The 144,179-nt window shown below is 44.5% G+C and overlaps 1 protein-coding gene across 3 annotated transcripts; it reads left to right on the top strand.

The window, feature by feature from the left end:
- Positions 1-42,360: 42,360 nt before the first annotated feature.
- Positions 42,361-140,684, top strand: MAK (male germ cell associated kinase). Of its 3 annotated transcripts, none has more exons than XM_040353714.1 (15): positions 42,361-42,476; positions 75,636-75,929; positions 81,125-81,179; positions 84,092-84,213; positions 98,632-98,714; positions 101,977-102,109; positions 103,848-104,019; positions 104,133-104,300; positions 108,251-108,544; positions 111,622-111,797; positions 115,476-115,591; positions 119,003-119,134; positions 123,639-123,761; positions 130,663-130,749; positions 140,033-140,684. In XM_040353714.1, exons 2-15 carry the CDS (start codon positions 75,829-75,831, stop codon positions 140,188-140,190), a joined length of 1,920 nt encoding a protein of 639 aa, XP_040209648.1. In that variant the 5' UTR covers positions 42,361-42,476; positions 75,636-75,828; the 3' UTR covers positions 140,191-140,684. The 3 variants fall into 3 exon arrangements, with proteins under 3 accessions (XP_040209648.1, XP_040209649.1, XP_040209650.1); XM_040353715.1 differs by lacking the exon at positions 98,632-98,714 and adding an exon at positions 87,088-87,167; XM_040353716.1 differs by lacking the exon at positions 130,663-130,749 and having other exon boundaries at positions 140,033-140,683.
- The last annotated feature ends 3,495 nt before the right edge of the window (positions 140,685-144,179 follow it).

Genomic DNA, 144,179 nt, shown 5'->3' with positions numbered 1-144,179 from the left:
ATAAGATCAGGGCTGGGAATTTGACAGGAGAATGCATTATTTCAGAGGTCCTCACCATCTACAACTCCTAACAACTCTGCAATATGCTTATGAAAATGCCAGACTAAAATATGTCCAAACAATGATAATTAACACGCTGCTCCAAAAAAACTGATCTAGAAGCAGACAAAGTATGTTGAAACAAGTTAAGCTTGAATTTTTTTCTTTTGACAACATACACCTTAATTTGTCATGTCAAGACACAAAATGACAGAGGACCTTGGAAAATGTGCAAATAAATGAAAAACTTGAAGTTATTTACATTTTTGCATAGTAATTATCAACCTCTTATGAGCATGGTGCATATTTGCATTTAAAGGTTAAAGTAATGTTAATGAAAATAATGTTTCTGCTGTGGAGTGAAGAGAGTCCGATTCAAATAAAGTAATATGATAATAGTGCTGCTAATATAGCATATAAACATAAGCCGCTGATAGGAATGTTGGGTGTTGTAGTCATAAGATGGACAGCCTATTCTATTCCATAATTTTAGGCTAGTGAGTGAGAGAGTGAGAGTCCTGTAGACAGTCAGCAGGCACATTGGTCTAGCAGACGGACGTGTGCCTCAGAGCTCCTCTCACCTGACCTCCAGTACTCATCCCCCCGCACAGCAGACAGCTAGACAGGCAGGCAGGGGCTTCTTTTTTCCTGCAGGATCATACGAATCAACACCAGCTTCCTGCTTCCAGCCTCCAGCACCCAGGATCAACAGCTCGCTTCCTCCCCGTTGGGCCCTTGGGCCCTTTCCTCGCCACAGTCTCCAGGGAGACTAAACAGGTAGGCCCCTTTTTCTCTGGGCCATCCACCTCCCCTGAGCCATTTTGCGGCCGTCCTTTTCAGGACAAGCTGCCGGATCGGCAAAACACTGCGGCTCTCCCCCCCTTGCTTATCCCCACATTGCTATCCACATCCCCGACCACACTCGAGGCATCCCTCCCTCGCCGAACCCCCCCCCCCCCTCGCCGCTGATTTCCCGTGTTTTTTTTTGTTAACCGCGCCAGCCACGCCTGATTCGCGGCAGCCGCGCCTTAGGAAACACTTCGGCTTCATCCGCGGCCCAGCGGCGCGCCGCAGAGACACACAGAAACATCCCCATAATTGCCCACCATACCCCCCCTCACCCCTGGAGGACCCCATCCACCTCCAATCTCCATTTAATCATACCAGCTGCTCTCTGGTATTAATTCCACCCAGCAGAAAGCCCCCCTGCCTGGGTTTTTTTACCTGTGTCCACGGCCATCTTGGTACACCCCCCTTGATACACCCCTTAGCAACAGAGACATCGCTCACCCCCATTCCCTCATAATCGATAGTCACTTGATCCATGGCGAATCTGCATTACTCGGCAAAAACCATTTGGGATTTGAGGCGATTTGCCACAACATTACCAACCGTCACCAAAAAGGCCCTAAGAATTGAGCAACTTTTGAGAGTCGATCGCCGATTGACTGTCAAAAAATTAAATCATCCACCCCAGCCTAAGCACATATAATGTGCATTGATCAATACAAGATCGGCAGTAAAACACTGATTAGAAATTCACGATTTCATACTACAATACGATTTAGACTGCCTCTTTATTACAGAAAGCTGTCTCACAGCTGACTGTAATACAATTCTGGGAGAATTGGTGCCAGAAAACTACCGTATTATAACTGAAAAGAGAATAGGGCAAAGAGGAGGAGGCCTGGCGGTGATCCACAAGACTCACCTTGCAATAACCAAACCAGCCCTTCAAAATCCTCTTCCATTCATGGAAACCCTTACTCTGCAACTGCAAGCAAATCCCCAGCAGACCGTTCGCATTCTCCTCTGCTATAGACCACCCGGGCCAAAATCACAGCTTCTACCATCATTGACGGAGTTCATCTCCACTTACACCCTTAACAGCAAACATCTTTTGCTGCTGGGGGATTTCAATCTCTGGGCCAACCCCTCACAGGATCCCGTGGCCGATGCCTGCATTGACCACCTGGAAGGATTAGGGCTACAGCAACTAGTACGCGGGCCCACGCATGCTTCAGGTCAAACGCTTGACCTAATTTTCAGACAAGCTCTGGAAATAAGTATTTTGGAAAATGAACCATTGCCATGGACAGATCACCATGCAATCAAATTCATAATTTCCAAAACTCCCCCATTTATAAAAACACCTAAGCCGGTGACAACACTCTGGACTAGGTCTCAGAAGAAGCTCCACTCGGAACTCTTCAAGTACACCTTAGGAAAAAAAATAAAAACAATACAACCACTCCTAACTGCCTCAGAAACACTGGATGCCATAAATACAGCCCTACTACAGTCAGCCGACTTAGTAGTGCCAAAACGCAAAGCCCACATCCGAAACGCAAAGCCCACATCGGTGCTGAAGCAAGAGCGCAGAAGGGCGGAAGCTGCCTGGAAAAGAAGCGCTACAGAGATGAACCTCATCATCTACAAGGAAATAACAAGAAAATACCGTAAAGAAATTTTCAAAGCCAAGAAATATAATTTTTCTAAGGCTATCGACAGCGCCCTAAACCGCCCCCGCGAACTCTTCAATCTGGTCACTCAGACCATTAATCCAGGGTGTCTTGAAGCCCCTAATTCACACACCAAGAATTTTGCAATGAATTATCGGATTTCTTCATCAATAAAATTGAGAAAATCCGGGAAAGCATACAGCAAAACAATACCCCCCTTAACCCCCCCTTCGATCATTCACACAACACCCAAAGAAATGTTCCACAATCAACAAAGTTCACTCTGAACCCCATCTCTATCGATGCCACAAAAAATATCATCGGTACTTTGCGAAACAGCACAGCGCCTAATGATATCATCCCCACTAAACTGCTGAAGGAATGTGCCGACATCCTGGCACCCTCCATCACGCAGCTTATAAACAAGTCATTCAAGGAAGGCATAGTGCCCTCCCAGCTGAAAGAGGGCACAATCCAGCCCATCTTGAAGAAACCTACCCTTGACCCCAAGGACCCAACTCATCGCCGTCCCATAACAGCCCTCAACGCTCTCTCCAAGGTAATGGAGAAAGTAGTGGTACAACAGCTGCAACAGCATCTGGATACCTATAATCTACTTGATCCATTTCAATCAGGTTTCCGTCCTGGACACGGGACTGAGACAGCATTGCTCAAAATATGGGATGACGCCCTTGAGGCCGCAGACGAAGGAGAATCTTGTCTCCTGGTTCTGTTGGACCTTAGCGCAGCCTTCGACACGGTAGACCACAAACTGTTACTGACTCGGTTGGCTGATGTAGCCAGAGTCACAGAAGGTGAGTTATCATGGTTCTCTTCCTTTCTAGAAAACCGATCACAATCAGTGAAATTGGGACCATTCACTTCTGAAAAACGCACGGTATCATGTGGAGTCCCTCAAGGATCCCCCCTGTCACCGGTGCTCTTCAATATTTACCTTTGCCCTCTTTTTGAAATCATTAGTAGCGAAAAACTACTATATTACTCATATGCAGATGACACGCAATTGTATTTTCGCATCTGCAACAAAAATGATCATCATCCCAGTTTAGAGAAATGTCTCTCTTCAATAGAAAACTGGATGACAAAGAGTTATCTAAAACTCAATAGTTCCAAAACAGAACTTCTTCTGTTTCACGCCAGTCGGAAGAATCAACTAGCAACAACCTGGATTCCGCCGCCCATTCTGGGCAAATTCATCACCCCTAGCTCCAAAGTCAAAAGTCTCGGGGTCATCTTCGACTCCTACATGACAATGGACGCACAAATAGGGTCAGTAGTCAGCAGATCTCACCATCTGCTGCGCCTACTACGTAGACTTATCCCATTTATTCCTAAAGAAGACAAAGCAGTCGTGGTGGGAACAATTGTGAACTCCAGACTGAACTATGCTAATGCCCTTTACCTCGGACTCCCAAAGTACCAGATCGCTCATCTGCAGGTCGTTCAGCACTGGATTCACAAAGCACTTGCTCCCACTCGCTGTTAAAGATACGCTGGGTTTCCTCAGCGTAAGCCAGCGTAGGTGGAAGTGGGCGTGAGCCATGCTATTGAGGCGTGACCCCATGCAAATGATGGGCCAAGCGTCATAGAAGAACTTAAAATGAACGGCGCATGTGCCGTCCCGTGGCCGCATCCCAGTGCGCATGCTCAGAATCACGTCGAAACAACTGCCTAAGATACGTCGAATCACTGGCTACGATGTGAACGTAACCTACGCCTAGTCATATTCACGTACAACGTAAAAGACAGAAGATACGACGGCTTGTGTTCCCTGGTCCATACCTTTGCATGAGTTGCGCCTCCTATATGGGGAATAACTTTACGCCGGACGTACGACTTATGCAAACCGCGTATATTATGCACCGGGCGCAACTACCTTTGTGAATCGGTGTATCTCCCTCATTTGCATATGAAAATCAATGGGAGCGGCAAATGTGCCCAGCGTAAATGTGCGCCCACGATACGACGGCGTAGGAAAGTTACATCGGTCGGATGAAGCCTATTTTCAGGCGTATCTCAGATACGCTTAAATTAGGCTCAGATACGAGCGGCGTAAGTGTCTTACACCGTCGTATCCTAAAGTGTAATTTTTAGGCTGACCGCTAGGTGGTGCTTCCATTGCGGTCGGCCTAGAATATGTAAATGAGTAGATACGCCGATTCACGAACGTACGATTGCCCGACGCAGTAAAGATATGCCGTTTACGTAACACACTTTCAGCCCAGGTTCACACTGGGTACGATTTGGTACGATTTGAGATGCGATTTGACATGTCAAATCGCATCTCAAATCGCCAGCATTTGCCGGCAATTATCGGCAATGGCATTGTCCTAATCGGTGCGACGACGCATCTGCGGCGCTGCACCGATTTCAAAAAGTAGTTCCTGTACTACTTTTTGTGATTTCGCGGCAAAATCGTGGCAAAATCGCGATTTTGAATTCGCAGCAGTGTGAACCTAGCCTCAGGCCTAAAGTTATTCCATCAAATAGCTGGAATAGTAGTGTTAAGTATGGCTGTTGTTCCCGCGTCGAAATTTGAAAATTTTACGTCGTTTGCATAAGTCGTCCGTGAATAGGGATTTACGTCATTTACGTCCACTTCGAAACCAATAGGACCGTGCGGCGTACTTTGCCGCAATGTACACTGGGATATGTACACGGACGGCGAATGCGCCATTCGTAAAATACGTCAATCAAGTCAGGTCACCCCCTATTAACATAAAACACGCCCCCTCAGCCGAATTTGAATTAGGCGCCATTACGCCCGCCCGATTTACGCTACGCCGCCATAACTTAGCAGGCAAGTACTTTCTGAATCATGTACTTGCCTCGCTAACTTACGGCGGCGTAGTGTAAACACGATACACTACCCCGCCGCAACGATACACCTGCCTACCTGAATCTAGCTAATATAGTGGATCCCCGCCGTTTCCCAGGAGAGGAAGCCCTTGAGCTTAAAAAGCTCTTTATAGTAGGAATTCTTCCAAATAGGAGTAAAGGAACACACCCCTTTAATGTTTAGGATAGACTGAATGTATTTCCACAAGGTGTTTAATAAGACAATAGTAGGGAGTGCCTGTGATAAATGCGTAAACCCTGCCTCCAAATGAGATATGACTGGAAGCTCAGACCCGGATGGGATCAGCAGTGCCCTAATTGGATCACCCTCATCTGCAACCCCCCCAATTACCCAGATGTTGGATTTGTGAGGCCACAAAGTAATAACGGGCATGTGGAACTGCCATACCCCCCTGATCCTTAGCTAACTGTAGCATCAATCTGCGCAAACCATTTATGTGGTATCCAGATTGGAGTGTTGTGAAAAACGTAGAGGAGCTGTGGGGCCCACACCATCTTAATAAGATTAGCTCTCCTTGTAACCGAGAGAGGGAGTTTCGTCCAAGCCAAACACTTTGCTCTGAATCTATGAAGTAGTGGAGCTAGGTTCAAAGAGAGATACTGGGTAGGATCTGGAGCAGTGGCGGCTAGTGCTCAACATTTTTGGGGGGGCGCAAACGGAAAAAAAAAAAAAACAATTGCAGCCTTACTGTACCTATCAATTGTCACCACTGTGCCATGCCATCAAATGCAGTCACTGTGCCATCAAAACGCAACCACTGTGCCATCAAAACGCAGCCACTGTGCCATGCCATCAAAACGCAGCCACCGTGCCATAAAAACGCAGCCACTGTGCCATGCCATCAAAACGCAGCCACCGTGCCATGCCATCAAAACACAGCCACTGTGCCATACCATCAAACGCAGCTACTGTGCCAACAATTGTCACCACTATGCCATCAAACACAGCCACTGTGCCCCCAATTGTCGCCACTGTGCCCCCAATTGTTGCCACTGTGCCCCCAATTGTTGCCACTGTGCCCCCAATTGTCACCACTGTGCCCCCAATTGTTGCCACTGTGCCCCCACTTGTAGCCACTGTGCCCCCACTTGTAGCCACCGTGCCCAGTACCCCCCCTGGCACTTACCTTTATGGCTTCTACGTCCCTCTATGTCCCTCGTCGCGCCCTCGATGACGCTTCAGCCAATCATGTTACCTGATTGGTTGAGATGCCTGTCAGTCTTATCCTCGGACATACGGCCCGAGGATGAGCTTCTGGAAGCCGACTACAGCCGCTGGCCCTGATAGGCACTTCCACACAGCCAGTCAGCTGCCGCTATTCAGCTGACCGGCGCTCAACTTCCGGCCAGCTGAATAGTGGGCAGCAGCGGCGAAAATATACAGATTCATACAGTGTATGAATCTGTATATTTTACTGGCTGTGAGCGAGCCAGAGGGGGCGGCGCTCCTGCGTCCCTATGGACGCACTGCCACTGATCTGGAGTCACCTGAATTCCCAAATATCTAAATTCGTTCACCACTAATATGTCCTTGGCACAGTCAGGTAAGGGATTCGTCAGGAGATCCAAGGGCATGAGCACCGACTTGTTCCAATAATGCTGAAGCCTGATAAGTCTCCGAACAAAGTGGCATTTTTAACTGTGACTGTGCACAAGCCATTTGTAATAAGATAGCTTTATTTTTTATGTTAGCATAAACGCACATAATACCATTGGTACTTGTCAGCCAACAACAGTGCAGAAACAAAATGTGTGTGCAGTTACTGTTCAAGAAAATCTTTGAATGATGGGTTTTCATTGCTCACAGGTGTTGTATCACACACATAGGAAAAGCTGTAAACTAACACTAAGGGGCTCATTCATAAAAAAGTTGAATAAAATAAAATGAAGACAAAAGTGTTCAGTCAGGTGTGTGAAACCTTTTAACTGCCGACATGTATGACATATTATTAATTAGCTCTCAAAGCAACCAGAAACTGGCTCTTTTTTTATACATACGTTTTTTCATTGAAGATTTTAAAGATAAACCTATAAAAATACACAATTAAATTGTTACCCTAGAGCCTATGTAAAGACAAAACTAAACATGTGCAGCACATCTCTGCAAAACATGTACATCTCCCCATGTTGTATGTGTGGCTTAGTGGCATCACCCTTGCCAAATTTCCTTCTGATGAACCACTCAATCCATCCCCATGTCTTCATCTCTTATTTGGCAACCCAACATTTCATATTCCTGATATGTGCCTGCTGTTCCATGCACTTGTATGAAAAGGTATCCTGTTCTTTGTATTTATTGTTTCCTTTGTGTTCCTGTTAGTCCCTCTGCTTTCATATTTAAAACTGACTGCACTAGGCATGAGAGAACAGTGTGGTCAGTTTTCTGTTTTTTTTCTGTGAACTCAGTCTGCTCTCCTACAATGATGAGACTTGCGCTGACATGCCCTCCTGCAGAGACATTCACTGGGAAGTCCAACGTGCTGCTGTTTCTCCTCCCCTGGCTCTGTGAGCTCCTTATGCAGCTGAGAACAGAGGGAATGTGATCACTTATAAAAAAGGGAAAAAGGGTATTTATACTGTTCCTTTTCATCTATACACAAATGTTTTGTCTTCCATTTCTCTTTTAAACTGAATGGGTTGTTTCACAAGGTGTGGGTTCACATATACTTTTAACCACTTCCTTACCGGGCCATTATAAAATGACGCCAGCAGGAACCCTCCCTCCCTCTGGGTGGACGTCATATTACGTCCTTTCTTCCCAGCAATCTAGGGTGCGCGCACCTGCGGCACCACTCGTGACCCGATGCCGGTGGACGCGATGTCCGCCGTACACCCGCGATTGCCTGCGATCACGGCAGGAGTGTGGATCTGTGTGTGTAAACACACAGATCCAACTCCTTTCAGAGGTGAGGAGACCGATGTGTGTTCCCAGTACAGAGGAACACACATCGATCTTCTCCCCTTGTGAGTCCCCTCCCCCTACAGTAAGAATCACTCCCAAGGAACATATTAACCCCTTCAGCGCCCCCTAGTGTTAACCCCTTCCCTGCCAGTCACATTTACACAGTAATCAGTGCAGTTTTATAGCACTAATCGCTGTATTAATGTGAATGGTCCCAAAAACGTGTCAAAAGTGTCCGATATGTCCGCCGCAATGTCACAGTCACAATAAAAATCGCAGATCGACGCCATTACTAGTAAAAAAAAATTATAAATAAAAATGCCATAAATCTATCCCCTATTTTGTAGACGCTATAACTTTTGTGCAAACCAATCAATATACGCTTATTGCAATTTTTTTACCAAAAATATGTAGAAGAATATGTATTGGTCTAAACTGAGGAAAAAAGTATTTAAAAAAAAAAAGTGATATTTATTAAATCAAAAAGTAAAAAATATTGTGTTTTTTTTAAATTGTCGCTCTTCTATTGTTTATAACGCAAAAAATGAAAAACTCAGAGATGATCAAATACCACCAAACGAAAGCTCTATTTATGGGGAGAAAAAAACATAAAGATTTAATTTGGGTACAGTGTTGCATGACCTCACAATTGTCATTCAAAGTGCAACTGCGCTGAAAACTAAAAATTGGTCTGGGCAGGAAGGGGGTGAAAATGCCCTGTATGGAAGTGGTTAAGCATGGGCACTATGTGAATTGTAGTCCCAAGATAAGAACTAGTAGGGGCGATGTAGACTTCTTAAGATAACACAGGCAGTGTGCAGAGGACAAAGATTAGCTCTGATAATTTTTTGCCCTTATAAAACAGATATAAAAAAAAGGTCTGGATTCACGTACCTGCGCTTGTTCTTACGGCGGCGCAGCGTATCGTATTTACGCTACGCCACCGTAACTTACAGGAGCAAGTGCAGTATTCACAAAGCACTTGCTCCGTAAGTTGCGGCGGCGTAGCGTAAATGGGGCCGGCGTAAGCGTGCCTAATTCAAATGTGGAAGGGGGGCGTGTTTTATGTAAATCTATGATGACCTGGCGTGATTGACGTCCGTGTAAATATCCCAGTGTGCATTGCTCCCAAGTACGCCGCAACGACGTATTGGTTTCGACGTGAACGTAAATTACGTCCAGCCCTATTCGCGAACGACTTACGCAAACGACGTAAAAAATTTAAATTTCGAAGCGGGAATGACGTCCATACTTAACATTGGCTGCGCCTCCTAATAGCAGGAACAACCTTTACGCCGAAAAAGCCTAATGTAAACGATGTAAATAAATTGCGCTGGCCGTACGTACGCTTGTGAATCGGCGTATCTAGGTAATTTGCATATTCTATGCCGAAAACAACGGAAGCGCCCCTAGCGGCTAACGTAATATTGCACACAATTATACGCCGCCGCATTCAAGTTACGTCGGCAGAGGAAGCCTATTTTTTGAGCGTATCTGCCTTTGAGAATCGGCGTAACGATACGCCGGTGCAGATTTGAAATTACGGCGGCGTGTACAACGTATACGCCGCTGTAATAGCTACCTGAATCTAGCCCAAAGTTTTCATAAATGTATTTAACAACCAAAATTGAGCAAAGTTTGTTCTTAAGCCCCGTACACACGGTCGGACTTTTGCCCAACCAACTTCAAAATCCGGCACTTTTCGTATTTGTCCGACCGTGTGTACGTTCCATCGGACCAACTTTTTTGGCTTTCATCGGACAAAAAGTTGGGTCTGCGAACGGACCAACTTTCTGGCAACAAAAGTCCGATGGTGCCTTGTCCGACCGTGTGTACAGCAAACCATCGGACTTTTGGACAAAGTACAAAGTACATGTTAAACTCAATCAACAATAGCAGAAGTTAACCAAAGGGTGGCGGTAAAGAGCAAGTAAAACCACGTGATGTTGGGAAAGTGTTAGAAAAGTTTGCAGAAAAGTCCGAGCGTGTGTATGCTATGGGTGTGATCGGACAAATCAATTAAGACAAAAATCCAAGGGAAATTTTGTTGGATGTCCGACCGTGTGTACGAACCTTTAGGGTGATAATCATACTGTAGGTGTGAACAGCCTATTTATTGCATTAGGGCGTGCAACTCAAAGCTCAAACACTAGTGTGTGTGTGTGCGCATGAGTATTTATACTGACAGTGGACAGTGTCAGTAAGGCAGTGGATGGTGTCAGTTTTTATTTTTAATATTTTGTAAAAAAAATATATTTTTTTAGCTTTTTACTAAATTTTTATAAGACCCATTAGGGGGCTTTGGGGAAATATCAGGGGTTAAATCAGAGAGAACCTGTGCCACACAGGGTGATTACAGTGTGCCCTGGCACACCCTGTGGGCACACCTATGGTGATAAACTATTAAGAGTAATAAGGTATGAGTATATAGGTATCAAGAAAACAAATAAAAGTAAATGCATACTAATTACCTATACCTGTAAAGATCTTTACTGCATTTGGCTACTTTTTATTCCTTTATAAAAGCAATCAAAGGCCTACGTTATAGTCCTCAGATGTTAACTGCTTGCCGACCAGCGCACGACTATATACCTTGGCAGCATGGCACGGACAGGCAGATGGACATATATATACATCCCCTTTAAGATCGCGGCATTGTGAACGCGCACGCCTGCCGCAAGCTCCGTGAGCCCGACCGCGGGTCCCGCGGACTCCATCGCCGCGGGTATACCCACAATCGTTTCACGGTGAGGAAGAATGGGGAGATGCTGATGTAAACATCTCCCCGCTCTGCCTATTGACAATGACAGTGATCACCGCTTTCTGTAATCGGAAGCGGGGATCACTGTCTTGTCACATGTAGCCCACCCCCCCTACAGTAAGAATCACTCACTAGGGCACACTTAACCCCTACAGCGCCACCGAGTGGTTAACCCCTTCACTGCCAGTGTCATTTTCACAGTAATCATTTTTATAGCAGATCGCTGTAAAAATTACAATGGTCCCAAAAATGTGTCAAAACTGTCCGATGTGTCCGCCATAATGTCGCAGTCATGATATAAATCGCAGATTGCCGCCATTACTAGTAAAACAAAAAAAATATTAATAAAAATGCCATAAAACTATCCCCTATTTTGTAGACGCTATAACTTTTGCGCAAACCGATCAATAGACGCTTATTGCATTTTTTTTTGCCAAACATATGTAGAAGAATACGTATCAGCCTAAATTGAGGAAAAACATTTTTTTTTTTATATATTTTTGGGGGATATTTATTATAGCAAAAAGTAAAAAATATTGCATTTTTTTCAAAATTATCGCTCTATTTTTGTTTATAGCGCAAAAAATAAAAACCACAGAGGTGATCAAATACCACCAAAATAAAGCTCTATTTGTGGGGAAAAAAGGACGCCAATTTTGTTTGGGAGCCACGTCGCACGACCGCGCAATTGTCTGTTAAAGCGACGCAGTGCCGAATCGCAAAAAGTGGCCCGGTCTTTGACCAGCAAAATCTTCTGGGGCTGAAGTGGTTAATGTTGTAATAGATTTGTGGTGGCATACTGTATGCACCAGGTTCTAAGCAGATAACATTTTTTACCCATGGGACTCAAATGAGTTCTATTTTTATAGGAGAAATTTTCATTTTAGCTATGTCTACTTTAAGAATATATGCAATAGTCAAATCATTTTCAACATTTGATTTGATCTTGATCTTTATTTGATACATGAGAAATTGTACACCTAACCAAACAAGGGATTTCTTTTTACTCCACTGTTCTTAATGTGGAGTATTTTTTTGTATGAGCTACTCTAATCCGAAAAAATGATCAGCTCATAGCTCAATACATATTAGGCTTACAATGGCTCCACCTAGTGTTAGAAAATGTCATATTCATCTTAAGTATTGACTTTGCACTCTTCATCCATGAATACCAACTTCACTACATGTATATTAATTATTTGGAAGTGCATACAGTGGCCTGGATTCAAGAAGCAATTGCGCCTGTGTAACCATAGGTTACACAGCCCAATTGCTTACTTGCCCCGGCGTAACGAATGCTCCTGATTCAGGAACCTCGTTACGCCGACTGCAGCCTAAGATCTGCGTGGCATAAGGCTCTTATGCCCGCATATCTTAGGCTGCATTCTTGCGATGGCCGCTAGGTGGTGTTCCAGTTGTGCTCAGCGTATAGTATGCAAATTGCATACTAACACTGATTCACAACGTTGCGCGAGCCCTGCGTACGCAAATTACGTTGTTTCCGTACGGCGTTTTTTGCGTAAGGCTGCCCCTGCTATAAGCAGGGGCAGCCAATGTTACGTATACCCATCGTTCCCGCTTTGCGAAATTTGAATTTTACGTAGTTTGCGTAAGTGAATCGTGAATGGCGCTGGACGCCATTCACGTTCACTTTGAAGCAAATGACGTCCTTGCGACGTCATTTGCCGCAATGCACGTCGGGAAAGTTTCCAGACGGAGCATGCGCTCTACGATCGGCGCGGGAACGCGCCTAATTTAAATGATTCCCGCCCCCTACGGGATCATTTAAATTGCGCGCGCTTGCGCCGGGCATTTTGCCGGCGCGCCCGCGCAATTTACGGAGCTTCAGCTCCGTTAATCGAGGGCAGCGCAAAAAATATTGTGAGGGCGCAGGGCAAAAACGTTGCCCTGCGCCTCCGTAAAAATAGCGCAATTCTACCTGAATCCGGGTCAATGTTCTTAAGTGACCAGTGGATTTCAAAGGGAAAACTACTTTAGGAATAGAGCTAAATACTTATGCCCCGTACACACGATCGTACCTTTGTCCGACCAAAATCACATTGGAATTCCGACGGAATTCCATCGGAGTAAAAGAGAACATGTTCTCTATCTAAACTCTGATGGAATTCATCGGAATTTCCAATGGAATTACTCCGATGGGGCATACACAAGGTCGGAATTTCTGATGGAAAAAGTTTGTCTGACATTTCCATCGGAAATTCCGATCGTGTGTACGGGGCATTGGACATTGATAGAGTTTAAAAAAAAAAATTCTCTAAAAAAAAAAAAAAAGCTGTAAACCCTACACATATCAGGCACATAGGCTTAAATAAAGGCAGTAAGTTTGAAGACGGCAGAAAGTCATGCTTTATAAGTGGAAACATTCTTGCAATGTTGAAGAACTTTCTGAGCATCAATTGGTGGGATTTTCTCCCATTCCTGTTGCGTCCCCAGGATATAAAGTGATGGGAAATCTAACATTTTATGATTATCACCAGAACATAAATACTGAGTCAAACTTCCAATGGGGATACCTGTTGCAGTAAGAATTGACTAATGCCGGGTACACACGAGAGGATTTATCCGCGGATACGGTCCTCCGGACCGTTTCCGCGGATAAATCCTCTGAGGATTTTGATCCGATGGAGTGTACATACCATCGGATCGAAATCCGCGCCGAATTCCCATCGCGATGATGTGTCGCGCCGTCACCGCGATGATGACGCGGCGACGTGCGCGACGCTGTCATATAAGGAATTCCACGCATGCGTCGAATCATTACGACGCATGCGAGAGATGGGTTCGGACGGATCGATCCGGTGAGTCTGTACAGACCACCGGATCGATCCGCTGGAGCCGATTCCAGCGGATAGATTTCTTAGCATGCTAAGACATTTTTATCCGCTGGAAATCGGTCGGCCCAAAATATATCTGCGGATAAATATCCGCTGGATCGTACACACCAGCGGATCTATCCGCTGAAACCGATCCGCGGATCAATTTCAGCGGATCGATCCTCTCGTGTGTATGGGGCCTTAGAGATTATCTCTCAACTAAAATACATTTTTGGTTTCCAGGAAAGCAAGCCATGAGGAATTCATTAATGTTGCACAGACTTAAAAAGAAACTGACAGGAGTTCAAGCTGTTCCCTACTTCATCTAAAACGAAAATCTTTGTCTAGAGATACACTTTAAAGTCTAAAGTCTAAACCTTTTTTACCTTAAAGTGGATGTAAACCCCAAAAAAAATGTTCTTTTTTTTTATGTCACAATGTAGAGTATAAGATTTCCTATCGTCTGTGCACAGTTCAGTGCCATGATAAAATGCTACAGCCATCAGAATATACATAGAGCTGGAGGGAAGAGGGGAGGGGGATGTGAATTGAGCACTTTTTACAGAAGCTGTGTATGTCTGCAAGCAGTGCACGAGATATGAAAAAATAACCTGTCACTCAAGCAAGGACTTTGGTTTTTATCTGGAAGTCTGTTTTATTTCCCTGAACAATAAAAAGAGGATTGCTCAGAGCTGGATTACCTCTGTGTGGCGAGACTGGGCACAGATGATAGGAAATCGTATTCTCTATATTGTGACATAAAAAAAAAACACTTTAACCACTTAAGACCCGGACCTTTATGCCGGGTACAGACGAGAGGATTGATCCGCGGATACGGTCCGCCGCACCGTATCCGCGGATAAATCCTCTCGAGGATTTCCGCGGATTTGGATCCGATGGAGTGTACTCACCATCGGATCGAAATCCGCGCCAAAATCCCATCGCGATGACGTGTCGCGCCGTCGCCGCGATGATGACACGGCGACGTGCGCGACGCTGTCATATAAGGATACCCACGCATGCGTTGAATCATTACGACGCATGCGAGGGAGGGAATCGGACGGATCGATCCGGTGAGTCTGTACAGACCACCGGATCGATCCGCTGAAGCCGATTCCAGCGGATAGATTTCTTAGCATGCTAAGAAATTTTTATCTGCTGGAAATCGGTCGGCCTGAAAAAAATCCGCGGAAAAAGATCCGCTGGGATGTACACACCAGCGGATCTATCCGCTGGAACTGATCCGCAGATCAATTCCAGCGGATAGATCCTCTCGTGTGTACGGGGCCTTAGGCAGCTAAAGGACCCGGACAGTTTTTGCGATTCGGCACTGCGTCGCTTTAACTGACAATTGCATGGTCGTGCGACATGGCTCCCAAACAAAATTGGCATCCTTTTTTTCCCACAAATAGAGCTTTCTTTTAATGGTATTTGATCACCTCTGCGGTTTTTATTTTTTGCGCTATAAACAAAAATAGAGCGACAATTTGGAAAAAAAATGCAATCTTTTTTTTACCATCAGACCAAAATCCCCGCGAACTGAGAACGCGGTGACGTATACGACACCGACGTTCTCTGACGCGGAAGTTCGATGCTTCCACGCATGCGTCGAATCACTTTGACGCATGCATGGGATTTCGGGCGAACGGACATGTCCGATGAGTCGTACTGACTATCGAACATGTCCGACTGACAGGCTTTCAGCGGACATGTTTCTTAGCATGCTAAGAAACATTTGTCCGCTGGAAACCTGTCCGGTCGGCCGGAAAATTGTCCGGTCAGCCCTACACGCGACCGAACATGTCCGCAGAAACTGGTCCGCGGACCAGTTTCAGCGGACATGTTCGGTCGTGTGTACAAGGCCTCAGTCCTTCAGAGCTCACTCTTCAAACTTGTTAGGGAGATTCTCTTTTCTGACTTCAATTACAAGGTGGTGTTTCCTGTTGCTATCTCTTCTTTATGAATTAACAGCCTTATCTTGTAAAGAGCCTTTCCTAGTGTTACACAAGAACAAGGTTGTTCTAAGTTGGTCTCCCCCTCGTACCTCAACCGGGACATTGTCCTCCCCAATGTATGTTCTTCTCTGAAACATCCTAAGAAGATTTCTTTCCATTTTCTTGACATGGTTTGTGCTGTGAGGGTCTATCTCTCGGCTATAGCCTCTTTTCTGCAATTGGATTTCATTTTTGTCCTTCCAGAATGATACCATAGGCACCTGCTTCTCACTCCACCACTGCTAAGTGGATATTTTGTTGCCTACATTTGAAAATAAGGGGTTGAGGAGTCTGACAGCCAAGTTGGTGGATGGAAAAAAGGTCTGGATGTATGCCAAGATAGCAGATGCAAACAGTTGTCACAAAGTCAGTGGTAGAAACAAAGGTGGATAGGTCAGCATCATGATAGTAGAAGCCAGTAGTAGGTACAAAGTCAGTAGACAGATCCAAAATGAGAAGGCATACAAGTAATCAAGAAAAGGTTGAACAGAGTAGATATAGGGTTCAAGTACATAAGAGCAAGCCAAGTAACAGAAGTAAAAACAAAGCAGCTGGGAATCAAACCACTGTAGCACCCCCTAGTGTTGCTAGATTCCTTGGTTTAGATTTTGTTTGAGTGTAGGTAAATTTGTGCAGGCTTGACTGGCAGCCAAGCCAGTGTGTTTTTCTGGGTCAGTGATGAGTGACTTAGGCCTCGTACACACGACCGTTTTCCTCGGCAGAATCCATCAAGAAACTTGGTGGGAGAGATTTTTTGCCGAGGAAACCTGTCGTGTGTACATTTTTCTTGGAGGAAACTGTCGAGGAACTCGACGAGCCAAAAAGAGAGCAAGTTCTCTATTTCCTCGACGGGAGTCTCAAATTGGCTCGTCGAGTTCCTCGTCGGCTGGTTTCCGACGAGGAACTCGAGCGTGTGTATGCTAAGAAACCCGCGCTAGCTCAGAATAAAGTACGAGACGGGAGTAAAAGTAGCATTTGTAATGGAGATAACACATTTTTCAAGCTGTAACAGACTGAAAAGTGCATATCGTCTCTTAACAAACTTTTACTTAACCACTTAAGCCCCGGACCATTTTGTTGCTAAATGCCCAGGCCAGGTTTTGTGATTCGGCACTGCGACGCTTTAACAGACAATTGCGCGGTCGTGCGACGTGGCTCCCAAACAAAATTGGCGTCCTTTTTTCCCCACAAAGAGAGCTTTCTTTTGGTGGTATGTGATCACCTCGGCGGTTTTTATTTTTTGCGCTATAAACAAAAATAGAGCGACAATTTTGAAAAAAATGCAATATTTTTAACTTTTTGCTATAATAAATATCTCCCAAAAACATATATAACATTTTTTTTCCTCAGTTTAGGCTGATACATATTCTTCTACCTATTTTTGGTAAAAAAAAATCGCAATAAGCGTTTATCGATTGTTTTGCGCAAAATTTATAGCGTTTACAAAATAGGGGATAGTTTTATTGCATTTTTATAAATTATTTTTTTTTTACTACTAATGGCGGCGATCAGCGATTTTTTTCGTGACTGCGACATTATGGCGGACACTTCGGACAATTTTGACACATTTTTGGGACCATTGTCATTTTCACAGCAAAAAATGCATTTAAATTGCATTGTTTATTGTGAAAATGACAGTTGCAGTTTGGGAGTTAACCACAGGGGGAGCTGTAGGAGTTAGGGTTCACCTGGTGTGTGTTTACAACTGTAGGGGGGTGTGGCTGTAGGACTGACGTCATGGATCGAGTCTCCCTATAAAAGGGATCACTCGATCGATGCAGCCGCCACAGTGAAGCACGGGGAAGCCGTGTTTACATACGGCTCTCCCCGTTCTTCAGCTCCGGGGAGCGATCGCGACGGCGCAGCTATAAACGAATAGCCGCACCGTCGTCCCGGATCACTCCCCGCCGCCGCATGTAGCGGGAGGGGGGGCCCGATCGGACCCCCGACCCGCGGAAAGGCGGAGACGTACCTGTACGCCCATCTGCCTGTACGTGCCATTCTGTGGACGTACATATACATGCGGCGGTCGGCAAGTGGTTAACACGCAAACACATGAGATTAGCAAAAGCAGCCCAAGAGATGTGCCAGTGGAATCGAACTTCCCCTGCCGTTGTATGTGTTGTATGTCACCGCGTTTGAGAACGAGGAGATTTTGTCTTGACAGTGTGTACGCAAAGCAAGCTTGTCGAGTTCCTCGACAAGCCTAACAAGGAACTCGACGAGGAAAACAATGTGTTTCGCCCGACGAGTTCCTCTGTCGTGTGTACGAGGCCTCAGGGAGGCTGGTATGACTCGCGGGCAGCATCTCTGATATCTCCTCCTACTTCTGGAAACTAGCAGAAAATTCCAGAAGAAGGGGAGTGGAGGGGAGGAGGAGCAGCCTGGAATATTCATGAGAGCCCTGACCAATACTCAAGAGATGGGTTGGCAGGGGACAGGCCCCCTCAAATATTCAGGGTCAGCCCAGCTGGGGGCAGTGGAATTTGGTTGGAAGCTGGAGATGGAGTGTTAGGTCTTTGAGAGTAACCCCCTAGTCTGGGGGTGAACTCAGGCCTGGGCTTGAGTGTGGAAGGGACCCTTCTCATGACACATGGAGGTTTTCTGACCAGGAGGCACGGGAGCAAGGGGAGGACAGCAGGAGAACACTGCCAGGCAAGGGAGTGTTTTAGCCATGATGACTAGTGATAAGGGGAGATGCAGCCAGGTGGGCTGGCAGTGTCTGAAGAGGTGGTACTGTGATCAGTAGCCACAGGAATAGGACAGCTAAGCATTGGGACCTCTTTTCTGCTACACTACCAAAGAGGCCTGTGGTCCCTGCCTGCAAAAGGCACTTGCTCTGGATTTGACTGAGTCTGTGTTGGTTCATTCTGTCAGTGCTAGCTGGTCCTGGGAGATCTAGATCTACGAGCAAGATTGTGCTGGAGGTAGAAGAGTAAGGCGTCGTACAGACGACCGGATCTATCTGCTGGGATTGATTCGCGGATCAGTTCCAGCGGACAAATCCGGTCGTCTGTACGGCCTAGCGGATATTTGTCAGCGGATAAAAATCCAGCCGACGGATTCCCAGCGGATAAAAATTGTCTAGCATGCTAACAAATCTATCCGCTGGAAACCTGTCCGCCGGACAGATCCCCTGGTTAGTACACAAAACCCGCGGACCAAAAACCCGCGCATGCTCAGACAAATGTCCCCCCCCCCCCAAGGAGTTTGTGTCCTTTGTAAATGACACATATTATTTTTTTAAATGTTTCATGCCTAATCACCACAGTATTATAACACAATAGACAATGTTTTAACGTAAATGCAAAAGCCATTTATTTAGCCCCAAAAAAAATTAACATTAAGTAGAACGGCAGCACTTGATCAGATAGTAACATATATGCAGACTTGTATTCCAGACTGCACAGGCAAAGTGGTCAAGGATAAAATGGCAAACCTTCAGGAGCGCATACCGAACATTATATAAACAACAACAATAAAAAAAAACAGGAGCAGCAGCAAGTGAGCCAATGGAGCCCAAGCTGTGGTACTACAAAGAAAATCACCTATTCCTCTTCCTTGCTGCCTTCCTTCCAGGCTGCCTTGCAGCGGAAATTCCACGGGCCCGTCCATGGCCCCTTGCAGGTGGGGATGATGTGGCAGCAGGAGGAGGTTGCAGGTGTTCGGCAGGATAGGCCGGGTCACTCAGCTCAGTGTTGTTGGTCAGCATGCCTCGGTGCATCCACCAAATGACCTGGTTGATGATATTCTTGGCCATCCTGCTTTCCTCCGGCCCCACTTGGCTGAGTTCATTAGCGATGTAGGCGCTGTATGCCTCAGTGGGGTTGAGGGGGGCCCTCATTAAGGCACTCGCCTCCCGGATCATCTCCAGGCTTGCATCCTCCACCTGCCTCCTGCGCCTCCTTAGGCCTGATTGTGTCATTTGGAGGGGAGGGACTTGGCTGGTGGTGCTCAGCCTGGGCCTGCGGACCTGCTGACCTCTACTTGGCCCAGGCTCCTCCTGGCTGCCACTGACCCCTTCTGCCTGGCTGACATGGACCTCATCAACAGGAGCTGCCACCTCCTGGCTGGTCTCTTCTTCTTCCTGTGTGAAAAAAAGGGACATGTTGTAATATTTAGCACAATGAAATCACACACATTTTCATGCTCTAGACTGGTTTGTTTTTTATTATTCCTTTAAACTTGAACAGACTCTCCTATTGACCCCTGCACTTACCATCCCTGACCCCTATTTTTATGCCCACAACTTGTGTTTTCTTCTCCAATTTTTTCTTGGGATTACAATATCAACTCAATAAACAAACAATAATTAGCAGGCAAGAAATATGTTGTAAACTACTCTACCTCAGAAGTGAAGTATCGCAGATCTGGGTCCATGTCAGCCAGCCCCTCACTGGACTCTGCAGGGGTGTGGGGATGCCTGGAAGTTCCGCTGCAAGGAAGGCTGGAAGGAAGGCTTGACATTGATGGCCGGCCCTCCATCTGATCCTGCAAAAAATGGAGTTCTTTGTAGTACCACAGTGTGGGCTCCGTTGACTCCTCTGCTGATGCTCCTGATCTTTGTGCATGAAGTTGTCTATATTTTTTCCGGTGTGCGCTCCTTAGGTTGGCGATTTTATCCTTGACCATTTCGCCTGTGCAGCCAGGAACCCAGGTCTGCATATATGTAGCTATCTCAGCAAGTGCTGCCGTTCGGCAGTTTTTCTTATGATAAGAAGGGTGTTTTGAATCCCACAGGATGGGCATTTCTCGGAATTTCTGAATAAGGTTCAGGATAGGCTCATGTCCCCCAATTTGGTCCATCCTTAGTTTTTTTTTGGAATTGTAGTCTAGATTTAACACAAAAAAAAATTAAAAAAGGCTCAGCACTTACATTGTCAGAATATGTGCCAAAACATTTTTGACCTACTATCCAAACACAGTGTCTCCTGCTGCTAAAATGCTGGCCAGCTCTGCCCCATTGTTGTACCAAAAACTGATTTTACATGCAGACCCTTTGGTTACATTTCACAAAATACGTGGGATGTAATAACCATCCACAATTCTTACTAATTATAGCAATCATCAAGGCACTATTTCATGTGTAGATATCATGCCCCTCAGCATTGTTGACATATAAATACACTTCCTAATTACCTCTGTCCAACCAACACAGAACAATACTTGTATGATCTGAATACACCAGCAAAAAATTTAAAAGAGGTAGAGCATTATTCACACATCTAGATTTTGTGATGTGTACAAGCATTTTGATTAAAAAATACCATTTTACTCCACAAGATACCAACATATCGTTAAAAGGTGCAAACAACAGACAAAACCCCCATCCCATGGCTCTCCAGTTTCTAGGCCTCTGCTGATCCCATGTTGTAATTTCTTACCTTCGTCTCTCTAGCTTCTCGCTTAGCACGGTTGAAAAATCTCTGCGTAACCTACTTAATCACGTCGTTTCCCTTTTATACACTCCGCGTATGCATGAAACGCCGCCCTCGTCACCTTTGCCATGCCCCTAATCAATGTGAAACATAAAGATATGGCGTTAACTCTGTAGCTTCTCTAAAGACGCTCGTAAAATCTCTGCGTAACCTACGTAATCACGTCGTATTCATTCTGTACACTCCGCGTATGCATGAAACACTGCCCTCGTCACTGCCCATGACGGGACATTTCCTCTTTTCCACGCCCCTAATCACTGTTGGAAGAAAAAATGGCGATGTCACACGAGCGGGCACGAAGCTCTCAGGCCGCAAGTGAAGGGACAGAGGCAGGAACGTCCCGATCCAGGCCCAACCGGTTCAAGGCCACTAATATGGCTTTGGATGAAATGGTGGAGTTAGTGGACATAATGCGGAGGAAGGACTATGATGGGGAATATGGGCCATACAAGACCCCTAACCGCAGAAAGGGAAAAATTATGGACAAGGTGGCGAGGAGAATCAAGGAGATGTTTGGTGTTACCAGGTCCAAGCAACAGCTCCGGAAACGTTGGTCCGACTTGAAGTTGCGGGAGCCACATCAGTTGAAGAAGATCAAGAGAATTATCAGGAAAAGTAAGTCCTTTATTTGTGGGGTTGGGGGCCATTTTCTTCATTAATTTGTTGTCATGTATATTTCTACATCTGCCTCCTTGGCCTGGTTGTACTTTTTAACACATGTTGAAATTGTATGTGTAAATAAAATGCCTATCTTTTGCAACGATCGTTTAATAGTAAACATGGGAACAAAACATTGTTTCTCAGAAATCCGATGTTGGCCCAGGAACAACACACCTTGACATGGCTCTCTGGCCAAAAACATTGTTTACAAACATTGTGGAAAAGCTATTTCTGACAAATTCAAATAAGAGAATGTGAAAGGCAAACAGGATAATATGAAGCTGTTTCCCCATCTGGAATCCAGAGCACCTGTGTCTCCCCAAAAAAGAATAAAAATTTGGAGGGTCTCCGAGAAATATAGCTTAGGGGAGGACATCCATGTGTGTCACTTCGCTAAAAAGGGGCAGGATCATTGCTTGGCCTCCAAATCATCCAACAATTTAGGTTTGGTGGAAGAAGACAAAAAAAAAGAAAAAAATTTAAAGCCTCTTCTAAGCAATGTGTGTGATTTCTGCTCTACAATATCTGTGTGCTGATGAGTATACCTTTTGTTTTCTGTTATTTAGGGGAAAGAAGACGACAACATTTGGAGGAGGCAGAGAGGGCCAGACATCAACAAAATCAACCATCTGGCCATGTGGAGGAGGAGGAGGAGGATGTGGAAGGAGAGGAGGAAGGAAGAGAGGAGGATGTGGAAGGAGAGGGGGAAGGAAGAGAGGAGGATGTGGAAGGAGAGGAGGAAGGAAGAGAGGAGGATGTGGAAGGAGAGGAGGATGTGGAAGGAGAGGAGGAAGATGCAATTTTGGAGCTAGTAGTTATGGAAGATGAAGAAGGGGAAGTTGAGGAAGAAGAAGTTGGAGTTTTCGAAGAAGGTGGAATGATGGATGAAGGAGGAGTCATTGAAGATGAGGGGGAAGTGGTGGAAGAAGGAGGAGTTATTGAAGACGGAGAAGAGGTGGAAATTAGCACACCATCAGGTCAGTGTCACCCCAGCTTTCTATGGCAAAACAGATATAGATAGGGCTGCAAAATATTAATTATGGTCTTTTTTGTTTTTTAGGGGATGATGATGGTGTTGTGCATTTTTTCAATAATTATTCAGCAGGCTATGGAGATCAGCAGTGAGATGGAGACTATGCGGCAAACGATGGTGGTCATAAAGCAAAATCTCAAAAATATAATAGACATGATGGGCCGTGTCAAAGACTGAAACATACCATACCAAAAAGTTGAGAAAACAAAAATAAAAAATGATATATATTTTATACCAAAAAAAAAAAGAAAATTATAAAAAATATCCCAAAAAAAATAAAAATAATCTTAAAAACCAGAAAATATAGATATTTGATACAAAAAAAATATCAAAATTCTTGATAATCACTAAAAATCACAAAGAGAATTTGTGAAAGAAAAAAAAAATCTGAAAAAATAAAAAAAAAATAAACGAAAAAATTATTGGTTCAAAATTAAAAAAACATGTTTTCATGAAAAACTTACTAGTTTTGGGGGTAATGAACAAGCTGAAAATAAAAACATTGCCATCAAAATAAGAAAAATTTGTGTCTTCTTATTTCTAGACTCAATACCCAGTTTGTAGATGAGTGAATAATGTGCAATTGTGGTTATTTACTAAAACAGGAGAACGAAATTTGTCACTAGTTAAGTTGGAGAACCAGGAAGACAGATAAAAAAAGAAAAAGCAATAATGACAAACAACTGTATAAAGTCCAATGGTCAAATTATTTATTATTTCTGTGAATATTTCTTTCTTTTGGGGGCTGAATTAGAAAGAAATATGATCTGGCATAGCAATGGCCCCCCGACCCATGAAGTACTCAACATATTTGTCGTACCTCACGAGCAGATTGGGTGGCCATGCCAGCGCGACCAGTGTCCAGACCAGGAAGGGTATCTGAGGGTAGTCCTGCCTCAGCACCGATGTTGGTTAGGTACGCCTGGGAGTGCCTGCGTAGAAAGTTGTGCAAAATGCAGCAGGCAAAAACAATGGTGTTCAATTTATATTCCGCCAGGTGTATCGCTGTCTGGAACAGGTGGAACCGGTTGGCGAGTATCCCAAAGGCATTTTCGACTACCCTCCGAGCTCTGGCCAGCCTAAAATTGAACACCCTCCTCTCTGAGGTGAGGGTCCTCTGGGGAAAAGGCCGCATGAGGTGAGGTCCAAGCCCGAAAGCTTCGTCCGCTAGAAACACAAACGGAAGTCCTTCAACATTGTCTTCATCCGATGGCAGTGCCAGACCACCAGCTTGGAGACGACTGTAGAATTCTGTCCGCGCGAACACTCCCCCATCAGACAGCCGGCCGTTCTTCCCCACGTCCACATATAGAAACTCTTACTGTGCTGACACCACCGCCATCAACACAATACTATGAAAACCTTTGTAGTTAAAATAGTACGACCCCGAACGGGGTGGCGGCACTATGCGGACGTGTTTCCCATCTATTGCTCCACCGCAGTTCGGAAAATCACAACGCTGGCCAAATTGGGAAGCCACAGTCTGCCATTCCTGTGGCGTGGAGGGAAGCTGTGGGGACAAACAAAATAAAAATTATTAGTACTTTGGCACCTAAACATTGCAAACACAATACAAAAACCATCATTGTGCAACATCAACAGTATTCACATTTCCTACAATCATTGTGGAGTGAGTATTTCTGGTTAAAAATATAGGCCCACTTAATTATCAGACTACACACCCCTCTGATCGGGCTAAAAACATTTTGCTGTGGGGAGGGGGGGGGGCAGAACTACAATGGAGTAGCCAAAACCAAAAAAGGCTAGGTGTGTTTGGCCTAGGGTGACCACATTTCAAAACTACCATTCAGGGACACCCCCCCTTCCCAAAAATCAGGTTGTGCTGTAACAAAGCACAGGACAGTGATTGGACACAAGAGGCGGGATTTATGATTTCTACAATTACAAGCAGGGGGCGGTGATTGTGCTCTTCCAGGCATTCCAGGCCAGGGTAAGTCCTGTTAGTGAGTAAAGCAGTGATGTGGCGGCCTTTTTGAGGGCATCAGATTGGCCTGGGGGGGAGGTGTGTCAGTTTCATTCCGGGACACTGTATTGTCCTGGAATGAAGTTGCCCAGGACAGACCTGAAAAATGCAGGACTGTCCCGGGCAATCCGGGACACAAGGTCACCCTAGCTTTGGCCCTAGGATAGCATGCTGGACAGGTTTATGGTGGGTAAGGACAAAATATGCAGGTAGGCCAACAAAATTAACATGGAAAGGTTAGCAACATGCATGGGGAGAAAAGGGAACATTCAACACACAGCATATTACAATCTCATGGTTATTAGGGAACAAAAAAAGATATTAGACTTTCGCACACATTTTTTGAAGACACATTGTGATGTAAAATGAGGGAACTTACCTTAAGATACTCCTCCTGCAGAACATGTATGATGGCAGAACACGTGTCCGGTATGATGACCCCAAGCGCCTGGGGAGAGATGCCTGTCGTGAACTTGAGGTCCTGCAGGCTCCTCCCAGTCGCCAGGTACCGAAACGTGACAATAAGCCTCTGCTCGGCCATGATGGCTTTGCGTATCACAGTGTCCTGCTTCGTGATATAGGGGGACAGAAGATCCAGCAGACGGTGGAAAACGGGGTCCGTCATACGGAGATAATTCATATAGTCATTAGGATTATTCTCCTGGATTTCCCTAAGCAGAGGCATATGAGAGAACTGGTCACGCTGGCGCAACCAATTCTTGGCCCAGGAGCTCCTCCTCCCCCTGGTCCTGGCCAAACAACTGGTTCGCTGAGCATATCCATAAGCAATCCCATAACCAGCACCAATTCGCGAAAATCGACGCTGCTGCTCCATCATGGCTTCAAACCGGCCGGCTGGTCAGTCAAGAACACACTCCAAACAGAAAGCACCCCCAAATCCAGCACTACCTGCAAAGAACGCACGACAAACAAATACAAGCGGACAGGACACCACTGCAAACGCAGAAACGACCCGAAAGCCTGTACCTGATTGCCAAGTACGATCCCGCAAGCACACACACTGAACCCGAGAATACGACCTGTTTAAAGCGCGGAGACTGAAAAGCGCGAATCGGCTCTAACCAAACCTTCGCTAACACGCAGTAACACGGAACTAGCAAAAGCGGAACAGAGGGCAGCGCCGTTTACTTTGGTCTTTCCCTTTATAGTGACGTCGTACGTGGTTTACGTGCCCGCGTTTTGGTCAGAAGGAATTTGGATCCGCTGGTTAGTACAAGCCAGCGGACCAACACAAAAACCTGCAGATCCGCGGAAAAAAGTCTGCGGATCAATCCCAGCGGATAGATCCCCTCGTCTGTACGAGGCCAAAGTGTATATACTGTGTGTATATAGTTGTGCACCTGAAGAATTCTGTGCTGATCAAGTGGGCATCCCATAATAACCCTATGCCCTTTCCAAGTTCAACTCCCCTAATAAAATACAAAAACAAAGCTGCAAGAATTGATTTCTGACTCCAGCCAGGGCCGTCTTTACCGCAGGGCAAATGGGGCAGGTGCCCTGGGCCCTGTCACTGTTGGGGGCCCAAAGCAACCCCCTTTGGAGGAAACAAAGGCATGGCAGCCCATTCAAATCAATGGGCTGCTGTACCTGCACAAATGAGGAATGCCAAAACATACATGTGAACCAGCCAGGCCCAAAATAAGCTGGAGGGGGGCCCAAAAAAAATGTTTGCCCTGGGCCCAAACCATATTAAAGACGGCCCTGACTCCAGCATGTGTGAAAAATGTGTGTGCCTGGCTGTGCAGGGTGGGAGATACCCATATTCACCAGCGGCTCCTACAGGGGTAGCGCTACACCACTAAAGAAAACTAAGTACTCTACCAACCTACCTCCAAGTCCGCCACAAAGGGAATCCTCAGGCTTGCAGATAAATATACAGCGGTAATAAATATATTTCTATTCCGTTGCCCGTCAAAGAAATTTGTATGCTGTTCAGCCAGTCTTCTGATTCACTTACCTCTGGTTCAGCTTTTATGCTTTCTGGGCTATATTCCTGAACATGTTTTCCTAAAACCGAGTTGCTTCCCCTTTTATTTGGAGCTACCAGTTTTCACATTCTGTTTACAACCTAGAGGAAACAGACCATGCTAACCTACAGAGAAAGAGATTATGTGATAGCAGCTTTGTAAGTACAAGCTAATATTTTGTGGAGCTGGTCACAATATCTATTTTTCTGGGTGCCAGATGGAACAGGTAGCAATGGAAAATTTCAATGGAGACCGCATTTAAAACTTAATGGTGATTCTAACCCTTTTCCACTTTGTCTAAAGTTAAAAATGTTTGGCTAGAGTTTCATTTTTACCACTCTCTACTTTTCTCACGCAGGCAGGCATGTACTGGCCATCGGGAGTTTCCCAGTGGGCCAATGGTTCAGTGGGCTGGTTTCAGTGACATGGAGGAGAGAGAGATACACAGTGCCAACTAAGTGTAGAATTAAAACAACTTTTAGTCCACTAAAAGAACATTACTGACAAAGAGAGTAGAGTGAAAGGCATTAAGACCCTGTGCAAGAGTCCAGGCTTATCATTAATCTGAATTAGGAGCTGCCAGCGGTAACCGATCGGGCCAGTAGATGCAGAGCACCGGTGTGTATTACTTCCTGGTGGCGGTGGAATGCACGATGGGGCAGACGCGATGTCATCAGTCAGAAATTATGGTCTGAAAAAGGACGCGTCGCCTCCCACGTCTTGCATTATTACCGGCTGATGACATCATACCCACCCCATCGTGCATTCCCCCCGCCCCAGGAAGTAGTACACACCGGTGCTTTGCATATTCGGGCCAGATCGGTTCCAGCTGGTGACAAGTGACTTGCCAAGTGACAATCCGCATCTGGTGGCAGGTGACGTGGCAAGTGACATCTGGTGGCAGGCGACGCAGCAAGTGACATACGGCATCTAGTGGCAGGCAACGTGGCAAATGACATAGTGTATCTGCTGACAAGTGACTTGACTAAAATGCCATTTTAGTTTGTCGTATTTTAGTCATCTGAATTGTTTTAGTCATATTTTAGTTGACTAAAATATCCAGTACATTTTACATTTTAAATACCACCAAAAGAAAGCTCTATCTGTCTCAAAAATTTTTTTACAAATTTTGTTTGGGTACAGTGTTGCATACGCAATCAACTGTCATTCAAAATGTGACAGCACTGAAATCTGAACATTGGCCTGGGCAGGAAGGGGGTGAAAGTGCCCAGTAGGCAAGTGGTTAAACAGACCGTTCATGCTCAAAAACCCTCCAATGCGGCTGAATGAAAACAATTCTGCAAAGAAGAGTGGGCCAAAATTCCTCCACAGCGATGTGAAAGAATCACTGCCAGTTATCGCAAATGCTTGATTGCAGTTGTTGCCCCCAAGGGTGGCACAACCAGTTATTAGGTTTAGGAGGCAATTACATTTTCATAGCACTGTATTAGAGCGGCTAAATCTGTGTCTGTAGTGCATTTTCAAACCTTAATACTATGAAAAATAACAAGTTATTAGATATTTTTTTTACTCCAGGAGTATATATTGAGTTTGGAAATTCTAGAGAAATGCTAAAATAATGCATTACAAGTTAACTAAACCCATTTGTTTTTAGTTGACTAAAATGATTTTAGTCTACTAATATGTACTGTATATTAGTCTACTAATATTTCGACTAAAATGCAAAAAAATAAGGGCAAATTCTTTTTCACAGCACTGTAAATAACCAGTGTTAATTTTAACATCAAATTTCAATTTCGTTTTAGTCAAATAGCTAGATTCAGGTAGAGTTAGGTCGGCGTAACTCGGAATCTACGCCCACCTAAGTTTAAGTGTATTCTCAAACCTATCTAAGATAGGAGGCCTTGCGCCATCCTATCTTAGGGTGCAATATTTAGGCTGGTCGCTAGGTGGCGCTTCCATTGCGGTCGGCGTAGAATATGTAAATCACTAGATACGCCTATTCACGAACGTACGTCCGCCCGTCGCAGAAAATTTTACGTAGTTACCGTAAGAGATAGGCCGCCTAAAGATAAAGCTGCCCCTAGGAGGCGTAGTCAATGTTAAGTATGGCCGCCGTTCCCGCTTCGAAATTCGAAAATTTTACGTTGTTTGCGTAAGTCATCCGTGAATAGGGATTTACGTCGTTTACGTCCACGTCGAAATCAATAGGCCCGTGCGGCGTACTTAGCCACAATGCACACTGGGAAATGTAGGCGGACGGCGCATGCGCCGTTCTAAAAAAACGTCAATCACGTCAGGTCAAGCCCCATTAACCTAAAACACGCCCCCTCAGCTAAATTTGTATTAGGCGCCATTACGCCCGCCCGCTTTAGGCTACGCTGCCGTAACTTAGCAGACAAGTACTTTGAGAATCAAGTACTTGCCTCGTTAACTTACGGCGGCGTAGCCTAAACACGCTAAGCTAAGTTAGGACACCCTACGTGAATCTAGCTAAAAGTCTTTGGATAAATTGCAATTTTAGTTTTAGTCATCTGAATTGTTTTAGTTTTAGTCATATTTTATTTGACTAAAATAGTATTCATTTTGTCAACGAAAGTAAACTGTAAGCACCTCTGGCTTACCTTGTACAGCCCACAGTCCTTTCCTGCTAAGCACATGCTTGTTGGTTTAAATGCCCAGACTCCTGTCAGTCTGACAACTGTCTGTGTGACAGAGCCATTTTTTTAGTGGCTCATTTTGCACTGATTGATGTAATAGTGTGTTATAGTATGCAATTTTTTTACATGGAAAATTATATGCGTACAGATGAACCAGAAGTGGGGAACTCAGTAAGTTACCAGTAAGTAAAATTAAATGATAATAATGTAAATTGCAATGATGAGTGGATACTTCAAAGATGGAAATTACTATCTATGTGATTGGATTCATGATGATTCTGCATCTCTGCTTTACATCACTACAACACAAACCATCACTTATTGTAGGGATGTTAATGGAGATAGATGACCAGGCTTTGGAATCTCAGTTATTTTCCTAAATGGTTACTCCAGGTGTGCGGCAGGACCACATATCTGGAAGGATTCTTTCACATACTTTTATCTTGTTTCTTACTATATTTATCACTGTATTGTCTTTGTATTTTTCTTTTTATGCTATCACACTAGTGACATTTGATTTAAGAAATTAAGACTGGATAAGCTGGTTATTTTCACTGTAAAACGGAATGCAAAAATATTAAAATAACTACAAATGTAATTAATATCTACGGTATTTAAAAAAAAAAATTAAATTCAAGGGTATGTTTAGTATTCTGATTACATGGTGATTTTGATCATTACTTAACCACATGCCGACCAGCCGCTGTCGTTTTACGGCGGCAGGTCGGATCCCCTGTGCGAGAGCACGTAATATAACGTCGGCTCTCGCACAGGCCACTAGGGGCGCGTGCTCGCCGCCGGAGGCGTGCGCGCGCCCAACGGTCACTCCCGTGCACGTGCCCGGAGGGCGCGATTGCCGCCAGGCACACGCGATCGCTCGTTACAGAGCGGGGACCGGGAGCTGTGTGTGTAAACACACAGCTCCCGGTCCTGTCAGGGAGAGAAATGCTGATCTTCTGTTCATACAATGTATGAACAGAAGATCAGTCATTTCCCCTAGTGAGGCCACCCCCCCTACAGTTAGAACACGCCCAGGGAACATACTTAACCCCTTCCCCGCCCCCTAGTGTTAACCCCTTCACTTCCAGTGGCATTTTTATAGTAATCCAATGCATTTTTATAGCACTGATCGCTATAAAAATGCCAATGGTCCCAAAAATGTGTCAAAAGTGTCCAAAGTGTCCGCCATAATGTCGCAGTCATGAAAAAAATAGCTGATCGCCGCCATTACTAGTAAAAAAATATATTAATAAAAATGCCATAAAAATACCCCCTATTTTGTAAACGCTATAACTTTTGCGCAAACCAATCAATAAACGCTTATTGCGATTTCTTTTTACGAAAAATATGTAGAAGAATACGTATCGGCCTAAACTGAGGGAAAAAAAATGTTATATATATTTTTGGGAGATATTTATTATAGCAAAAAGTAAAAAATATTCATTTTTTTCAAAATTGTTCTGACAGGGCCAGATCATCCACAAAGGGTGCTTAGGGCTCAGTGGGTGTCCATGGCATGTATGCAATAATCCCACAATAGAGGCTGTGTTCCTTCCACATATTATATAACTATAACATATTAGGGGAGAACCTCTGGGGGAATCTAGGATGGAAAAGGACCTGGGGGTCCTAGTAGATGATAGGCTCAGCAATGGCATGCAATGCCAAGCTGTTGCTAACAAAGCAAACAGAATATTGGCATGCATTACAAAAGGGATTAACTCCAGAGATAAAACAATAATTATTCCGCTCTACAAGACTCTGGTCCGGCCGAAACCTGCAGTATGCTGTCCAGTTCTGGGCACCAGTCCTCAGGAAGCATAGGTGTGCGCAGCCTATGGCATTAGGGTGTGCACACCAAAGCTCAAACACACATGTGTGTGTAATATACCATATATGGCAGTGGGCAAGTCAGTAGGGCTTTGTCAGCAGGGCAGAGATTGGTGTCAGTGTCTTTATTTGTATTATTATTATTATTTTTGTACAATTTTATTTTTATTATTTATTCTTTTAAATATATATATATATTTTATTTTTTTAGGAGCCCTGTTGGGGGGCTTTGGTGAAATATCAGTGGTCTAAACAGACCCCTGATGTCTAACTTTTGAGACAGAGAAAGGGACTGAGGACAGAGATTCCCCAGTCCCTTTCTCTGCAGCCAGGCAGCAGGGGGAATCTGCACAGTACAGGGTGATTAGGGTGTGCCCAGGCACACCTTACACCCTATGTGCGCACGCCTATGTCAGGAAGGATGTACTGGAAATGGAGAGAGTACAAAGAAGGGCAACAAAGCTAATACAGGTTCTGGAGGATATTAGTTATGAGGAAATGTTGCGAGCACTGAACTTATTCTCTCTGGAGAAGAGACGTTTGAGAGGGGATATGATTTCAATTTATAAATACTGTACTGGTGACCCCACAATAGGGATAAAATGTTTTCGCAGAAGGGAGTTTAACAAGACACATGGCCACTCATTTAAATTAGAAAAGAGGATTAACCTTTAACCACTTCCCGACCTCCTCATGTACATATACGTCAGCAGAATGGCACGGACAGGCACATGTACGTACCTGTACGTCCTCTGCTAGACGTGGGTGGGGGGTCCGATCGGGACCCCCCCGGTACATGCGGAGGTCGGGTCCGCTCGGGGAGCGATCCGGGACGACGCCGCGGCTATTTGTTTTTAGCCGCTCCGTCGCGATCGCTCCCCGGAGCTGAAGAACGGGGAGAGCCGTGTGTAAACACGGCTTCCCCGTGCTTCACTGTGGCGGCGCATCGATCGGGTGATCCCCTTTATAGGGGAGATCCGATCGATGATGTCATTCCTACAGCCACACCCCCCTACACTAGTAAACACACACTAGGTGATCCCTAAATGTTACAGCGCCCCCTGTGTTTAACTCCCAAACTGCAACTGTCATTTTCACAATAAAGAATGCAATTTAAATGCATTTTTTGCTGTGAAAATGACAATGGTCCCAAAAATGTTTCAAAATTGTCCGAAGTGTCCGCCATAATGTCGCAGTCACGAAAAAAAACGCTGATCGCCGCCATTAGTAGTAAAAAAAAAATAAAAAAAATAAAAATGCAAAAAAACTATCCCCTATTTTGTAAACGCTATAAATTTTGCGCAAACCAACCGATAAACGATTATTGCGTTTTTTTTTTAACCAAAAATAGGTATAAGAATACATATCGGCCTAAACTGAGGAAAAAAAATTTTTTATATATGTTTTTGGGGTATTTATTATAGCAAAAAGTAAAAAATATTGCATTTTTTTCAAAATTGTCGCTCTATTTTTGTTTATAGCGCAAAAAATTAAAACCGCAGAGGTGATCAAATACCACCAAAAGAAAGCTCTATTTGTGGGGAAAAAAGGACGCCAATTTTGTTTGGGAGCCACGTCGCACGACCGCGCAATTGTCTGTTAAAGCGACGCAGTCCCGAACTGTAAAAACCCCTTGGGTCTTTAGGCAGCAATATGGTCCGGGGCTTAAGTGGTTAACTACGTAGAGGCCTCAGGAGGGCTCCATGGTCGGTGAAACGTACAAGACAGACAACGGCCTGGAGTGTAAGGCCAGAGCCGCAGTGTTGCAACTGAGAGCCAAGTAGGCTGAATGTCATTTTGTTGATGAAAAGGAGTGCTGAAAACCCCTGCGAGGGAAACCTACCTTTGTTTGTTGAACTTTCCTTTAATAAAAATGGGCAAACAAAGCCCTTAAAAAGAAGAACCAACGAGTGACGGTGTCCTTCAAGCTCTACATTTGATGCTAGTCCTTTACACCACCTAGAGTTCAGATTTAAATATTGGTTGAATGATATTGTTAGAGTTGGCCATAGACAGGCAGACACTGCAAGAGACTCATCATGGGTAAATATGTTCAAAGCAATAATTAATTTTAAGGCAACGCTGCTTTATATACAAATATAAACTTTGAGGGCAACCAACATACCATCACATTGTGTGAAAGTAGAACACAATTACCAACTAGCTGATTTGCAAGGGAGAAGCAACAAAAAAACAATATGAAACCAATAAGTAAATAGTGTTTTAATGCTCCTTTCAATGACCCTTATTTTTTAAACTAAAGATGACATTGTTTAATTGAATGAAGACTATGGTAGGCTATACAGTAGCTGTTGTACAAGTCCTGGTCAATTCAGATGAATAAAAATAAAAATAAAATAAAAAACAACAATGGAAAGCTATCTTGCCAGCAATTACTAAAGAACATGTTTCAAGCATGTGAACAATCCTTTTCAACAACAAAAGGAGGAAAGGACTTTCAATTTAAAAGGCTTTCAGTATATAAGTCGAATCTAGGATATGGCTTACAAAGGACAAAGAGAGTCACAAAACGCATTTGTGCTTATAAAAAGCCCTTATTACCTGAAATAGCAAGAAAAGTTTATAGGTCTACTTTTAGGACACCATCTTAACCACTTAAGCCCTGGACCATTTGGCTGGCCAAAGACCAGGCCACTTTTTGCGATTTGGCACTGCATCGCTTTAACTGACAATTGCGTGGTCGTACTACGTGGCTCCCAAACAAAATTGATGTCCTTTTTTCCCCACAAGTAGAACTTTCCTTTGGTGGTATTTGATCACCTCTACGGTTTTTATCTTTTGCGTTATAAACAAAAATAAAGCGTCAATTTTGAAAAAAAATCTATGGGCCAGATCCTCAAAAGAGATACGACGGAGTAACTGCTGTTACTCCATCGTATCCCTTGTCCTAACTATGGAACTGATCCACAGAATCAGTTTTCCATAGTAAGGACGAAGATCCGGCATGTGTAATTGAATTACACTGCCGGATCTTAGGATGCAGTACCGTATCCGCCGCTGGGGGCATTTCGCGTCGAAATGCCGCTTCGGGTAGGCAAATTAGGACTTACGGCGATCCACGAAGCTATTATGCTTCGTTTTGTCGCCATAAGTTTTAGTTTGCAAGTGCAAAATTAGGGCTGCTTTTACAAAGTGTAAACTGTTTACACCATGTAAAAGCAGACCCTTCTTCCTCGCGCCGCGCTTTTTTTTCGATTTTGAATATTTTTTTTGCCGCCGTATCTTTTTTTTTTCCCGACGCAACTTTATTGACCCGTCGCGATCCACAAAGCCTGACGTAACGTAATTTCGCGCTATGCCCGTCGGGAAAATGACGTCACGAGCATGCGCAGTACGGCCGGCGCGGGAGCGCGCCTCATTTAAATGGGATTCGCCCCCTGATGATGAGGAACGCCTTGCGCCGGCCCGATTTAAGTTACTCCACTCAAAATTTCTAGGTAAGTGCTTTGTGGATCGGGCACTTAGGTAGAAATTTTGCGGCGGTGTAACTTAAATCGGAATATTTAAGTTAAGCCCGTTTTTTGAGGATCTGGCCCTATATTTTTTACTTTTTGCCATAATAAATATTCCCAAAAAAGTATATAAAAATTTTTTTTTTTCCTCAGTTTAGGCTGATACGTATTCTTCTACATATTTTTGGTAAAAAAATTGCAATAAGCGTTTATTGATTGGTTTGCGCAAAAGTTATAGCGTCTACAAAATAGGGGGGTAGTTGTATGGCATTTTTATTAATAATTTTTCTTTACTAGTAATGGCGGCGATCAGCGATTTTTATCGTGACTGCGACATTATGGCGGACACATCGGACACTTTTGACACCATTTTGGGACCATTGTCATTTTTACAGCAAACAGTGCTATGAAAATGCACCGATTACTGTAAAAATGTCACTGGCAGTGAATGGGTTAACCTGTAGGGGGCTCTGAAGGGGTTAAGTGTGTCCTAGGGAGTGATTCTAACTGTTAGGGGGCATGGCTACGAGTGACACATCACTGATCGCTGTTCCCGATGACAGGAACATGTTGTGTTTACACTGACATCTCCCTGTTCTTCAGCTCTGTGACCCGATCGCAGGAAACAGGCGGACAGGGTCACGAGCCGCGCACACGTGACCACAAGGCGGCAAATTAAAGGGGACATACCTGTACGCCCATTTGCCCAGCTGTGCCATTCTGTCGACGTTAAAAAGGCATACGGCGGTCCTTAAGTGGTTAAAGAGCACCTATCATACCTAAAAAGGCAAAACCATCAGCCACTGATACAGTGGGTGACAGTTACAGACAACTGCTGTCTGACTCTTTAAACATATTTGTCTGTGTAACGGAATGACCCGGGACACCTAGAGACTTTGTAAGGATGAGGGGTACTCCTGTACCGGCGTCACCAAGGAGTCTTATGTCTAGGGTCACCTTATGTCCGATAGGGCCATAGGGTGACTGAGAAATTATGTCCTAAATTACAGGACAGGGGACATCACTGATAGTTCATATTGCAGGATTTTGAGATACTGCAAGATGTTGGTTAATTGTGACCCAACCAGTCAATAGTGACTCATTCTATGATTAGCCCTGACTAGTGACATGCTAATTGAGTCAGGCTCCTGGAAGACCTTTCATTGTGTGATAACACTGCTTTAAGCCTATTGATGCTCAGAGGTGTGAATACCTTTTGGTCAAGCTGTATGCGAAGACAGAATGTCAGGACCTGGATTTGAACCTGGGACCTCAGCTGTGTCTGGCAGTGAACCTTCTCACTGAGCTATCTGGGATGCTGGACAGCTCCCTGTCTGATCTGCTGGACAAACCCATCTGATCCATTGAACATTCCTGCCTTGTGTCTTGATTGTCTTGAACCTTGAACCCCTTGCTCCTCCCACGAACTTCCTGATATAAGCCATGTCTCTGCACTTCCTCCTTGCCAGAATATTGTGCTATCTCCAGCCTGTATCTTGCTCCTGTCTTCCCTGCTGCCGTCCATATTTGCTACTGCTCGTTATCGACCCTTGGCTTGTTATTGACTGCGCTTCTGCCTGATCCCAACCTACAAATACTCATTACCGACCCCTTGGCTTGTTATCGACTACGCTTCTGCCTGATCCCAACCTACAAATACTCATTACCGACCCCTTGGCTTGTTATCGACTACGCTTCTGTTTGATCCTTACCTGCTTATCTGCTATTGTACCCCGGCTTTCTCACCTCCTGGTGGGGCAATCCTGAGGACCGCGACCTGGCGCTAACACGCAGCAAAATCCATCTTCACCTTCAGAAGCTCTGGTGAATACCGGTTAGCGCTTAGATTCCGCACCTCAGGTGACCCCGTGTCATCAGCCAGGGTGACCTGTTCTGCTGCTATAGCTACTGGCCTCTGAGCCTGACTCCAGACCGTGACACAGAACGTCTGTCTAGGCATATGGATTAAGAAGAGATCATTGTGTGTGATGGTGTTTTGTTTGTTATGCTGTTAATGAAGGGATGTGCAGTGATTAGATCATGATAATTATAGGTTTAGTATGTTTAGTAATTAGTATGTTTAGTAATTAGCTCAAAGAATGTGATTGAAGCCCCCACGGTGTGATGTGTGGGTGGGAAGTTGATTGTTCCTTTAATGCCTTGTACTGTATATAAGACTGAAAGAAACCATTAAAGTTGTCATTACATTTGGAACAAGTACAGAGCTGCTTGTCTCGTCTTGATTCTGGGGAAATGGGATGTCTGATGTCTGTTGGACAGTTGGAGTGTCGATAAGCTGTCGTGGATGGGATGGAAGGTCGTAAACGGTGGTGACCGTTACAGTCTGACTCTTTAAATAGGTAAACATTAAAGTGGTTATAAGCCCTCGTTCACACTGCCGCCACTGGTCATGCGACAAAGTCGTATGACCAGTTGCACCCCATTAACTGCAATGAAATCATTCTAGTAGGTCGCTCCAACTTAGAAAAAGGTTCCTGCCCAACTTTTGGCTGACTTTATCATGACTTTCATTGACTTCTGTTAAAGAAGTCGTTTGCAAGCCCCCATGAAGTTGTGCATGGTTCTTGGCTTCAAAGTCATGCGACTTTGATGCCATGCTTGCGTGAACCTGCACGAAAGGTAATTTTTTTTTACTGTAATGCATTCTCTGCATTGAAGTTGAAAACGTCTTGCCACTTGCTACGCCCTTCTCCCCCTAAATACTTACTTGACTACTTGACTCTTTGATCATCCAATGCTGTGCCCATCTGCCAGTCTTATCTCCTGTCTCCCCGCTCTCACAGGCTTGGCTGTTAGCACTGGGAGCCATTGGCGGGGGGGGGGGCTGAGCCGTGTGTGTGTGTGTGTGTGTGTGTGTATCTGTGGATCTAAACATCCTGGCTCAGGATTAAGCCTGCACGTCTGCCCCCAAAGAAAGCACTTGCTATGGGGGCAGGCACAGAAAAAGAGGAGCCAAGATCTCTGGCGGGGGACTCCAGAAGAGGAGGTTCGGGACCGCTCTGTGCAATACCATTACACAGAGCAGGTGAATATAACATGTTTAATATTTGAATAGAAAAAAAATTTGCCCTTTAAAACTGCTTTCAAGTAAGCTAAAGGCAAAACTTTTTCCTGGTGCTTCCATGGCAGCATACGTATGATAGTAGCCCTGCCTACTTCTGCCCACAGGACCAGTGCATTAAAAGTTAATACTCACACAACAGCTCATTCCCTGTTTTGCCCTCATGAAACTGAAAGCCAGTGAAGAGAAGAAACCCTTACCTGCCTCCTTTGGTGGTTTTCCACACTGGTTAAGCCTCTCCCGTAGCACAGTCCCTGACCTTGGGGAGCTAAATGCTCTGATAAGGCAGGGAGCCCCTTTTGTGGATCTTTTGGTGTAAATATTACATACAGCAGTGCAGTCGGGGTGTTGTTCCTCAGAAGAGCTGTCTGGAGCCTGCCTCCCAGAAGTGGGTGGATCTATTGAACTGTGACACAGCATTTCCAAGATAAGTAGGTTTTCTAATTTTTTGGAAATGTATTTGTGAATGGCATAAGTGGTGTGTTACATCTCCTCTCGGATGGGCTTCAGCTGCACCGTGTTCCAGTATGCATTCTAGTAGCAATTGTGGAAGAGAAAGCCAAGGGAATGATGCATTATGCTGAACAGGTGAAGTGGATAGAGCTCACAGGGGGGCCATCTTTGGTTTGGGCAAGTACTTCCTCAGTGGCCATCTTGGAGTTGGGCAAGACTACCTGAAAGCCATCTTGGAAGTGGGCAATGTGAGAAGTTTGCCAGGAGTGGGAGGCAGGAAGAAGAGTTGAGGAATATGGGTTTTAAAGACCCAGCAGCTTACAGATAGGACATTCACATAATAGGACTGTATGCCAGCATGCCCATAGCTGCAAAATGTGCATCAAGGGCCATTTCCGGCTGTCTAGCAAATAGATATGTCCTTATTCATGTCTAAAAACTAACTGACCTCTCTCTTGGCTAAGGAGCCCAGCCTGTCCCACTGACAGGAATATGCTTGAGAGGAGCATGGGAAATCCAGTCTAAGGTAGAGAAAATCCTCTTCCATACAGCTAACACTATAGCACTATAACCTGAAGAGTGCGTCAGAACTGACTTAAACACTTCAATACAAGGCAGTTATACACCTTTCCTGCCCAGACCAATTTTCAGCTTTCAGCGCTCTCAAACTTTGACAACTAGTCCTGCAACACTGTACTCAAACAAAATTGTTATAATTTTTTTTCACACAAAAAGAGCTTTTTTTTTATGGTATTTAATACACCACTGTTTTTTTTTTATTTTTTTGCGATATAAAAAAGTGAACAATTTGGGGGAAAAAACACCCCTTTTTATTTTCTATTTAAAATGTAGCAAATATGTAATTTTGTTCATAAATTTGGGCCAAAATTCATACTGCTACATACCTTTGGTAAAAATGACCCAAATTAGTGTAAATTATTTGGTCTGTGTGAAAGTTAGGGCCCGTACACACGACCGAACATATCTGCTGAAACTGGTCCGCGGACCAGTTTCAGCGGACATGTTCGGTCGTGTGTACGGCCGATCGGACAGGTTTCCAGCGGACAAATGTTTCTTAGCATGCCGCTGGAAGCCTGTCCGTCGGACATGTTCGGTCGTCTGTATGACTCACCATACATGTCCGCTCGGCCGAAAGCCCTCGCATGCGTCGAAGTGATTTGACGCATGCGTGGAAGCATTGACCTTCCAGGGCCGCGCACGTCGCCGCGTAATCGGCGCGGCCACGTCACCGCGTATCGTGTCCGCGCGGATTTCTGTTTGATGGTGTGTACAACCATCAGACAGAAATCCGGCAGCGGACTGTCCGCTGAAAACGGTCCGGCGGACCGTTTTCAGCGGACAGTCCGTCCGTGTGTACGAGGCCTTAGAGTCTAAAAGCTAAGGCGCAAATCATTAAAAATTGATCACACCTGATGTACTGACAGCCTGTCTCATTTCTTGAGTCCCTGAAATGCCAGGACAGTACAAATACCCCCAAAATGACCCCTTTTTGGAAAGTAGACAGTCCAAGGTATTTAGTAAGAGGCATGATGAGTTTTTTTAAATTTTAATTTTTTACCACAAATCTTGGAAAATTTAGATTTTTATTTACACAAAATTGTCATAATAACAAGCTTTTTTTCACACACAGCATAAGCATACTTCCAATTACACCCCAAAATACATTCTGCTGCTCCTGAGTATGGCGATACCGCATGTGTGAGACTTTTTTACAGCCTGGCTATGTACAGAGTTTTGAAGGTCCTGGAGCAATAGGACAATGGAATTACCCACAAAATGACCCCATTTTGGAAAGCAAACACCCCAACGTATAATCTATGAGGCATTATGAGTCTTTTTAACATGTCATTTTTTTATGCAAGTTTTTTGAAAATATGGAAAGAAAATTAAAACCTATTTTTTTTTCTTACACAAAGTTGTCAATTTATAAGATTTTTTTTCTAACACATAGCATGTACATAGCAAAAAGTACCCCCCAAAATACATTCTGCTACTTATCCTGAGTATGGCGATACCACATGTGAGACTTTTACACAACCAGGCCACATAGAGAGGCCCAACATTCAGGGGGCACCATCAGGCGTTCAGGAAATTATATGTGTAAATTTATGCTCCCGGATGACCTAACCAGGACAGTGGAATTACCCACAACATGACTCCATTTTGAAAAGCAAAAACCCCAATGTATGTTCTATGAGGCATGGGCTGGTGACAGGTACTCGCTTGTGCTGGTGATAGGTACTCGGGTACTCTGATGGGCTGGTGATAGGTACTCTGTTACTCTGATGAGCTGGTGACAGGTACTCGGGTACTTTGATGGGCTGGTGACAGGTACTCTGGGGCTGGTGACAGATCATCTGATGGGCTGCGACTGGTACTCTGGGGTTGGTGACAAGTCCTCTTTATTTGGGGGGAGATCGGGCACTGTACTGTACATTTTCCTTCCAGATCTCCTCCTCACACACTGAGGTGGAGAACCTGGAAATGGCACTACAGCCATTTGTTGGCATTTGTGATTGGCTGTTATTGGACACAGCTGGTCACATGGTAACGAGCCAATTTAATTGGCTCTTTACCCTAATCAGGGGTGGGCTGTGTCCCGTTTTGACACATTTCCTGCCTAACTGAGCCATTGGCCAAAGTTGTGAAAATTCAAGGTGCCACACCCGCAAAATGGACCAAAATTTGTTTCAGACATTTTACCTGTTTTGGCTTCCTTTTACCAAAAAATTACAAGAGGGATTAAAAAATACTGGATTTCAAAAACCAAAGAAATTGCTTGGGAAACTGCCAAATTATTAAACCAGAAGTGACCTCCTCAAAACCGGAAATGGCCCTTAAATACCTCACTGCTTGACATTTTGGCCTTTAAAACCTTTTTGCATCCGTTTTAGGGACTTTTGATCCTGTTTTGACATATTTCCTGTCTCACTGAGCCATTGGCCAAAGGTGCCACGCCCACAAAATGGACCAAATTTTTCAGCCATTTTACCTGTTTTGGCTTCCTTTTACCAAGAAATGACCAGATGGATGAAAAATGACTGGATTTCAACCTTAACCACTTCAACCCCGGAAGATATTACCCTCTTCCTGACCAGAGCACGTTTTACAATTGGGCACTTTGTTGCTTTAACTCAATTGCGTGGTCATGCAATGCTGTATGCAAACAAAATTTCTGTCCTTTTTTTTCCAAAAATAGAGCTTTCTTTTGGTGGTATTTGATCACCTCTGTGATTTTTTTTTTTTCGCTATTAACAAAAAAAGCAACAATTTTGAAAAAAATAATGTTTTACTTTTTGCTATAATAAATATCCCCAACAATGTTTTTATAAAACAAATTTCTTCATCAGTTTAGGCCAATATAAATTCCTTCTACATATTTTTGGTAAAAAGAAAAATCGCAATAAGCGTATATTGATTGGTTTGCGCAAAAGTTACAGCGTCTACAAACTATGGGACATTTTATCAAGGGGTCACGGCACTAGAGGGGTTGAGAATCACTGCGCTAGGTGCACCAACACTCTCCAGATTACACTCTGCTCCCCTATAGTGTACAGTCTGCGATGCTGTACAATAATACAACGCTAGGTGGCGACAAATACACTGCTATTGTTTCCATACACTGGCTGATGCTGGAGCAGCACTCCATTCCAGGATTATTTTATTTCTCTCCCCCACGCCTGAAGATCGGATTAACACTGCATTACCACGAGGTTACCAAAACGTCCAAATTCCGTTTTGCACCCCTCCAATCATAAAGGTCCAGCCCGCTCGTCGCCATGGTCACTGCTTGAGCCCGCAATGACCTCACCGGCCAGTGCCAACACAAGTCCCCAGCGCCCCACTCCGCCCCTTTTCTCTTTTAATCCAATGGCATCAACAAGCGCCTTACAGGCTCGGCTCCTCCCACGTGCACTGTGTGATGTTACCAGGGAGACGAGTCACACATTAACAGGTTCTGGGGAGCCGAGGAGCGAATCACGTGACTGGGGAGCGCCTTATCAAGGCCAAGGAGCAACAGGTGAGAGGAGATGAGGGGGGTCGTGGTCCTGTATGATTTCTAGGGAATGTTCTAGATGGAAGCGGGTGTGTATGTGTGCTTGTATGGAATCCTCATACACCTGTCTGAGGGATGACCAAATCCTCCACTGACTTCCCTGTACATTCATTTACAACACATACAGTACATGTTTACATGGCAAGGTGTGTAAGACCGAGCGCTGCTCATTGGCTCCTAGGTTTACTTTTCTTATTTTGTGTTTAGGTTTGATTGTTAATATTTTGAATATTATAATATATAGCAGTGGCGGCTGGTGCTCAAAATTTTTGGGGGGGTGCAAACGGAAAAAAAAGTTACAGCCTCACTGTGCCCATCAAATGCAGCCACTGTACCATCAATTGTCACCACTGTTCCATGCCATCAAACGCAGCCACTGTGCCATCAATTCGCACCACTGTGCCATGCCATTAAATGCAGTCACTATGCCATCGAACGCAGCCACTGTGCCATGAATTGTCACCACTGTTCCATGCCATTAAACGCAGCCACTGTGCCATCAATTCGCACGACTGTGCCATGCCATTAAATGCAGTCACTATGCCATGCCATCAAATGCAGCCACTGTGCCATGAATTGTCACCACTGTTCCATGCCATTAAACGCAGCCACTGTGCCCTTTAATTGTCACCACTGTGCCCTTTAATTGTCGCCACTGTGCCCATTGTTGCCACTGTGCCCATTGATGTCACCGTGCCCTTTAATTGTCGCCACTGTGCCCATTGTTGCCACTGCGCCCATTGATGTCACTGTGCCCTTTAATTGTCGCCACTGTGCCCATTCATGCCGCTGGGCCAATTGTGCCCATTGTCCCCACTGTGCCTATTGTCGCCACTGTGCCCATTCATGCCACTGTGCCAATTGTCCCCACTGTGCCTATTGTCGCAACTGAGCCTATTGATGTCACTGTGCCCTTCGTCGCCGCTGTGCCTTGTAAAATGCCCCTCCCCCCCCGCCCGGCACTTACCTTTACTGGAGTCAGCCATCCACGTCCTCGACCCTGAGTCAGCCATCCACGTCCTCGACCCTCGATGTCTTCTCCCGCCCTCGATGACGCTTCAGCCAATCAGGTTACCGATAGCCAGAACCGGCCAACCTGATTGGCTGAGACGCCTGTCAGTCTTATCCAAGGAACGCACCCCCCGTACGTTCCGAGGATAAGCTTCCAGGGACCCGAGGGCTGTACGCTGGCTCTGATAGGCACTTCCGTACAGCCAACCAGCTGCCGTTATTCAGATGGTCGTCGCTCATATCCGGCCATCTGAATAGAACAGCGGCAGCGGCGACAATAACATAGATTTGTGCAATGCATGTTATTAGACTCAGTGGCGGTGAGAGCCAGAGGGGGCGGCGCTCCAGCGCCCTCTATGGATGATCCGCCGACAGAATTCTCACCGCTCCAGGTGAGCCTCGTGATGATCAGGGGTTTGTTGAACCATGACTAAGCACTGACGCCAGTGCGAAACGTTGGCCATACTGATTTTTGTGGGCTTGCAGTGACTGTATGCACAGTTGAAAATAAAGACATCTCTTTTAAAGAAAATTTTGGAGTGTGGCTGTCCAGCTTTTGTTCTTTTGTTTTTTGCTATGGATGATCCGCCACTGTGTGTGTGTGTGTGTGTATGTATGTGTATATATATATATATATATATATATATATATATATATATATATATATATATATATATATATATATATATATACTGTGTATAGGTATATCTACACAGTGTGTGTGTGTGTATATCCTTCCTGCTGTAGACGTGACATCAGGATGTAATATGATGAGGTCATCGTACATCTGTGGTGAAGCAACGTCAATGCATTAGAATTCCCCATCAAGTGTCCATTGGAGTTACTAAAGATCTCCACCAGCAGCATGGAGATCCCCATATTGGAGGTTGTTGGTTTTGCAGCTCAGGTTCCATATTTTCGTTATAGATCCCCTCATGTTGACTTTGTTTTGTAGTGCTTAATTTTTCCTTTTAGCTTTAGCATCGCAAGAGCCACAAGACTGAAAAAACATTAAAGAGGAAGTAAACCCTCTCTTTAAAAAAAAAAAAAAAACCCTGCAAGACAAAGGCATAATGAGCTAGTATGCCAAGCATACTAGCTCATTATGAATTACTTACCTGAGAACGAAGCCCTCGCAGCGGTCCTCGGACACCTCCTCCGTCGCCGCCATGATACCCGGAGTGACTTCCGGGTATCGCTGCTCTGGCACTGTGACTGGCCAGAGCAGGGATGATGTCACGGCAGTGATGGCATGATCACCTTCACAAGCGGCACGCTCTGTGCACCTGCGCCGTTGTTGACATCGGTGCCGTCTTTCTTGCAAATATCTCCTTAACAGTGTAGGTTTAGGAGATATTTCTTTCACCTATAGGTAAGCCTTAATCTAGGCTTACCTGTAGGTCAAAGTGGTCTGTAAAGCCGCGTACACACGATCAGTTCATCCGATGAGAACGATCTGATGGACCGTTTTCATCAGTTAACCGATGAAGCTGACTGATGGTCCGTTGCGCCTACACACCATTGGTTAAAAAAACAATCGTGTCAGAACACGGTGACGTAAAACACAACAACGTGCTGAAAAAAAGGATGTTCAATGCTTCCAAGCATGCGTCGACTTGATTCTGAGCATGTGTGGATTTTTAACTGATGGTCGATAGGTTTTGTCGTATCGGTTAGGAATCAATCGGTTAAATTTAAAGCAAGTTGGCTTTTTTTAAACCGATTGTTAAATAACCTATGGGGCCCACACACGATCGGTTTTGACCGATGAGAATGGTCCATCAGACCGTTGTCCTCTGGTTAACCTATCGTGTGTACGAGGCCTTAGGGTTTACAACCACTTTAACCCAGGAGTGTCTTCAGCCCAAGATGGCTATGGATGCAGCCCAACACAAGATTGTAAACTTACTTAAAGTGAAGGTTCCCCCTAAAATTCAGAAGACTGGTTACACTGCGGTTAGGCTGTTTTTTTTTTTTGTACATACCTCGATCTCGCCGTTTCATCCCTCGGCTTCCGGTTATGATTCTTGTGGGGCTGGGCATTCCTAGTTGATTGACGTTCCTCCGACCGGCGCATACTGCGCGTCACGACTTTCCGACAGAAGCCGAACGTCATTGCGCAGGCGCCGTATAGAGTCGGCTCTATACGGCGCCTGCGCAGCGACGTTCGGCTTCCTTCGGAAAGTCGTGACGTCGAGTATGTGTCGGTCGGAGGAACGTCAATCAACTAGGAACGCCCAGCCCCACAAGAATCATAACCGGAAGCCGAGGGATGAAACGGCGAGATCGAGGTATGTACAAAAAAAAAAAAACAGCCTAACCGCAGTGTAACCAGTCTTCTGAATTTATTGTTAGAATTTTTTTTAGGGGGAACCTTCACTTTAAAGAAGAGATCCAGCCCCCCTCCCCCACTAAAAATGTAGGCCTTATGCACACTGGATGTTTTTTGAAATTTTTACAGCAGCTGTTTTGGGCAGTGGCGTTTTTGAGCAGTAACAAAAAACGAGTGGGTTCTGAGAGACGTTTTTCAGCTGTAAAAACGATCCAACGTTGATAAACGCTCAAAAACTTTGCTTACCATCGCAATAGCGATAGCGAAAAATCGCTATTGCAAAAACGTTGAAAAACTTACTACAAAGCTAATGGCGTTTTTATAACGTTATTTTAACACCCAGTGTGCATGAGGCTCCAAAGTCAGTAGCTACAAATACTGCAGCTGACTTTTAATATATGAACACTTACCTGTCCAGCACTGCAGCCGCCATTGCCGGTAGCGGAACCAAGCAATGAAGCCTTTCAGCTTCACAGCCAGGTCCCTACTGCTTATGCGCGAAGCACGCTGCGCTTTCTAATTGGTCCGGCGGCAGGGGAGGGGGCTGAACTTCCGAAGGATAGTGCCACAGCCCCATCTCCTGGAAGTGGGGACAGGTACCTGTCAAAAACAGGTACCCATCCCCCCCCCCCCACACACACACAGTTCGCTTTAACCACTTACCGACCAGGCTTTTCTGGTACTTTTTGTTTACAAGTTTAAATCAGTATTTTTTTGCTAGAAAAATACTTAGAACCCCCAACCATTATACTTTTTTGGCAAAGACCATAGGGAATAAAATGGAGATTCTTTCAATTTTTTATGTCGCACAGTATTTGTGCAGCGAGTTTTCTTATTTATTTTACTTTTTATTTTTACACCGCCCCTTATCACTTTTATAACTATAACAAAGAACTTAAACATCCTCTTTATGAAGAGGCAAGAAGATAAAAGAGATTTTTTTGATCTTTTGCTTTAAAAAAAAATCATTTACTTCTAGCTCGGACCAGAAGTGACGTCATGTGTTGCTTCGGTCCTCCCCAGGTGATCAAGGAGAACCCACTTTTTGATCCTCTATGGCAGGGGTCCCCAAACTTTTCAAATAAAGGGCCAGTTTATTGTCCTTCAGACTTTAGGAGGGCCGGATTGTGGCCAGCAGGGGCAGAAAATGTCACAGGCTCAGCATGAGTGAGAATAAATATGGCCTCAGGGTTAGTGGTTAATAGGAGGAGGAGTAATGTCCCTCTTAGTAGGAGGAATAGTATCCCATCATTGGTATCGGTGGAAGAAATAGTGCCCCATTGTTGGTGTTGGTGGGAGCAATAGTGCGTCATATCAGTGAGAGGAATAGTGCCCCAAGGGCCAGATAAAGGCTAGCAAAGGGCCACATTTGGCCCTCGGGCCACAGTTTGGAGACCCCTGGTCTACGGGACTAGCCGACTGCACCATTGGATCGTTTCTCTGGCTTTTGAAAGCTTTCCAGCAGCTCATGAGCCACTTGGAATGCTTTAATCAGAAACCCAGCTGCTGGCTGAAGAAAAATATACCGGGGTTATGGCTGATAGCTTCAGCCTTAACCACAGTAAACCACTTCAAAGCCACAATGTTTATATATGTGTTTTGAGGTGGTTACTGTTGATTTATTATTTTTTTTTCAAAAAAAATGCATTTTCACTTAGTGAACACGTGCAGCCAAAGAAAAATTTGATAGTGTCTCTTTACTGAACTTTTATGAGTTTTATCTTCTCAAATAAAAATCTCCCGCTCCTCACAATCACCCCTTATTCATGTCATCAGTTTTCAGCAGCACTGATATTTGTGAGCAACTATTTTCAAGGAAGAAGCGCACGAAGGGCAACATTAGAACCAAAAGATCTGATGAGCACCTTGAGAATTCATTAAGAATCGCTACTACATCCATCGATATAGATATTGATGTGTTAATTTATCAAAAACAGTGTTAAATAACGCTCTAGCTTTATATTGCCCTCTTTGACACTTGTACGACTTGTCCTGCGACTTGTGACTGCAAAGTCGCATGACAAGTCGTTCCCCATGATTTCCAATGACAACCATTCATATTAGTATGACTTCAAGTCGTGCCAAGTTCAAAGTAGGCCCTGCACTACTTTGGTCTGACTTTGACGCCACTTACACAGGCATTCCATAAAATCGTGGAAAAAAATTTTGTCAAAATCACGTGACTTTGAAGTCGCGGTACTGTGAATGGGGCCTTATAATAAAAAATATTACAAAAAAAATACATTTTATTACCCAGATAGGTACATACTCTATTTGTATCAACGATTGGTAACTTGTGATCTGCTCGACTTTTCCTGCTCATCAGCTATCCTTATTGTTGGTGTATTTTATGTGTGTAATTCAACATAAATGGTGCACTGTTCCAAGATAAATGTTGAAAAATACACCCCTTAACCCCTTGATGACAGCCGTATGCAAACATGTGGCTTCTCGGGCCTGGTCCTTAGTGCAGATGGGCACTGCGTGCTCCCGTCACAGTTACAATTGCCTAACTCGGGGCTCTTCAAACTATGGCACTCCAGTTGTTCAGGAACTACAAAAAAAACTATACTCCTCCACCTTTTATGGCTGTAGCATCAATCTGATGTTGCATCTGTCCCCAGCCAGATCTAAACCTGAGAACTAAGCGATCACATGACATCTGATCACTCAATTCTCAGTCTGCTCTGAGCATTTTCAGTCATGGTTCTCTGCTCTGCCCCTCCAGTGCTCATTGGAGTGGCGGGCTGTGGAGGGGGCGGGAGCAGCTGGCTAAGGCTCTCAGCAGTGCAGTGAGAGGCTGAGCCAGCTGCCAGTCATGTGTCTGGGTGGATTCCGACATTATTGTTAGGATACATTCAGAATCTGAGGCAGCTCGATGATGTCAGCCAACAGTAAGCTTTAGCACTCCTGTGACCAGGAAGGGAAGTATCGCTAAACAAGCTTTGGCTATACTTATTATTTATTTAATTTTTAATATTCAAAGCAAACTTTTTTTCTGAGAATTTACTTTGAAAAACACCACCCTAGAATTTATGGCCATGGCTATCTTGAGTTAGGACAGATGATTCATGTAGCATTTACTTCCTGAAATTCATCAGCCCTTGGCTCAGGAATACAGGCAGGAGGGTGTGCTTAACTGAGAAAACGCAGCTAGGCTCTGTTTCCTTGTGTGCAACTTGTAATGCGACTTTTGACACAAAGTTGCATGACAAGTCACAGCCCATTGATTTCATTTGCACCCATTCCCATCTATGTGACTTAAAGTTGCAGCAACTTTGAAAAGGTTCCTGCACTACTTTGATGCAACTTTTGATACATAGACTGTAAAGTTGGATCAAAGCTGCACTCAAAGTTGGATCAAAGTCACACTCCAAAGTCGCACTCTAAATCGCGTGACTTTGGGGTCACAGTAGTGGAAACATAGCCTAAGGGTCCATTCACATTAATGCGTTTTTTGATGCATTTTGCAGAAATGCAGGGACATTTTTTAACACAAAAAATTGCCGGCTAAAAATAAAATTATAAAATATATTACGTGGTCATGCAAAGCTGTTTTCAAATGAAATGTTTATCATTTTTTCCCCACAAATAGAGCTTTCTTTTGGTGGTATTTGATCGCCTGAGTGTGTTTTTTTTCTTTATTATATAAACGAAAAGAAAACGTAAGCTTTGGGGGAAAAAATATACTTTCTGTTATAAAACATATCAAATAAAAAAAAAATGTAAAAAATCGAATTTCTTCAAAAATATACATTAAAATGTATTCTGCTACATATTTTTTGGTAAAACAAATCCCAATAAGTGTATATTATTTGGTTTGTGTGAAAGTTATAGCATTTACAAACTCTGGTATATACTTCTTTTTTTTTTTTGTATATACAGTACTAGTAGTGGTGGTGATCAGCAACGTATAGCAGGACTGTGATAGCACAGCAGGCAACCAGACAATGACACTTTGTGGGCACTCACTAACTGACATTGCCAGTGACATTGATACAGTGATCAGTGCTAATTAATATACATATATACTGTCACTGTACTAATGACACTGGCTGGGAAGGAGTTAACATCCAGGGGCAATAAAGGATTTAATTGTGTGCCTAGCAAGTGTTAATGTGATTACTGTGTGCTGCTTTGTACTGCAGATTGATTTATCGCTTTTTCCTGCTTATTGCGTTTTTTTGTTGTTGTTTGTTTTTACCAAAAATATGTAGAAGAATATGTATCGGCCTAAACTGAGGGGGAAATCTTTTTTTTTAGAGTTTTTTGGGGGATATTTATTATAGAAAAAAGTAAAAAATATTGCATTTTTTTCCCTCAAAATTGTCGCTTTATTTTTGTTTATAGTGCAAAAAAATACCAGTTACTCACCGGTAGCTGTTTTTCTATGAGTCTTACAGGACGGCACCTTGAGAGTAGACTGGCTTCACCTGACAGGAAACACAATCAAAAAGAGGTTTAAAAACCCCGCCCCTCCCCGTGCACCTCAGTTCGTGATAAAGTAACCACCATAAGAGCACGGGAACCAGTATATGAAAATACAAACCATACAAAGTCATCAGGGTGGGAAATAGGCCTGCCGTCCTGTAAGACTCATAGAAAAACAGCTACCGGTGAGTAACTGGTATTTTCTCGAGTCGTCTTCCAGGACGGCACCTTGAGAGATAAGCAAGTAACCCTCAGGCCTACCTTAGGGCGGGACCACTGCCTGCAGGACTCTTCTGCCAAACGTCAAGTCTTGGGGTGACAGGAGTTCCACTCGGTAGTGTTTTAGAAAGGTGTTCTGGCTTGACCACGTTGCTGATCTACAGATTTGTTCCACTGAAACTCCTGCTCTCTCTGCCCAGGAGGTTGCTATAGATCTCGTGGAATGTGCCTTGACCTTGGGTACTGTTTTGCCAGCCTTACTGTATGCTACTGAAATTGCCTGTCTTATCCATCTAGATATGGAGGCTCTAGATGCTTGGCAACCCTTTTTCTGTCCTGAAAAGTTGATTAGCAAGTGTGATGAGCGTCTGAACTCGCTCACTCTTTCTAAATAAATTAACAAACAGCGTCTTACATCCAAACAATGAAAGGTTCGTTCTCTTTCATTCTGTGGGTTTGCACAAAAAGAAGGAAGTATAATTTCTTGTGACCTATGAAACTTCGTTGCCACCTTAGGTAGATACAGGGGATCCTGACTTAGGACTACCCTGTCCTCGAATAAACGAAAATAAGGCTCTTTGATTGAGAGCGCTTGCATGTCTCCTATTCTTTTGGCCGTGGTGATGGCCAAAAGAAAGGAGAATTTAAATACTAACAGCCTAATCGGAATGCTGTCTATCAAACGGAGGTTTGGATAGCTGGTCTAACACCAGGGAGAGGTCCCAAGGGGGAACTCTGGATATCTGTATAGGTGACAACCTATCCCTGGCCGTCAGGAACCTCTTAATAAGAGGATCCAGAGCCAGCCTCTTGTCTAAAAAGTTGGACAAGGCGGCAACCTGTACTCTTAGGGTTCTCGTAGCTAGACCTAGATCTACCCCTTCCTGAAGGAACTCCAAGATAACTGATATTTCGGGTAGTGGAGCTTGTCTTGCCGCGCACCAGCGTGAAAACACTCCCCAGGTCTTGGCATAGATCTTCCTTACGACTCGCTAAGAGGGTATCTATTACCTTCTCTGAGCAACCCTTCCGCTGCAGGTTCCACCTCTCAAGTACCAGGCCGTCAGACTGAAAAAGCCTGGCTCTGGATGAAAGATCGGCCCCTGCCGCAGAAGGTCCACCCGGACCGGGAGAGGGAGGGGAGGAAGGACTGACCACTGTTCTAACATTGGAAACCAAGATCTTTTGGGCCACCAGGGAGCGATCAGGATCAGCTTCCCTTGTGAACGACTCAGTTTTTGCAATACCCTCGGGATCAGATTCAGGGGAGGGAAGGCATAGGCTAGGTAAAATGTCCAGGCCTGGGCCAACGCGTCCACACCCTCCGATCCCGGGAGAGGGAGAAGAACCTTTCTATCTTCTTGTTCCTCCTGTGAGCAAAGAGGTCTATTTCTGGGATGCCGAAATGATGACATACCCAATTGAAGACCTCCTGACTTAGTTCCCACTCTCCCTGGAGAATGGGTTGGCGGCTTAGAAAGTCCGCTTCTAGGTTTAGGACTCCCCTGATGTGAACTGCTGACAGGGAGGGGACCCTCTGTTCTGCCCAGCCTAGAATTTCTAGGGACAACCTTGGGAGCGAACGGGACCTGGTGCCTCCCTGATGGTTCAGAAACGCCACCGTGGTCGCGTTGTCGGAGAGAATTTGTATTTCTTGGTTCAGGATTCTCTCCTTGAACGCTTCCAAGGCTCTTCCGACCGCTGATAATTCTCGGAAGTTGGAAGATGACTCCCTTTGGTGTCGATCCCAGGAACCCTGGGCCTGTAGGCCCGCCATGTGGGCTCCCCATCCCCAGGAGCTGGCATCCGTGGTTATCCTGAGGGGGTTTGACTGGTTCCACTGAAGGCCTCTTCCCAAGTTCCGAGGAATGAGCCACCACTCTAGAGTGTTCTTTACCGACTCTGGAATGGAGACCCTGGAGTCTAGGGATGTTTCCTTCCCGTCCCAGGAGGAGAGGAGGAAGGCCTGTAGTGGCCTGTAGTGGAGCTGGGCCCACGGAACTGCAGGGATGCATGAGGTCATAAGTCCCAACAGCCTCATGATCTCCCTGAGTGAAATATCTGCTGTTCCCCTGACAGACCTGACCACTGAGATGAGTCTCTGGACCTTGTCTACTGGTAGAAGAAGCTTTTTCTCTAAGGAATCTATTAAGAATCCCAGATAGATCTTTCTCTGTTCTGGGAGGAGAGAAGATTTTTCTCTGTTTATAATCCATCCTAAGGATTCCAGTGTAGTCAGGACGGTGGTCAGGTCCGTGAGAAGAAGTGCTCGACTGGGATTGAACAGCAGCAGATCGTCGAGGTAGGGAACAAGGGAGATGCCCTTCAGATGTAGAAAGGCGACCACCTCTGCTAGCACCTTTGTGAAAACTCTTGGGCTGGAGGCAAGCCCAAAGGGAAGAGCGGTGAATTGCCAGTGTTGGATCCCCTGAGGGGAAACAATGGCGAATCTCAGGAATCTTTGATGGTCCTGGTAAATGGGGACATGGAGGTAGGCGTCCTTCAGGTCTATGGTTATCATAAATACCCCTTCTAAAAGAAGTCCTTTGAGACTGTAAATGTTCTCCATGCGGAACCTCTTGTAGAGGAGATAAGTATTCAGGGGTTTTAAGTTGATGATTAGACGGAATTTTCCCGAGGGTTTTGGTACTACGAAGATGTGAGAGTACACCCCCTGACCCTGTTGGTCTACCGGAACTGGGACTATGACCCCCTGTTGTGCTAGGTCTGACACATTCCCTAGAAGGCTTGCCGCTTTGAGGGGATTTTGGGGTAAATGAGTGAGGAGGAAAATTGGTGGGGGAAGATGGCGGAATTCCAATCTGTAGCCTTCCTTCACTATCTGCAAAATATGAGGACTCCGTGTTATGCTTTCCCAAGCTGGAAGAAATCGGGAGAGCCTTCCCCCGACTCTCGAGTCACTTGGAGTCTTTCCCAGCGGGTTTAGGATCAGGGAAAAGGATTCCCCCTTTTGGTTTATCCTTTCCTGTGATCCACCTCCTATTAAAGGCCACTCTTCGGTCTGAAGGTCGGTTTTTATTCTGGGGGCCTCGAAAAAATCTCCTCCTATTTTGTTTAGGTTTGGGAGGGAACCGTTTACCCTTTTCTGAGGCCCTAGTTAGAGCCTGGTCTAAACCTGTCCCAAAGAGGAGGGATCCCTCAAAGGGCAGGGCACAGAGACGGGATTTGGAGGCCAAATCTCCTTCCCATGTTTTGAGCCATAGTGCCCTTCTTGAGGCGTTAATAAGAGCGCCCGTTTTAGCAGAGGCTCGATGCGTCTGCTAGATAGGCGACAGCGCTACCTATGACTCTAAGGGAATCTCGGATATCCTTAAACTTTGAAGTCTGCGGGATATGTTCCAACATCCTGGATAGCCAGGTATCCGTATTCCTGGCAATGCAGGATGAGGCCAGGGCGGGCCCAAGGGCTGCCGCATTAGCCTCCCAGGCCCTGCGAAGGGAGGTCTCTGCCCGTCTGTCTAGTGAATCTTTTAAATTCCCAGCATCCTCAAAGGAAAGGTCAGACTGTCTAGACAGTTGAGCTAGGGAAGCGTCTAGTTTAGGGATTTTGAAAAATTTGTTTTCTAGTTCCTCCTTAAAGGGACAGCGCCTTTTCCAGGTTTTGTACTTTAGTAACTTATTTTCAGGTTCAGCCCACTCTCTTAGAACTAAGTCCTGAAGAGATTGGTGAACTGGGATAACCTTTGGCTGGGGTTTAGCCAAACCCTGGTACAACTTATCCTGTGCTGACACTAGTTCGGCCGGCTGCTGAATCCCCTCAGAGGTATAGATAGCCGCCAGTAAACCACCCATGTCATCCGCTGAAAAAATGAATTTGCCTGATCTAGCATCTTCATCCTCCTCATCTGTCTGGCTATCAATGAGACCTTCTTCCTGAGCCTCTGAATCCTCAGAGTCTGACAGAAGAACGTCCCTAGCCCTCAACAATCTTGGAGCCGAGGTGGATAAGCTTTCCTGTGAGGAGGGTCCAGCTGCTAGGGGATCAGGTTCTTTGGTTTTTAGGACTTCCTTAAACTCCTTTAATGTGGAAAGCATTTCTGACTGAACCGTCAGGAATTCTTTCATTATTAGCGAAGTTTCCTTCCCTGTGAGTTTTTGAATGCACTTAGCACACAAAAGCTTGGAATAGTCTGTGGCTAGCTTAATGCTACAATTCCCACATCTTTTAGCTTTAGATGTATGTTTAGCAGAAACACTAGAAGCCTCCCCCTGGGCAGTAACCTCTTCCCCTGAAAGTAAAAGACAAGGCTTTAATACAAAAGGAGTAGGGGAAGGGAAGGGGGGTGTGTGGGGAATAAGGACCCAGTCCAAGTGCCCCAATGAAGTTTTTTAGAGGTAGACTCACCCCTGGTGGGTTCCTCTGCAGCAGCGGTTAGTGCCGGGCGGTCCTCACGCTCCATGGCACCGTCGAATCGGGCGCCACTCTCTCCCCTGCTGCGCTCCGTGCGTGTGAGCTAACGCCGATGGCGGCCGCCATTTTGGTGAAGACCGGAACCGGAAGTGCGTCATCACCATGCGCCGCCATCGACGCAGCGTCGAAAATGCTGGCTCCACTGAGAAACGAGCCTGGGAGAACAGCAGCCGAGTCCACAGCGCGGAGATGCGTCTTTACCCGGCCCAGCAGGTAGGAGGACGCTCGGGAGAGAGGGATTCCAGCCACCTAGGTGTTCTGAGGTAGACACTAACCCAGATACACCTAGCAGGGGGGGGTTTCCAAACAAAGTTTTCCTTTAGCTCCCCCCCCCCCTCAATACGGGGAGACCCTCTGGACAGGCAATAGCCTCACTGAGCTCAAGGCCTCCCAGGACCCATGGCTCATATTCCAGGAGGGGGACCACCAGCCCCAGGCCTTAGGTCTTTTTAGAAAACAAAAAAAACGTTTCGCTGGGGGAAACACAATCATGAACTGAGGTGCACGGGGAGGGGCGGGGTTTTAAAACCTCTTTTTGATTGTGTTTCCTGTCAGGTGAAGCCAGTCTACTCTCAAGGTGCCGTCCTGGAAGACGACTCGAGAAATAAAAACCGCAGAGGTGATCAAATACCACCAAATGAAATCTCTATTTGTGGGGAAAAAAAGGACGTAAATTTTGTTTGGGAGCCACGTTGCATGACCGTGCAATTGTCAGTTAAAGCGTAGCAGTGCAGAATTGCAAAAAGTGGCCTGATCTTTGGCCAGCGAAATGGTCCGGGGCTTAAGTGGTTAAATATGAGATCTGGGGTAAAAAAAGACCTCAGATCTCATATTTACACTAAAATGCAATAAAAACTAAAAAAAAATTTAGTTTGAATTTTTTTTTTTTCCCTTTTAAGAGCTATGGGCAGAAGTGACATTTTGATGTCACTTCCCCCCTGCTATAGTATGGAGCCGGGTGGGGGCCATCTTCCCCCCTCACTCCATACCACACAGGGAAAAAGACTAGATCGCCTCCACCCTTGCTGGTGGCTTTGGTAAGCATCAGAGGGCACCAGAGCGTGGCGGGAAGGGGGGCACCGGAGCATGGCGGGAGGGGGGGCCCTCTCCCGCCCCCGATTAAAAGTGATCTTGTGGCGAATCCGCCGCTGGTACCACTTTTATCTGAAAGCCGACTGCCCGCTGAAGAAGTGGATACCGCGGTCAATGATATTCCGCTTCAAACAGCCGATGTACATCATCGGGCGGGCGGTCGGTAACCGTTCGGCAAGTGGTTAATGCATCCTATGCATTAATGTGAAAAATGGTACTGATAATGCACACAATTTTGCCACAATTTTTTTGTGCTTATAGTGTGTTTTTTCATAGGTCATATAACTCAAAAACTGCATCAGAAATGTAACACTGAAACAATTGGAACGCCTAGTGCGCAAGGCAGTGTGAAACCCCATATTGAATGTATTATAGACAGACCAGGTAGGTTTATAAAATTTGTACATTTTATTAGAGATACGGAAAAATAAATCTAATTAAGAACAACGGTGACTTAATTAAAAACCAAAATGCATGGTACCCAAAATCACAACGGTATGTGAACCCACTGCCCTGGAAGCAAGCAGACTAGTAGTGATGCATAAAAATGTAACATTAGTGCGTTCTTTCTGCGTTTTCAATGTATTTCTAGAAGTGGCCTATTGAAGATGTGGGCACATAAGGATACAATCATTTATCTGACTTTGAAAGTTATAATTTTGTATTACAGACCCCGTGCTTCTTCATCTATATGACCATGCATGCTTTTTTTCCCTATAACCTATACATAAGAACATGTGGTAAATTGCCCTCTATTTGTCATTTAGGTAATTCTCTAATCTTATGTAAAGCGATTAGTGTTTAGTGTGTCACTAAATCTGGCCACAGACTAATCTCAATTGGATTTTTGTCTCATCACAGCTCCTTTAGGGTAGCACAATTTTCTAAAGTGAATAAAAAATGCTCTACAGTACTGAACACATTCAATGTACACAGTATTATATACCAACTTTTCCCAAACCTGGTCTTAGTTTTGGTTAACACCAGTGGCTTGAATCTGATAGTTTCTTATGTCTCTCACAGATGAGATTTACCCCCCCCCCCCCCCAGGCTATATATATTATGCAATTTTCTTACCTTCAACCACATGATGAAGGTAAGAAAATTGCTTGATTCCCCCATTAGCACAGACCGTGTTAGAGTTGCACGATTTTGGCGTAAATTAAAATAAAGAATAAAGATCACAATTCTCTCACGATTCTTGCGGCATAACATGGTCTTTCACATTATACAGAAAAATTCGGCTAACTTTACTGTTTATTTTTTTTATTAATTGAAGTATATTTGTTCCCCAAAAAATTGCGTTTGAAAGACCGCTGCGCAAATACAGCGTGACATAAAATACTGCAACAACCGACATTTTATTCTCTAGGGTCTCTCTAAAAATATATATATATATATATATAATGTTTTGGGATTCTAAGTCATTTTCTAGCAAAAAATACTGATGAACAAGTGTCAGAAATAGTTTTAGTCTTTAAAAGAGAAGTATGCGTTTTTCCCCCTCCTCCTTTTATACTTGCCCAGGGGGATTCCGCATGGGACAGATGCTGCATCTGTCCTGGTGTCTCTGGACTGGGAATCGAGCCATCTGACATCGCTGATGGCTCGATTTTTAACAGACCCTTGAGTGGAGAGCTGCTGACTGTCATTTACCAGCTCTCCTGTCTGCTCCTCTGTGGTCACTGGATTGCTGAGCTGTGGAGGGGCAGGGAGCGGCTGTCTCAGTCTCTCAGCGGCTCACTGAGAAGCTGAGACAGGCATCAGTCCTGTGGCATTGTGCTGAAAATGGGTCACAGGAGTGCAAAACGAATTGCACTCCTGTGACCCTTAGGAGAAGCCCAGCCAAACGAGCTCAGGCTGGACTTTTCCTTTAAGTGGTTAAACTGCCCTCATTTACATTCCTTTGATCTAAATGAACCAAATGATACTTTGTTTATAGTTATGCTGTTGATAAGCATTTGCCAGCTTATTTTTTCTCAGCTGTGAGTGAGCAGAGAAAGCGGAGTTCCAGCCTTTTGTATGTTTATTAAAAGTCAGCAGCTACAAAAAGTGTAGCTGCTGGCATTTAATAAACATACACTTACCTGTTCCATGGTCCAGTGACGCGCCACCCGGAGCTTCGCTCCTCTTCCCCCCCCCCCCTCTGCCGGTGCCTCCATTCTAACTGTGGGCACCCGGCCGTGACAGCTTTTAGCTTCACGGCCGGGCACTCACTGCGCATGCGCGAACGGCGCATCGCTCCCTGAGTGGACAGGCGATTGCCTGGGACCTGTCACGTGTCCCAGGGGATCACCTACAGGGAGGGGCCGTCAAAAGGCGATATGACGTATCACCTAAGCGGTCCTTGGGCGGAAGGAGGAAGTGGGACAGGAAGTCCCACTCCTACTGAAGTCCCCACTCCCCCCCCCCCCCAAAAAAAAAATTACATGCCAGATGTGGCATGTAAGGGGGCGAGGAGTGGTTTAAACGGAAGTTCCACTTTTGGGTGGAACTCCACTTTAATAGTGGAAATGCTGGATTAAGGTGGTCAGGGGGGGGGGGGGGTTGAAACGAGATCTCAATTTTTTTTAACGATTAATCTTGCAGCTCTAGTCGGTGTTGACTTGTAAACTCAGCCAAGTCTAGCTAATCGCATTCTCAATGCCACACAAAGCCATTTGACTTTCAACTGTGATTAGATGTGGTCACTTTGATTAACTTGGCATGAAAATAGCTTTCCTGGAGCATTTCAGTCCCTAATAGTGCAACTGAAGCAAACAATTAACTATGGATGGCAAGGCACTGTCAAAAGATCTCTGGGATAAAGTTGTGGGCAGGCACAAGTCAGGAGATGGATACAAAATAATTCAAAGGTTTTATCAATGCCTAGAAGCACAGTGAAGTCTATTATTAAGAAGTGGGAGGTATTTGGTACAACACAGACCCTCCCTGGATCAGGAAGTCACTCCAAACTGGATAAAAGAGCCAGGAGGAAACTGGTCAGAGAGACTACAAAGAGGCATACAGCAACTCTCAAGCAGTTGCAGGAATTTATGACAAAGAGCGGTCATTGTGTGCATGTGACATTAGTATCATAAATTCTCCACAAATAAGGCATGTATGGGAGGGTTGCTAGAAAAGACACTTCTCAGTGACGACTCAGCTTTGCCAAACGCACCTTGAAGATTCTGATGCCACATGGAAAAAGCTGTTGAGGGCAAATAATACAATTTTAGCCTCATTTGACCATAACACCAAACAAACCTGAGTCTATGATGTTAACACTGACAACATTCTCCTTGGAAGTCCTTATATGGTATGGGGGCTCTCTTGGCATGAACAGTCTCTTTTTCCACGAGGCACATTCTTTCCTTCCACAATCGCCATATTTGTTTTTTGACGGAGAGAGTTTTGAAGATGCAGTAAGAGGGAGGGGTTGGAGAATAAGGAGCTTAGGAGTGCAGTAGAAGGGCCAGCTGTCTTCACTCAATCATCTCCTGAGCCAAGATTTTAACCCTATAATGTCTTACTAACATCATTGTAACAAACTAACAGCATTGTAACATATTTTCACACATACATATGTAACATTTGAATAGCTCAGGAGGAAAGTAATCATAACACAAAAATATTCATTTTAGTACTTCAATCACAGTGGTGTGTGCCTGTGTATATACAGGAAGTAAACAGGTAGCAGCTTCAGCTGCCCACAGTTAAAATGAATGCAGCCAGACTCGGTGGAGGGAGATTTCTGCAGCATATTTGGCAAGTACAGAATCGCAGTATATATAAAATAAGCTTCAGAATGGCAAAGCTGTTTTTATTACAAATTATGTGAGCAGATTGCAGTTCCTCTTTAACCACTTAAGCCCCGGACCTTTAGGCAGCTAAATGCCCAGGCCAGGTTTTGCGATTCGGCACTGCGTCACTTTAACAGACAATTGCGCGGTCGTGCGACGTGGCTCCCAAACAAAATTGACGTTCTTTTTTTTCTCTCAAATAGAGCTTTCTTTTGGTGGTATTTGATCACCTCTGCGGTTTTTATTTTTTGCGCTATAAACAAAAATAGAGCGTCAATTTTGAAAAAAATGCAATATTTTTTACTTTTTGCTCTAATAAATATCCCCCAAAAACATATATAACAATTTTTTTTCCCTCAGTTTAGGCCGATACGTATACTTCTACCTATTTCTGGTAAAAAAAATCGCAATAAGCGTTTATCGATTGGTTTGTGCAAAATTTATAGCGTTTACAAAATAGGGGATAGTTTTATTGTTATTATTTTTTTTTTTTACTACTAATGGCGGCCATCAGCGATTTTTTTCGTGACTGCGACATTATGGGGGACACTGCTGACAATTTTGACACATTTTTGGGACCATTGTCATTTTCACAGCAAAAAATGCCATTAAATTGCATTGTTTATTGTGAAAATGACAGTTGCAGTTTGGGAGTTAACCACAGGGGGCGCTGAAGGAGTTAGGGTTCACCTAGTGTGTGTTTACAACTGTAGGGGGGTGTGGCTGTAGGTCTGACGTCATCGATCGAGTCGATCACTCGATCGATGCAGCGCCACATACCGTGTTTACATACGGCTCTCCCCGTTCTTCAGCTCCGGGGAGCGATCGCGAAGGGGCGTCTAGAAACGAATAGCCGCGCCCTCATCCCGGATCGCTCCCCGTGGGTTACCGACCGCCGCATTTACCGGGGGGGCGGTCCCGATCGGACCCCCGACCGCGGAAAGGCAGGGACGTACATGTACGCCCAATATGCCTGTACGTGCCATACATATACATGCGGCGGGCGTTAACCGGTTAAACCCTGTTTCCACACCATTTGTTTCAACATAAATCTTCCCATAGGAATATACAGTTGTGTGAAAAAGTATTTGCCCCTTCCTGAATTTTGATTTATTTTTATTTTTTTGCATATTTCTCACACTTAAAGCGGGAGTTCACCTATTTAAAAAAAAAAAAAAAATCTCCCCTTAGCTTCCTGCTCGTTCGGTCTAGGGGAATCGGCTATTTATATTAAAATATGTGCAGTACTTACCCGTTTTCGAGCTGCATCTTCTTCCGTCGCTTCCGGGTATGGGTCTTCGGGAGCGGGCGTTCCTTCTTGATTGACATTCTTCCGAGAGGCTTCCGACGGTCGCATCCATCGCGTCACTCGTAGCCGAAAGAAGCCGAACGTCGGTGCGGCTCTATACTGCGCCTGCGCACCGACGTTCGGCTTCTTTCGGAAAATCGTGACGCGATGGATGCGACCGTCGGAAGCCTCTCGGAAACCTGTCAATCAAGAAGGAACGCCCATTCCCGAAACCCATACCCGGAAGCGACGGAGAGGATGCGTCTCGTAAACGGGTAAGTACTGCACATATTTTAAAATAAATAGCCGATTCCCCTAGTAATAACGAGCAGGAATCTAAGGGGGAAAAGTGCCCTCTAAGGGTGAACCCCCGCTTTAAATGATTCAGATCATCAAACTAATTTTATTATTACACAAAGATAACCTGAGTAAATCCAAGATGTAGTTTTTAAATTATTATTTAATTTATTAAGGGAAAAACGTTGTTCAAATCCGCCTGGCCCTATGTGAAAAAGTAATTGTCCCCTCCCATGCTAAATCATGAATGAACTGTGATTAACCAACATTTTTTGGAAAGCTGAGCTAAATTTCACTTGCCACACCCAGGCCTGATTACTGCAAGAAATCACATAACGTGAAGCACACTAACGGATCACAAGGAGCCACTCATCATGCCACAATCTAAAAAAATTCAAGAACAGATTAGAAACAAAGTAATGTACATGTATCGGTCTATAAAGGTTTTCAAAGCCATTTCTGATGCTTTGGGACTCCAGTGAACCACAGGAAGAGCCATTATCCACAAAAGGAGATAACTTGGAACAGTGGTGAACCTTCCCAGATGGCCGGCCTACAGAAATTACTCCAAGAGCATGACGACGACTACCCCAGAACAAGCATCTAAAGGACTGCAGGCCTCACTTGCCTCAGGTAATATCAGTGTTCAAGATTTTTTTACATTTGGCATAAAACTGATACATCATTTCATACCAAGAGCATCATACCAACAGTCAGACATGGTGGTGGTAGCGTGATGGTCTGGGGCTGATTTGCAGCTTAAGGACCTGGACGACTTGCCATAATTGATGAAACCATGAATTCTGAGCTCTACCAGAAAATACTAAAGAAGGAGAATGTCTGGCCATCAGTTTTTGACCTCAAGCTCAAGTGCACTTGGGTTAAGCAGCAGGACAATGATCCAAAACACAACAGCAAGTCCACCACCAAATGGTTCAAACAAAGCAAAATGTAGGTTTTGGAGTGGCATAGTCAAAGCCCAGACCTAAATCCAATTGAGATGCTGTATCATGACCTTACATAGGCCGTTCATGTTGGAAAACCATCCAATGTGGCTGAATTAAAACAATTCTGCAAAGAAAAGTGGGTCAAAATTGCTCCACAGCAATGTGAAAGACTCGTTGGCAGTTATCGCAAACGCTTGATTACCGTTGTTGCTGACAAGGGTGGCGCAACCAGTTATTAGGTTTAGGGGGCAATTACTTTTTCACAATACTGTATGTGTTTTTTTTTTTTTTTTATCAGTTTTTTTACCTGTAAAACCTTTCTTGGGTAGACATCCAAAACTGATGCCCTGCATTGCTGCTAATGGGGCAGTCCACTGCCAGAGCGTACGAAAGTGCCACCATCTACATGGGAAGGGGGAGGATTAAATAAGAAAAGTGCTTTTCCTGTCCCTTGCAGTGTGGGTGCAGTCTACTGACAGGGAGAATGTTTTAGCTTTCCCAGGGCTGGGGTTTAATTATTGCTGGGCCTTTGAAACAGATCGGTAGTCAGGATCTGTATTTAATTTGAGTCTTCTAGTATCACAGTATTCTTGCTTGTTCTTTTTTTCTTTTTCTGTAATTACAGAATTTGCTCATATGTTTATCATGAGAACCAGAAAATTAGAGGCCAAAGAACAATGTGTGCTACTTGGATTGTTCAGCTGCAGGAACCAAGTGTAACGTATAATGATAGGGATAATTAAAGATTAGGTGAATGCCAAGTTACGTAGGATATCTGCAATGAAAAGATATCATCATATAATGTAACTGTCTATCTGGTTTAAGTGCATTAGCTGGCACATGAGTAAGCACAACTAGGTCACAGCCAGTACTTGAGTTCAAAACCCTAGTATGGTTCACATTCTGCAATGCAAAAAGCAGCTTATTGGGAGAAGGGTAGCAGAAACGTAATAATATGCCAATAAAATATTTCAATGATGCTTACTCCAGGTATATTCTGTAATTTTGGCAAAATTATTTTTCTGTATGAACAATTTATTTTTATATTCAAGTGATTGTGGTTGAGATGAAATTTTTTTTTTTCATAAGTTGTACCTGTCTATCTGCTGTTTTCTCTTCTCTACATCCGTTCAAAGTGCTGAATTCATAAGCTTGTCTCTGAGTTAAAAAGATGGCGTATAGCTAAAATTACACTCCGCAGAGATCAACCAGGAGATCTCTGAGAGGTGATTGGAGGGACGAGACACACCCCCCTTCTCACAAAAACAGAGCTGAGGCTGTCAACCTGCTGGAGCACCCTCCCCTGTCACCATTTTTCTCTTGGTGTCAGGAAAATTTGTCAGAAGTGATTTGTGCTGATAGCAGAGGAACAAGGCAGCAGACAGAAATGGAAACTTAGGGATTGATTTACTAAAACTTAAAGTGGATGTAAACCCGCAATTTTGTATATATTTTTTTTGCTGTCACAATGTACAGTATAAGATTTTCGATCATCTGTGCCCAGTCTTGCCACACATTAAGTTAATTCAATTTAATCCAGCTCTGAGCAATCCTCTTTTATTGTTCAGTGAAATAAAACGGACTTACAGAGAAAAACCTTGGTCCGTTCCGCCCCCTTGCTGTGAGTGACAGGTTATTTACGTATCTCATGCACTAGCCTGGAGACAGGCATTATTTTTTAATTCCCACCCCCACGCCTTTTCTGAAGTCATGTGGTTACTTTTCTGGATTTTGACTGGATGTTGGTGATCGTAGCAGAATACATAGGAAAAAATGCATGTTGACAAGGGGAGTGTAAAGGTGGGCGGAGAGTCTACTGACATCACGACTCCACCCACCGAGCTCCAGACAACAGATCCACCCTCAGAATCTGCAGTTTTTCAGTTCTTATAACAGACAGAGGGGAGACATTTGACAGGTAAGGATACAAGCAGGAGGCATCTATATCTTTATAGATCAGCACTATGGCAGTAGTTTAGAAAGGATGAGAGGGGGTTTAAATCCATTTTAAGAGTGCAAAATCTGGTGCAGCTGTGCATGGTAGCCAATTAGATTTTAACTTCAGCTTGTTCATTTAAGCTTTGACAAAAAAAAAAAAAAAAAAATGGAAGCTGATTGGTTTATATGTAGAGCTGCCCCAGATTTTGCACTTTCCAGTTTTAACTTCAACTCTTTATTGCCCTTAATTGAGAAAAGTATACCCTATAGAGCAGGGATGTCAAACTCAATTTCATCGAGGGCCGCATCAGCATTATGATTGCCCTCAAAAGGGCCGGTTGTATGTGTAAAATTAGATGTCCAGCGCATCCCCTCCCCTTTTCATTAGATGTTAAGAGCCACCCCACCATCAGAAGTTGAGTCCCCCACTCTCCCTTACATCACAGTGCACCCCCTTACCTTAAGCTGCTGCTGGGAAGAAGCTAGATGCATTGCTTAAAAGCAGAAAGTAAGGGTCTTGAGGAGGACCAGAGGAGGACGAGGGCCACATGAAATGGCCTGGAGGGCCAGATTCGGCCCGCAGGCTTTGTTTTTGACACCTGTGCTATAGAGGGTATGTTTTGTTCATATTTGATGTCTGAAGTTTTACAACCACGTTAAGCGTAGAAAGCTTAGTTGCTGAATTTTCTGGATCCAAATGGCGACAACAGGGCTTAGACAAAAATAAGTATACAGCTCACCCTTTCTTATGCTTCCTCTCCTTGTCCCTGGAAAACATCAGTCTCCTTCCATAAGTGCAATATAGCGTCCAGCACTTAGTAGCTCTTTCAGAATCTTCTTTTATTTAGGTTGTGAGATCTACAGACAAGGTTTAGCCTTTTACGCTGCCAGAGCCGTTTTGTGTTTTTACCCACACATGTCTAAAAAAATCACTTTAGCCCTTAGGTTTACACATTACCTCCAAACATTATATATTTTCTGAAAGCAGACACCCTAGACAATTAAATAGTAGTAGTTGCACATTTTTTTGCACGATATTACTGCAGTGGTCTAGGAAATGCAACATTTCAGTAAAGAACACACTAAAGTGCAAATGCAATAAATTACCCACATTTTTGGGTAAATAGATACTCAATATGTCAAACCTTAAATTTGTGTGTGCCCATGAAATGGCATTAGTAATATAATCTCTCTCGTGTTACGGAGGAGGTCTGGTGCTAGAATTACCGCTCTCGCTCTGGCGTGCACAGCAGTGGCGTAACTAGAGACTTCAGGGCCCCGGTGCAAGATATCATGAAGGCCCCCCCCCCCCCCCCCCTGAAAAGCCTGATTTTGATACTTAATTTTTCTACACTGTACAACAAAGTAAAAGGGGGGGGGGGGTGGCTGCAGCGGCAGTGATGGTTAAGGATGAGCTCCGGCGTGTTCGCATTGAACACGTGCGGAGCCCGCCAGGAAGTCGGCACCCGCGCTGCGCTAATCACAGCCAGGCAGACATTTCCCGATCTCTGCAGCCGAGCATCGGGAAATGTCTGCCTGGCTGTGATTAGCGCAGCGCGGGTGCTGACTTCCTGGCGGGCTCTGCACGTGTTCTATGCAAACACGCCGGAGCTCATCCTTAGTGATGGTGCTATACTCTCCCATCACCACCTGTGCCTTTTACTGATCCCATCCCTCCATCACTGATCTCATCCCTTTTGCCCCCATCACCTCTCTTGTAGAAGAGTAATAGGGGGATAGGGATGAGATCAGTGGTGGGGGGATGGGATCAGTAAGAGGCACGGGTGGTGGGAGAGGATGGCACCACCACTGCCAACCCCCCTCAAGTACCACCGCTGCCACCCTCTTCAAGTACAGTTTACCCGTTGGTTGATAGAGGTTACTATACGTCATTACCGCTCACTGATTGGTTGCAAGAGGTTACTGCACATTATTACAGCTCACTGATTGGTTGCTATAGGTTACTGCTTATCATTATCACTCACTGATTTGTTGCTAGAGGTTACTGCAAATGTATACTGCTCACTGATTGGTTGCTATGGGTTACTGCTTATCATTATCACTCACTGATTTGTTGCGAGAGGTTACAGCACATCATTACCGCTCACTGGGTGACAGGGCAGTATTGTGGTGTGTGATGCAAATGTTGAGTTAAAGTTGGTTGGATGACAGGATGCAGTTTGGGGTGATGTGGCAGCATTGAGGTGAGAGGCTGAGATCATATCTCCCCTATAATGATAGGAAGTAGGGTGATAGGATACTAGAGGTGGGGTACAGGAGGGATGAGGATGATAATGACAGGAGGCAGGGTGGCAGGATGCCAGATAAGGGGTACAGGGGGATGATGATGACGACAGGGGTGGAGTGGTAGGAGGCCAGAGGTGGGGTAGAGAGGAATGATAGGGATGTTGATGACAATGGGCGGAGTGGATGTCAGCAAAGGGGGATGATGATGACAGCGGGTGGGGTGGTAGGAAGCTGTCAGTGGGGTACAGGGAGATGATAATGATGGGGGTAGGGTGGTTGGTTGATAGAGGTGGGCTACAGGGGGATGTTGATGACAGGAGGCAGGGTAGTAGGATGTCAGAGGTGGGAGGTATAGGGATGATGATGATAGTGGGTAAGGTGGTAGAAAGCTGGCAGAGGAGTACATGGGGATGAAGATTACAAGGGGTGGGATGGTAAGAAACTGGCAATGGTGTACAGATGGGATGACGATGGGGGGGGTGGGGCGGTAGGAAGCTGGTAGTGGGGGATGAAGATGACGGGGTGGGGTAGTAGGACGCTGGCAGAGCGGTGCAGGGGGGATGAAGATGACAGGGGGCGGGTGGAAGGAACTGGCGGTGCAGGGGGGATGAAGATGACATGGGGCGGGTGGAAGGAGCTGGCGGTGCAGGGGGGATGAAGATGACAGGAAGCAGGTGGAAGGAGCTGGTGGTGCAGGGGGGATGACAGGGGCGGGTGGAAGGATCTGGAGGTGCAGGGGGGATAAAGATGACAGGGGGCGGGTGGAAGGAGCTGGCGGTGCAGGGGGATGAAGATGACAGGAAGCGGGTGGAAGGAGCTGGTGGTGCAGGGGGGATGACAGGGGGCGGGTGGAAGGAGCTGGCGGTGCAGGGGGGATGAAGATGACAGGGGGCGGGTGGAAGGAGCTGGCGAGGCAGGGGGGATGAAGATGACAGGGGGCGGGTGGAAGGAACTGGCGGTGCAGGGGGGATGACAGGGGGCGGGTGGAAGGAGCTGGCGGTGCAGGGGAGATTAAGATGACAGGGGGCGGGTGGAAGGAGCTGGCGGTGCAGGGGGGATGAAGATGACAGGGGGCGGGTGGAAGGAGCTGGCGGTGCAGGGGGATGAAGATAGCGGGTGGAAGCAGCTGGCGGTGCAGGGGGGATGAAGATGACAAGGGGCGGGTGGAAGAAGCTGGCGGTGCAGGGGGATGAAGATGACAGGAAGCAGGTGGAAGGAGCTGGCGGTGCAGGGGGGATGAAGATGACAAGGGGCAGGTGGAAGAAGCTGGCGGTGCAGATGGATGAAGATTACAAGGGGCGGATGGAAGAAGCTGGCGGTGCAGGGGGATGAAGATGACAGGAAGCGGGTGGAAGGAGCTGGCGGTGCAGGGGGGATGACAGGGGCGGGTGGAAGGAGCTGGCGGTGCAGGGGGGATGAAGATGACAAGGGGCGGGTGGAAGAAGCTGGCGGTGCAGGGGGATGAAGATGACAAGGGGCGGGTGGAAGAAGCTGGCGGTGCAGGGGGAGGACAAGGGGCGGGTGGAAGGAGCTGGCGGTGCAGGGGGGATGAAGATGACAGGAAGTGGGTGGAAGGAGCTGACAGTGGGAAGTATGATGACAGGAAGTAGGGTGGTGGTATGCCAGGAACAAGGGATGATGAGGAGGATTATGGCAGGGGGTCAGTAAGTGACATCATATGCCAGAGGATGGCATAATACCAGGGCTGTGTGTGTGGGTTGCTCGGGAGGTGGCATTACTACACTACAGGATGCTGTCAGTGTCGGGCAGGACCATTAGACAGTACCTGTAGGCTGTGGCAGACTGGCTCCTCGATGACTGTCAGGCGCCAGCTCTGCGACCGTCGGTCCATCGGAGGAGAGAGCAGAGAAGGCACGACTGCTGCAGCCATTATACACGCTCTGCACATATCAGGAGACTTGCAGAGCGCGGCTGAAGGGGGGGGAGCCAGGGGAGGGGAGTACGTGCAAACGTCCACTGACCATGAGACCTTCGGACAGTGAAAGTGGTCAGTCAGTTCCGCCCCTGGCCAGGAAAAACTAGTTGCGGCCAGCGCAGCCTTTTGTCCCGCGTTAGAGATGGCCCTGGGGACACCAATTGGGGGGACATTCCTAATTAGAGTGCCGCCTCTGAGATGACGGGCCCCCCGGACTGACAGGGCCCAGTCGCAACTGCGACTGTTGCGACCATGAAAATTCCGCCACTGGTGCACGGTGATGTGTATCGCAATCAACATTTTCATGCATAGGCATCCCTGACGCATGTTTTTAAATTTATACGTGTGTTTATATGTAGGTGGGGGGTTTAAAAAAAAAATTATGCAGTAAATTTGATGTGCTTGGGTGTAATTCTATTTTTTTGCAAAAAAATATTTTTACTTTCATTCGTTTTTTTCATTACATAGGGGATAAAAAGCCTCCAATGTTATGATTTTTAGACCCTGCATGTCTCCTCTGGGCTCCACTGAATGTTTTGCAATGCAGATCGCATTGCAAAATATTGCTTCCTGACTATGCTAGCCGGGGACACACAGAGGCTGACCTGGAAGTGACATCATAGACGTTGCTTTCCAGGTCACAACAAGAAGGGGAGGAGAGCGAATGTGTGTCCACTCTTCTCCTTCCCCTCCACCGGCCGGCACCTGCGCATTACGTTGAGAACAAGCTATAAGATAGATTCAATTTTTGGTTCCACATTTGATGAAATTATTAATAGGTATTGTCCCTCCTGAGACGCAAGCTTTCCCCTCTCTAGTTTTTTGGGGGATAAATGCAATACCTGCATGTACCAATTTCACATCTATGATCATTGATGATTATAGATCATAGCCCCTGACGATAACCAAGTTTTCTTCTCTTTTTTGGACGTTGAAATCAAAGATTTCTGTCTAAGAAATCTAAGCCCCGAAGCACTGGATCTGTATATAGAATCGGAAAGGTTTCTGTATATACTCGAGTATAAGCCAAGTTTTTCAGCACAGTTTTTTTGTGCTGAAAATGCCCCCCTCGGCTTATACTCAAGTCACCTTTTTGCGCCTGATCTCCCGGACTTTGGGGACCTGGTGCTGGACATTGGTCCCCTGAACCCCAAACTTGGCACATATATAGGCCTACTCTTCCTCTACAAGTGTACAAAGTTTGTTGTCCAGAGGATCAACGGCCGGGGAGCACTGATATTTCAAAGCCAGGCACCCCTTCCATAGACTACCATGTTAAACGTAAGTCTAGTCATGGGCACAGTAAGGCATGCAGATGGACACCCTAGGCTTATACTCGAGTCAATACGTTTTCCCTTTTTTTTTTTTTTTTTTTTGTGGTAAAATTAGGTGCCTCGGCTTATATTCGGGTCGGCTATACTCGAGCATATAGGGTATTCTGGATAATGTTAATTATGCTGACATATTATTTCCAATATGTAGTAACAAAATTTGGTATACCTTTTTTAGAGGTAAATATGTTTTTTATTAATTTCAGTATTGAGAAGAAATAAAAAAAAAATAATAATTATACAATACATGTAAATATCAGAGTTCTACAGAATAGGATGAAACAAATCAGATAATACTGTCTGAAATTCAGCACAATGGGGTCTCAACGTGAGTCTACTGAGTTTGTTTCCCATGTCAGGTTGTTAACAGTGTGTGGTACAGAGGAACAATGAAGACTGAGAAAACATGAAGCAGTATAACTAAAACTGATTATTATAAAAGAGAGAAGGAGAAAAAGTAAGAAAGAAGAGAGGAAAAAGAGGAGAAAGAAGGGTGGTGGAGGGGGGAAGGAAGAACCGAGAGCCAAGCGGGCCATGGCGTCATCATTGTGCAAAGAGTATTTGGACAGAGCATTAGGGTTGAACTTGAGGTGTCAGCAATGTTTTCAAGGAATCAGAGGAAGAATAATGAATTCATAAAAGCCATAGGGATCTGAATTTATTGTAGGTATCAGAATCGAGAGCTAACATTTCCTCCATTCGCATGATGTCATTAACCTTTTTAAAAGCGGTAGTAAACCTGCTGCCGTTTTTTTTTGTTTTTTTTTAAACACCTGTTTTACGGTCTCTTGAAAACAATCAACAGCTTTGCTCTGTGACTGGAGCAGATAGAAATATTTGTCTCTTTCATTGGAAATATGTACAGATGGTAAACTAGAGTCTGCAGCAGAGTTCCCTAAAACTGCAAATATTACTGCATGCCATAGACCAGGGATCTTCAAACTCTGTAGGCAAAGGGCCAGTTTATTGCCCTTCAGACTTTAGGGGGGCTGGACTGTGTCCAGCGGGAGTGGACATTTTCCTAGCATCAGTGGACCTAAACATCACCACATTTGGTATAAGAGGGAGGAATAGTGCCCTATCATTAGGAACAATAGTGCCCTATCATTAGGAGGAATAGTGCCCCATTGTTGGTGTCAGTGGGAGGAATAGTGTCTTATAGCAGTAGAAGTAATAATGCCCCAAGGGCCGGATAACAGCATGTAAAGGGCCTCATTCAGCTCCTGGGCCACAGTTTGGAGACCACTTCCATAGACCATCATCACATTGCAGAGATAAATCTATATCTAGTGTTCATTGGTCATCCTGAGAGGAATGCTGTCTCAGGATATTTTTATTAAATCTATTTACATCTTGGACCAAATCAAAAACTTTCAAATGACACATTGGAGAAACAAACTTTTAGAGAGAGCAGCTATCATTATCGCTATCATTTTATTCTATGTAAGAAATATTTATAACAGTTTTTATTTCTTATTGTTCTGCTCAGTGTATACATTTTTCAGTTTTTTTTGCTCACTCTCCATCTACACTTGTTTTTCCCTTCATCTTCGAACATTTGTAGTTTGAGGATCTGTTCATGTTTTTTGGAGCAGAATCTTGAAAAATCGGTTCTTTGGAAAGAACAGAATTAGCCAAGTTCCTTACAGAACTTAATGGTTCAGATGAATTGAAATATCTGACTGAGGTGTAGTAGCGTGAGAGCCAAAGCTGAAGTTTTTTTTTTTCCCCCTTCTTTAGATTCGGGTGTGGGGATTTGTGATGTTGCAAACTTCAGCGTCTCCATTTATAGACTATGGGGGTTATTTACGAAAGGCAAATCCACTTTGAACTGCAAGTGCAGTCGCTGTAGAAACGAGAGGGACATGCAAGGAAGTAACAAAAAAAACATTTTAGCTTGCACATGATTGGATGATAAAATCAGCAGAGCTTCCCCTCATTTCAGATCTTCCCCTCAGATCTACAGCAAGTGCACTTGCAGTGCAAAGTGGATTTGCCTTTCGTAAATAACCACCCATGTTGTCCTTTGTAGTCATAAAAGCTGGCCATAGATAGACAGAATTTCAAATGAAAGTTCTTAAGAAAATCTTAGGGAAATTTGTACGAAAATTCGCAGAATGTTCTCAGGACATTTGCTTGTCATTTGAGAAATGTTGTTTGCTTTTTTTCATTTGATTTTGAAATTGACTGAACAAAACTCACATTCACTGTTAGAAATTCGTTCAATCGAGAAAAATACCTTTTAATCTTCTTGTCACTGCGGTCAAAAATGAACATCGAAAAGCAAATGAACTTTTTTAGAACCTTCTTCTCCCATCTATGGCCAGCTTAAGATGCTATTGCACCAAAAACGCAATCCTTGAAAAAAAGTCCCTGACTCTTTAAAAAAAAAAAAATGCAGCAGCTGAAAACGCATGAATGTGTCACAAAGGTAACAATGTGGACTGCATAGTTGTGAACCAAGGGTCAAAGTGCATTGGGGAAAGCACCCCTCTGTGTCTTTGTACTCTGACAGTGGGGAGTGTTCCCCACCTTCACAATACACTGATCAGCGCTGCTGGCGATAGCCTGCAATGCTGATTGAGCAGATCTTTTCCATCAGGCTGGTTGAAGAGAAAATGATTGGTAGATTGACTTCTAATCAAACACAGTGCCCATACATGGATGGAAAATTCAGCCGGTGCCTGTTGGCATGGCCAAATTTCAATCGCCATCTTTAGGAAAATGTGATTAGTGTGTGTCCAGCTCTAGTAAACCAAATATTATTCCATTCTTGCTCTCTCTGTACCTTGAATGATTGATAAATCTCTTGCGTTGGTTGTGTAAATAAACATAAACACTTCATCACTCCGTTGGTGACAGACTTTTTAAACAATGGCTGGAATGTGTTTTTGGTTTGGTGTGATTTGTTTTTCAGGGTAGCTTGGCAATTGTCATCTGAGCGCCTGTCTTGTTTATTTGTATTGCTAAACTGCACTTGCTAATGGCAGAGCTATTTGGATCAGTGGTTCCTAAAAGTGGGCTGTATCTCTCCGAATACACAGATCAAATAGTTATAAGGGAGCCGCATTACCTGCCTGTATTTCTTTCCATCCATTTCTGAGATTTACACAGCTCTGTCACACAGCACAGTCCTATCTGCCAATGTAGAAGTCCTGATTTTAAAGTCAAAGCTAAACTCCACGGAAATAATTCTATCCTTGAATTGGAGCTCCCCCTTTCATATACTGCGAGGGTTAAAAGAGAAGTCTGTTTTTTTTTTTTACCTCGGTGGATGCAGCATCAAACTGATGCTGCATCTGTCCCCCAGCGTCTCTGCACTGAGACCCGAGCCACCAAACACCGCCGATGGCTCGGTTCTCACTCCCCCTGAGCGGAGAGATGCTGACTGTCAGTCAGCATCGCTTCTGCTCTAGTTCTCCACACTCATTGGAGCGCTGAGCCGTGGAGGGACGGGGAGCAGCTGTCTCACCAGCTCGCTGAGACTGCTATCAATCGAGGCAACTGACGGATCCAGACTTGGAAGTTGGGATGACGCGTTGCCTCGACTGATTGCAGTGAGGTCAGCGGACTTCAGACCGTTCTCTGCTGAAAACTGGTCACAGGAGTGCAAAACGAATCAGACTCCTGTGGCCCAAAGGAGAAGCCTAGCCTAAAAAGCTCAGGCTGGACTTCTACTTTTAAAGGAGAAGACCAGCCTGCATCTACAGATATCCACTATCTAACACTAACCTATCTAACCCTGTAAAGAAGAAATTGGTATACATACATTTTTTTTAAGCCGATCCAACCTGATCCCACGCTGAGCTGTCATCTGCGGCTTCACTGTGGAGGCAGGTAAAGAGGACACAGCTGACAATGGAGACCCCATAGTAAGTCTATGAGTGACGCCACCTTCCATTCCATTTCACCTCTGAAGAGCTTCTGCCGATGGAGACTGGATCAGATCGGCTTCAAAAAGCTATGTATACTGATTTCTTCTATACACGGCTAGATAGGTTAGTGTTAGAGTGTGGATGTCTGTAGATGCAGAGATTTTAGTGTTAGGGTGAATTTAAGCCTCGTACACACAACCAGTTTTCCCGTCGGGAAACCTGCCATGACAGCTTTTGGCCGGGAAAACTGGCCGTGTGTATGCTCCATGGCAGTTTTCCCGACAGGAAAACCGCCGCGAATCGCCATCCATCTGTGCACACCCCCAGAGAGGGTCTTTTCTACAGTGTGACTCCTTGTAAGCCGCACACAGTTTAGTGACGTTGCCGCCCAGAATGTTGAGTGGCGGGGGAGCCTATGGCATCTCTTGAAGGCTTTTAGAGGAACTCTAGCTAGAGAGATCTTTTCCAATACATTTCTTTGGTAACTATATACTAATGTATTTTTTACCACTAATATTTAACCTTGGTAAAGAATTCAAATGCATTATATAATCGTTTTACAGCAACCCAATCCTCTGAAGAAGACCCTGCTTATATGGGTCGAAACGCGTCAGTATTGTATACATACAGATGCATTTTGATATGTAATTCTGTGTAACATTTTTGTGTTTGCATTTTTTTTTGTATATGGAATATTATATTTTATTCTACCAGAGCTCATATTTTAAAGCGGTTGTATACCCCCAAAAAAAACCTACAAGGCAAAGGCATAATGAGCTAGTATGACTAGCATACTAGCTCATTATCAATTACTTACCTTAGATCGAAGAACCCGCACCGACCCTCGTTCCTCTTCTCCGCCGCCGCCGCCATGATACCCAGAGTGACTTCCTGGTATCGCCACTCCGGGGCTGTGACTGTCCGCAAGCGTCGATGACGTCACTCACGCGCATGCCTGCGGAACCGGCACGATCCCCACGCATGCGTGCATTTATGGCACTTTCCGGGCAAGCTCCCATTCAAGACCCGGCGTGCTTAGCGCGCCTGCGCCGTAGACATCGGTGCCTGATTTTCTGCAAATATCTCCTAAACCAATATCTCCTTAACCACTTAAGGACCGCCTCCTGCACATATACGTTGGCAGAATGGCACGGCTGGGCACAAGCACGTACAGGTACGTCCTCTTAAGTGCCCAGTCGTAACGCCCGCGACCCGGTCCGAAGCTCCGTGACCGCGGACCTGATCGCCGCTGGAGTCCCGCGATCGGTCCCCGGAGCTGAAGAACCAGGAGAGCTGTGTGTAAACACAGCTTCCCCGTTCTTCACTGTGGCGCCGTCATTGATCGCGTGTTCCCTTTTATAGGGAAACACAATCAATGACGTCACACCTAAAGCTAAACTCCCCTATAGTTAGAAAGACAAATGAGGTTACACTTAACCCCTTCAGCGCCCCCTTGTGTTAACTCCCAAACTGCAATTGGCTTTTTCACAGTAAACAATGCATTTTTAATGCATTTTTTGCTGTGAAAATGACAATGGTCCCAAAAATGTGTCAAAATTGTCTGAAGTGTCCGCCATAATGTCACAGTCACGAAAAAAATCGCTGATCGCCGCCATTAGTAGTAAAAAAAATTTTTTTTTATAAAAATGCCTCATTGTTGGTGTCATTGGGAGGAATTGTGCCCTATGGTTGCTGTCAGTGGATGAAATAGTGCCCCAAGGGCCATATAAATGCAAGCAAAGGGCCACATCCAGCATCCAGGCCACAGTTTGGAGACCAATGGTCTAGGACATATCCAATCCAGCCATCTATTCTTCCATGTAGTAGAGGGTTTCTGCCATGGTCAAGAAGGCCTACAGACATACAAATAAAAATGGCCAAATTAGGTGAAAATTGTTTGATATTTGTAAGAAATCAAACAAAAAGAAAATATGCTGACTTTTTTTTTTCTTTTTCTTTTTTCAGATATCATTTGGAATGGCAGAATCACTGGACCTTTGCCTTTTTTCTATCTTCGTCATGTCATTTTAACTCTTCACCGGTAACAGTGACACAAAATGCTCTTATGAACCGACTCCGAATAAACTATCAGACTGTTATTGGTGGCTGTTTTACAACCACAGACCTTTAGCATCCAAGAATTTAAAATAGATTCAAAATGAATCGATACACAACAATGAAACAGCTTGGAGATGGCACGTACGGAAATGTGCTGATGGGGAAAAGCAATGAGTCTGGAGAACTAGTAGCCATCAAAAAGTAAGTCGACTTTGGAGAAGGAACGGTGATGTTGCCAGTATTGTGTTGGTTTCCATTATGCATAAGCAATGTTATCAATGTGACTTTCATATGAACTGTCTTTATTGCCTCACAGCACTCAATTAGATTCAAACCTTCCCTGGAAAATGACAGTAGGATTGAAGCTTAGTACACACAGTTTTTATTCATTCACCCAGCGGCCTGAACGAAAAAAGGTAGACATTTTGGTTAGAGATTGAGATGTATGCAAATCTCCGAATGAACTGGTAACGAATGTCATTGAATTCGTTTAAAGGGGTTGTAAAGGTAAAATGTTTTATCCTATAATCAATCTCTGTTATATAGAGATATAGAAACATTTTATCACTTCCATTAAATTGATTTAATTACCTTTGTAAATAGTACTGTTTTTCGTCCTCCTGCTTTCCTCTATCGTTTCTCTCCCCTATTTCCAGGTTTGCGGTGTGCGTGCATTAAAGCGGCGTCACGGCAAGCACGGAACTACATTTCCCATTAGGCTTAGCGGCATTGCGCATGCGCATTGCCGTTTTTCACCTAATGAGAACGAGCAACGTTCTCGTCCACACGCCGCCCATTAACTGAAAGCAGCAAGGGGCGGAGTTAAGGTGGGCCAGTAAAGCTTAAACCAATGCACGGAAGGCAGAGTTTAAAAGCGTCTAGACACGCCCACTTATCCCCTGCCTCCGTGCCTGTAAAACGTCCACAGCGTCTTCACGCAGGGCTGTAGTTCAAGCGAGGGAGCGAGCACGATCACTTTCCACCAAGCATAACGGCTCAGCTTCCTGACGACATCACTAGATGAAACGTACGTCGAGGCATTCCTGGTCACGTTCAGCTACTTCCGGATTTGGCACAGAGAGGCGGTGGAACGCACGCTACACCTACCCACAAGAGTGAGATGCAGTGTGGCCTGTGCTCCACGTCACATCTAGCTGTAACACGCTTGATTCCTTAGTGCCAAGGTCTCGGCACTTGCACAAGTAAGTGGCCATTTGGCTTTTGTTTTTAATCTGTTTTACAATAAATCGCAGAATTTCACTATGGCCCTTTTTTTTCTTCATTTTATCCATGGTAATTTCTTTTGTTGGAGTCCATTCCTGGCCAGTCCCATCCAGGTACCAGTACAGACCTTAGGCCTCCAACTGTACTAAAGCTCCACCTGATCCTTTTTTAAAACGAAGGGTCATGGTGGTCTGTTAACCACTTGCCGTCGCCGCACCGTCATAATACGTCCACAAGGTGGCTCTCCTAGGCGAGACCACGTAATATGACGTCCTGCCTTTTTTCCGCCACTAGGGGCGCACGCGCGCCGCCGGAGGCGCGCGCGCGCGCCCCCCGCTCGCCCCCGACTCCCGTGCATGTGCCCGGCGGGCGCGATCGCCGCCGGGCACACGCGATCGCTCGGTACAGAGCGGGGACCGGGAGCTGTGTGTGTAAACACACAGCTCTCGGTCCTGTCAGCAGGGGAAATGCTGATTTTCTGTTCATACAATGTATGAACAGAAGATCAGTGTTTCCCCTAGTAAGGCCACCCCCCCCCCCACAGTAAGAACACACCCAGGCATACTTAACCCCTTCCCCGCCCCCTAGTGTTAACCCCTTCACTGCCAGTGGCATTTTTATAGTAATCTAATGCATTTTTATAGCACTGATCGCTATAAAAATGCCAATGGTCCCAAAAATGTGTCAAAAATGTCCGAAGTGTCCGCCATAATGTCGCAATACCGAAAAAAAAATCGCTGATCGCCGCCATTACTAGTAAAAAAAAATATTAATAAAAATGTCATAAAAATACCCCCTATTTTGTAAACGCTATAACTTTTGCGCAAACCAATCAATAAACGCTTATTGCGATTTTTAAGTATTATATATACATACACATATACACGCACCTACATATACATATATATACACAAGCACAGCAATCCATTAAAAGAAAGGATGGTTCTCACTTTTTCCTTTTTCTTTTTTTTTTAAAAGTAATATTCCTCTGATAAGAAAATTAGCCTTACCCTGACAGGGGTCCATGATCAGAGCAGGAGAGGTGGAGAGATGCTTCCCTCAAGACAGCCTGCCCTCAAATGAGGCAACAGGCTGCCTTAAGTAGATGAGAGCACCAAGATGGCCGCCCGCGACGTACCGCGCATGCGCCGCCGCGCCGCTGAGGCCCCGCCCACCAAGATGACGATGCTGAGCTCCGTGACGCGCGCGAAGCGCCGACAGCATGTGGAGCCGCAAGCAGGGGAAACAGCTGATCCGCTCCCCCTCTCCCTGCCGTACCGAGCGACGAGCGGAGGCTGGGGAGGCGGGGGTCAGGTAAAGTACCTCAGATGAGGCTGTGCTCCTGTATGTGGCTTGTACTGGGGAAATGTATGTTTAGGACAGTCAGCCTGTGCACCTAACGAGGAGAGGAGAAGCTCCTGGAGGTTACAAGTGTGTGTATTGCCAAAAAAAGATCCACAGAAAAAAGGGCTCCTATACTTATCTGGTGCCTTTAGCAACCCAAGCGATAGGACTCCATTCTGCAGGAGAGCATGAACCTGCAACGGTACACCATAAGACGGTGAGGTAGGGCTGACGCGTGATCCTGCGGGGATGAGGACAGAAAAAAGAATGCCTAACTGGGGGGGAATTACTCCTTTTATTAGAGAGTTAATAGGTCCTGTGGGTCGGTCGGGGGCGGAGCCATGACCATTGGTATGCTGCCATGGAGGCACCAGGAAAGCTCTATTTGTGGGAAAAAAAGGACGCCAATTTTGTTTGGGAGCCACGTCGCACGACCGCGCAATTGTCTGTTAAAGCGACGCAGTCCCGAATCGCAAAAAGTACTCTGGTCTTTGGGCAGCAATATGGTCCGGGGGGTAAGTGGTTAAAGCGGGGGTTCACCCTATGAACGCAAAAAAATTTTTTTTTTTCTTCTACCATAAAATCAGGCATTGTAGCGCGAGCTACAGTATGCCTGTCCCGATTTTTTTACCCCCGTACTCACCTTGTACTCGTACATCGAAGATACCGGGGAATGGGCGTGCCTATGGAGACGGAGGATGATTGACGGCCGGCTCTGGCGCGTCACGCTTCTCTGGAAATAGCCGAAATAGGCTTGGCTCTTCACGGCGCCTGCGCATAGCCTGTGCGCAGGCGCCGTGAAGAGCCGAGACCTACTCCGGCTGTCTTCGGGGAGAGTGACGTGCCAGGGCCGGCCGTCAATCATCCTCCCTCTCCATAGGCACGCCCATTCCCCGCGGGAGCCGAAATCTACAATGTACGATTACAAGGTGAGTCCGGGGTTAAAAAAATCGGGACAGACATACTGTAGCTCGCGCTACAATGCCTGTCTCGATGGTAAAATCATGTGAGTGAGGGTGAACTACCGCTTTAAGTAGGCACTTACCTCTACTTCTCACCGGGTGTCGCCAGTTTCATACCTGTTCCGTGGTGATGGTGTCTACTCTCAAGTTAACCGTTTGATGTATGGACTTACCAATCCTTATCATTTAGTCACCATTGCTGCATTTTTTTGGACCTGTTTGCACCTATTTTTTGACGTTGTTATCATTTAAAGGGTTTGCAGTGCGGTTTTCATGTCCTCATTGTTCGTTTTTGCTCTCAAGTTGCTGTAATTCTTCTCTGATCTCCACACTTCCTGGTTGTCTGTTTCCTGATAACCACAGTGCTGGGAGCTTTCTCTCTGTGGTCACTAATCAAGGAGGTGTGATTACTGTGTGTCTAAAACCCCACAGCACCAATCAGTTTCGTTTTCCAAACCATCACTGCCCTGTATTGGCTCTGTGGCTCTGTACAGCAGAGAGGCAGGAAACAACATGCAAAAAACGAAACTAGAAACTACAGGTACATTATATGATTGATATTCATCTATTTTTAATCGTTTTTAAAAGGAATCAGTTAACTATTATGTCTCTATACCCAGTAAACAGTAATTTCAGCAAAAAAAAAATATTTTTATTTACAACTCCTTTAAGCACTTGCACTTTAAATCACTATTGCATTGTTGACCTTATAGTTACCATATTTTCTCACGTTAGAATTTATTCATCACTTATTATTAGCGCCCCCTTATTACTATACATCCCCCACATAACGGCTCGGATGCTGGTGGAAAGCTGAAGGAAGAGGAACAGGGAATGACTTTTTTAAACAATGATTAATGACGTTTTGAGTGGAAAACGAAGGAACAGGTAAGTAAAATAGCAATGCACTAGCTTATAGCAAGCTAATTAGACATTAAAAAACTAACCTTTACAACCCCTTTAACTTTGTTTCACATATTCGTCTTCTAACGAATTCCAAATTTTAGGAACGTTTGGAACTCGAATCAGTCTAAAAATTATCTATTTAAATTCTGGTGATGAATATCTGGTTTTTAAGGAGTGGGCCCTGGAAGCTGGCTGCGGCATCCTAAAAAAACAATCACTCATCAGCTGTCACCAGGTTTCCCCACTGACAGCTGAATGTATAAAAAAAATATTGAACAATTAATGAAAAAGCAGTGTGGGATCTCCACCCTCCCATGCATACCCGGCTCTTCTGGTCTGGTATGGATTTTAAGGTGAACCCATGACAAAATTCAACGAGCGAATGCCCCTCTGAACCATACCAGACCACGTGCCCTTAACATCGGATGGGTGCTTTGGGGCAGGGGGCTCTGCACTCCCCACCCCCAAAGCACCTTGTCCCTATGTTAATTAAGACAAGGGCCTCTTCCCCACACCCCTGGCTCAGTGGTTGTGGGGGTCTGCGGACAGGTTTTCATTGCTGTCTGTGCCCCCATAAGAGAGTTTCACCCTCTCTAGTTGTCCTGTTTACTATTATCATTGAAAGTAAAAGAAAATCCCAAATTTTGGGTTGTCCCCAGAAATGCAATAGAGGGGAAATCTTTCAATGAGGACACTAGTTCTGGTGACCTGGAGGGCCCCCAAGGAATTACCTTAATTTGCAAAAAAAATCCTCTCACTTCCTGTTTGGCTATGAGACAGGAAGTGAAGGGAAATCCCCGCAATGAGGCAGAGATGGCTAAAAAAATCTGACAGGGGTTATAACCCTCCCTTACTCTTTTACTATCCAAAATGGGGGGAATTTTTTTTTTTAATATAGTTCTATTTTTAGAAATGCACTTCTATTTAAAAAAAATTGTATTATTTCGATTTTTTCTACAGGATGAAAAGGAAGTTCTATTCTTGGGACGAATGTATGAATTTAAAAGAAGTGAAGGTAATATTTTATAAGGAACTGTATATTAGTTGGGGATTCTTATAGTTTGTGTTTAACTAGAACATCTACTATTAATTATATAGTGATATGTGGACACGCAATGTGCTTTTACTGCATTTCTTTTGTTTATTTCCTCAAACACAGATGTAGGGCTATGTCAGGAAACTATGCCTTTCTGTGAGGATCTAATATATTGTAAGCATGACGTTGCATCCCATACTAGCTCATTATGAAATACTTACCTTAGATTGAAGCTGTTGCAGCGGTCCCCGCATACTGCTGTGACCGGCGACATGTCTCTCTGAGTTATTTCCGGGTTGGAGGGCTCAGGCGCTGTGATTGGCCAGAGCCGCGATGAAGTCACTCTTGCGCATGCGTCTGCAGAAAACGGCACAAGCGCTGTCCACCCACCATTGGCCAGCTGCACTGGGACTGGTAACTTTTCATTGATTTCATCACAAGTTATGCACTGTTCCATGGTTTTAGCTCTTGAGTTTTTTTGCTTCCTTTTTGTGGGGCTAATCCTCCGCATTGTGTAAAAGGTTTGTTTGATCCTGTGTTCTCTGATCCACCCCATCTTTTACTTTCCCCAATCCATCTGATGATAGCACAGAGCCTTGGAGTCACTCTGCACATGCTTAGTTTGGTGTGTATTGCTAGAGCGTTTTTTTTTTTTTCAGAAGGGAAAGTAAATACCGGGTACTTCTGTGTATAGGGCACATGTAGACTCACTCCCCTTCCTTACACATACACACATACAAAGTATTCACCCCCCTTGGCATTTTTCATGTTGTGTTGCCTCACAACATGGATTGTTTGAGGATTTGCATTAGGTCATTCCAACACATTTTACATGTTTCCCCTTAAACCTCAAGTGTTTCTTTAGCAGTGTGTTTGTGGTCATTGTCCTGCTGAAAGGTGAACCTCCGTCCTAGCCTCAAATCACACATAGGGTGGTACAGGTTTTGCTCAAGAATATCCCTGTATTTCGCACCATCCATCTGTCCCTCAACGCTGACCAGTTTCCCAGTCCCGGCTGCTGAAAAACATCCCCACAGCATGCTGCCACCACCATGTTTCACTGTGGGGATGGTGTTCTTTGGATGATGTGATGTATTGGGTTTGCGCCAGACACAGCGTTTTCTTTGATGGCCAAAAAGTTCAATTTTAGTCTCATCAGACCAGAGCATATATTTTGGGAGTCTCCCACATGCCATTTCCCAAACTCAAAACGTGCCATTTTGTTTTTTTTGCTAAAATACTGTCTTTCTTCTGGCCACTCTGCCATAAAGCCCAACTCTATGGAGTGTACAGGTTATTGTCGTCCTATGTACATATACTCTAGTCTCTGCTGTGGAACTCTGCAGCTCATCCAGGGTTACTTTGGGTCTCTGTGCTGCTTCTCTGATTAATGCCCTCCTTGCCCGGTCCGTGAGTTTTGGTGTGCGGCAAATACCTTTTATCATCGGCAGTATATAGCAGTCTTGTGACTTCTATCAGTATCTAGTAAACCTTGTAGGAGGAGTTTTAATTATCCCCTGGTACTCTGTCTGGACAGTGCTCATTGGCCCTGTGATGATAACATGCACCCTCCCAAGAAAAAAAAAACTCTCTAGCAATACACACCAAACTGAATATGTGCAGCCTGTCCACTGGCTCTGTAGATATCAGGTTATTTTTTTGAGACCGTGGAAGAAGAGGAGGATCAGAGAAAACAGATCAAACAACTTTTATGCACAATGCAAAGGATTAACCCCTTAGGTTCAACAGTGAGTATAACGAACATACTTTACTGCATATAAGGCTGATTTCACTGTTGTGGGTTTAGTAATACTTTAAAGTACTCCTCGCCCCCTTACATGCCACATTTGGCATGTAATTTTTTTTGGGGGGGAGTGGGTTCTTTGTTTTGAAGGGGACTTCCTGTCCCACTTCCTCCTTACACCTAGAGGGCCGCCTAGGCGACTCCTTCTCTCCCCCTAGGCAGCCCCTACCTCTAAGCGATCTCCTGGGACACAGCACAGGTCCCAGAAGATCGCCTATCCACTCCGAGAGCGCAGTGTGTCTTCGCACATGCACCGTGCGTGCCCGGCCGTGAAGCCACAAGCTGTCACGGCCAGGTTCCCACAGTTCCAATGAAGTTGCCAAGGAGAGGAGGGGGAGAGGAGCAGGCCTCCGTGCGGCCGCATTGCTGGACTATGGGACAGGTGAGTGGCTGTTTATTAAAAGTCAGCAGCTATACTTTTTGTAGCTGCTGACTTTTAATAAACTAAAAATAGCCTGGAACTCCGCTTTAAGAATCACTGGTCTATTTATTTCCATGAAATTTGATGTTCGAATAACACTACCAAATTTCACCAGCAGGTGACACTCCAGGTACAACTGGCAAATAATACATCTAAGATCTGAAACAAGGAGCTGTGAGTTAGGAAATAATCTTTGTAACTACATGGGGTGGTCCCAAACAAATAGGTGAATTGCAATTTTCCTGATTAGTCCCCTTTTTAAGGATAAATTTGCCTAAAAATCACATTTAGTTGGATGCACCTCTCAGCTTTTTAAAATATCCCCAGCCACCCGACTCCAAGCGGTACCAAGCAATAGCGTCCCCGGTCTTAAGTGTTTCCTGAACAGATCTTTGGAGCATATATTACTGGTCAGGTGACAAAGAAAAAAGCACTCTTACATGATGAATTGACAGTGACCCCGTGGATTTAAATGTACTTGTATTCTATATATTGCCATGTACACGTGGAAATGCAAAGCACAAGCGAGCTGCAATAACACTCACTTTCTATATTCCTTTTCACTACATCAACAAGAAAAATAGAAATCCATCAATTATTGTGTACTGTTATTGCAGATGTCAGTATTTATATGGAGAGATTGGTCAACACTTTTTTTTTTTACAGTCCCTAAAAAAACTTAATCATGTCAACGTGGTGAAATTAAAGGAGGTAATCAGAGAGAATGACCAACTCTATTTCGTATTTGAATATATGAAGGAAAATCTTTATCAGCTGATGAAAGACAGGTATGATCCTTTTATCACTGTACTATTCAAACAAGATATTGGTATCAAGGTTTACTTTTACCTAGATCAGGGATATGCAATTGGCGGACCTCCAGCTGTTTCAGAACTACAAGTCCCATGAGGCATAGCAAGACCCTGACAGCCACAAACAGAGAGAGGCAGTGGCATGATGGAACTTGTAGTTTTGCAACAGCTGGAGGTCCGCTAATTGCATATCCCTGACCTAGATCATTTAAGGCAAAGGAACTGCTTCGTTGTAAAGCATGCTCCCTACACTGTTGACACTTGCCTTTCTCCTACTCCCCTACCATCCAGTTTGCACAACTTTGATACTCCTGATTATGGAAGAACTTTATTATTTATTATGGAAGTGACTCTCTTCCGTTCCTCCTACTGTGCAGCTTTCAGTGCCCAAGTGACCTATTCTCAGACCTGAACAATGGGATTTGGAGAGGAGATGCTTCGTCCTATATAAGCTTTAACCTACCATGTGCCCATAGGCGTGTGCCTGGACACACCCTAATCACTGTGCTGCTCCGATTCCCCCTACTACCCGGGCTTCCACTTGTTTTGGCTCCCCCCTGCCCTGCAGTGCAGCTGGATTCCCTCTTCTCCTTATCCCATAGCTGCTGTAGGGATGTCATAGGATGGAGAGCGGGGGAAGGGGCTAGTAAATACACAATCTACATGCGCAGCCCTGGCATTTAAACTTGATCATTTAAGTTTGCCATACACTAGTCGAAAATTGGGCTGTTCAGCAAGGATCGGCCGAATTTCGATCAGTGTGTGGCCGTTCCTGCTCTGCAGTGTCAAAAAGGACAAGCTGGAAAAACATCTCTTGATCAGTGGCTGCAGATGCTGATCAGTATATTCTAACAACAGTAAATGCCACTGTCATCATACAATGTCCTAGCAGGGGGGGGGGGGGGGGGGGAAACAGTGAGATTACGGCTTCTTCATTTTGATTATAGAAAGTTGATAGACTTAAACATTTAGAGGGGAATAAAAAGCTGGTAGGTGGTTAAGAAGTTGGAATATCGCTTTTGGATGAATAACCCTGTAATGCCTCATACACACGACCGGTTTTCCTGTCAGGAAAAAAAAATATGTTTTTCCCGACGTGATTCCTCTCCAACCTGCCTTGCATACAGACATTCATGCCAAATCCTGCCGGACCAAAGTGCGGTGACGTACAACACAAACGACGGGACTATAAAGGGGAAGTTCAATTCCAACGGCGCCACCCTTTGTGCTGCTTTTGCTGATCCTCGTGTTAGTAAAAGTTTGGTGAGAGACGATTCGTGCTTTTTATGCGCTGAATTAAGCGATGTAATAATTTACAGCGTGACGAATGTGCTATCTCCATTACGAATGCCATTTTTACCAGAACGAGTGGTCCGTCTCATAACTTGATTCTGGCTGTGTGTGTAGCAAGCCATATCTTGTTTGTTTTTTGTTTTTTTTTCTTGTCTAACACTATGGGGGTTATTTACGAAAGGCAAATCCACTCTGCACTACAAGTGCACTGAACGTGCACTTGGAAGTGCAGTCGCTTTTAGATCTGAGCGGATGATCTGAAATGAGGGGAAGCACTGCTAATTTTTAACATCCAATCATGTGTAAGCTAAAATGCTGTTGTTTTTTTTCCTTGTATGTCCCCGTCAGATCTACAGCGACTGCACTTTCAGTACACTTTCAAATGCACTTGCAGTGCACTTGTACTGCAAAATGGATTTGCATTTCGAAAATACCCACCAAGTGCCAGAAGGTGACATAATATGCTTGGTATGATGTTGGGTGATCGCTGCAGAGAGAAAAATAAGTTAATCTATTTCAGTTCTTTTTTATTAGAAGTCTTTGGTCTGTATAAGAAATCATTAGGCTCCACTGGTAGTATTAAAGTGCATGTAAACCCTCTCCTATACCCAGTGAAGTGAATAGCCTCAGATGATACCCAGAGATGAAGCAAATCCTCCTACATAGGTTTTACATGTATATCTGCTGTCTCCCGCTTTATATGCTGTTTAGAAAGCACACATTGTGTTCGAATTTTCACTTCCTCATTCAGCAGTGTAGTGTTGGATTACAGTGGGAGACAGCTGATTGGAGGAAAGGCACACACACACCCCTCCAGATAGGCAGAACTTTCAGAGCTGTGCTGTGAGTAGAGCAGCTTTCTGCTAATCTAATTATAGCGCCCACCCTGACACAAAATTCAGGCTGGTTTTATCACGTGTCAAAGAACTTGTCAGAATGTCATGATAACAGAAGAATGGAGCAGGAGAAAGCCACGGAACTTAGTGCTTTGAAGAGAAATAAGAAAACACTTCAGATATATGTGCCCAGCTCAAATTTAATGAATCGGGTTTACATCCACTTTAAGGACACAGCAGGGACATGCTTGTAGGAAGTCACATACATGTGTAGAAATGGCTGACTTGGAAAAAAATGAGAGACCAGGATGGTCATGCTGAAGACGGAAGATTTAAATTAGTGAGAGAACAGCCACCCACAAGAAATGCTTCTCATTCAATGTACAGTAAGTATTGTCCTATTGTGTTGATGGCTTTAAGGGTGTATGCCAAATTTTGGTTAGCCACGTGGCAATTGTAGTCCGTGCATAGTATTACATGGAATACATCTAATAAATGTGTATGCTGTCAGATTGCTTAACCAAAAACAGGTCAAATTCACAAAATCATTTAGCATACAAGGTTGGTGCTTTAGATGGCATTGGTTGTAAAGCATGTAGCCGCAAACTTAGCATATGTGCTTCACCAAAGACAAATGCAGCCATGTAAAAATCTATACCCTGAGACTTTCCATAAGCTCCCTTGTATAATTACTTGAAGTGTTTAATTTGTCTCTTCGCAGAAATAAGTTGTTTCCTGAGTCAGTCATCAGAAACATAATGTATCAGATTTTACAAGGCCTAGCCTTTATCCATAAGCACGGTAGGTTTACAAAGTGAGAAAGAACCGTGTGTAACCTTTGCAGTGCTTTTTCCTGGTAATGTATATTCATCATTTGATGTGATATCTTATTAAAACAGGGATGGACTGCTACCATATCATTACTGAAAGGGTGGGGTTGATATGCTAATGAGCAGATTCTGGCGGCTGGAATCACAGGTACAAGTGAATAGCAGCGGCTGCTCAGCATGCATAAACCTGACGGCAGCCGCCACGGTTCATATGTAGCAGCACACAAAGTATTTGATCCCCTCCTGATTGTGTACGTTTGCCCACAGACAAAGAAATGATCAGCCTATAATTTTAACTACTTCAGCCCCGAAAGGATTTACACCCTTAATAACCAGGCAATTTTTTGCGATATACAGCACTGCCTCTCTTCACACTGGGGCGTTTTTTCAGGCGCTTTTGGCCTAAAAATTGTATCTTTAAAGCGCCTGAAAAATGCCTCCCCAGTGAGAAAGCCCGAGCGCTTTCACACTGGGGCGATGCGCTTGCAGGGCGTTAGAAAAAGTCCTGCAAGCAGCATCACTACGCATCAATACACCACTCCTGCCCATTGAAATGAATGGGCACCGCTGCCGAAGCGCCTTCAAAGCGATTCGGCAGCGACGCTACACGGGCACATTTAACCCTGTATTCGGCCCATAGCGGAGTTAAAGGCGCCACCCGCTAGCGGCTGGATCGATAAAGCGCTGCAAAAACTAGCAGCGTTTTACTGTCAATGCCCGCCCCAGAGTGAAAGCAGCCTAACTGACAATTGCGCAGTCTTGCGACATTGTACATAAACAAAATTGATGTCCTTTTTTTCCCCCCACAAATAGAGCTTTCTTTCGGTGGTATTTGATCACCTCTGCATGTTTTTATTTTCTCTTATCGTCCATGGACGGACACAGCTCCTTAAATCTTGACAAGTGGGTTATGTTCCCTGTTTACAGGAGAGGACTAGGCAGAAACATGTTAAATAGTTAAATACATGTTACATTAACAGAGTTGAACAGCCCCGCCCAGGGGGCGGTCCCTCCAGACATAACCCTCCTCACTGCAGCTTGCAGCCTCAGTTTCGTTCTGCCTAGCAAAGGAGAAGGACGTATGGCTCCCTTTGGGCCCAGCGCCCTGAGGAGAAATTTTATTTTATTTTACTTTACTTTTTCTTGAAGAATCTTCTTTCAACTGTTGGCTGAGAGACAGGCTGGATATTATAGATCCTTGTAGTCTACTCAGTCCGACCAGCAAGCGTGGGCACACCTTTGCAAAGAGGCTTGGTCTGCCACGCCATACCTCATGACTCCTGAGGTGGCCGTGAGCTTTGCTCCGAGGTCCACATATGACTGAGCTGTGGTGTTGCCTCAATCACAGTGGACCGGGCCGACAGCTACCTCCATTGCGGTTGTAGGTCTGTCAGGAATGCGTCAGCGAGTCCTCGCTCGGACGGGTAAGTACAGTCCCTCCTGCTTCGGTGGGTTGGTACAGCTGGGCATTCCTGGGGTTCGGGGGTCCCTTCCCCTTACTTCCCTGCTCCTTTCCCTTGCTGCATTGCTAACATTGCCGCTGTCAGGGGGGAGGGGGCCTTCCTGAGGGGATGGGCTTTCCTGTGAGGTAAAAAGCCCTGTGATGAGCACAGATGTTTATGATTATACTTCAGCAGACGCTGACTGATTGGTGACACCTGTAATGGTTTTGCTTTTTATGCTGTATCTGTGTCTTATCCTTAAATAAAACAGCCCTATGAGGCTTTTCCTGTTTAAACACAGGTCCCTGCAAAAGTTACCTCACGGTTCTTTTCCTCACAGGCAGCGCTGTGCAGTCTCCTCCTGAGGGAGTCCCCTGGTTACCCCTGGTCAGCGCAGCAAGTGGGTGAGAGGCCCTGAATAGGGCTCTAGGAGCTTTTGTCTATTTGTATGGACAGGTGTGCATATTATAATACACACTATGTAAATATGGAGTCAGTATCTGGGTCCTTCCCCACATGCTGGTGGTGGCAGCAGGTGTTAGCACCTGGGATTCCCACAGAGTTTTTATTGTTAGTCCTGGACACAGTTTGTGCCAGGGTGGGGGTGGACTGCGGGCGGGCGGTAAAAGAGTGCCCCCTTCCCCCGTTATCCCCTGGGGAATGCTCTGTTATGGAGCCATGGACTAGGTACCTAGTTAAAAAAAAAAAAAAAAAGGCAGAATAAGGCATTTATGGGTGCGCTTTTTACTGCTGCAAGGGACTCTCCTAAGCTGCATAGTGCAGCTGGGTTTCCGCTGAGGGCTCGGTCTTTTTTGGATCACACAAATCAGACCGCTGTGTAGGTTTTTTCCTTCTGTGCCCTTCTTTGATAATTTCTGAGATGCGGAATGAGAAAAGCCACTGAGGGCTTTTGTAGTCCCTCACCGCCGGGCGGGAACCCCTACTTGTATGGATCTGACTGATAGAAGATCCGAAGTACTGACCCGTTCCATGTTTACCATGCTGGGGTCTGGCTTGCGGCCTATTGTGGCCACTACACTGGGGTCTCAGTGGTCGCTGGCGCTATTTTTTGGGAGATTTTTCAATTACATTGAAAACTCCCATTGGCGCCCATTTTGTCGTAGCCACGCTATGGCGCAGCTTACATTGTGCTGGCCTTTTTCCTGTGGCCGCGTTCTGAACGCTCGGCGGCCATCTTGGAGTAGTCCTGACCCCTAGTGCTGTATACAACTCACAGAGTGAGCATTTTGCACCAGACAGTGGAGGAGCACCGACTCTCTCCTGAGGTTATTAGCCTAGCGGACCAGCTGGTCCAGGGCCTCATATAGGTCTGTGATGCTTCATTGAATGCTGCGCCCTTGTTATCCAGGGCGTCTGTTTCAGAATGGTTTTATGCACACGGTGGTGTAGTGCTTAACTCCATTACTTGGCAGCAAAAGAGTCATTGGTTCGAATCTGCACACTGACGCCAATCTGCACACTGACGCCAATCTGCCTGGAGCTTGCATTGTCGCTCCCTGTGTCTGTGTGGGTTTCCTCCGGGTACTCCGGTTTCCTCCAAAGACATGTGTGCATACACCTACATAATATACATACACACTATGTGTGTGTATTATTTAGGGGCAACCCTCCCAGGCCGTCAAAGGCCCAGCTGGGGGACTAATCTGTCCCTGGGTGCATAAGCCGATCACGCCGGCACCCAAATCCTGCCAATGTATATAGCCTTCCCTCCCTGTCTCTAGGTGGGAGGGGCGGCTTGCAGGTTCACAATTCAGTGAAACCTCCCTGCTCTCCGACTAGTGGGTCTGCGAGGTGGTCTCTTCGGAGTACTAGATAGGGTTTCCTCCTATCCACAGAACAAAGTTCTGTCCTTGTGTCTTCCCCTCTCGGCACGTCGGTCTGCCTTGGGCAGTGTGGGATTTGCTAAGCTGCAAGGTAATTTTACCTTTCCTGCAGGACGAGAGTTTTGGGGTTTTCTATGGGCCTCAGGCCCTAAATACCTTTGTGAACGTCGGGTAGTTCCGCATGGAATCCATTTGTTCGGTGGTAGCTGCGCTTCATCCGGGGGATGTCCTGACGTCCTCGGACATCAGGGACGCATACATGCATGTCCCGTTTTGCACATGTCACAGTGTTTTTTTCTGTGCTTCGTGATGAGAGAAGGGTCTCTGTCAGCCTGTGGCCCTCCCTTTTGATCTGGCGGCAGCACTATGGGTTTTCAGCTAGGAGCTCGCACTTATTTGAATTTTGTTGGGACAGCGAGGCTTTGCCTCATTGGCTACTTTGACGACTTTCTTCTGAGAGCAGCTTCTGTCTCCGACCTAGTGGATGGGTTATTCCCATTCAGACCCTCCGAAGATTCGGGTGGATGTTAAACGTTTAGGCCAGAAAGTGTAGCTCAGTGGCAGCAAGCCTGCCCTACATGTGTGCGACCCAGGGTTCAAATTATGGGCATGCTAGGTTCCGACTCAGCGTTGGAGTATCTAGTGTTGATCCAGACTCCTCAGTGGCAAAGGTCCTTCTTCCCCTGGAGAAATTGCAGACTCTTCAGTCTGCGGAGAAGGTATTGGCATCACGCAATCGGTCTTCTCTCCGGGCGCCTGCTGGTTCAGGGTCTGTGGGTAGCCTCCTTCAAGGTGGTACTGTATGCCCAGTTCCACACCCTGGTTTTCCAGTGGAACTACTGTCCAGGTGGTAAAAATCTCTTGTCTCTGAAATCATTAGATTCCTGTGCGCCACCTAGTCAGAGTCTCTCTGAGTTGGTGACAGAGATTCCCGACTCTTCGGTCCGGGAAGTTGTTCCTTCCTTCCAGTGGTCGGTGTTTACGACGAATGCCAGCTCACGGGTTGTGAACCTGGAGGTTCACAAAACTGGGGGGTCCAGTCGGCCCTGAGTCGCTGGACTTGCGTGGACCTATGACCACACCTCCTTGAATGTGTCTGGTCTCGGTAGCTACCCAGGGTCGGGCCTGGCTAGTGCCTGGTGGAAGACCGCCTGGGAATACCAGGTGCTGTCTACTGTTCATTGTCCTACTATTTTAGGCGATCAGGCTATGCTTCTCCTTGTGGTCGACCAATCTGGTTTCAGCCGGACAACGCCACGGCCGTGGCTTCAGTCTACCATCAGGTATGCCGGCAGGCAGACTACTGGAGTCGCCAGATGCTGGACCAGGGCGACTGGTCTTTGTGCTTGGGGTGTTTCGGCTCCCTTGCAGGAGGTGAGCCTCACATTGCATGGATCTCCTGGCAGCTTGTCTCCGCCGCAAGGGTGTCAGTTAGTGGCCAGGTCTAGTGATCTTGTACAGACGCGTCAGTCGCGCTGGTGGCCCTGTGTTGTCTGTATCAGTGATTTTTTGCCATTCCTCCATGGTAGTTGCTTCCTCGGCCGCTCCACAGAGTGGATGCTGAGGAGATCCCGATGATTCTAATCGCTCCAGATTAATCTCGGCGTCCTTGGTACGCTGATATCGGGCGCCTGGTAGCGGAGGCACCCTGGCGATTGCCAGGGCAGGAGGTTCCTGTCTCAAGGTCCCATACTTCCTCCTGTTGTACAGTCACTGACTTGCTTAACATGGTTATTGGAAGCCAGACTTTAGGTGACCAGGGTCTGTCTGACTCGGTCATCTCAACAGGGCACCGTAGTCTTCTTCCGGAGGATCTACCGTCGCACCTCTCTTGGTGCGAAGGGATGGAGTGACGTCCACGGGCGTACTTTCAATGTCCAGGGTCCTGCTGTTTTTAAAGCTTGGATTGGATCTAAAAATTGCTTAAAGCACCGTTTGGGGGCAGATTTCAGCCTTGGCTGTGTTCTTTTAGTGGCCTTTTTGCGGCCCGTTCCCTGGTGGGTCCCCTTTTTTTGTGTGCAAGGGGTTTGTCATATACTTTCCCCTCTTGGCCCATCTCTTCCCCCATGAGTTTTGACTCTGGTGCTCTCGGTTCTTCAGGAACCTTCCTTTTGGAAACATCAGAGAGATTTTCTCTTGACACTATCTCAGAAGGTGGCCCCTTTAGTGGCCTTTACCTCTGTTAGAGGGGTTTCTGAGTTGGCGGTCTTGTCTTGCAAGCCGCCATGCTTGATCCCCCATAAGGATTAGGTGATGGTGCGCCCGCGACCTTCCCTTCTTCCGAAGGAGGTTTCGGCCTTTCATACTTTAGGCGTGGTACGCGCTTTGCGGGTATACCAGCCTACTACGGCTCCATTTCGGAGCTTCTGACTCTCTTTTGTGTCGGTGTCTGGTCCACAAAAGGGCCTGGCGGTCTCGTCGACCACCATTTCTCGGTGGATCGGGCAGGCCGTCATACAGGCCTATGCTCCTAAGGGCGGGCCCCCCTTTCCGGTCACGGCACTTTCGACCAGGGCAATTGGTGCTTCCTGGGTTTTTTTTTTTTTTCCCGACATCATGCGTCGGTCTCACAGGTGTGCGAGGCGGCGATTTGCTCGTCCGTTCGCGCTTTTTCCAGAATTTACATGGTTGCTGTGAGTGCATCTTATGATGTTTTTTTCAGCCGCTAGTTTTTGCCGGCGGCTGTTTAAAGTTGCACCTCCTCCGTTGAGGAGCTCTGCTTGTTTTGGGGTGAAGTTAAAATTGTTTTTACTGATATATTTCCCACCCCTCGTTTTTTTACACTGCTTGGGGACGTCCCACTTGTCAAGATTTAAGGAGCTGTGTCCGTCCATGGACGATAAGAGAAAATAGGATTTTTTGTACTCACCGTAAAATCCTTTTCTCTGAAGTCCATGGACGGACACAGCTCCCACCCCTCCTTTTTAGGTTTGTACTGCTTGTTACGAACTGAGGCTGCAAGCTGCAGTGAGGAGGGTTATGTCTGGAGGGACCGCCCCCTGGGCGGGGCTGTTCAACTCTGTTAATGTAACATGTATTTAACTATTTAACATGTTTCTGCCTAGTCCTCTCCTGTAAACAGGGAACATAACCCACTTGTCAAGATTTAAGGAGCTGTGTCCGTCCATGGACTTCAGAGAAAAGGATTTTACGGTGAGTACAAAAAATCCTATTTTTTGCGCTATAAACAAAAAAAAAACTATTTTTTTTTACTTTCTGCTTTAATAAATATCCCCCCAAATTTTTTTTGCAAAGAAATTTCTTTATCAGTTTAGGACACTATGGGGTAGATTCAAAGAGCAATTGCGCCTGCGTAACCATAGTTACGCAGCGCAATTGCTTACTTGCCCCAGCGTATCGAATGCTCCTGATTCAGGAACCTCTATACGCCGACTGCAGCCTAAGAAATGACTGGCATAAGGCTCCTTATGCCGTCATATATTAGGCTGCATTCTTACGCAGACCGCTAGGTGGCGTTCCCGTTGTGGTCAGCGTATAGTATGCAAATTGCATACAAACGCCGATTCACAACCCTACGCGAGCCCTGCGTACGCAGTTTACGTCGTTTGCGTACGTCGGTTTTTGCGTAAGGCTGCCCCTGCTATTAGCAGGGGCAGCCAATGCTACCTATACCCGTCGTTCCCGCGTCGCAAAATTTGAAATTTACGTAGTTTGCGTAAGTGAATCGTGAATGGCGCTGGACGCCATTCACGTTCACTTTGAAGCAAATGACGTCCTTGCGACGTCATTTACCGCAATGCACGTCGGGAAAGTTTCCTGACGGAGCATGCGCACTACGCTCGGCGCGGGAACGCGCCTAATTTAAATGATCCTAATGTAAATAAGTTTTCTCTTTCAATTACGGGCACTGATATGGCGGCACTGATGGGCACCGATGAGATGGCACTGATGGACATCGATGAGGTAGTACTGATGGGCACAGATGAGGTGGCACTGATTGGCGGCGTTTGTATGCGGCAATGATGGGCACACATTGGCGGCACTGATGGGCACTCGTGGGCGGCACTGATGGGCACTCATGGGCGGCACTGGGCACTCATAGGCGGCACAGATGGGCACTCATGGGCGGCACTTATGGGTGGCACTGATGGATACTTATGGGTGGCACAGATGGGCACTGATAGGTGGGCACTGGGCATGGATGGGCACTGTGGGGTGGCACTGATGGACACTGTGGGGTGGCACTGATGGACACTGTGGGGCGGCACTGATTTACCCATGTTGCCAATCAGTGCCCATTTGTGGGCACTGATTGGCATCTTTTTTTTTTTTTAATGCTTTTTTTTTGCCCCCTTTTTTTTTGCCCTTCCCTGGTGGTCCAGGGTGGGCTTCCCTGGTGGTCCAGTGTGGCGATCCGAGGGGGGGCTGGGCTGATAAACAATCAGCGCGAACCCCCCCTGTCAGGAGAGCCGCCGATCGGCTCTCCTCTACTCGTGTCTGTCAGACGCGAGTGAGGAAGAGCCATCAACGGCTCTTCCTGTTTACATCGTGATCAGCCGTGGTTGGACACAGCTGATCACGTGGTAAAGAGTCTCCGTGAGAGACTCTTTACCTTGATCGGTGTTGCGGGGTGTCAGACTGACACCCTGCAACAACGATCATATGACGTCCAGTCAGGATTCTACAACCACTTTGCCGACGTCAATTTGTCATTGGCGGGCGGCAAGTGGTTAAGTTTTTGGAAATAAAGATCTTTCTAAATTCGACCTGTGTATGGCCAGCATAAGAGTACTGCCTTTAAGAGAGTGCTCCTAATCTCAGCTTGTTGCCTGTATAGAAAACACCTGGGTGCCAGAAATCTTGCTGATTGATAGGGGATCAAATACTTATTTTACTGATTAAAATCCAGATTAATTTGGATATTTTTGTTATTATTCTGTCTCTCACTGTTAAAATAAAACTACTATTGAAATTGTAGACTGATCATTTCTTTGTAGGCAAACGTACAAAATCATCAGGGGGCTCAAATACTTTTTTTTTTCCTCACTGTAACCCCATGATGTGCAGTTACATGTGCATAGTGGTGGCCCCTCTCAGCCTGTCATTGGTTTATATAGCTATTCGCTTGTGATTCCAACTGCAAGAATCGGCTGATTCCTTCTGCTGGAATCTTGTGGATGCAGCAAAGTTCCCAAGTGAAGGAGGCCTCAATCTACAGATATACAGTGGGTACGGAAAGTATTCAGACCCCCTTACATTTTTCACTTTTTGTTATATTGCAGTCATTTGCTAAAATCAAAAGTTTAATTTTTTTTCCTCATTAATGTACACACAGCACCCCATATTGATAGAAAAACACAGAATTGTTGACATTTTTGCAGATTTATTAAAAAAGAAAAACTGAAATATCACATGGTCCTAAGTATTCATACCAGGGCTCAAGTCCTGCGGGAACGCGTGGGAACGGAGTTCCTGCACTTTTTTCACAGCAGGAACTCAGTTCCCTTTGAGGGACTAGAGCAGCAGAGAGCAGCCGAGCCGCCCGAGCCAATCCTTCACTAAGCGGCGATGCCCAGCTCGAGTCACTGTCAGGTGCAGGTGAACCTTAGTAATCCTTTATGTTACTGCCCGCTTCCTGTATATGGATTCATCAGGTAGTGTGCGGGTATTCCGTCACTTCCTCGATGCCGAAATGTCTCCTGGGAGCTTTTGTCATTGTCCCCAGGAGACATTGCGGAGGTCTGCCGCGAGTTATCGCAGGATTTAGAAAGAACTTGCTTCTTTCTAAATCCCGTGAAGCGGACAGTAACATAAAGGATCACTAAGGTACAGTGGATCGAAAAAAAAAAAAACATGCTTAGTAATTATGCATAAGAGCGTATCATTTTTTTTTTTTTGGTGGGGGAGTGGATCTTGGGTGGGAGTTCCCACACTTTTTTCCCCAGGACTTGACCCCTGATTCAGACCCTTTGCTGTGACACTCATATATTAAACTCAGGTGCTGTCCATTTCTTCTGATCATCCTTGAGATGGTTCTACACCTTCATCTGAGTCCAGCTGTGTTTGATTATACTGATTGGACTTGATTAGGAAAGCCACACACCTGTCTATATAAGATCTTAGAGCCGGTTCACACAGGGGCGACTCGTTAGGCGACTCAGCCGCCTGACGAGTCGCATCCCATTCTATTCAATAGAACCGTTCTAATAGGAGCGACGCAAGTCGCTCTGACTTAGAAAAAGGTTCTTGTACGACTTTGGGGGCGACTTGCATTGACTTCTATACAGAAGTCATTTTACAAGTCGCCTCTGAAGTCATCTTCAGGACGCCTTGCCGAGTCGCCCCCAAAGTCGTGCCGCCCCAGTGTGAACCGGCTCTTACAGCTCACAGTGCCTGTCAGAGCAAATGAGAATCATGAGGTCAAAGGAACTGCCTGAAGAGCTCAGAGACAGAATTGTGGCAAGGCACAGATTACAAAAAAGGTTACAGAAAAAAATTCTGCTGCACTTAAGGTTCCAAAGAGCACAGTGGCCTCCATAATCCTTAAACGGAAGACGTTTGAGACGACCAGAACCCTTCCTAGAGCTGGCCGCCAGGCCAAACTGAGATATCGGGGGAGACCTTGGTGAGAGAGGTAAAGAAGAACCCAAAGATCACTGTGGCTGAGCTCCAGAGATGCAGTCGGGAGATGGGAGAAAGTTGTAGAAGGTCAACCATCACTTAAGCCCTCCACCAGTCGGGGCTCTATGGCAGAGTGGCCCGACGGAAGCCTCTCCTCCTTACAAGACACATGAAAGCCTGCATGGAGTTTGCTAAAAAAAATACACCTGAAGGACTCCAAGATGGTGAGAAATAAGATTCTCTGGTCTGATGAAACCAAGTTAGAACTTTTTGGCCTTAATTCTAAGCGGTATGTGTGGAGAAAAACAGGCACTGCTCATCACCTGTCCAATACAGTACCAACAGTGAAGCATGGTGGTGGCAGCATCATGCTGTGGGGGTGTTTTTCAGCAGCAGTGACAGGGCGACTGGTTGCAATCAAGGTAAAGATGAATGCGGCCAAGTACAGGGATATCCTGGATGAAAACCTTCTCCAGAGTGCTCAGGACCTCAGACTGGGCCGAAGGTTTACCATCCAACAAGACAATGATCCTAAGCACACAGCTAAAATAATGGAGTGGCTTCACAACAACTCTGTGACTGTTCTTTAATGGCCCAGCCAGAGCCCTTACTTAAACCCAATTGAGCAAATCTGGAGAGACCTAAAAATGTCTGTCCACCAACGTTTACCATCCAACCTGACAGAACTGGAGAGGATCTGCAAGGAGGAATGGCAGAGGATCCCCAAATCCAGTTCAATTAGTTGCATCCAATTCAATTAGTTGCATCTTTCCCAAAAAGACTCATGGCTGTATTAGATCAAAAGGGGCTTCTACTAAATCAGGGGTCTCCAAACTATGGCCCTCCTGTTGTTCAAGAACTACAATTCCCATCATGCCTAGTCATGTCTGCGAATGTCAGGAGTTTTACAGTGCCTCATGGGACACATAGTTCCGCAACAGCTGGAGGGCCGTAGTTTGGAGATCCCTGTACGAAATACTGAGCAATGGGTCTGAATACTTAGGACCATGTGATATTTCAGTTTTCCTTTTTTAATAAATCTGCAAAAATGTCAACAAATTCTGTGTTTTTCTGTCAGTATAGGAAGCTGTGTGTACATCAATGCGGAAAAAATGAACTTAAATGATTTTAGCAAATGACTGCAATATAACAAAGAGTGAAAAATGTAAGGGGGTCTGAATACTTTCCGTACCCACTGTATATTTCTTTAATAACAGAAGCCTGTGATCTTGAAATATGCATTCTTTACCTACACTGTTCTTTTCTTGCTAAAGCTTTGAGAGAGGACCACTGATACCATTTGGGTAGATAATAATAATGTGCATTCAGCAAATTGGTGACATCAGATTGCTGTATAGGCTCATCTTACAATGTATGGAAACACTTGCCTTGGCAGAGAATTACATTGGCATTGAAACAAGAAAAGATACACAAATATACTGCAGACTGTTTTATGTCTTTTGAGACTTCTAAATGGTATCAAGAGGCCTTGTGATGTTCATTTCCTTTCATTACTATTTATTCTTTTCTTTTCTGCTACTGCTTTCCTACATCGCCATCTTGGCAGAGAGAATAAGATGTTCTCTGAGAGTGAAATCAGGAACATTATGTTTCAGGTGCTTTCAGGCTTGGCCTTTATACACAAGCATGGTAAGCATTTAGAATGGCATTTTTCATTTGCATCCTGCAGTGTTAGTTACTGAAGTTTCATTATATACTATCCCTATTTATTATTGTATTATATTGTTTGGTAAAATCTACATGCATTAGTCATTTTATATGAAGTAGATTTATGTAATATACAGTATGTGTAAACCCCTGTGAGCTATTAAGTAACTGTAATAATAAATAAAGTAGTAAAATAAAGAACGGCACCCTGTCGGTAGCTGTAAATAGGCGATTTATTCTTTCCTGGGCTTAAAATGGAATGAAACCTAAAACCAAAAATGCAATATATTGCAATTTACCAATCAGATGTGGTGGCTGCATTTGTTCATTTTTTTTTATTTATTTTTTTTAGGCTTTTCCCCGTTTTTTTTTTCACCTGGTGATCTGCCCACTAACCTCCTATACAGTATTTGAGTGCCCTTACTCTGGATGAAGGAGCACAGTGGGCACTTTTGCACAGCAGCACTGGTAATCTGGGGGGAGGGGAGTGATAGATGCACTAGCAGATTGAGATACACTAACCAAATGAAGCTGAGCTCCAGCTAAAACATCAATACTCATGCATTTTGTGACCAATTCCCATCCCCCCTCCTCCATTTCCAGCTTATTTGTTTGGTACCTTATCAGTCTTCTACATATACATGATATTCTTTGTCTAGAGTCCACTGTTACATGAAAAATCACTGTGCTCTTATGAGCTTTTGTTGTTTCTTTCTTTGTGGAGCTTCTGCTCACATTTATTGTTTTATTGTAGTACTGCCACAATCTTTTGTAAATGCACAATGTCTAAGGTTGGGTTTTACACTTATGCGAATTTGGATGCGGATTTCCCAGCATCCAATTCGCATAGTAGGAGATTGTGACCAGCTCTGTCCTCAACGGCTCCGGTGCGAATTGCACAGGGGTCCTGTGCGTCTTTTGGTTTGTTTCGGGTCCGAATTCAGCCCAAAATTCGAGCTGAAATCGGACCTGAAACAGTGACTGGAGACACACCTGACTCCTGCTGTGAGCCATTGCGTGTTCTAGTGTGTACCCAGCCAGGCCCGGACTTACTCCCTTTTCCGCCCCAAGGCCGGGTCCCTCAATGCCGCCCCACACACACACACACACCATCACATAGGGGGCCTTCATCCAGACCGGCCCAGGGCACAACACATCAGGGTACAGTGCACATCAGGGCATGGTACAGAGCTCAGCACACCAGGGTACAGGGCACAGCACATCAGGGTACAGAGCCCAGCACATCGGGGCACGTCAGGGCACAACATGTACAGGGCACTTCAGGGCACATCACATCAGGGTACAGGGCACAGCACATCAGGGCCCATCACAGCACATCAGGGCACACCACATTGAGGCACATCACATCAGGGTACAGGGCACAGCACATCAGGGCCCATCACAGCACATCAGGGCACACCACATTGAGGCACAGCACATCGGGGCACGGGGCACATCTGGGAACATAGCACATCAGGGCACGGGGCACATCAGATCACAACAGGCGCGGCACTGCCCCTGCAACCACTGCCGCCCAGAGGCCTGGCTTTGGTGGCCTTGTCTGGAATCCGGCCCTGAACCCAGCCTCAAAGAATTGCATTAAAAAAAAAAACACACATTTGTGCAACTTGTCAAAGTTGCATGACAAGTCGTTCCTCATGTTTTCCAATGATAATCATTCGTATGAGTGCGACTTAAAGTTGCAGCCACTTTAAAGTAGTTCATGCACTACTTTGGTCCAACTTTCATGCAACTTGAGGGCCATAGACTTCAATGTTAACCCTTAAAAGTTGCAAGAAAGTTGTACCTGAATTTTATACAATGCAACAGTTGTCCCTTAGCTCTGGTTCACACTGATGCTACTTTGAAATCGTGCCACCTCACTTGAAGTAGCGCAATTTCAAAATAGCAAGGTCAGCGCGATTTCAGCTGCTACTTGATAGACATCTGTCTGGCTTCATGCATAGATGTCTATTGAAGTTGCACCTGAAATCTGCAAAAGTAGTGCAGGAACTACTTTTGCAAATCGGTTCGGCACCGATTGGAATAGTGGCATTGCCTCCAATAGGCTGGGACTCCAATGTGAATCTAGGCTTATCAATGGTCAAAGCCAAAGTTGTACTCATCCAAAGTTGAATCAAAGTTGGTTCAATTTGGCGTCGTACAAGCGTGAATGGATCCTAACACTATATAAGACGTTACAGCAAACGGTTTTCTTTTTCTTTTAGGATAAATGTTTTACATAAATAAATAAAAGCTGATCATTGTAAGCACTAGTGTCAGTGGTAAATGTTTTGTGTTAACCCTTTAACTGCTAAATCTGCAGGGCAGCTTGTTCTGTTGAAAAACAACAGATTTACTTGCAGGATCACTTGGTGAGAAAAAAAAAAAGAAAACAAATGTAGCCACCACATGTAAGAATTGGTAAGCTGTAATATAATAAATGTTTGCTTTTGGGTTTAATACTGCTTTAAGTTATCATTTCAAGTTTTTGTCTTAAAGTGGATGTAAACCCGAATTTTTTTTTTTTTTTTTATGTCACAAGGTACAGTATAATATTTCCTATCATCTGTGCCCAGTCTTGCCATACAGAGTTAATCCAGCTCTGAGCAATCCTCTTTTATTGTTCAGTGAAATAAAACGGACTTACAGAGAAAAACCTTAGTCCGTTCCGCCCCCTTGCTGTGAGTGACAGGTTATTTACATATCTCATGCACTAGCCTGGAGACAGGCTTTATTTTTTAATTCCCACCCCACTCCTTTTTCTGAAGTCATGTGGTTACTTTTCTGGATTTTGACTGGATGTTAGTGATCATAGCAGAATTTAGTGTAAGGAATACACAGGACAAAATGCATGTTGACAAGGGCAGTGTAGAGGTGGGCGGGGAGTCTACTGACATCACGACTCCACCCACTGAGCTCCAGACAACAGATCCACCCACAGAATCTGCAGTTTTTCAGTTCTTATAACAGACAGAGGGGAGACATTTGACAGGTAAGGATACAAGCAGGAGGCATGTATATCCTTATAGATCAGCACTATGGCAGTAGTTTAGAAACTATGAGAGTGGGTTCACATCCACTTTAAGATGCTGTCCTGACTTTTTGGGGGGCATTACGGGCATTTATGGGTGTCAAGCACAGAATCTTTATACTGCTATTCTTTCATTACATTATTTTTCTGTTAATTTCTAAAATCTGGGCATGTTCTGTTCTCACTGCCTTTTTCCTTTTGCTGGGTCAGGGTTTTTTCATCGGGATATGAAACCTGAAAATCTTTTATGTATGGGTCCGGAGCTTGTGAAAATAGCAGATTTTGGGCTAGTACGAGAACTGCGATCTCAGCCGCCCTATACAGACTATGTGTCCACCCGATGGTAAGTTACCTATAGTACTTCATGTGTATACAGCTTGATAACACAGGTGTATTTAATGGGTTTGTAATAAATATATTTAAGGAATATTTCCTAAAGCATTACAGGTAGTCATTTTCACTATAGGCCTGTTTGCCTAACTGCTTCTTATCACTTGGGTAATCCTGAGCTGATTCATGTGAACTTGTAATTAGCATAATGTTTCTCCAACATCACACAATCCTGAGAGAGAGTATGGAGGAACATGGCACATTCCTTGCTTCCTCACTGGGCATCGCCGGGTGCTGAACATAGCTTTGTGTACGTTTCAACTTGCGTATGGACATCTTGGCAGTCTGGTGGTGGAGTATAGGGCATTTTAAGTAGAGCATGCTTGCAGACCTTCCAGTAAAGTGAACCTATAACTTTGCCTAGTACAAGCAAAGTACAAGCTAACTTTAAAGGGTATGCAATCCCAAAACTCGATACTCATTTTTACAAGAACAGGTTCAGTCACCTGGAATCACCTTGGTGATACCTTTGAGGAAATCCCTACCCTATGATATCCATCATCTGCTGTATTAGGATGTCAGTACCATCACCTTTTACTCTTACTCCATATATTCCTATTGAGCAGGGGTCTCCAAACTTTATAAACAAAGGGCCGTTGACTGGAAAATGGCCTGGCATCAGTGGGAGTGAACAATGCCCCATTATTGGTATTAGTGTGAGAAATAGTGCCCCGTTGTTGGTATCAGGGGAAGCAATAGAGCTCCATCATTGGTGTCGGTGTATGGAATAGAGCACCATCATTGGTATTAGTGGGAGGAATAGTGCCCCATCATTGGTATTAGTGGGAGGAATAGTGCCCCATCATTGGTATTAGTGGGAGGAATAGTGCCCCATCATTGGTATCAGTGGGAGGAATAGTGCCCCATCATTGGTGTCAGTGAGAAGAATAGTGCCCCATCATTGGTGTCAGTGGGAGGAATGGTGCTTCATCATTGGTGTCAGTGGGAGGAATGATGCCCCATCACTCCAAAGACATGCTGGTAGGTAAATTGGAACTTGTACAAATTGGCCCAGTATATATATGTATATCTGTGTGTATGACACCTAGAGGCGATTCAGTTCGCATGAGTAGCGCTATACAAGTCATTCATTCATTCATCATTGAGGTCAGTGGGAGGAATGGTGACCCATCATTGGTGTCGGTGGAAGAAATAGTGCCTCATCATTGGTGTCAGTTGGTGAAATAGTGCCCCATCATTGGTATCAGTGGGTGGAATGGTTATCCATAATTGGTGTCAGTGGGAGGAATCATGCCCCATCATTGGTATCGGTGGGAGGAATTGTGCCCCATTGTTGGAATCAGTTGGTGAATTAGTGCCCCATCATTGGTGTCAGTGGGGGGAATAGTGCCCCATCATTGGTGTCAGTGGGGGGAATTGTGCCCCCTTCTTGGTGTCACTTGGAATAAAGCCCCAAGGGCTGGGTATAGACCGGCAAAGGGCTACAGTTGGAAGACCACTGCTATTGAACATCTAACAGAAAGCAGAGTAATACCACTGACACACAGTTCTTCAGGCTCTCATGTGATAATCTCTCTTACAATATCCTTTCATTTGGGAACCAGAGTCCTCCATTTTGGGTGGTCTTTCACCCTGTTATCTTCCATGTGTAAACCAATTGTAGCTGCCAATGTGCAGTATTAGCTGTGGATGTCAAGTATACAGACTCTAGATATGTTGTTCCTATGCAGGTACCGGGCCCCCGAAGTCTTGCTGAGATCTTTAACGTATAGCTCTCCCATAGACCTATGGGCAGTTGGCAGCATTATGGCTGAATTGTATACCCTCAGACCCCTCTTCCCTGGAACAAGCGAGGTTGACGAGATCTTTAAAATCTGCCAGGTTCTGGGGACACCAAAAAAGGTAAGTTGTGTTTCCTCCACTTGATGACAAATCAGTGAAATGATGAGTGTGATGGATTAGCTGCCAAACATGTCCTATTGTAAGCAAACGCAAGCATTACATTTACTTTGCAGAGCGACTGGTCTGAAGGATATCAGCTGGCATCGGCTATGAATTTCCGCTTTCCACAGTGTGTCCCTATAAACCTGAAAACTCTCATACCCAATGCCAGCGAAGAGGCATTAACACTGATGAGAGACATGCTGCATTGGGACCCCAAAAGGCGCCCCACAGCCAGTCAGGTATTTGATATGTTCACCCTTCATTTTATAAAGAATCAGGAATTTGTCATAAAATTATTGTAAAGTGAACCTGTCATGAAGTAAACAAGGCAGGGAGAGAACCATTGGAGAGGAAGCTGACGTAGTGGGAGGTAGAAGCTGCTTCGAGAGATAGGAAATGCAAGGGATTTCACGTCTGAAATTCCCTAGTAAACGTAAAAACTCTGCATTCTTTCTGCAGACAAAATACCATGCCAGTAAGTGTGTGTTTTATTGTATTCAATAATACATTTACAGTGCCTTGAAAAAGTATTCATACCCCTTCAAATGTTCCACATTTTGTCATGTTGCAACCAAAAATGTAAATGTATTTTATTGGGATTTTAAGTGATAAACCAACACAAAGTGGCACATAATTGTAAAGTGGAAGGAAATGATAAATGGTTTTCAAAATATCTGAAAAGTGTTATTTGTATTTGTAGAACCACCTTTTGCTGAAATTACAGCTGCAAGTCTTTTTGGGGGATGTCTCTACCAGCTTTGCACATCTAGAGAGTGACATTTTTGCCCATTCTTGTCTTCAAAATAGCTCAAGCTCTGTCACATTAAATAGAGAGTGTCTGTGAACAGCAATTTATAAATGTTGCCACAGATTCTCATTTGGATTTAGGTCTGGACTTTGGCTGGGCCATTCTAACACATGAATATGCTTTGATCTAAATTATTCTATTGTAGCTCTGGCTGTATGTTTAGGGTGGTTGTCCTGCTGAAAGATGAGCCTCCGCCCCGTCTTTTGCAGACTCTAACAGGCTTTCTTCTAAGATTGCCCTGTATTTGGCTCCATCGATCTTCCCCTCAACTCTGACCAGTTTCCCTGTCCCTGCTGAAAATAGCATCCCCACAACATGATGCTGCCACCACCATGTTTCACAGTGGGGATGGTATGTTCAGGGTAATGTGCAGTGTTCGATTTCCACCACACACAGCGTTTTGCTTTTAGGTCAAAAAACATTCTTCCACATGTTTACTTTGTCCTCACAAACTGCAAACGGGACTTCTTATGACTTTCTTTCAACAATGGCTTTCTTCTTGTCGCTCTTCCATAAAGGCCAGATTTGTGGAATGCATGACTAATAGTTGTCCTGTGGACAGATTCTTCCACCTGAGCTGTGGATCTCTGCAGTTCCTCCAGAGATACCATGGGCCTCTTGCCTGCTTCTCTGATTAATGTTCTCCTTCCCCGCCTGTTAGTTTAGGTGGACGGCCATGTCTTGGTAGGTTTGCAGTTGTGCCATACTCTTTCCATTTTCAGATGATGGATTGAACAGTGTTCTGTAAGATGTTCAAAGCTTGGGATATTTTTTTTAATAACCTAACCCTGCTTTAAATTTCTCCACAGCTTTATCCCTGGCCTGTCTGGTGTGTTCCTTGGCCTTCATGATGCTGTTTGTTCACTAAGGTTCTCTAACAAACCTCTAAGGGCTTTACATAACAGCTGTATTTATGCTGAGATTAAATTACACACAGGTGGACTCTATTTACTAATTACTTGACTTTTAGGTAAAGGGAGCTGAATACAAATGCACACCACACTTTTCAGATATTTATTGTATTTATTGGCATATAAAACTCACTTTTTTTACCCTGAAAATGGAGAATAAACTGTGCCTGCGTGTTATACGCAGAATGCTGTGGAAAGTTTTTTTCCTGAAACTTCCCTCTTAAAGTTAGGGTGCGTGTTATACGCCGATAAATACGGTATTTGTAAAAAAAAAATTGAAAACCATTTCTCATTTTCCTCCCACTTCACAATTATGTACCACTTTGTGTTGGTCTATCACATAAAATCCCAATAAAATACATTTACGTTTTTGGTTGCAACATGACAACATTTTGAAAATATCAATGGGTATGAATACTTTTTCAAGGCTCTGTAACATTATGACTAGTGGCGCCATTAGAGAAAGAACGAATTTTAGTACCAAGGTGCATTCTACTAGATCTGTGAGTGTTTCTTGGGCTTTTTTAGGCCTCAAGCACAAGGTTTTCCATATTTTCAAGGCTGCCAACTGGTCTACTGTTCACTAGGTTCTGCCAGGTGGATGTTGAGTCCTTATCTGATGCCAGCTTTTGGGCGTAGGTTCCTTCAGGGGGCTTTTGGAGCTGCAGACAGTCCCTAGTTTTATTGGGTCCTGTTGGCCTTGGTTTGCTGTATTTCCCATGCCTCAGTAGAACTGCTTGGATTTCCTGAAGGTGAAAGACTTCTTGTGTCCCTCAAACTCTAAAAAAATAATTTTACTGTGAGTACAAAAATCCTATTTTTAACCGCCCCAAATACACCTACTGAGGCAGGGCTGCTGCCGTGTACTGGATCACTTATCTGGTACGTAATCGGCCATTCCGACTAAGATATGTTTGCACAATCGCCACCCCAGCTGTGCTGTGATTTGCTACAGCACAAGCTGGTCAGTGAGTCCTGATCGCCGGGACTCACTGATCGGCTCCATTATTTACGTAAGAGAGCTCTGTGTTATAAACCACACAGAAATCGGTACACCGACAGGTGATCTTGCTGTTTTTTTACCCCTGCGAAGCAGGGATAAAAAACAAGATCGCTTAGTAAAAGCAGCACATATTACACACATTGTTGGACACACAGTTAACTCCTTAATAACCTCTAGATGATAACCCCTTCCCAGACAGTGCCACTAGAACAGTGACAATGCATAGTATTCGCACTGACCACTGTATTAGTGTCACTATTGATATTGGTGTCAGTTTGTGTACCCTCCAGCCAGTGTCAGTGTCAGATTGCCCGCCACACTATCACAGTCCCACTATAAGTCATTGGGCAGCACAGTGGTGTAGTGAGTAGCACTCTCGCCTAGCAGTAAAAAGGGTTGCTGGTTCGAATCCCGACCACGACACTACCTGCCTGGAGTTTGCATGTTCTCCCTGTGCCTGCGTGGGTTTCCTCCGGGTCCTACACTCTAAAGACATGCCTAAGTGACTAAGCACTAGTTTCAGTGCGAAACGCGTCAGAGGTCGGGTTTTTATTTTGCTGTGACTTGTAGTGCTGTCCTTCTTTTATAAAAGGTTACAATTTGTTCAGCGTGCGGCTGTCCAGAGACAATTTTTGTTCCTGCTTTTCTAAAGACATGCTGGTAGGTTAATTGGCTTCTGCCTAAAATTGGCCCTAGTATATGAATGTGAGTTAGGGACCTTAGATTGTAAGCTCCTTGAGGGTAGGGACTGATGTAAATGTACAATGTATATGTAAAGCGCTGCGAAAATTCACATCGCTATATAAGTACCTAAATAATAATAGTTAATAGCATAAAAAAATCAAGCTAATATCCCATAGTTTGTAGACCATATAACTTTCATGCAAACCAAATAATATACACTTACTGGGATTTTTTTCTTACCAAAGACATGTAGCAGAATACATTGTGGCCTGAATTCATTAAGAATGTGTTTTTTTTTTTTTTTTTTTACATTTTTTTTTATTATATATATTTTATAGCGGAATGTAAAAAAAAAAAAATATATATATATATATAATATATATATAAAAAAAATTCAATTTTTTTTTAGTCTTGTTTGGTTTATATAATAAAAAAAAACCCACTGGTGATCAAATACCACAAAAAGAAAGTTCATACATTTAATTTGCGTACATGTTTTACATCTTTAACTGTATACATGTGTATGGACAAGATACCACAGTAACCTAAATGACATCATAGTTTCATAACACTCAATAAATGTTTTTTAGTCTGTTCAGCAAGAATGCATTAACTCTGGTTAACCCATTTTAGTAGCATAGGGGTACTCTTGGCAGCACTACATTTATAATAGTATCTATCTCCTGAAATGTCACTGAACAAGCACATATTGTTTTTTGTATGACTTTGGAACAATGAAAAATGTAAGAAAGTGATTATTTATTTATTTTTTACTGTATTAAGGCTTTAAGGTACCCGTATTTTCAAGTTGGACATGCACTGGGCCCTCCAACACAAGTTGTGGAACAGAAAAAGGCTGTAAATAAGCCGGCACAATCCATTGAGCCTCAGGCGCTCTTTGAGATAAAAAAGCAATCTTCCTCTCCTCCTAATGCACCAGAGAAAACATCAAATGACTCGCCTGCTCCAAGCAGGCCCCTCCAGCAAATACAGCTGCCACAAAGCACAGCTGACAACCAGCTGCCATCCAAACATCCTCAGGTGACTCTTCCCAACATCAGGAAAATCATATCACCGGTAAGTAGCTGGCAACTTTATGTTGTATACTTTGAATAAGGTTTACAAAAAATGGATTGCATACATGTCATTTTTACTATGAATATCGTATATACTCGAGTATAAGCTGCCGAGGCACCTAATTTTACCACAAAAAACTGGGAAAACACATTGACTCGAGTATAAGCCTAGGGTGGGAAAATGCAGCCGCTACTGGGTAAACAATGCCCATTTGCAGTCTAATTGTGCCCAGTTGCGGTCTCACTGTTCCCAATTGCGGTCTCACTGTTCCCAGTTGTGGTCTCTTACTGTGCCCATTTGCAGCCTCTCACTGTGCCCATTTGTAGCCTCTCACTGTGCCCATTTGCAGCCTCTCACTGTGCCCATTTGCAGCCTCTCACTGTGCCCATATGCAGCCGTACCTTTCATTAGTAAAACAGCATGTGTCTGCCGCTGTATAATCCAGTCTGTTTGGCCATCCATTGTAAGAAAGCCCCGCCTCCTCATTATTCGTTCGTGATAGGGGAACACTGATACGATGCTGGGAAACTGTATCAGTGTTCCGCCTATCACAGACTAGGAGGAGGAGGCGGGGATTTCTAAAAATGCACGGCTGAACAGACTGGATTATACAGCGGCAGACACACGCAGTTTTACTAATGAAAGGTACGGCTGCATATGAGCACAGTGAGAGACTGCAAATGGACACAGTCTTACAATGGACGGCCAAACAGACTGGATTACACAGCCAGGGGGTCGTTTCTCAGCCAAAAAATGGGCTGAAAAACTCGGCTTATACTGAAGTATATACGGTATATTTCACAATTACCATATGCATACTATCTTAATATGTACACCGATGTAATGCATACTTATTTATCCATGTTTTGCACCTGTAAAATCACTACAAGTAGAGAAAGATGCACGTTGATCTGCCAAAAATCCAGTGAGCTCCTTATTTTCTGTTTTCAGCTGACTTTAAAGTGATACTAAACAGACACTGTTTCATTTACATTATCTTTTCTCTTTCTGTATATGGATGATGGCACTGTAATTATTTTAATTAAAAAAAAGTACCTTTTTCCTAATTGATATACAGCTGTCACATGACCCAGCTTATTCCTAGCCTGTCTGCAGGGAAACATAAGCAGGAGGAGCTTCTAGTCCTCTGGTCACATGTTCAAAAAATAAAACAGCCTTTGGCATACAGAGTAAAAAAAAATATATATATATATATATATATATATATATATATATATATATATATCAATAAACTGCTTAAATCATTAAAGAAATATATATTTGAAATCAAATCTTTACTATGTTTTAACCAATATGCTGCTAAATGACCCAAGGGGTTTTTACAATTCGGCACTGCGTCGCTTTAACAGACAATTGCGAGGTCGTGCGACGTGGCTCCCAAACAAAATTGGCGTCCTTTTTTTTTTTGCGCTATAAACAAAAATAGAGCGACAATTTTGAAAAAAATTCAATATTTTTTACTTTTTGCTATAATAAATATCCCCCAAAAACATCTATAAAAAAAATGTTTTCCTCAGTTTAGGCCGATACGTATTCTTTTACCTATTTTTGGTAAAAAAAAATCGCAATAAGCGTTTATCGATTGGTTTGCGCAAAATTTATAGCGTTTAAAAAATAGGGGATAGTTTTATTATTTATTTTTTACTACTAATGGCGGCGATCAGCGTTTTTTTTCGTGACTGTGACATTATGGCGGACACTTCGGACAATTTTGACACATTTTTGGGACCATTGTCATTTTAACAGCAAAAAATGCATTTAAATTGCATTGTTTATTGTGAAAATGACAGTTGCAGTTTGGGAGTTAACCACAGGGAGTGCTGTAGGAGTTAGGGTTCACCTAGTGTGTGTTTACAACTGTAGGGGGGTGTGGCTGTAGGTCTGACGTCATCGATCAAGTCTCCCTATAAAAGGGATCACTCGATCGATGCAGCCGCCACAGTGAAGCACGGGGAAGCCGTGTTTACATACGGCTCTCCCCGTTCTTCAGCTCCGGGGAGCGATCGCGAGGGGGCGGCTAGAAACGAATAGCCGCGCCCTCGTCCCGGATCACTTCCCGCGGGAATCCGACCGCCGCATGTAGCGGGGGGTCCCGATCGGACCCCCGACCCACGTCTAGGCAGGGACGTACAGGTACGCCAATGTGCCTGTACGTGCCATTCTGCCGACGTGTATATATACATGCGGCGGTCTGGAAGTGGTTAATAACATGGTGTGTGCAGATTTCTGCCAGTCACATGCTGTTACATCCCTCCAGCCTATGTCTTAGAACAGGGCATTGTAAAGCTCTGACATTCACAGACATGACTAGGCATGATGGGAATTGGAGTTCCTGATCAACTGGAGGGCCGTAGTTTGAAGACCCCTGTCTTAGACCAACAAGGAGGTGAAGCCTCCATCAATCTACATGCAATATCCTACCACCATTGTGCTTAGCTTGTTAGTGGGCATGGAGGAGGGAGGGAGTGGGTTTTCATTTACCACTGTGTATATGCCTACATGTGTGCCTCTATAGTCACATGGGCTGCTCAGACGAGATAGGGAGGAAATGTTCAGCATAGAAACTCACTGAGCATGTGCAGAAGCTGCCAACACTGCTCTACAAAATCCCCAACTGCATTGATCAAAAGGGGGAGACAGAGAATGGCAGGATCAACCAGTTTTTTTGCAGAATACAGAAAACAAATCTCGGTGAGTGAGTATGAATAGCATGTAAGATTGCATTTATTGATAGTTTTTTATGATGTGGGTTTAGTGACACTTTAAGGACAATTGTGATAGATGAGTTATTAGTTTAAAAACGGCTTATTGCTTTTAAGTGATAATAAAGTACAGTAGTTATTATTCTCTGTGAGCCAGTTTGCCATCATGAAGGTTTGACACAGGTGGCTGCTTCTGTTGAGAAGTGTCATGCACCAGTGATAGCCTTGGACAGGTTCAACACTGGCAAAATAGGTTGTTGCTATAAAAAAAATACAGGGTTGTATTTAGTTTTTTTTGGCTTCAGAACCTGGAAAAAGAAAATGTAACAAATCTCAAATTTTTCCCCATGACAGAAAGCAACGGTCGGTGGACCACAGAACAGTGCTGTTAACGTAAAGCATGGAAGGCGGCGCTGGGGGCAGTCGGTTCTGAAGGACAGTTGGGATGAGTTTGACACAGACTTTGGTATTTCTTTTTCAAAGAAGCCTAGCATGACAATGGCTAAAGAGAACAAAAATGATGATTTGGAGTAAGTCTCATGTCTAATTGCGTTTGTGACAAGTAGGGTTGTCCCGATACCACTTTTTTAGGACCGAGTACAAGTGCCAATACTTTTTTTCATGTACTCGCCGATACCGATACCTTTTTTAAAATGCAGCCATGTGTCCCCAAATGCAGCCTTGTCCCTAAATGCAGCCATGTCCCTAAATTCAGCCTTGTCCCTATGTCCCTAAATTCAGCCTTGTCCCTAAATGCAGCCATGTCCCTAAATGCAGCCATGTCCCTAAATTCTAATGCAGCCTTGTGCATAATGCAGCTTTGTTCCTAGATGCAGCCTTGTGTCCCCTAAGAGAAAGCCAAGTCCCCCGCTGACATCTAGTTGATTTGCGCTTGGGGAACATAACAGCTTTCATTTGAATAGCTGTGTGTTTCCTGCTGCGCCTCGTCATTTATAGACACTCCTCCTTGCCTGGGCACTTTGATAGACAGATCACCCGTCCAATCCTGGGACGGGTGATCTGTCTATCAAAGTTTCCAGGCAAGGGGGAGTGTCTATACATGATGAGGCGCGGTGGGGAACACACAGCTATTCAAATGAAAGCTGTTATGTTCCCCAAGCGCAAATCAACTAGATGTCAGCAGCGGCGGGGAGGGACTTGGCTTTCTCTTAGGGGACTAGGCGGCAGCGGCAGCAGCTCTTCTCTCCTCCATACGAGGACTGCTCTGCTCTGCTCTCCGCCCCCTCTCCACCCGCACTCCACCCCCTCTCCACCCGTTCTCGAAAAAAAAAATCGGTAAAGCATCGGGAGCATTTGCGCGAGTACAAGTACTCGCGCAAAATGCTCAGTATCGGTCCCGATACCGATACTAGTATCGGGACAACCCTTGTGACAAGTTACCATAAGTAAAGATTTTTTTTTCAAGCCTTTGAGTTTATTGTGTTGTAATGTTGTTACCTTCATGCATGTGATATGCAGCTTTAAAGTTTTGAACCCAAAGGGGGGCTTTACTAAAACTGAAGCACTCAGAATCTGGTGCAGCTGTGTGTAGGAACCAATCAGCTTCTAACTTCAGCTTGTTCAGGTAAGCTTTGACAATACAACCTGGAAGCTGATTGGTTTCTATGCAGAGCTCTCCCAGGTTTTGCCCTCTCCAGTTTTAGTAAATCCCTCCCAAAGTGTCTCTGTCAACTCAGTTACACTCTGGGTGTTGAGGGTTTTCTATCCTAAAAGACTGACACATGGTATGGAGAGATTACAGAGCTTCATTCAATGATTGGCACTTTAAAGCTGCAAATTCAAGGATTAGGTACCGCTTCAATCATCCTAATTGTGACTTGCCACGCCCTTTCTCGGATACTGTGTCACTAAAGTGACTGTTCAGCTCACCAGTACAGCCTTGCGCAATGTCTATTGACAGCACAGAGCCTATGTACTAGAGCTGCAGAGAACGTCTAGTGACTATTGGCCAAGGAAGGAAGTAACAGAGAGCAGTAGGGATCTGATACATACAGAAGTGTTGGATTAGGAGTCTTTCAGTGCTTGCACCCAGAGTTTGGGCCCCTTACACAGCTTTAGCCCCCCCCCCTCTTAATCCTGTATCTATATGCCAGGTGTGAGAGTGCTCTAGAGTGAGAGCAATAATTCTAGCACTAGACCTCCTCTTTAACTCTAAACTGGTAACCTGTAAAAAAAAATGTAAAGCGTCGCCTATGGAGATTTTTAAGTACCGAAGTTTGGCGCCATTCCATGAGTGTACGCAATTTTAACGCATGACAAGTTAGGTATCTATTTACTCAGCGTAACATCATCTTTCAGATTATCCTAAAAAATTGGGCTAACTTTACTGTTTTGTTATTTTTTTAATTCATGAAACAGCGTTTGAAAAATTATTCTGCAAATACCATGCGAGATAAAAAGTTGCAATGACCGTCATTTTATTCCCTAGGGTGTCTGCTAAAAATATATATATATATAATGTTTATGGGTTCTGAGTAATTTTCTAGCAAAAAAAATATGATTTTTACATGAAGGAGAGAAGTGCCAGAATAGGCACGGTATGGAAGTGGTTAAAAAAAATCCGTTTATTGTGTTTTATTTAGCCATTAAATGATGATGATGATGATGATGATGATGATGATGATGATGATGATGATGATGATAATAAAAAAAACAGCTAAAAAAGTACTGTCTTAATATCAGCTTTCTGCAATCCTCCTATACATCTTCACTCAAAAAATGGAGAGGGAGGATCAGTACATAAACATGCAGATGGAAGGAGAGGGATGACCTCATCCATCTGCTGCTGCTCCTTCTTCCCTGTCTAGTTTTAGGTTGAAGGCAGAGAGATGACCTAGCTATATTGCTTAACCACTAGTCCACCGGGCCTATTTTGGCACTTCTCTCCATGAAAAAAATCACAATTTTTTTGCTAGAAAATTAATCAGAACTCCCAAACATTATATATTTTTTTTTTTAGCAGACACCATAGGGAATAAAATGGCGGTCATTGCAACTTTTTTTCTCGCACGGTTTCATGAATTAAAAAATAACAAAACAGTAAAGTTAGCTCAATTTGTTTGTATAATGTGAAAGTTGATGTTACACTGAGTAAATAGATCCCTAACATGTGACGCTTTAAAATTGCGCACACTCATGGAATGGTGCCAAACTTCGGTACTTAAAAATCTCCATAGGTGACGCTTTAACATTTTTTACAGTTAACTATTTTTGAGTTACAAAGGAGGTCTAGTGCGAGAATTGTTGCACACGCTCTAATGCACGCGACGATACCTCACATGTGGGGTTTGAACGGCGTTTACATATGTGGGTGGGACGTGCATGCGTGTTCGCTTCTGCGCACAAGATAACGGGGACAGGGGCGTTTTGAAAAAAAAAACATTTTATTTTATTTTTTTTTACACTTTTTTTTTACAATTTTTTTTTTTTTATCACGTTTATTCCTATTACAAGGAATGTAAACATCCCTTGTAATAGGAATCAGTGTGACAGGTCCTCAATATGGTCTTATAGACCCCACATCTCTCCTCCAGGCTTACAAGCATGAAATCGATGAAAAAAAAATCACAGATCACACGCCGACAGCCGCGATTGCGGCTTTGTTTACTTCCGGGTACCGGGCGTGACGTCATAACGTCGCGCCCGGGCCTTTCGACGGTCATAGAGATGACTGGTGACCACCTGGTCACCAGTCATCTCTATGCTTTCCAGCAGCGCCAACCAATTCGCTCTCCGGGCCCCTGATGGCACGGGAGAGCCCGGGGGAAAGCACCTGATGGCGGCGGGAGGGGGGGGGGACGTCCCCTCCAGCTTCCTATAAGAACGATCAAGTGGCGGAACCGCAGCTTGGATTCGTTCTTATCGTGCACAGAATCGGCAGCTGAAGACGGCGATATCTGAATGATGCTTGTAGCTGCAGGCATCATTCAGATATCACGCACAAAGTCAAGGACGTCATATGACGTCCTCCCGTGGACAAGTGGTTAAGGTGAGCAGAGAAAAGTCAGGTCACCAACTTGGTTTTGTAGCAGGGATTTGTAAATCTCATGATAAGCTGGACAACAAAATTGGCAGGTAAATCGGCTCTCATATACTGTATGTATAGAAGTTGCGTATTTAGCGGTGTTTGTGGAGCTTTAATGTGAATAGTCGAATGCATTGTACACTAAATACTGCTTCATTTTTAGCTTCACAGATTCTACTGATTTAAACAAAAGTGTAAATATGGTTACAGCAAGAACAGACTCTGGTAAAACATTGTCTGCCAAACAGCATTACCTCAGACAAGCAAGATATCTACCAGGTAATCATTATTTACCATATTGCCATTATTGGCTGATTTACATAAGCCACAATTGAAGCATGGAGGATGGTCTGTACTCTGTACACACTTTGTCAGATATGGAGGGAGGCTGAATGAACCGTTTTTCTATGACATGTAAAATGTTTGTGTGTACAGGGGGTATATGCCATATCCATGACTGCATGTATATGTACCTTGGTAGTCATAACATTTGTTTGCAATAGACTGTTGTGCCAAACTGCCATATGAACAGTAGAAATAATGCCCAATTGTTGGGCCCCATTCACATTGTACTGGTGTGGTATACTGCGGTGTGTGTATGCATAGTCCTAATGTTATAAATCATGCGGCCCAAGACAGCTATGAGTGCGGCCCAACACAAAATCGCAAACTTGCTTAAAAATGTAGATTTTTGTCGAGTCATCAGTTTTCGGCAGCACCTACTGTATATTTGTGCGCAAATATTTAAGGATAAAGCCCACAAAGGGCAAAATTTGACTGAAAAGATCTGATGAGCACCTTGAGAATTCATTGAGAATTTATTTTCCTTTATAATAAAACATATTACAAAAATTTTTTATTACAAATAGGTACATTATTTATATCGGTGATCAAAAACTTGTGTTTTTTTTTGGTTAGTGTATTTTATGTGTGGCCCAAGACAATTCCTCTTCTCCAAATGTGGCCCACGAAGGTCAAAAGGTTGGACACCCCCATTTTAAATAAATGGTGTTCACATCTCTGCTGTTTTGCAACACGATTTGGAAAATATCACCTGCTCAGTTTCTTTTTCTGTCCTACAGTGTTATAACCACTTCCATACCGGGCACTTACGCACCTTCCTGCCCAAGCCAATTTTCAGCTTTCAGCGCTGTCGCACTTTGAATGACAATTGCGCAGTCATGCTACACTGTACCCAAACAATTTTTTTTATCATTTTGTTCCCAAAAGTAGAGCTTTTTTTTTTGTGGTATTTGATCACCTCTGCGATTTTTTTTTTTTTTTTTTTTGCGCAACAACTAAAAAAAATTCAGAAAATTTTGAAAAAAAAATTAAGTTTTTATTTTGTTCTGTTAATTTTTTTTGTAAATAAGTAAGTTTTCTTCAATTACGGGCACTGATGGGCACTGATGAGGTGGCACTGATGGGCACCGATAGGCGGCGCTGGTATGCGGCACTGATGGGCACTCATAGGCGGCACTGGGCACTCATAGGCGGCACTGATAGGCACTTATGGGTGGCACAGATGGGCACTGAGAGGTGGCACTGATGGACACTGAGGGTGGCACTGGACACTGAGGAGTGGCACTGATGGCATTCCTGGGCATCACTTCACTCATGTTGACATGTTGCTCATGTTACACATGTTGCCAGTCATTTGTGGGCACTGATTTGCATCTATTGTGCTAATTTTTTTTTTTATTGTTGCCTATTATTGCGTCCTGGCGGCTTCCTTGGTGGTCCATCTGAGGAGGGGCTGCGCTGATAAACAATCAGCGTGACCCCCCCCCCCCCTGTCAGGAGAGTCTGTCAGACGCGAGTGAGGAAGAGCCGATCAACGGCTCTTCCTGTTTACATCGTGATCAGCCGTGATTGGACGTGGCTGATAACGTGGTAAAAAAACCGTGCCGGAGGCTCTTTACCGAGATCTGAGATGCAGAGTGTCAGACTGACACCCCGCATCGCATCACCGATCGCCGGGCTGTGTGCGCCGGCTTGTTATTCTGCTGGACGTCAATAGACGTCCAGTCAGGATAACACAACCACTTCCCGGACGTCAATATACTATTGACCTGACAGGAAGTGGATAAGGTCCATAAACGTCTATGGCATTGCATGAAAACATATTATTTTTGCGTTCTAATGTTCTGCCAGCCCTGCCAAGCTGACTGGTAAATGTGTGGACTCACGTGATAACACATTACTGAAACATGCAACCAAAAGCAGATGGTGTAAATTGATTCATTCTTCCAATGATCATCGCTTTCTCAGTTCCCAGCTAACTAATGATTTTTTTCCCCACTATTTATTAACTCTTTTGCCTCAGCTTTACATCCACTTTTTAATATCCTTTTTGAAGCTTGAAGTAGATCAGCCTTAGGTCAAATGCACCTGTTAACGATATCTGAATGATCTCCAAAGCATCTTAAAATTATGTAAAACCGTGGCCATTAACACAAGCCCAACGCCAATTCACACAGATACATAGGGGTTGATTTACTAAAGGCAAATAGACTGTGTACTTTGCAAAGTTCAGTGGCTCCAGAGCTTAGTAAATGAGCAAAAGCTCTGCTGACATCCAATTATGTGCAAGCAAAACTGTTGTTTTTAATATTTTCCTTGCACATGATTGGGTTTTCTTTGCAAAGCTTTACCTCATTTACTAAGCCTGGAGCAACTGAGTAGGTACGCTTTCTATTGAACTCATTGGTGCACATCTCTAGATAGTAAAGGCTTTTTATCTTTATACTGTATGTCTTCACTCCTACCAAGACCCCCTTCTCTCTATCCCCTCGTCACCTCCTTCCATACTCGCTTTCAGGACTTCTCATGAAGACTCTCCTATCCTCTGGAACTCTCTACCTCAATCTGTTTGGCCATCTCCTACTTTGTCCGCCTCTAGACAACCTGAAAACTCATCTCTTTTTAGGGAAGTCTAACCCGCCTCTCTCTAACAACTGAACTTTAACCTTCTTCATAATTTAATTTCCATACACCTAGTAAAGTGGTTTTAAAGCTAAAACTGTTTTACAAATAATGCATTCCTTGCATTAAGGTGAAAAAAAAAAAAAAAAGTTTAATACTTGCTGTGTCCCCCTTCCCCTCCCTTTTCCCTAAACACTTACCTACAGTCCTTCATTGTTCTAGCGCTTTGCCTGGCTTCAACTCTTCCCTCTCCCTGCATTCACAGGCTTCACTGAAAGCATTAGGAGCCATTGGCTCCTGCTGCTGTCAGCCAAATACTGTGAGAAGGGAACATGGAGGGGTGGGCCGAAGCTGTGATGTGTGTGTCTATGGGTGCACACAGCCTGGCTTGGGAGCGCACCTGCATTGCTGTGGGGGCACACACAGAAGAGGAGGAGCAGTGGGGCCCCATAAGAGCAGGTAAGTATATTTAACCAAAAAAGCTTTAAGAAACTCTTTAGGGTTTGTATCATTTGATCCTGCCTTTTAGATTGTAAGCTCTCATAAACCGGGCCCTCCTAAGCCATTTGATTTGACTTGTAATTGTATTGTACAGCGCTGAGCAAACTGATGCTCCATAAACCCTGTATAATAATATCATCTGGGCCTCTTTGTGGCTCTTATGAAATTGAACTGTGTGTCTCTCTTCTGCTGTGTGTGTAGGGGTCCTTTGCACATTTTATATTAAACCAGCTTGGCAATAAAATACTTTTTTTTTAAATTTAGGTATGAATCCCAAGAATGTGACGCTGATATCTACTAATAAGGAAGCTAACCATTCTACTTGGGGCAGTTCCCTGTCAACTAAACCTCTTGCTCCCATTAATGGCGGAGTGGCATTAAACAGAAACAATGCAGGTAATAATTATGCTTAAAGTATATATAAACCCTAGAGCACAATATATTATATTGAAGTTTCCTAGTCTATAGATGTGGTGGCTGCTTTAGTTTCTTGGATTCTTTTTTTTTCACCTGGCAATTCTATTAGTAACAAACTTCATGTCCTAGGGTGACAACACTGTACTGTATACAAAAGAGAAACCGCATTATCACCCAGGGGCAGGACTAACGAAGACCTACCCCTCTCCGTAACTTTGTGGGAAGTGTTCTGTAGTTTACACACAAATGTAGGACTGATAACTTTTTGGGGGGTTTCAGTGCAGCAGAGGCACTGTGGTGTCAGTTGACTAGCAGGATCAACAGGTATTTTTTACACTTGTGGAACAAAGATAATGTAGCGCCTCCCCCAATTTCAGGGGGCCTGGTGGTGACCCCCAGAGACAGAGAGGGCGGACATTCGAGTCACCTTTGGTGCTTCCTTAGAACGCCATCCCTCTCAGCATTGTCTCCAGTTAATGAGCAGGCTCTCCCTTGCAGAACCTTGAGCACATGGTCATGCTTCAGGTCTACCCAGCTGGAGCAGTTCCTCACACACCCACCCAGACCACAGTCTGGGCAGAGAAGACCTAGATCGCCTGACTTTCTCCAAATAAATACTTTTTCCCAGCAGTCATAGTGGCCAGTACTGATTGGCTGAGAAATATGTTTATTCCTAACCTGAATTCACTGTAGCTCATCTTACTAATGCCAAAGGCAACAGTGCCACATATTGCCAAAAGGGAGAAACCACAACTGAAACAGGTTTAGGAGGAAACTTATTTGATCTCTAAAGACAACAAATTAGCCAGGCTAACTACCACCCAGCACAGCTAAATGTACCTGTAGCTCTGTTTTAGGATGAGGGTGCTACAATAATAAAACACTTTTAACTATATTTTAACTGAACAGAAGGTAGCGAGTAAGAAGTTTAATTGTAGGGCTTTACCTAAACTATAATAATGACAATATAGATGTGGATACCATATTTGTAAAATGCCAATGCATTTATACCTTGCTAATTAAATAAGGCACATAATCCCATGTCATACTATTATTATATTATTATGGGGAATTTTATATAGGGCCAACAGTTTGCACTTACAAAGTAAAGGGAGACAGTACAGTTACAAATCGATTTAATACAAAAGGGTTAGGGGGCTCTGCTCATAGGATCTTATCATTTAAAAGGGAAGGTCAATTGCTACAAAAGGTAATAACTATGAGGAATTAACTGATGAAGAAAGTATGTTTTTAGTTTGTTAGATAGAGGCGAGATAGGTCTCCCTGAAGTGATGAAATTTCAGGGTCGCCTTAAGGCTGACAGAATAGGTTATAACCAGAAAGTTTGTAGTAGGGAGTTCCAGAAAATGGGAGCGCCTTTGGACAAGTCCTGAACCTGAGCATGGGAGGAGTTGATGAGGATAAAAAAGAAAACAGGAGGTCTTGGGAGGAGTGAAGAGGACAGTTTTGTGATATATTGAGTTATGGTTGTTGTAGCTCGGGGGAGAGTTGTGGATGGCTTTGTATGTTGGTATTTAGATTTTTTTTTTTTTTCATTGGGTGGGCAAAAGCCAGTTGAGGGATTGGCAGAGGTGATGGACACTGAGCATTTTGTAAGGTGAATGAGTCTGTCTGTACTATATGATCTCTCAAAATTGTGTGTAGAATGTTTAAGGATTAGGTCTGCAGCAACTAATACAAGGCCCCACTCATGCCTCAGGCCATACGCTCGATCTCATTTTCAAACAAGATTTGGAAATCGACATCCTGGGAAATGAGCCGCAACCATGGACCGATCACTATGCCATCAAATTCACAATCGCCAAAAACGCCAGCCCAAAAAAAACGACAAAACTGGTGACAACTCACTGGACTAGATCTCAGAAGAAGCTCCACTCAGAACTCTTCAGAACAACACTAGGGAACAAAATAAAAACAACCCAACAAAAACAAACAGCCACAGAAACACTTGACGCCATCAACAAGGCGCTACTACAGTCAGCTGACTTAGTAGCACCAAAACGCAAAACTTGCATCCGGAAAAACAACTCCAGCTGGTTTAATGACCAGCTGACATTGCTAAAGCAAGAGCGTAGAAGAGCAGAAGCTGCGTGGAAAAGGTGCTCTTCAGATAAAAACCACACCATTTACAAGATAATAACAAAGAAATATCACAAAAATCTTCACGGCCAAAAAAAATCATTTCTCCAACATCATCGCAAATGCCCTTAACTGCCCCCGAGAACTCTTCAAGCTGGTCACTCAGACTATGAATCCTGCTTGTTTAGAGGCCCCCAATTCTGATTCACAAGAATTTTGCAACGAATTATCGGATTATTTCATTAATAAAATTGAAAAAATCTGTGAAAGTATTCAGCAAAATGGAACCGTCATCAACTCCCCCCCAAATCACAAACCTAATACCCACATAAATATGCCGCAATCACCAAAATTCACTCTAAAACCCATTTCCATCGATGCCACTAAAAATATCATCGGGACTCTGCGTAATAGCACAGCACCCAATGATATCATCCCCACTAAACTGCTGAAAGAAAGTGCCGATATACTGGTACCAGCTATCACGCAGCTCATAAACCAATCATTCAAGGAGGGCATGGTGCCCACCTTGCTGAAACAAGGTACAATAAAACCAATTCTAAACCAACCGGAGGCCCATAACAGCACTAAATGTCTTCTCCAAGGTAATGGAGAACGTAGTTGTACAACAGCTGCAACTGCATTTAGACACCCATAAATTACTCGATCCATTTCAATCAGGCTTTCGTCCGGGTCACGGAACAGAAACGGCGCTGCTTAAAATATGGGATGACGCTCTAGAGGCCGCAGACGAAGGAGAATCTTGTCCCCTGATGCTGCTGGACCTAAGCACGGCTTTTGACACTGTAGACCATGGACTACTACTGGCTAGGCTAGCTGAAGTAGCCGGAGTTGCTGAAGGTGTTTTACCCTGGTTCTCCTCCTTGGAAAACCGATCACAAATGGTGAAACTGGGGTCTTTCACTTCTGAAAAACGTACGGTGTCATGCGGAGTCCCTCAGGGATCTCCCTTATCGCCCGTATTGTTTAATATCCATCTTCGCCCTCTCTTTGAAATCATCAGTAACCAGAAGTTACTTTACCACTCCTATGCAGACGACACACAACTGTATTTCCGCATCTGCAACAAAAAGGATCATTTTCTTGGACTAGAGAAATGCCTCACTCTAATAGATAACTGGATGACAAACAGTTATCTTAAACTCAATGGTTCGAAAACAGAACTTCTCCTGTTTCACGCTAACCGGAAAAATCACCCCGCGTCAACATGGACTCCCCCACCCATTCTGGGTAAAACTATCACCCCTAGCACCAAAGTCAAAAGTCTCTGAGTCATTTTCGATACCTACATGACAATGGATGCACAAATAGGGTCAGTAGTCAGCGGATCCCACCATCTGCTGCGCCTACTACGCAGACTCACGCCCTTTATCCCGAAAGAGGACATTGCAGTCGTGGTGGGAACAATCATCAATTCCAGACTCGACTACGCAAATGCCCTCTATCTAGGACTCCCCAAATACCAAATCACTCGTCTGCAAGTCGTTCAAAATACGGCCGCTCGACTAGTGACTGGGAAAAAACATGGGAATCAATCTCTCCTTCACTGAGATCCCTTCATTGGTTGCCAGTAAAAGACAGAATCACTTTCAAGGCACTCTGTCTAATACATAAGTGTATTCATGGAAACGCCCCCCAATATCTATGCGAAAAAAATAAAAGCCCATAACCCCAATCGCATTCTGCGATCCACCAATCAAAACCTCCTCCAGATACCCAAAGTTAGATACAAGTCCAAAGGAGATCGAAGATTTCAAAGTCCAAGGACCCAGCCTGTGGAATGCACTACCAACCACCATCCGGCTGGAGTCGGACCGCTTGGCTTTCAGGAGAAAGGTTAAAACCCATCTCTTCTGAGGTCAAGGGGTTCCTTACCCATGAAATGGATACAGCGCCCAGAGGCGATTCAGTTTGCATGTGTTGCGCTTTACAAGTCTCTCTCTCTCTGGCTCTCTCTCTCTTAAGACTAATTTAATTTACCCAGATTTGCTCTCAAAAGTGACTATGATTTTGTTTAGTGACTAAGTTCAGAACTAATAGATAGGAGCAACCAACTATTTTATCAGTCTGGTACTGTAAACTATTATACAAATTATATAAATGTTAGAACTCACAAAATAGAATATCACCAGATATACTGTAGGTCACATGGGCATTTAAAGCAGACATTAACTAAATGTAGTTGTTTAGTTGACTTTGTCATTAGTTTCTGTTCATATCTGGGGATTTTCATACACTGGGAGTCTCATAACCAACATAAGACATTGAACAGATATTACAAATGCATATCCATTAAATGGTAACTTGAAAAATTTGTATCTTGGAAGATATTGTCATGTGATAGTTTAATTCCTCTTTCCAGGAACACTTGCAGGATTTGCTGGTCCAACATACAACACCACAGGATACATTCCTTCTTTTTACAAGAAGGAGGTTGGATCAGCAGGACAGAGGATACAGCTTGCAGCGATTGCACCAACTACAAGTAAGATTTTGTGTGTGAAAAATATTTCCATAATGGTAATAGAAAGAGAGGTGTGGTGTATGGGTCTGGGTTAGTACATGTGAGTTCCAGATAACGCCAATCCACTGTCTTAAAAATCTTGCTGCACTCAGATACAGTTCAGGGCAGGGGGGCTATCTGGAATCATACTGATAGTAAACAATTGCTTTAGGTTGCTTTCATACTGCTCTATTGCAAAACACAGTAAAATTGCATATGCATTTTTGCCACATTTCTGGTGCGTTTTGCACCTGTGAAAAAAGTGATGGGACACCAAAAAAGCAGCCATGTTTTTGCAGCATTTTTAATGTGTTGTGCATTCATTTCAGTTGGGAGGTATGTTTTTGGTGCATTTTGTTAGTGCACAACCATGCACCAAAAATGCAGCAAACAAGACTTTAAAAACGTAACTGACTGGTGTGAAGAGCCCGTAGGATTTAATGGTCATGCATTTTTCTTCCGCTTTTGGTAAGGCAAAAATGGAGGAAAAACTGATCAGTGTGAAATAGGCCTTAAGCTGCATCAACTTATCCAAGGTCCTTGTACATTCAGCAAAGAAATAGTCGAAGTAGTATAATAAATAAATTATTACATTTCATAAACTAATCAACATGAAAAGCTCGATCTTGCTTATTCATCTTATGCTGGTTATGTATCTGATGAGTTTGATGAAACAATCATTTTGATGCTCTGATGGAATACATCTGTTTCACTACCAATTCAATTGTTTTCAACCATCAAATGGTGTGAAAAGGATTTGATGGGTTGGCAAATCTTAAAAAACTTGCAAGTGGACTGTGCAGTGCGTGTATCACCCAGCAATTTTATCTTTAAGTTTTGGATAAAGTAAAGAAGAAATAAAACCTGTCAGATTTTTATTGCTCCCTTTGTATTCCCATAAGGGAGATTTCCCACCATTTACTGTTAACAGAAACACAACATGAAATAAGTGCAACTTTTCCTAATATTTGGGGAAATTCAAACTTTGGCATCTGTTAATGGAACAAGTGTCCACAATGAAAAATATCTCCTCTATTCTTGTACGGTGATGATTGTAACATGTTGGATTTGCACTTGCCTTGTCTGTCTCCCAGTATAAGTGGTTTCCATTACAATTGGTGAGAGTAAATGTTCTCAATGGGGACACAGACCAAAATAAAAAGCCAACAGATTCTTACCTATCTCTATTATGGCCAAATGGAGAAAAAAAGTTTGCCTAATGGTATACTTTAAAATTGGTCAAAATAATTGGCTTTATTGGTTGATTTTATTTACGTTTAATGACCCACATAATTGGACAGTTTGTCAGAGCCTCTGCATGTGGCCTGTCTAGTAATATCTACTGGTAACTTCACAAATTAGGCCCAACACTCAGTAGAAGAAGAGCAAAGTGTGACCTCCAAATCTGCCACTAATGAGGACCTTTTTTCGAAGCATGTCAGATATCAAACAAGATTCTAGAACAAGGTCTATTTTCTTTGTGCAGAATTCATGAACTCCCCCCCCCCCCCCCCCCCCGTGCGTCTGGGCTAGAGTAAGCCTTAGGGCCTGTGTCACCTTTGTTCAGGTCATAAATTCTTCATTCCCCATAGAAGTCTATGGGAATACAAAAGCAGCTTGAAATTGGTCAAATCAGGTCAATGAATTTTGAATGATCTCAGGTGGATCTTAAAGAGGAACTAAACCCATCAATTTAATAGTGTTGGGAATGGAACTGTCACAAGTTCATGTCAACTGAAGATCAAACGGAGGCTAAGATGGAAGCTTGCTTGGCTGAAAATGATAGGAGGGCTTAGTTCCACTTTAAAGCAGAGGTTCACCCAAAAATCCACTTTTTGACATTAGCTGTAGCATACTGCTAAGGCTGGGTTCACACTACGGTTTTCCCGTCCGTCAGCCGCATACGATTTATATGTAAAACCGTATGCGGCTGAAACGGACGGGAACGTATGGAACCGCACATATGTACGTTTTCCATTGACATTAATGTTAAAGGAAAACGTATGCGGTTGCCATACTGTTTTAAAAACGACCGCAAAACCGTGGTTGAACACGGTTTTGCGTACGTTTAAAAAACGTTTTGCCAGCAAATCGTACGCACCCGGATGCATCTGAGTGCATACGATTTGCAATGCATTCTCTATCTATACGTTTTCCCTTCCGTGCCCGTACGTTTTCAATACTGAAATCGTATGCGGCTGACGGACGGGAAAACCGTAGTGTGAACCCAGCCTTACATCTGCAGTATGCTGTTTTTTTTTTTTTTTTTTTTAATTTGTACTTATCGTTATATGAGCCCTTGTTTTCCGGCTCCGAGCGGGGAATCCTGTGGGGAATGGGCGTTTCTAAGCGAAGAGGAGTTGATTGGCGGCTGCTAAGGCGTGTCTTGGCCTCTGTTTATTCTTCAACTGCCATGATGCTGCACATGTGATCAGTTATGACACCAGCCATTGGATGGTTTGACAGTTTGGTTGAGAGCACAACCAAGGTGACAGTTAGCATTCCCGGCATGCCAGGAATGTAACTGCTTTTTCAAACTGTTAAATTGATGGGTTTACTTCCGCTTTAAGGATGCTGGAAAGTTTATTTTGAGGGTGAACCTCCGCTTTAAACTGTTGTCTAAAACTAGATCATTGACACAGCCCAAAGCCCATCAACAGAGGCCCTTGTAGTAACCCTATCTCTGAGTTTTGCTTGCTGAGCCCTGAGTGTAGCACACATGAAAAGTAGTTGAATGGTGTAAGCAGCTTAAGTATATGTATATGTACTATAACTTTTTATTAGGATTTACAAGGCTGTATTTTCTTGCTCTTCCTTGCATATATTTGCACAATTTAAAATCAATTGCAATGTGCTGTAGGGTGGCTGCTCACACCAAATACATTTAGGTAGATTCACGTAGGGGCGCCTAAAATTAGGACGGCCTAGCCTAGTCTTTTTAGGCTACACCGCCGTAAATTTTTTAGGCTAGTAGTGATTCTCAAACCACTTACCTTCAAATTTTCGGCGGCGTAGCCTAAAACGAGCGGGCGTAAGGGCGCCTAATTCAAATGACTGGGAGGCGGGCGTGTAGTATGGAAATGAGGCTTGACCTCACGTTTTTTTACACTGCGCATGCGCCGGGCGACTACATTTCCCAGTGTGCATTGCGGCTAAGTAGGCCGTATGGGCCTATTGATTTCGACGCGGACGTAAATGACGTAACTCCCGATTCGTGGATGACTTACGCAAACGACGTTAACATTTCGAAATTTGCGGCGGGAACGGCGGCCATACTTAACATTGGCTAGGCCACTAGAGCATAGCTCTAACTTTAGGCGGCCTATCCCTTACGGAAACAACGTAATTCGACGGCGTAGGCCTGGCGTACGTTTGCGTTCGGTCGTGAATCGGCATATCCCCTCATTTAAATAATCTACGCCGGCCGCAATGGAAGCGCCATCTAGCGGCCAAAAGAAACATTGCAATCTAAGATAGAACGGCGCAAGCCGTCCTATCTTAGATATGTTTAAGTGTATCTCTGTTAGAGAATACCCTTAAACATAGGTCGGCTTAGATTCAGAGTTAGGTCGGCTTATCTGTAGATATGCAAAAAAGGAAAGAGATCGCGCTAAATGAATGATGCATAAACATAAATAGTGACATAAAGTTCAAATGAATAATCAGTCCCGCCACAAAGGCAAGTAAATTCAAATCTCCCAAGTGATGAACTCAATCCACAAGGAAAAGTGCTGGACAGAAAGATCCTCCACCAACGAAATAAAAGCCTCTTACCAAATATAATTGATCTCCAGATTAAAAGAGATCAAACAGCGCATAAGAGACATGGATGGATAATATCCCATAGACAGCAACAGACAGCAACAGCGATGAAATCCTGGTAACTGTGTCTTTACAGATGCATCTCTCGATATGTCATCCAGGGGTATAAGAAACAGAGACCTCACATAGCGTAATACCGTCTTAGTTTAATATTAAATAAAAGTGAAAATGCACTTACATAGCATAGTAGATAAGTATGTAAAAATATGAGCCGGCCCGCTCGATACACAGCCTGTATCAGGTAGACAATACGCGGTGACGTCAGAACGCCGCCTCCCAACGTTTCGTCACGATAGGACTTGGTCACGGGATACAGGCGGCGCTCTGAATCACCGCATAAATACAATGGACGTCGGATGTAGCCTCGATGTGGTGAAGCATTCGAAGGTCCGTCGGACATCTTGACTGAGGGAAAGCCTGAACAAAGTCAGAGCAAAACCAACGCCAAGTAAGGGCAACTACATCAGAATACCCGATTTGTGCAAAAATAAACAAAGGCGAATAGAATTGATATGCACTGACTCTAAGCCAATCGCAATACCCGCAATAATATAGATGTTGAATGACAACACCTCAGGAATCAAAAAGGTTTGCTAGGATCTGAAAAATTGATAAAACCACATTGGTATAAGCACCAAGCACAGAAGCCCATATAAAATCTTAGACAGAACCATTAGGTTCTCTGCAAATGTAAGAACTCGCATAGGCAGTCATAATGAAGAGAGATAGTCATATTGCATAGACCAAAAAACCCTTCATAACCACCAAACTATCTGCACCCTGAACGAAACCCGCAAAGGACGCACCAAAGTGATCGGGCATCCAATGTAATAAAAATAATTAAATTATAATCATAAAGATAACTATTATTTAAAATTGATAAATGACCCATAAGGACAGTGCCATACTGGTCAGGCATCAATCCATAAACAGATACCAAAAAAAAACAGATAAAAATTGAAAAATATAAAAAGGCTATTTCATTACAGTGGCCCATAAGGGAACACCCACTATTGGCCAGCACAAATTGAGTTTCAATTCATATTAAAAAACAGATTGTTTATTGAATAAAAGGTAATATGAATGGTAAGCTTTCCCGTGAGGACTTTACCATGCTGATCAGGCATCCATTCAATAAGACTCCAGGTAAATGGTAAGCATAAAAAAAAAGGAAATATACCAACCCACCCATGGTAATGACTTAACCCATTAGACACCACATCGAGCCTACATTCCGCCAGTGTCCGCAACTCTCAAAGTAGCTAGAAAACATAACATAATCATACGAATGGCCCCATGACGACGCACAAAGGACATTCGGACATTTAACAGTTGGAAACATTTTCGTAAGGAATAAACAAGAAATATACACACAGGATACATGGATGTATAAAATTACACAAAACATATACCCTGAATTAAGCATTGGCTATAAAACAGTTAACATCCACCTCTATATTTAGGCCAAAGGGAGTATAACATTTTAGTTTGTGAACCCAGGACATTTCCAACTTAGAGATAGATCTTACAAGATGGCTGCCTCTCCAATGGGGGCTATACTTATCTATCCCCAGAAAGATAGTATTTTTGGGGTTCCTATTGTGCGCCGTTAAATAGTGCTTAGAGACAGAATGTTTAGTATAGCCTAAACGTATATTGTTAATATGCTCGTTTAACCGAACCTGCAGGGGACGCTTGGTCCTACCCACATACTGAAGCCCGCATGGGCATTGGAGCATATATACTACCCCAGTAGTGGAGCACGTAATAAACGGTTTTATGGCGTAGCTTTTTGATGTACAAGTGGAGTTAAAGGTAGTGGTTCTTCTAGAGTTACAACCGTTAAGGGAACAGACCTGACATTTGCCACACTTATAGTAGCCTGTGAGGCCAGAAAAGAACTTAGAATCCATACTTGGTGGGTTCAAGATATTTGGAGCCAATTTATCTTTGAGTGAAGGTGCCCCTCTGAACACCACCTGTGGCCTGTCTGGTAGTAAGCCTCCTAGGATCTTATCGTTTTTAAGAATATGCCAGTGTTTCACAACCAGATTTTTTACATTCGCATGTTGGCAAGAATAGTTGGTGATAAAGGGATTGCGAAACCTATTATCCTTATCTCTATCTGTTCTAACAGTCAGAAGATCACATCTATCGACTTCCTGCACTGCGGCCATAGTGTCGGACAAAAAAGCACTTGAGTAGCCTTTTTCCAAAAAGCGCTGGGTAAGAACCCCAGATTGTTCCACAAAAGTAGCATCCTCAGTGCAATTGCGTTTTAATCTGAGATACTGGCTTTTGGGCACAGATTTAAGCCATGATGTATGATGATAGCTACTTTTGGGGATAAATGCATTCCTGTCGGTAGCCTTAAAGAATGTTGCAGTAACAAAGGCACCATTGATGACAGAAATGGTCAGGTCCAGAAAGTTGACTCTCTCCTGGCTTACCTCACGACTCAAATGGATACCTCGATTGTTAATATTCAAGGCGTCCAAAAATTGTATTAAGTTGATCTCGGCACCATCCCATAGGAGGAGGATGTCGTCTATGTACCTGGCCCACAGAAGAATCGGCCAAAAGAAACATTGCAATCTAAGATAGAACGGCGCAAGCCGTCCTATCTTAGATATGTTTAAGTGTATCTCTGTTAGAGAATACCCTTAAACATAGGTCGGCTTAGATTCAGAGTTAGGTCGGCTTATCTGTAGATAAGCCGGCCTAACTCTTTGTGAATCTACCTAATTGTACTTTGCTGCAATATAGAATGTGGTGTCCCAAGCATTTTAAGTACATTGGTTGCCTGCATGTAGGGGACCTTTTGAAGTGGGTACAGCCAATAGTGGGAATAAAAAAAAACACATATCAACTACTGTTTCTAAGTTATGTTTTTATATGTATGAAAACTGTTGATTGACATCATATTCAGACATGTTTTCAAATAGTTCTAATTGCTGCACAGCACTTTTCCCTTTGTCTTCTTACTACTTCTAGTATTCATTATTTTTTCAACTTGTATTTGTGTTTTTCTTTTTTCTGTCCTTTTTAATTCATCCTTTAGCTTTACCCATTGATGCTGTTAACGGTAAACCAAAAATTATTAAACCTAAACCCAGCTGCCCAAAGGTAGTCACTGAGAATAGCTCAGGTAATCTCCACTCTGTATTTTAACCCTCTTTCCCTAGTCTTGTCGTTATGTATTTTTAGAAAGATTTGATACAAATATACTTTTAGATTTTAGAGATATCACATTATAAATATACATACAAAAAATATATGGCGTAGGTCAGTGCTAGAGTAAGAATATTGCACACCTGGATAATTCAAAAGAAGGTGAAAAGTACATAAACAGAGGTTGCCTTCAGTGAAAACAGCATGGAAAAATTATTAGCCGATCCATAGGTGCCAAATCTTGTATCCAAACCTTGACTTTTCCTGTAAAGTCAATCTTTGTCTTTCCCTCTCCAGGGGCTCCCTTTTGCACAGCGAGTCCACCAATGGCACAGAAGGACTAATCAGGAATTAGGAGGGGCGGGGACAAGTTCTTTTTTTTTTTTCTACAGGAAAAGTTGAGTTTTGTAAGAAACATCAACTGTTCTTATTATTTTTAAATGTAACTGAATTTAACAGTTTTTTTTCTATTCTATACTTCTTTTACGTTACCTGGTGACAGGCTCACAGTGCGTTACTTGTGTGCCACATAAAATATTTTAAAGTCAGGAAACAGAATTCTCTTTGTATTGGCATTGTTGATGTAAGATGTAGTGCTTTTTCATTCTCATGACACTCATTCTTGCTGAAATTAGGCAGAGAAACCTATAAGGACCTCAACAAGCCCACGACTAATCTAAAGAATTGAATAAGCCTTCTGGCTAATTGCAGAATTGCTAGTTTATGAAATATAAATGAATGGGAGAAGTTGGTTGTTATAGGCAACACTTTTATATAGGATTTATCTTTTTTTATGTTTCCTTTCACAAGAGCTTCATTGAAGCTTAGCAAAAATCAGTTGTTTGAATAATGAAATCCAGCATGTGTACACACTACTCAAAATACATTGAGATGAGAATACAAAATACAGTATAAGCAACCAACTATATAAGGTTCAGCACTGGGAAGCCCAATGTTGCCAGGAAAAGTCCCCACAAGGGGGGAGAAAGCATAGTATTGGGTCCTAAAATTTGGTAGCCCAACGTGAGTGTCCCACCAATGAGCTAGGGCTGGAGATCCTAGCCCTCAAATGTTTTCTCACCAGTAAATGGGATCAAAGCATCCTGGTAGGAAGAGGCATTGCATGCCCTACAATGTGTCAGGTTGGCATCTAAAAGGTTGGCCAAGACTAGGGGGGGGGCTTGATTCTGAGCAATGCGTGGATTTTTAACCAATGGTGCCCACACACGATCGGTTTTGACCGATGAAAACGGTCCATTAGACCATTCTCATCGGTTTAACCGATCGTGTGTACGCGGCATTAGTGCTCTGTGAAGTAAAGGCCACCTTTTTCTTTATCGTACATCACGGGACACAGAGCAGCATAGCCATTACATATGGGTTATATAGTGTACCTTCAGGTGATGGACACTGGCACTCTCCGACAGGAAGTTCCCTCCCTATATAACCCCCACCCATAGTGGGAGTACCTCAGTTTTTTCGCCAGTGTCTTAGGTGTTGGTGCACATTGAGGCTGTGCCTGTAGTAGTCCTTGGGACCAGGGCCAGCTGACAGGATCCGTCCAAGGTGCTTCATAGCCAAAGTGGACGGTACCCGGGCCCCAATTCGTGGATGGGGTTTTGCCTATAATGCCTCTCCTTGGAGGGCTGGACCCTGGGTTCCAGGTATGGTTTCTATACCTAGAGAATACCTGTTGCCAGTGGTGCTGTATAGGTCCAGGTGTGTGGTGTTCTTTTAAGACCCCGGTCCCTGAAGGTCTATGACCATACCCACGGTGAAGGGGGAAGATTGGGCCTCTTGCAGAGCAATACCCTGCGGCGTGGAAAGGTAAGCAGGGGGCCTACGGAACTTGGTTTGTCAGTAGGCTTCCTACAGGGGATTCTTGGGCAGCCTATTTATGCCTCTGTGCATGGGCAAAGGAGAACCACAAAGTTTTCAAACGGGATGGCTCAAAGCACCCAGGTATCGTTTCCCCTGGCTGGGCTAGTAGGCTGCTGCTGCTTCTGTCACAAGGAGGGCCTCTTTGGGCAGGTGTGTTCCACAGAGAGGGAACCATACCATTAGGGAGACAGTTAAAGCTTCCTTCTTACCTGTGTCTGCTGCTCCAGCGTTTCAGGGGGCGTGAAATTCCATTTCTGATGCTCCTCTCCACATGGCTTCCTGCTTCCCCTGGCGGCTTCTGGCGTGCGTTTGCGCGCGGGGAGGGGGCGGGTGACGCCGGACGGCTCCTCCTCCCTGCACGTCAGGGAGGATAAATCCTGGAGGGCTATTCAGTCTGTGAAGGCTGTGGAGGGACACGGAGCAGCGATGCTTGGTACAGCATAGGAAGGTTTGACAGAGCCTTCTGGCACAGTGACACCCGGTGGCAGTTGTTGGAAGTACACCTTACTAAAAGAGCCTCTGGCTCAAGTTTGCATTCAAAAGCCTGTGTACTAAGCAGCGCCTTGAACACTTAGTGGGTGCTCACCTAGCCCAGCATTAGGGGGTCAATACCAGACTGGTAGTTGAAGCCCTTGGGGCTCAGTATTGATTTTCCCTTTTTATAGGTTATGGGAGGTTTGGAGTCCCTCTAACATTACCCTACCCTATTGTTTCACATTTATTGGATTATATGTGTATTTTCTCCAGCTATTAGTCAGTTGTATACTAGCGGAGTGCCTCAGAATTTGTATATTATGGCTCCTAAGGGTGCAGGTAGCGCTAAAAACGCTAAGACCGTTAAAAAACCAAAGGGTTCTCCATCAGGCTCTGAGGATATCCAAAATCCAGCGGCCCCTACCGCCCCGGAATGCCCGGAGGTTGTTGTCTTAGGTGAGCCATCAGGGTTGCTAGGTGCTACGGCTGGCCCTACTCAACCAGCTCCTTCCTATGTGACGGAAGAGATGTTAGCCTCCACCTTGGGTGGATTGGAAAGGAGGATAGCCGCTCTAATTACGGCATCTTTGTCAGGGAAGAAGCGGGTTAGATCCCCGTCTCCCAGGTCTGAGTCTCTGGAGGAGGATATCCTCTCCGCTGACGAATTGGAAGATCCAGGAGACCGGACTGAGGATCACCTGGACCATTTAGGTTCTGAGGATTCTACAATAGAAGAACCTTTTTCAGCTTCTCATGCAGAAAGACTGTGGGTTCAGTCCCTAACGGATATGGTGCGGTTGGCTTTTAAGATACCTGTGCCTCAGCCTCTAGCCTCCGCAGTATCCTCATTGGGCTCCCTGAAAGCGCCCCAAGCCAATTTGGTATTCCCGGTACATCCTTTGTTAAAGGACCTGATATTTCAGGACTGGGCTAAGCCAGACAGGATTTTTCTGCCTCCCAAAAGGTTCGCAGTCATGTACCCCTTAGAGGAAGAGTTTTTCGAAGAAATGGGCTGTCCCTACTGTGGACGCGGCCATCTCATGTGTCAATAAATCTTTAACATGTCCAGTAGACAATATCCACATGTTTAAAGACCCTGTGGATAAAAGGCTTGAGACCTTATTGAAGGCATCCTTTGCCACAGCGGGAGCAGTGGTCCAGCCGGCTGTAGCCGCCATTGGCGTCTGCCAGGCTTTAAAGGACCAAGCAAAGCAGGCCCTAAAGGACCTCCCAGCCCAACAAGCTCAGAGCCTTATGTTTCGCGGTAGACGCGATCAAGGATTCGATCCAACAGGCTTCTCGCTTATCCCTGTTTCTGGTTTATATGAGGAGGTTGCTTTGGTTGAAAAACTGGTCTGCAGAAACCCCCTGCAAGAAACTCCTTACTGGATTCTCCTTTCAGGGAGAAAGATTGTTTGGAGAAGATCTTGACAAATATATACAAAAGATCTCTAGTGGTAAGAGCACCCTCTTGCCGGTTAAGAAAAGGTTCCGGGGTCCCTCTTTTAAGCGTCCAACCTCTCCAGTCCCAGGGCCCTCATTCTCTAGGCAGTATCGACCGCCTCCTGGACGCGAAGCTGCAAACAGGCCACAGGGGCAAGCTGCAGGGAACAAGAGACCATGGAACCGTAAGCCGGTTAAAGCTGCCCCTAAGGCAGCCTTGTGAAGGGGCGCCCCCACTCTCTCGGGTGGGGGGAAGACTCCGGTTCTTCTCGGAGTTGTGGGGGGCCAAAGTTACCGACCAATGGGTTCTGTCCTCAGTGACGCAGGGATACAAGCTGGAGTTTCGGGAGTTCCCCCTCCTCACTTTCAAGCGTCAAGACTTCCAGGCGACCCTCAAAAGCAGGCATCGCTTCTGTCCGCCCTAGAACGACTCCTATCTCAAGGAGTGATTATGGAAGTACCAGCAGGGGAGCAAGGACAAGGGTTTTACTCAAACCTCTTCATTGTCCCGAAGCCAAACGGCGACGTCAGGCCTATACTGGACCTAAAGTCATTAAACCGCTTTTTAAGAGTCCGGTCCTTTCGAATGGAGTCCATTCGCTCGGTGTTGGCCGCCCTTCAAGGAAGGGAGTTCTTGGCCTCCATCGATATAAAGGACGCGTACCTGCACGTTCCGATTTTCCCAGGCCATTACAGGTTCCTGCTTTTTGCCCTAAACTATCGGCATTATCAGTTCGTGGCCCTTCCGTTTGGACTAGCCACGGCCCCTCGGGTTTTTACGAAAATCCTGGCCCCTGTGTTAGCCATCCTAAGGGAACAGGGCATTCTGGTCATGGCCTACTTAGACGACCTTCTGGTAGTCGACCACTCAGCGGCCGGCTTAAATCGGGCAGTGTTGCTAGTAGTAAACTGCCTAGAGTCCCTGGGTTGGGTTCTAAACCGGGACAAATCAGCCTTACAGCCCACAAGAAGGTTGGAGTATCTAGGTTTGATTTTAGATACAAGACGACAACGGATCTTCCTGCCCCAGTCCAGAGTAGACTCGATAAAGGAGTTAATCCAGATAGTCCTAAGCAGCACAAGGCCATCTATACGCCTCTGCATGCGCCTGTTGGGAAAGCTAGTGGCCACCTTCGAGGCAGTGCCCTATGCCCAGATCCATTCTCGGAGGCTACAGAGAGCAATTCTCACGGCCTGGGACAAAAGACTCCAGGCCTTGGATCTTCCCATTTCTCTTCCCTATGCGGTAAGACAGAGTCTGTGCTGGTGGCTAGTCCCAAAAAATCTTCTGAAAGGAAGATCGTTCAGTCCCCCCTCATGGAGGATAGTAACCACGGATGCCAGCCTATCGGGCTGGGGTGCAGTCCTAGACGATTTAACCCTACAGGGGAAATGGTCAAGGGCAGAATCAGCCCTATCCATAAATGTCTTAGAGATCCGAGCAGCTCGGTTGGCTCTTTTGGGCTGGACGGAGATTCTGCAGGGCTCCCCAGTAAGGGTACAATCCGACAATGCCACTGCCGTGGCTTATATAAACCACCAGGGCGGCACCAGGAGTCAGGCAGCCCAGAGGGAGGTAGATCGGATCTTTTCATGGGCAGAAGCCCATGTCCCCTGCATCTCAGCTATCTTTATCCCCGGGGTGGACAATTGGCAGGCGGACTTCCTCAGCCGCCAACAGATGTCCCCAGGGGAGTGGTCCCTCCATCCCGAAGTGTTCCAGGACATCTGCCGGAAGTGGGGTACTCCGGAGGTGGACGTTATGGCGTCCAGATTCAATGCCAAAGTAGCAAAGTTTGTCTCTCGAACGAGGGATCCATTGGCCTGCGGGATGGATGCCTTGGTGTGCCCTTGGCATCAGTTTGCGCTAATCTATGCCTTCCCTCCAATACGGATGCTACCCCGTCTTCTTCACAGAATTCAAAGGGAACGCAAGCCAGCGATTATAGTGGCCCCATCGTGGCCCCGAAGACCTTGGTACTCCTTGATAAAAAGGATGACGGTAGAGGAGCCTTGGGTCCTCCCTCTACGTCCGGACCTCCTCTCACAAGGGCCATTCTACCATCCTGCCTTACAGGCCCTGACTCTGAGAAACAGAGGCCTTTCAGGGCAGGTCATTTCCACTCTTATAAACGCAAGAAAACCAGTTTCCAGGTTAATATACTATAGGGTGTGGAAGGCCTATATTGGTGTGAGACCAGGAAATGGGATCCCCGCAAATATGCCATTGGGAGAATCCTGGAGTTTTTACAGTTGGGATTGGAAAAAGGTTTGGCGGTCAGCACAATCAAGGGGCAGGTGTCTGCCTTGTCGGTCTTCTTCCAGAGACCTTTGGCTGCCCATTCTTTAATGAAATCCTTTTTACAAGGTGTCATTCGGGTGAATCCCCCGATTAAAGCTCCCCTGTATCCTTGGGATCTAAATTTGGTTCTATCGGCCTTGCAAAGGCAGCCCTTGTCCGCGATCCCTTTGGTCCTTTTGACTAGGAAACTAGTGTTTCTGGTGGCCATGGCATCCGCCAGAAGAGTGTCGGAGTTGGCAGCTTTGTCATGTAAGGCACCTTATTTATTACTGCATAAGGACAGGGTCGTTTTGCCGTCGCTTCCGTCCTTCCTGCCTAAGGTGGTGTCTAATTTTTACCTTAATCAAGATGTGATTCTTCCATCATTTTTTCCAAAGCCTTCTTCTAAGGAAGAGAGGTTACTACATTACTTGGATGTAGTTAGAGCTGTAAAAATTTACTTGGAAGCTACAGCCCAGATTCGTAAGACTGACGTCTTATTCATTCTGCCAGAAGGGCCCAAGAAGGGCCAGGCAGCGTCTAAAGCCACTATTTCAAAGTGGATTAAGCAGACAATTATACAGGCCTATGGCCTGAAGGGGAAGAGTCCACCCTTATCGGTTAAGGCTCATTCCACTAGAGCTATGAGTGCCTCTTGGGCAGCGTATCACCAGGTCTCTATGGCTCAGGTCTGCAGGGCAGCAACCTGGTCGTCTGTCCACACATTTGCAAAATTTTATCAAATGGACGTTAGGAGGAACGCTGATTCAGCTTTTGGGCAGGCGGTCCTCCAGGCCGCAATTTAACCTCCTCCTGTCCGGTGGCACCTCCTGTTTGTTTTTTTCTGGTTGTCTCCCTCCCCTCATGGAGCATTGCTTAGGGACATCCCATATGTAATGGCTAAGCTGCTCTGTGTCCCGTGATGTACGATAAAGAAAAAGGGATTTTTAATAACAGCTTACCTGTAAAATCCTTTTCTTGTAGTACATCACGGGACACAGAGCTCCCACCCCTCTTATGGGGAATTTTGGGATGCATATTGCTTGCTACAAAACTGAGGTACTCCCACTATGGGTGGGGGTTATATAGGGAGGGAACTTCCTGTCGAAGAGTGCCAGTGTCCATCACCTGAAGGTACACTATATAACCCATATGTAATGGCTATGCTGCTCTGTGTCCCGTGATGTACTACAAGAAAAGGATTTTACAGGTAAGCTGTTATTAAAAATCCCTTTTTTTTTTATTCTATAGTTCAGCTCCACTATGTACCAATATACCATTAATGTACCTCTGTTGCAGAATAATAAAATATTTCTCAGGTTTTTTTAGTGCAAGGCCTTACCTCTGGTGTGTTCCATACAAAAGTTCATGTCTTCCTGGTATGTAGATTCAGGCCATAAAAACCAGCAAGACACAGCAAGGGGTCATTGGCACACACACACACACCCTGCATCCATCAACCATTCACTCTATATTCAATCAGACAGGCCCTTGCACTACATCTAGGGTGTCCAACCCACGACCCGAGAGTCTAGCATGTGGCCTGGGCACCTAGGATGCAGTGCAAACATGGTCGCCTACATTGACAAGCCGGGCAAATGCACGCCTGGAGGGATGGCGGAGATGCTGTGAAAAGTGCAAACATAGTTGGTGTGTGCTAATGAGGTCAGCTGGTAAACTCCTTCCTGCTTTTTACTGGTTTTTATGTCCTATATCTACATACCAGGAAGTCATGAACTTTTCTATGGAACCACTAAGGGCTGAGGTAAGGTCTTGTACTAGAAAACATAGAAAGCTTTTATTCTTCTGCAACAGAGGTACAATAAAGAGAAAGTAAACCCTCCTCTAGAAAAAAAAAAAAAGCCTGCAAGACAAAGGTATAATGAGCTAGTATGTATAGCTTACCTGTAGGTCTAAGTAGTCTGTAAGGGTTTACAACCACTTTAACCACTTGCTTACTGGGCACATATACCCCCTTGCTGACCAAAGGACTTTTTTGCGATTCGGCACTGCGTCGCTTTAACTGACAATTGCGCGGTCGTGCGACGTGGCTCCCAAACAAAATTGACGTCCTTTTTTTCCCACAAATAGAGCTTTCTTTAGGTGGTATTTGATCACCTCTGCGGTTTGTATTTTTTGCGCTATAAACAAAAATAGAGTGACAATTTTGAAAAAAAATATATATTTTTTACTTGTTGCTATAATAAATAGCTAATTATTTATTTATTTTTTTCTCAGTCTAGGCCGATACGTATTCTACATATTTTTGGTAAAAAAAATAAAAATCGCAATAAGCGACTGGTTTGCGCAAAAGTTATAGCGCCTACAAAATAGGGGACAGAATTATTATTATTATTTTTTTTTAACTAGTAATGGCGGCGATCTGCGATTTTTATTGGTACTGCGACATTACGTCGGACACATTTTTGGCACCATTCACATTTATACTGCGATCAGTGCTATAAATATGCACTAATTACTGTATAAATGTGACTGGCATTGAAGGGGTTAACACTAGGGGGTGAGGAAGGGGTTAAATGTGTACCCTGCCTAGTGTTACTAACTGTGGGGGAAGGGGACTGACTGGGGGAGGTGACCGATCTGTGTCCCTATGTACAAGAGACACAGATCGGTCCCCTCTCTCCCTGACAGCACGTGGATCTGTATGTTTACACACACAGATCCACGTCCTTGTCTCTGTAACCGCCGATCGCGGGAGCCTGGCGGACATCGCCGCCTGCCAGGCACGCGCATCGGCATCCCAGTGATGCGGCGGGCACGCGCGCCCCCCAGTGGCCAAGAGGAGCGGAGGCCGTAAAAACACGGCGGCTCAGAGAATTAGAATGGGAAGTGGTTAATGGTATATTGGAACAAAGTGGAACTGAAATTTAGAGGGAAAAAAAATGTGAACTTTTTTTTGTGGTAATATATTTAGAAGTACGGTAAACAGTTCTTAGCGGAAGTCTTTAATGTCAATAATATCCCTGTAGCTGAAAAGACTGACCACTAATGTTTAGGACAAGAGATATTCAGGAAATTTCACTTTAATACCAGAACTATGCATTCCTTTTTTCCAATCTCTTACGATCCTTTTTATTACCTTATTGCAGAAGCCATGGTAGTTGAGAAGTGCAATACATAGCCTTACTGTCTAATGACTGATATTTCCTGTCTGTTTTAGATTTTGACATGTGGAAAACAAAAGGTGTGCGGCCTCAGCTACCCGGCCCTCCCTTCAAGCCAGCAAATAAAAACCTTGCTGTGCTAAACCGACCTCAACCATTTCAGCCAGTGCATGGAAGGACGGACTGGATCTCCAAGTATGGTGGTCATCGTTGATGTGCGCAAAGATTATTTCGTTTACATCCCCTGCTAAACTGTCGTTGCTCAAGATTTTCTCCAGAAACATCATCTGCCAAATTGTATCATCAAAGCTAGTGTGCACACTATATTTTGCAAGTCTCCTGCAAAGCTGACCAATTTGCTTTTTAAGAAAACCAAATTTGAAAATACATTTATGTGAACGACGTATAGAGAAATGTGTCATCTATGGGCTATATAAGATACCAGTTATACCATGTTCCAGTGGACTTTGACACCAAACAACTGTCAGCTTGAGGCTGTTGATTTTGTAAGGAATCATGGCTAATATTTATATTATACAATATGTATGCCTATAAACACTTATCTAATAACTGAAACTATCAAAGCATAAGCAACATGAGCTTACGTTAGTATTACCAAAAAACAGAAGCTGCAACTGGATTTTGGTTGTGGTAGTAAATGGCTGCCAGTAGGAAAGTGCTGGAGAGAAGCAAATAAAAAGATATATATTTTTTTTTTTAATATTAATTAGTATACTTCCACCTTGGATTCCGTTTTCTCTAAACCGCTTTCCAACCATACTTCCCCCTCTGCTTATGTCAGCACCATCTATGGTCAGTAGCCTTTTCCTGTTTGGACATTCAAAAATGGCACAAGCCAGATTCCTCACATGTGAAAACATACTACTATTTCCATGCATTTATTTAAAGGCTACCTGCTTTACTACCATGAAAACCTTTTATACAAAAGGCACAGTAAGAGCAGTCATAGCGGCCATCGCTGTCCTCTACTCAAGGTGTCTTGTAGATTGCTTTCCATTTTTACACCCCAATGGTGTACCCCTACCTTTTGTCTCCTACCCATCACCGGTTATTTTTACCACTTTCTCAGTGTCCTGCTTGTGTCATCCTTAAACATCACATGTCGCAATGCTCAGTCTTCCTCCAGATCACTGCCTGTTTGCCTCTGCATTCCATCCATCTCCTTTTCACAACTTTCCAAGCTGAACAGCCTTGGCTGCCTCCTAAATGCCCTGCTTTAGAACCCATGTGCATGTGCTTTTTTTCCGATTCAGAACTGTGTTTCCTACAATACTAATCAATGGGAAAGCAAAAGCAGCCTAAGACAAACTATGTGAACTGCAGGTCAGATACAGTTACTTAGATCAGTATCTCAAATGTAGGTTTAAAGCACCTGAAAACTTTTATTTTGTTCTCAAAATGCTCTTAAAATCCAGCTATCAAGTTGCTATTTACGTCACTGTGGCATACCTCTCAACTTTTTGAGATGAGAATGAGGGACACCTATCAGTAAAAGCATGCAGGCATAGGACCTTGCCACACCCCCTTAAGGAAGAATTGTACAAAAAAAACAAGATTGGTTAAACCCTCAAGTGCTTTTTTTTTTTTACCACTACTATTCCTTTTATATTGGTTTTTGGAATTTACAAATGCAGCAATTTAGAAAGAAATCAGATTAAAGGTTTAGCACTGGCAAACACTTTTTGATAGATAAAAAGTGCATTTTATATTCAACTATATATATCAGACCCAAATGAGGACAGAGGGACATTGCTCGAAATCAGGGACAGTTGGGAGCTATGACTGTGGTAGTTTACTTTCCCTTTTTTTGCATCACATAGATACCAGAAATGTGGTCTGTGCATTTGAAAGGAAGAAAATAATATATATTTAAAGCCCAATCAAAGGTAAAATGTCAGTAGAGACAAAAAGCTTAAATTCAAGGGCATGAAAGCAGCGATCTCTCTGCAGTGGTCCAACACACCCTCTCATGAGTAACCACTACAGAGATGCAGTGATTGATTGCCGATTGAAGCACTGTAGTGGTGGACTTGGCAGGAAGCAAGGTGTTGGGGGGGTATTGGATTGTGGCAGAGGCACTGCTGCATGTACACAGCAGAGAGTAGCAGCAGCCCTTCTCTACTGCCTACTACTTGGATTCTTTCCTTACCGATGGGGAGAAAAAAAAAGCCTACAAACAGTAAGGCCTATGTTGTGTTATAATGTGCATTGTGTTAAGATGACCTATTCACTTTGAATCGGCTGCCAACACACACAGGAAACTGCATCCGATTTATTTATTTATTTTTATAAAGAGAAAAGCACAACCGTGCATCGCGACAAGCTGAAATGCAGGAGTGTTAGTGTGCCATTCAAAATGAATGACACCGCAGTGCTTTATCGTGCATTCCAATGTCAAAAAGCCATTTGAATTAATATCTCCTAATATCTACTTGTTTCCAATTGCACTTTTAAGTTTTCTCACTGTGATATCTATAGATATCATAAGTTACTGAATCATGCTGAGGTTTTCAGGGTAAAGTTCCACTTTAAATGCTATATCTGATGGTATAGCACAGTTAAACTCCACACTGTTTTTTTTTCTAGATTTAAAGATATATATGGTTAAAATCACTGGTCATTTTTAATACTCTTGTGAGATTAGTAGGAGGTTCTAACTAGGGATGCGCCGATATATTGGTGGCCGAAAACAGCTGTTTTGGGGACATGCCGAAACAGCTTTAAAATTGCCAATAATGAATAGTGGCTGCAGAGCGGTAAAACACATACTGAAATTGTCTCCGCTCTGCTCGCACACAGCCCCGCCTGCTCCTAACCACGCTATGATAAACAGAATGTCGGTCTAATGCTGAGATGTGTGGGGTTAGGAGGAGGTGGGGGTGTGTGCGAGCAGAGCGGAGACAATTTCAGCATACGGGTGGCGGTGAGTTGCTTTCTTTTCTAGCAGCCATTATTTTCTCCTGTGTGATAGCAATAAAAGTTAAGTGTAAAAAAAAAAAAAAATAATAAATAAAATAAGTAATTAAATATTAAAGAATAAGAAAAATATAAAAAATACGAAAATTATACAAAAATAAAAAAAAGTAAAACGACAAGTTACAAAAAAAAAAAAGTTATAATGTAATATAAAAAAGGAACAAGAGGTGGCAATTGGGGGGCACAGTGAGTGTATGTTTTAACATACAATTATTTTAAAAAAGAAGAAAAGTCATTTTCGGTTTCGGCCTGACTTTTTTTATTTCGGTTTCGTTTCTGAAATTTCCATTTCGGTGCACCTCTAGTTCTAACCCTTCCTCACTCCAGTCTATACTCTAATTTAACTGTTCTCCATATAATATGTTGAATAATACATCTAATCAACGAGGTAGAGAGTTATAAAATAGAAAAGGCACACTCCAGTCATAATTGAAAATTAAATGTATACAGGAAATGCAGCCTACCGGCATAGGAATACTCATTTTCATGTAGGCTTCGCTGTAGGGCACAGGCCACACCACTGCTTCAAATCCCTGTGCCTGGTTATTGCACTGATCCAAAAGTAACCGTGATCTCCATGTCACTGACTTGAAACAAACAAGCGTACAGTGTGCAAATAGGTGATGTGGAATTTTGATTACTGGTCGATTTTACTTCTTTTATAAAGATACCATTTAGCTCATTTTCCATCCAAGCGTTATTCTAACCTGCTGTAGACTACAACTGTAAAACGTGATTTGGAACCAAGCCATCTCATCCCAAGTGTTATAGTACATCTTTCTTAGCATGTCCTTGCAGGATTCTGCAAATAGGCTTTGAGATTTAGCATCCATGTTCATTTTCTTTTATTGGGTCATTTTTTATATTCTTAAGGTTGGCACTATACTGGTACACGCGAGACCCCCTTTTAGTTCTAATGGCTACCACTGACTATTTCCTATAGGCTGGGCTAGTTCTGTGGCTGAGCAAACCTCTCTAATATTACACACAGTAATTCCCCAGAACCAGCACTACTGATAGTCAGTGGCAACCTCAAGCATTAGATGGGAGTCTTATAGGTCATCATGACAAACACACTTTAAATATATGTTTTTAGGCGTACCAGCAGGTGGAAGTTACTAGTGTGACAATTACTAATCATATTTATATGTAGACATATAAATACTGTGAAAATAAAGCCTGCCATTTCTTTCTGTTTACTTTTCT

Source organism: Rana temporaria, chromosome 5 (assembly GCF_905171775.1).
Source record: "Rana temporaria chromosome 5, aRanTem1.1, whole genome shotgun sequence".
Taxonomy (NCBI): Eukaryota; Metazoa; Chordata; class Amphibia; order Anura; family Ranidae; genus Rana; species Rana temporaria.
Note: the sequence above shows the minus strand (reverse complement) of the source record. Positions and strands in the feature narration are given on the sequence as shown.

What these genes read in the sequence shown, in the direction of transcription:
- MAK (XM_040353714.1), top strand. Translation starts at nt 75,829, where the DNA reads ATGAATCGATACACAACAATGAAACAGCTTGGAGATGGCACGTACGGA. An exon ending in GGCGCCCCACAGCCAGTCAG is followed by an intron (nt 104,301 to 108,250) that starts GTATTTGATATG and finishes TACTGTATTAAG; the next exon opens with GCTTTAAGGTACCCGTATTT. An exon ending in AACAAAAATGATGATTTGGA is followed by an intron (nt 111,798 to 115,475) that starts GTAAGTCTCATG and finishes CTTCATTTTTAG; the next exon opens with CTTCACAGATTCTACTGATT.